This window comes from Indicator indicator, chromosome 31, assembly GCF_027791375.1.
Source record: "Indicator indicator isolate 239-I01 chromosome 31, UM_Iind_1.1, whole genome shotgun sequence".
NCBI classification, from domain to species: domain Eukaryota; kingdom Metazoa; phylum Chordata; class Aves; order Piciformes; family Indicatoridae; genus Indicator; species Indicator indicator.
Window position 1 is genome coordinate 11,481,167 of NC_072040.1, and position 141,241 is coordinate 11,622,407.

At 49.0% G+C, this 141,241-nt stretch overlaps 4 protein-coding genes across 4 annotated transcripts; 1 reads left to right on the forward strand and 3 right to left on the reverse strand.

The window, feature by feature from the left end:
• The first annotated feature begins 20,570 nt into the window (after positions 1-20,570).
• On the forward strand, positions 20,571-83,420 carry YES1 (YES proto-oncogene 1, Src family tyrosine kinase). The gene is made up of 12 exons (XM_054394703.1): positions 20,571-20,599; positions 52,969-53,241; positions 71,217-71,316; positions 72,511-72,609; positions 76,745-76,848; positions 77,049-77,198; positions 77,401-77,556; positions 78,394-78,573; positions 80,894-80,970; positions 81,315-81,468; positions 81,961-82,092; positions 83,210-83,420. Exons 2-12 carry the CDS (start codon positions 52,977-52,979, stop codon positions 83,416-83,418), a joined length of 1,626 nt encoding a protein of 541 aa, XP_054250678.1. The 5' UTR covers positions 20,571-20,599; positions 52,969-52,976; the 3' UTR covers positions 83,419-83,420.
• Positions 36,799-37,619, reverse strand: LOC128977186 (tubulin polyglutamylase complex subunit 2-like). The gene is given in 4 exon segments (XM_054394667.1): positions 36,799-36,856; positions 36,858-37,317; positions 37,411-37,517; positions 37,606-37,619. Coding segments are annotated over 4 exon segments (639 nt in total).
• Positions 83,421-92,808: 9,388 nt separating the features above from the next.
• TYMS (thymidylate synthetase) lies at positions 92,809-105,363 on the reverse strand. Its single transcript, XM_054394728.1, has 7 exons — positions 105,192-105,363; positions 104,451-104,524; positions 103,160-103,334; positions 97,493-97,594; positions 96,414-96,589; positions 95,133-95,204; positions 92,809-92,946 (listed from the first exon to the last, which is right to left on the reverse strand). Exons 1-7 carry the CDS (start codon positions 105,361-105,363, stop codon positions 92,809-92,811), a joined length of 909 nt encoding a protein of 302 aa, XP_054250703.1.
• Positions 105,364-109,665: 4,302 nt separating this feature from the next.
• On the reverse strand, positions 109,666-125,743 carry CLUL1 (clusterin like 1). Its single transcript, XM_054394756.1, has 7 exons — positions 125,641-125,743; positions 124,811-124,959; positions 121,832-121,999; positions 115,677-116,121; positions 113,841-113,978; positions 112,557-112,771; positions 109,666-109,833 (listed from the first exon to the last, which is right to left on the reverse strand). The coding sequence occupies exons 1-7, from the start codon at positions 125,741-125,743 to the stop codon at positions 109,666-109,668; spliced, it is 1,386 nt and encodes a 461-aa protein (XP_054250731.1).
• Between the last annotated feature and the right edge of the window lie 15,498 nt (positions 125,744-141,241).

Consider the following 141,241-nt stretch of genomic DNA (forward strand, 5'->3'; position numbering starts at 1 on the left):
CCCTAGCTGGAAGGGTGACAACGTCCCACACGCTGCCTCCATACCCTCAAAGCTCAGCCAGTCTGCCCTAGTTAACAAACCCCCTCAGACAGGTGGGGAGCTTCTACTGCCCTTATTCTTTGACAATGCAAACTGAACACCTGGGCAGCAGCAGAAGGCTGATTATTCTCCAGCTCAGTCTTCACAGGAGAACTGCCCTGCATGCTCTGATTCTGCTTCCTGACCACAAGATGTCTCCTATAAACCGTGGAAATAGCCAATGGCTGTGGGACAGCCTGGGGAGGTGGACACATGGACAACACACAGCCCTGGCACTTTGACTCTGTCTTGCACCTGCCTGGGATGAAAATTGACTCAGATTCATCCCTTTTCCATCAATTCCAGTAAGACAAAGTGTGGAGTGTGGAAATGATTTATTAATTTTAGAGTCATAGAATCATTAAAGTTGGAAAAGACCTTTAATGCCATGGAGTCCAACTGCCAATCTCACACCACCATGGCCACTAAACCATGTCCCAGAGCACCATGTCCGCAACATTTCTTGAACACCTCCAGGCATGGGGACTCCACCACCTCCCTGGGCAGCCTGTTCCAATCCCTGACCACTCTTGCAGCAGAGACATTTTTCCTCATCTCCTAAAACCCTCATGGTTTAGGAGGCCATTTCCTCTCATCCTATCAGTCATTACTTGGGAGAGCAGATGGAAACCCACTTTTCTCCAACCTCCCTTCAGAGAGCTGCAGAAAGCAATGAGGTTTCCCCTCAGCCCCCTCTTCCCCACACTAAAAACCCCCAGCTCCTCCCCAGCCCTGTTCTCCAGACCCTTCCCCAGCTTTGTTGCCCTTCTCTGGACCTGCTCCAGCCCTCAATGTCCTTCTTGGAGTGAGATGCCCAGAAGTGACCCCAGCACTCAAGGTGTGGTCTCACCAGTGCTGAATACAGGGCCATGATCTCTCCCCTGTTCCTGCTGTCCACACCATTGCTGATCCCAGGCCAAGATGCTGGTGGCCTTCTTGGCCACCTGTGTGGCAGTTGCAACCACACTCTACCACTACCCTACCCTAACCCCCCACCCCTACCCCTGCCCAGAAGGAAAGACCTCAAGGTGAGGCTTGTGAGGAGCTGATCTTTATCAGCTTGTTCTTTCTGGTGCCCCTCAGCTTAAGGTCCTTTTATTTGCTTGGAGAGCAACTAATTGAGCAACTGCCCACAGCCAAACCTAGAGGGGTATCAATGGAGCTCTGCTATGGAAAGGAGCTGTGGCTCTTGCTCCACAGAAGCAGCCTTTGCATCTTGGAAATTCTCCCCTTTAGAAGGCAACCTAAGGAACCTCCTACCACCTCCCCCACCTTGGTGAGTACATCCACCTATCCTGGGTATCCCTGGGAGATTCCTTTTCTGAGTGAGTTGTGTGCACGGTTTGCCTCATCTCTCCAAACAGTTCCACGAGTTTAATTAGTTGGGCAGCAGCATTTTCTCATCCTGCAGCTGGCGTTTCCTTGTGTTGGAAGGCAGAGCAGCTTTCACTGTAAAAAAGCACTGGCTGGCAGCCCCCCTGCTTTGTCTCTTTCCTTCACGACAGCCTGGGCACACACTGCCTCATCTTCAGCTGCTGTCAACAAACACAGATTCACAGATGGGACCCTCGAAGGGCATCTTGTCCAATTCTCCTCCAGTCAGCATGGACACCTCCAACTAGAACAGGCTGCCCAGGGACACATCAAGTCTGATCTGGATTGTGTCCAGGAACAGAGGCTTCACCACATCTCTGGGCATCCTGCTCCAGTGTCTCACCACCCTCATTGTGCAGAAATTCCTCCTGATGTCCAACCTAAATCTGCCCTGCTCCAGTTCCAAATCATTGCCTCTGGTCCTGTCCCTGCAGGCCCTTCTGAACAGTCCCTCCCCTGCCTTCCTGTAGGTGCCCTTCAGATATTGAAATGCAGCTCTAAGGTCTCCCTGGAGCCTTTTCCAGGCTGAACAGCCCCAACTCTCTCAGCTTGTTCTTGTAAGAGAGGTTCTCCAGTCCTCTGATCATCTTTGAGTACTCCTCTGAACCCTCTCCAGCAGGTCCATGTCCTTCTTGTGCTGAGGGTCTCATAGCTGGACACAGGTTTGCAGGTGAGGTCTCACCAGAGCAGAGTGACAGAATCATCTCTCTCTTTTTCATGCTTCTTTGGATGTAGCCCAGGCTGCCATTGGACTTCTGGTCTGGAAGTGCCCATTGCTGGCTCCTGTCTAGCTTCTCACCCACCAGGAGCCCCAAGTCCTTCTCTGCAGGGTTGCTCTCAATCTCATCACCCCCAGCCTCCATTGATATCAAGGGTTGCCCTGACCTAGGTGTAGGACCTGGCACTTGGCCTTATTGAACTTCATGGGATTCTCCACAAACCTCTCCAGTTTGTCCAGGTCCCTCTGGATGGCATCCTATCCTTCAGTCTTATCAACTCAGCTTGCAAATGATATCTAACCCAATTTTCCTTGACCAAGTGAAAGTGAGAGTTTTCCTTTTCTCCAGACCTTTCCTCCTTATCTTCAAGGCATGAGATTCCCAAGGGACAGCCTTTACCAGTAAAGACTGAAAGTAAGGTGGCATTCAGTAACTCCTTCTCTGTATGCTCTGTCACCAGGGCACCCACCTCATTTAGCAGTGGTCCCACACTTTCCCTGCTCTTCCTTTTCCTACTGATGTATTTGAAGAAGCCCTTCTTGTTGTATCTGACATCCCTTGACAGATTTAATTCCAAATTGGTCTTAGCCCTCCTCATCGCCTTCTAGCATACTCTGACAGTGTTGCTATATTCCTCCCAAGTGGCCAGTCCCTCTTTCCACAAGTTGTGAACTTTCTTCTTCCATTTCAGTTTTTTTCCAGCAGCTCCTTGCTCATCCATGCAGGTCTCCTGCCTCCTTTGCTTGCTTTCTTACTTGTAGGGATGCACTGATTTTCAATTTGGAGGAGGTGGTGCTTGAATATGAACCAGTTCTCTTGTGTCCCTGTACCCTCTAGAGCCCAAACCCACAGGATTCCCCCAGGCAGGTCTTTGAAGAGGCCAAAGGTAGCTCTCCTGCAGTCCAGAGTTGTAATCCTGCTTATTTGCCCTGCTTTTTCCACACAGGATCCTGAACTCATGGACACTGCTGCCAAGGCTGCCCCAACCTTCACAACCCTGATCAGGTAGTCTTTGTTTGTTAGTACAAAGTCTAGCAGCAGTCCTCTCCTCACTGGCTCCTCCATCACCTCTGTCAAACAATTATCATCAGTGCTCTGTAGAGGCTGTGTGTACCTAGCTGCATAGCTTCTCCAGCAAATATCAGGGTGGTTGAAGAGGACCCTGAGAACCAGGGTCTATAATTCCAAAACTATTTCAGTTGTCTCTAGAAGGCCTCGTTGACTTCCCCTTTCTGCCCAGGTGGCCTCTAGTAAACACCCACAACAGTACCACCCATATTAGCCTGCCTCTTACCTTTAACCCATAAGCTCTTGGCTTGTGCTTCATTCATCCTAGGCAGAGCCGAACACACCCCAGCTGCTCTGCTCCTTCTCACCAAGATTAACTCCACCTCCTCCTTTCTGGAGTATCTTTCCTAAAAAGTGCATGGTGATCCACCACAGCTTTTCAGTCAGAAGAGCTCTCTCATGGCTCTGTACAATGAAATCATGGCCCTGGGCCTTTCTGATACCCCATGGTGCAGGTGGTGGTGTACAGGCATTTCAGAGGTGTAATCAAGCATGCACCACATATGGGTGCAGGAGGATCCACCATAGCCATGCACGCCCTTGAGGTGGTTGGTCTTCTGGTTTTCATCTTGGAGGGCAGCCAGGGATCATTTTTTGCCATTCTGATTGGTCTGGCTTCTTACTTAGTTGGAGCGGTTGGCATGACCCATTTACAGTGCTGCCCCCCAAGCCCTTCAGTTTAGTACAAGGTTGAGTCTCTGTCCTGGTTCGAGCTACAGCAGAAGGAATTCTGTTCAGTGCTTTGGCTCTTCAGCTCAGTCTCTCCTCAGTAGCTGCACGCTCTGAGGATGGCAGCATGTTTTTGCACAGTGGCTGCTTCTAGGAGTGATAACAATGGTCAGAGTTAGCACCAAGGGGTGCAGACTGAGGGCACTGCTACATCCTCTGTGCTGCCTCGGGAGGTGCAGAAAGGCCACACCTGCAAGGAGGAGTGGACAGGACAGGTGACCCTAAACTGACCCACAAGGGATTCCATCCCATGGACATTCAGTAGATGACTAGGGTCAAGCCTCTTCTTCAATGACCAGCATCTGAGAAGGCTTTTCTTGTAGCAGAGTTATTGTTAAGCTTATGCATTACTGGCATAAGCTTCACAGTGGAGCTGTTTGCATGCAAAACTGCAGCGTGAGGTCAGAGCTGAAGCACTGAGGGTGACAGAATCAGCTGGAGAGAGAGATGTAGCTGCACCAACTTCACACCCATCCTTGCTTTAGAGAAGGAGCAGGCTCTGGCAAGTGAAGTGTGGCAAGAAGAGCCCCTTTGAGCCTGGTGGCTGCAGCCCTGTATGCTGAGGCCTGGGCAGCAGCTTTCCTGCCCATAAGGCTGCTTGGAACTCTTTTTGTCTGTCCATCCCAGTGGATGTCTTTGCACGCCCGGTGCAAAGACATAGCAAAACTATGATGTCCACAGTCATGAGAGTACCTGACCTGTTTCCTCTCTCTTTGAGACAGCCAAGGGAGCCCATAGCACCTGAGCTGTGTGAGCTGCACCCATCCCAAACCTGCAGCCATTGCTGCTCCTCCTGGGCAGTGCCAGTCCTTCCTGCTGCTCTGCCAGAAGGACACAGAGTGCAGTGTGCAGGGTGAGAGCAAACGACCAACAGAGAGATTGAAATGAGGCTCCTGTTCTTATCTGGGGTAGTATCACATTGCTGATTGCAGAGACAGCTGCCATTTGGGCTCCCCAGTTCAAGAAGGACAGGGATAGACTAGAGAGTGTCCAAAGGAGGCTACAAGGATGCTGAAGGGACTGGAACATCTCTCTGGTGAGGAAAGGCTGACAGCCCTGGGGCTGTTCAGCCTGATCAATGTTTATAAATATCTAAGGGGTGAGCGTCAAGAAGGGATCAGGCTCTGTTCAGTGGTGTCCTGTGATAGGACAAGGGGCAATGGATATACACTGGAACCCAGGAAGTTCCACTTCAACATCAGGAAAATCTTTGGTGTGAGGGTGCTGGAGCCCTGGAGCAGGCTGCCCAGGAGGTTGTGGAGTCTGTTCTCTGGAGACTTTCCAAACCCACCAGGATGTGTTCCTGTGTGACCTGCTCTGGGTGACCCTGGCAGGGGGATTGGACTTGGACGGTCTCCAGAAGTCACTTCCAACCCTACCATTCTGTGACTCTGTGATTCTATTATCTGAGAATGGCCTTTAAAATACAGAGAGCAGCACGTCAGAGAAGCAAGCAGAAATACAGCTTGTGAATGCTGTGCTGATTGCTGTGGAGTTTCAGAAGGTGCAGAAGCCCTGTCACAGGGAAGGCAGCAGCAGTACTGACTGGGACTCCTTGACCAGGACTTTCAGAGCAGCATGGTGGATTCTGGGTTCCTCTGAGGTTCAGTGAGACAATGCTGGCACTGCCAGAATGTGGTCAGACAGAAACATGCCAGTTGACTCACCTCGTTAAATGCTACACAGGGAACCAAGTGCTGCCTGGCTCTTGCGTCTTGGATTATTTTGTTGTTGTGGTTTGGTTTGGGCTTTTGGTTGCTTTTTTTGTTGTTTGTTTTTAATTAACCATTTGCAGAGAGCAACAGGAATTATTTAAGCTTTCTAGCTGACCATAGAGCAAGCTCTGATTTAATTCTCTGCTTTGAGAAAGAGTCACAGTGCTGTAGCACATAAAATCCAGCTGCAGCTTACATGGGAGTTTAATGCTTTTGAATACTTCATAAATTAAAACCATATCAATTTTTTCAGTATCACTTCTTTTAAATTTATTCCTAGAAAGTGATATTTTCACAGCTCTCTTATAACATTTGGGGTATTTCTACCCTTTTGTCAGTGAGTGTCTCTGCTTATAGAGGACATGATGAATTAGTGATTTTTTTTTTTTACTCAGTATTTCGTTCATTTTCCCTTAGTCAGAAAGTCCTTTGGTTTGCCCTAATACTGAAGGGGGAAAAAAGTGTTGAGGCTTTTTTTCAGGAAACTTAATTTTGTGAACTTCCCTTTCACTTCATTTCATGTAATTTCATGGCTCAGAGAACTGGGGGTGGTTAGCCTGGAGAGGAGGAGGCTGAGAGGAGAACTTAGCAACACGTACAAATATCTAAGTGGTGGGTGTCAGGAGGATGAGGCCAGACTCTTCTCAGTGGTCCTCAGGAATGGGGCAAGAGGTAATGAGCATAAACTTGACCACAGGAACTTCCATCTAAACATGAGGATTAACTTCTTTACTGTGAGGGTGCAGAGCCCTGGAGCAGGCTGACAGAGAGGTAGTTAGAGTCTCCTTCTCTGGAGATGGATCCACCTGGATGTGTTCCTGTGTGACCTGCCCTAGGTGACCCAGCTCTGGCAGGGACTCCATCCATGATCTCTGGAGGTTCCTTCCAACCCCTGTCTGTGATTCTGTAAACAACTGGCATTTGCCAATGTACTTACTTCTCTAGCTGAAGCTCTTGCTTCCCCTGCCACCGCTCGTGGGAGCCAGAGGTATAAATGTGCTCATGAATTTAAATTCACTTATTCTAAACAAAGTGTCTATGTGAGTCACAGGAAAAGCCTGACAAGGCAAAATGTCCAAGAGTTCAAAGCTTACCCTTTCATCTGCAGTCTCCTCTGCTCCCTTCAAAAGAGGATTTGCCTTCCAGAGCAGGCAGCATTTCCCTTCATGAATGTAGGAAGACCAACACCTGTGCTGATGGGTTTGCACATACAGAACATCACAGGAACGGGTTTTTGGGTTCATGCTGGATGCTGAGAGGGAATTCTTTCCCCTAGACCATTTCTCCACATGTGGCCATAGCAGCTCTGCTTCTTCTGAATAACAGATTACCACTGGAATCCTCACAAGAGCCAAAGACAGGAAGGTCTCCCAGGGTGCCTTTGAAAGTCTTTCTTCAAAGGCTGTCCAGCTCCAGTCATTCTGAAGCTGCAGTTTATTTTTGTTAAGTTTTCCAAGAAGCCTTGCAGCTGCATGGCCTTGGGACACTTCTGCTGATTGTTTGTATTTGACCTGGGTAGTGCCAAGGAACCGGAAGCTGCTTCCTGGCTTCCATGAGAGGGTGCAGGTGAATTTTGTTAATTTGGAGCCAACAGCAACCAAGAGGCTGACTGGAAGAAGCTGCCCAGATGCCAACAGCAATTACTAACAAAATAATTACAGGAGAAAAAAAAAAATCTGAGGGAGTGGTGAAATACAAGAAAAATGACATTGAAATACATGTTAGGAAACAGCACTGCTTGTCTAGTGACATGGGCTGAAAAACCCAGTCCATTTAAAATACCTCTCAGACCCCAGGGGCATCCCTTTGTAACCTGTTGTCTTTGAGCTGGTGAGCAGCCACAGGCACTCGAAGGGAAACCCTCGGCTCTGAAATCCACTTTTCCCTTTTGATCTGGGTTCCCAGTCTCAGAGACGTCACACAGCAAGCAGAGCATTTTCTAGTTTCACTGCACTGGACACTTCAACAGCTCCCTCTGCATTCCCTGGGCTGTAATGGGGCCTAGAGTTTTGTTGGCCACTTCACACATGGGACTAGCAAGAGTTGTTTCAGTTACTGTAGATTAGATTAGGAAATCATCTAACAGACTGCCTGTGGACTCTCACTGTGGGAACTGTGCACACAAACCACAAAAACACATGCACATGCTTGCAAGGAGCAGGTGAAAGATCACAGCACTTAGCTGACCAAACAACCCCTGTGCCAAAAGGCAGGATGGATGCCAGCAGTCATCTTCAAATAGCCAGCAAGCTCCTAGACTGAGTTTCTGCACTGGTCTTCTGGCTCGCTGATCCCTTCAGCACATGCCATCCAAAGCTGTGCATTCCACAGCCTTCTGATCAGTAGCAGGCACTGGGGTCTAGCACAAGTGAGTATGCTCAAGTGTGGGTGCAACCTGACAGGCAGTGCCAGACCCCAGAGTGCCAGACACTGGCTGATCTGCTGCTCCCTTCTGCTCCTAAACAGTGAGCGAGCCCCTTATAACACTCAGGAAAGCAGGTGATTAACTTGGGCAATGGGAAATGACAGGGTCTGTCTTCAACCTGGGACTGTCAGGATGAAGCTTGCCCTGATACAGAAGAAGCTGGGACAGGGTTTGTCACATTTAAAGCAGAAGTGGCCCTGAAAAACAGGCATTGAGAGACCCTGCAGGCTCAGGAACGTCACTGACTCATGGACACTTTGCAAATGCCAAGGACAAACAAGACTCATACCCCAGACATAGGAACAGTCCTACCCCCATTATCTTTCTCCAAAATATTTCGCTGATGTTGTTAAGAAGAGGGTTATGGCCCTTTGGAGAAGGGTTAATCCAGCGTGTTCTCAACTGTCCAAGTGTATCTAAATGTTTTGTTTCAGGATGGCTTGTCTGCTTCCATCTGCTAGAGGGTAGGGAAGGGAGGGATCTGGGTAAGTGAGATCCATGGGCCAAGGCTCATTGGATGAAATGCAGCAATAGCAAGGGCCAGGTCCTGTACCTGGATCACAACAACCCCATGGGGAGCTACAAACTTGGGGATTTGTGGTTGGAAAGCTGCACTGGGAGAGGGACCTGGAGGTGTTGGTTGGCAGTCACTGACCATGAGCCAGCAGTGCCCAGGTGGCCAAGAAAGCCAAAGGCATCCTGGCTTGGGTCAGAAGCAGGGTGGGCAGCAGGGACAGGAGGTGACCATCCCCCTGTGCTCAGCACTGGGGAGGCCACACCTCGAGTGCTGTTCAGCTCTGGGCCCCTCACTGCAGGAAGGACATTGAGGGGCTGGAGCCTGTCCAGAGAAGGGCAATGAGGCTGGAGAAGGGCCTGGAGCCCCTGGGCTAGAGGAGGGGCTGAAGGAGCTGGGGGTGTTCAGGCTGGAGAAGAGGAGGCTGAGGGAGACCTCAGTGCTCTCTACAGCTCCCTGAAGGGAGGTTGGAGTGAGGAGGGGGCAGCATCTGCTCCTTGGTGGCAAGGGACAGGAGCAGAAGAAGTGGTTCCAAGCTGCACCATGGGAGGTTCAGGCTGGGTGCTAGGAAATATTGGAAGGGTTCTCAAACCTTGGAATGGTCTGCCCAGGGCCGTGCTGGAGTCACCATCCCTGAGAGTGTTCCAGCAGCTGTGGCCCTGGTGCTTAGGGACATGGTTTGGTGTTGACCCTGCAGTGCTGGGTCTTGGGTTGGACTGGATGAGCTTGGAGGTCTCTCCCAACTGGATGTATTCTGTGATTCTGTCATTACACATCATGAGTTTGTCATGGTTTAGGTCCCTCATTTCCCCTATCCTCTGGGATTTCTAACTGAATTCCATTTTCCATCAGGAACATTAAAGTCCCTTCTCACTGTGTTATGATGCATCAGAGATGACCCAAGCTCACATTTTAAACCCAAAATATTTTGGAACTTCCCATGTTTTATTTCTCTTACCAAATATAGAACAAAAGCAGTAATATAGGACAATGTAGCACACAGACTGATTTTCAACAGGGTTTACATTGAGGGAATAAGGAGTAGGGCAAGAAAAATCTAGTGCACTGGCACATCCCACTTTAATAGAAGTGAAAGGAACAGGGAGCAGAGTAGGCAGCACCTGAGCACACCTCAACGCCATGCATTTCTCTGCACATTAACTAGCATTAGGAAGAAAAAAAAAAAAGGAAAAAAAAGCAATACTTCCCTTTCTTAGAATGACTCCCAAACTGCAGCAATGTATGTTGACAAAAACTCTCCTTTCTAAAAAGAAAGAACGAAATTTTCTTTTTTATAGCTTCCACTTCCAGATTCATAGCAGGTACTGAGGTCTCCTAAGCCTTTTCTTCCCTTCAGAAGAATACAAGCATGAAGCAGCTGTGAGATGGCCTCACTGGCTTCAGCACTCTGCAGGGGGAGTGCCAGTTGGGTTCTGCTCTGCTCCTGTCCCCTCCAAGAGCCAGAGGCTCAGGAAGCAGGATGACAAACAGCAGGACAATTCAGGAGCAGCTCAGCAGCACTCTTCCTTATCTATTCTTTCCTGTATGCTTTTTCTTCCCAAGCAAGATGTGGAGAAGGAAAGAGCCACTGCCATTTTCCCACAAGAGCTGTTGCACTATGGGAGGTCCATCCCAGCTCTGCCTTCCTACCTGACTGCAAAGAAGTGATGGCTTGACTTTTGGAGCCGTGGGAATGGAGCAACAGAGGGTATGCAGATAGAGGTTTTGGAGCACGTTCCTTAGCTCTGCTGAGCTCCTATGAGTGCAGCGAGACCGTGCAAAAGTTTACTGCCAGAGCACTGTGGGTGCATTGCTAAGACATCCTGGCATTTCCCTGACATCTGCATGGGAGGCTTCCTACATTTCAAACCACTGTATCCAGTTTGGAAGTAGAGGTGTTTGTGTGTAACTCAGCTGGCAAAGCTGCTTCCTTCTGACAAGAGCAAGCAGCAGACTTCCACCTTGCAAGTGTCAGAGCAATGAGGCAGTCATCAAGAGCAATCTTAGCCTAAGAAGTTGAGTGGTTATAGGCAGCTGAAAACCCTTACCAAGAGTACCGCTGGTCCTTCACTTCATCTCTTCATCTGGTTTTCAGATTCTAAAAATCAGCTTTTCCACAAGAGCCTCTTCTTCAGCAGTTGTTACCCTGGCTGCCTCCTTCGTGACTCTCGTTCACTCTGACACAGATTCTCAAGGAATAATGGAAGAACTGAGGCCACTTCAAGGGATAAGAAAATCAAATCTGAAGCGGGAACTGATGAAGATTCAGTTAAACATCAGGAAAACAGCCACCTACCTCTTCCTATTCCTTGTCACCACTGCTCTTTCCTCACCTGTCAATGCAACCACAGTGGGCTTTCTCAAATTCTGACATTCCAGAAGATTCAGACTGTTCTGGCTGCAGCAGAGGTGGGATAAGAAGCTGCCCCTCCTTGTGTTGTTAACCCTTTCCTCATGCTGAATGCCTTCTTTGCCTCAGTCTTCACTCCTAACACCAGCCCTCAGGAACCTCAGTCTCTAGAAGCAAGGGAGCAGACCTGGAGAGATGTGGAATTCTGCTGGTCAGCCAGGACAGGGTTAGAGATCTCTTACACCATCTCAAGACACACAAATCCATGGGCCCTGATGGGATGCATCCACAAGCACCGAGAGAGCTGCTGATACTGTTGCTGAACCTCTCACCATCATCTGTGAAAGGTCCTGGAGAACAGGAGAGGTGCCTGACAACTGGAAGAAAGCCAATGGCACTCCAGTCTTCAAAAAAGGCAAGAAGGAAGACCCAGGCAATGACAGACCAATCAGCCTCACCTCCATCCCTGGAAAGATGATGGAGTAGCTCATCCTGGAGGTCATCTCTAACCACATGGAAGACAAGAAGGTTATCAGGAATAGCCAACATGGATTTACCAAGGGGAGATCCTGTCTAACTAATCTGATAGCCTTCTATGAAGTTATGACCAAGTGAGTAGATGAGGGAAGAGCAGGGAATGTCATCTGCCTTGACCTCTGTAAGGTTTTTGACACTGTCTCCATAACATCCTCATAGAACAGCTCAGGAAACGTGGCACAGACTATTGGTCTGTGAGGTGGATTGCAAACTGGCTCCACAACAGAGTTCAGAGGGTTGTGACCAGTGGCACAGAGTCAACTTGGAGGCCTGTGGGCAGTGGTGTCCCCCAGGGATCGGTATTGGGTCCACTTCTGATCAACATCTTTATGAGCAGCCTGGCTGAGGGCATTGAGTGCACCCTCAGCAAGTTCCTGATGATACAAAACTGGGGGGGTGGCTGACCCCCCTCAGGCTGGGCTGCCATCCAACGTGACCTGGACAGGCTGAGAGCTGCCTGCAGGCAAACCTCATGCAGTTTAATAAGGACAAGGTCAGGGTCCTGCATCTGGGGAGGAATAACAACAGGCACCAGGACAGGTTAGAGACTGCCCTGCTGGAGAGCAGCTCCACAGAGAAAGACCTTGGAGTGCTGGTGGGCAGCAAGTTCTGCATGGAACAACAATGTGCCCTTGTGGGCAAGAGAGCCAATGGGATCCTGGGATGGATCAAGAAAGGTGTCCAGCAGGGCTACAGAAGTTCTTCTACCTCTCTACTCTGCCCTGCTGAGACCACACCTGGAGTACTGTGTCCAGTTTTGGGCTCCCCAGTTCAAGAGAGACAGAGACCTGCTGGAGAGAATCCAAGGGAGAGCCAGAAGGATGATTAGGGGACTTGAGCATCTCCCCTGTGGAGAGAGACTGAGAGCCCTGGGGCTGTTTAGTCTGGAGAAGCGAAGACTGAGAGGGATCTGATCAATGTCTATCAGTATCTGAGGGATGAGTGTCAGCAGGAGGGGGCCAGGCTCTTTTTGGTGGTACACAGTGATAGGACAAGGAACAATGGGTTCAAACTAGAACATAGAAGATTTCACCTCAACATGAGGAGAAACTTCTCTGTGAGGGTGATAGAGCACTGGAACAGGCTGCCCAGCGGGGTTGTGGAGTCTCCTTCTCTGGAGACTTTCCAAACCCACCTGGATGCATTCCTGTGCAGACTGCCCTGGGTGATGCTGCTCTGGCAGGGGGGTTCGACCTGATGATCTCTTGAGGTCCCTTCCAACCTCTGATATATTGTGAGACTGTGAAGTCAGAGAGCACAAGTGCATGTAACTCACTCCCCAGCAAAGCTGTATGAACATAATCTTATTTATAAAGCTATCAAGAAATTTAAACTGACCAAGATGATGCTGACAGAGCTGCAGAACCATCAGATAAAGCCTGCAACTGCAGTGATGCCAGCAGGCCTGAGGGCCTGTGATCTCAGGTTGAAGGAATGGTGATTAGAAAATGGAAAATGGGAGAGAAACAACAGAGATACAGGGCATGCTGAGAGAAAAACTCAACAGGTAGCTGATGGGCATCCAGTCTTCTGAGGTCTCTAAGGGGTTCACAGCAGTTGTGTCCATCTGTAGTGGTGCCCATCCCGACACTGAACAGCCCATCCCAGTCGAAGCTCCACTTTAAGAGTTTATCTGGCATCCCAGACTGAGGTGAGAATTTTGTTCCTGCAACTATTCCCAAAGCAATAAACTTCTCTAAATGAACAAGGAAGGAAGGCTTTCTGGTGCCCAGGGTTGTGACAGACAATTATCCTCAAAACTTCAGGGCAAGAATAACAACCTGGCACAGGAAACTGGGGAGCTCTGCTAAGCATGAATGCATAGCAAAGGGCACTGAGACAGGCTTGAAGAATGTGACCATCCTCAGAGTGGAAGCTCAGAGGAAAGGACCCTACCAAGTCTCAAGCAAGGCTGAGCACAAGAAGTACCTACCAGTGATAAGGAGGAGAATCAGAGGGAGGAATATGGCAGGCACAAGTATGATGGTATGGATGCAGAGAGGCTGAGGAGGAAAGGCTCATCCCACAGAGCCACATGAAGCTCTCTGTGGAGCCACTTGGCTCCATCTAAGTCATGTACAAAAGCACAGGAAAAGAGGAGATTTTGGTGCAGACTCCCTAGCAGCACTCTTTAAATACTGTATTAATTTGGCTTTTGCAGTCAATAACATTATTAAATGTTTCTTCCACAGTAGTATCTTGTGCAGTCAACCAAAGAATAACAAAATAAGGACAATCAACATCCCCAAAACTGCTGAATTTGCTTCTTTATTCTGGCTACCCCATGAAGCCAGAAATCTCTTGAACACTCCAGCAGTCATGTCAAAATCCAAGGCAGTTCAGATCAGCTCTGACCTCTTTTTCTCCTGCTGTTTGTCCCTTTTCTTTCCATAGTCTGTACACGACCTGCTTTGTGAGGAGGAGAGCATATGGTCCAAATGCCTCAGGAGAGCAAAGTGCCCAGGTAAATGCAGGACATTTTTCTGGACATGGATGCTTTCACAGGCTTCAGGTCTTTCAAATATGGAATTTAAATGAAAGTTAAACAAATAAATGCAACTTTGCAGTTTCCAAATTAAATTCTGCAAGACTGAAGGGTGCAGGATGTGTAGCAAAGCAGGGCTGAGCATTGTGTTCATCACACACAACACTGTCCTTGGAACAGAAGCATTGGTTATTGTAAGTAACCATAAGCAACACTGATGTGCAGCTCAAAGGAGATCACATAGGAAGAGATAAGGATTAGAGCTTGCATTACACAATGCAACAGCCTGTCTGAGCTAACTGGCTGCGACACGTGTCAGTAGCAGCAGGTCTGGAAGTCAAGGCAGGTTCCAGGATAAAGTCTGGCATACTTTCAAAAAAACTTGCAGTAATTTCAAAGTCAATGGAATCAATTGATTTCCCAAAGAGCCCTCTACACTCTCTCAAAATACAATAAGCAGAAACAGTGACATGACACAAGAACAAACAGAAAGGTCATTTGAGAAAGAAAAGAACATCTACTCTTGCAGAGAGATGTGCACACCAAACCCAAGATCCCTGTCACTTGGAGATGCAGAAGCATTTTAAGGCAAACCAGGATATGTGATCCAGACATATTAAACACAAAGCTTGAAGAGAAGACTTGCTTCAGAACAGGGAGCAATGACAGGGCCAGCACATGGTGCTTTAGCTCTGCATTGCCTTAACCAACTGCTATATCCACCCTGCCACGCTTTGAGCTGGATCAGAACCAATTCTGCTCACTTTCCAGTACTTTCTGAAGGTGCCAGCAGGTACCTGTAGGCAATACCACATTGCATCTTTGCAGATACATCTTCTGCAATAGCAGAATGCTCAGTGTCGATAGTTACTACCAAAGATCAGGATGCAGAGGCTCTTGCTTGCACCTGCTCCTGCAGAAAGGTCACTGCTAAATCCTGTGTGCCACACTGGGATGCAAATGGGTCACACCTGTGAGGGGGAACAGGCAGGACAGTGGTTCCAAACTGGTGCAAAGGGCAGGGCTGGTGCCACAGGCTGCCCAGCAGAAGCATTTCATACCACAAACCACACTGTGAACTGCAGAGCTCTGCTCCCAGACCTGCTCCATCTGCTGTAACCACCGAGCTTTTGCTGGTGCCATGGTGATCACAGTGCTGACATTTAGCATCCACTGTTGGGAGCGTGCGGCTCCTGACCTCTGCATGGGCTGAGGACAACTTTGTGTGCTCCACATTACTAGGAGTAGGAAGTTAGTATCATTGCTTTATTAAAACTGGTCCCATTTCGACATCTTCCTTCCTTTTCCTGATTTCCCTCCTTGGAGAGGGGGCAGTGGTCATTGTGTGATTAAACAACTGACCAAATGGGGACAAAGCCTGATGCTTATTCCCATCTACAGGAAAATATCCCAGCAAGTGTTTTCTAGAAGGCCTCACCATCCATGTCTGATGGACTGATCTTCAGTGAGCACTGCTAAAGCTCTTCAGAAAACCAACATGCCCACATCCTTCCAAATCTCAGGAGAGCAGCCCTGCATTCCCCAAATACAAACCTCTGAACCCAATCCATGCCTGAAATATCTCAGCCTGCCTTCCTCCATCTCTGTTACTGTTTGTCCTTCTTTCTTTCTGCTCTTACACTTGTGGGATGAATACCACGACTGGAGTGTGTCTGTCAATGGCTACAGGCTGGTCAGAAGGGACAGCAAAGGAGGGGAGGAGGTGTTGCCCTCTGTTAAGAAATGGATAGAGTATGAAGAGATGTCCCTAAAGAATAGCCATGAGGAACTTGAAAGCTTATGGGTAGGAATTAGAGATCAAGGCAATAAGGGGAACCTTGTGGTTGATGTCTACTAGAGGCCACCTGATCAAGGGAGCCTACTGATAAAGCCTTCTTACTCCAGCTCAAGGAGGTATCATGCTTGCAGGCTCTCATCCTGCTGGAGGATTTCAACCACCCCATCATCTGCTGGAAAAGCACCATGGCAAGCTGTAGACCATCCAGGAGACTCCTGCAGTGCCTCTATAACTTCTTACAACAGAAAACAGACAGCCCTGCCCAAAGGGATGTGAGACTGGACCTGATGGTCACCAATGCAGGAGAGATCATCAGGGATGTCAAGACTGAAGGCAGCCTGGGCTGCAGTGATCACACTCTGGTGGAGTTTGCAGTCCTAAGGGATATGAGTCAGACAAGGAGCAGAGTCAGGGCCCTGAATTTTAGGAAAGCAAGCTTCCAGCTCTTCAAGGAATTAGTCAGTAGGACCCCTGGGAAATGGTCAGAGCTGGTGGATCTTTAAGGATAGACTGCAAGAGTTCTTGATGCCCAGGTATAAAAAAACATAATCAGGAAAGGAAGGGAAGAGACCAGCATGGCTGAGTAGAGAACTCCTGGTGAAACTGAAGGTCAAAAAGGAACTGCACTGGCAGTGGAAACAGGGGCAGGGATCTTAGGAAGAGCATAGGGATACTGCCCAGTTGTGTTCTTTACTGTGAGCGTGGTGGAACACTGCAACAGGTTACCCAGGTGGAGGTCCCATCCCTGAAGACAATCAAGGTCAGGATGGGGCTCTGAGCAGCCTGATCTGGTTGGGAGATGTCCCTGCTCACTGCAGGGGGGTTGGACTGGATGACCTCTAGAGGTCCCCTCCAACCCAGAGCATTCTAGGATTCTATTTCCCTTTATAACCCCGGAAATACTTCATCTGGTATCACCTGTGCTTGATCCTATGCCATCACTGGGTAATCTAGAAAACCAAGCCCCAAGACATTCAGGACTGTGAAAGGAGAAATGATGCTCTAATTTAGAATGAATTCAAGGGCATTCTGCAGGTATTACTTGGACAAATGTTTTAGATTTGCAGCTGAAGTCCAGCTGAGGAGTTGCTGGGCTCCCAAGCCGGGCTGCAGGGCTGTTAGAAAAGCTGCCAGTGAACAGCAGCAGCAAGCCCTCACCACGGGAGCCTCTCACAGCATGTGCCAGCTGTGCCAAAGCAGGGCAGCTTCTCCCTCCCCAGACAAAGTAAAAAATATCAATTTAAACCAAATGAAAAGGTGTGGGAAATTCATCAAAGCAGGCTCTAGCCACGGCTGACTCACAGCTGGGACTGGTTCCAGTGTCAGCAGATGCCTCCTGAGCACATACCAAGAGGTGCCAGTCCCCCTGCCTGGCTCACAACACTGCACAGTCCCACTCCATCACACACAGCAGCAGCAGAGGGCAGCTGTGCCCAGGTAAGATGTGGTGACAGCTTGCAGCCTTCCTCACAGACAGAAGGTGGCAATGATGCCCCCAGTCCTCTCCAGTGCAGGATCAAACAGACTGAACAGCCAACAGTTTGGTGAAGTCACCTCCTGCTGTCTCCTCACAAACAGGGACACCGTCACCAGCAAGTGCAAACCAGCGTCCACATCAGCTGGCTTTTCACTGCAATGCAAGTACGCCTGGCCTCCAAGACTCCCAGACTCAAACCCTCATCTACTCTTCCATGCTCAAGTGGTGTGGCTCTGAGCTTGTTGTCAGTCATGGTCACCCTGCCTTCCCCCCAGATGCTCTATTTTAATCACACTGTGATTGAAATTGTGAGGTTCAACAAGACCAAGTGCAAGGTTCTGCAGGGGAGTAGGTACAACCCACAGCATCAATACAGGCTGGAGAATGAAAGGATTGACAGTAGCCCTGCAGAGAAGGTCTTGGGAGTACTGATAGATGAATAATTGGACATGAGCCAGCCATGACTTCTTACAGCCCTGAAAGCCAACCATATCAAGGGCTAGATTCTGCCCAATACTCTGCTCTGGTAAGACCTCACCTGGAGAACTGTGCCCAGACAGGAAAGACACACACCTGTTGGAACAGGTTGAGAGAGGGCCACAAAAATGATCTCCTATGAAGAAAAGCTGAAAGAGTTGGAACTATTCAGCCTGGAGAAGAGAAGGCTCTGGGGAGACCTTAGAGCAGCTTAAAGGAGGCTTATAAGAAAGATGTTTAGCAGGGCATGTTGTGAAAGGACGAGGGGTGATGGTTTTAAATTGAAGGTAGATTCAGCCTAGATACAAGAAGTCATTTTTTACAGTGCGAGTGGTGAAACATTGGCCAGGGTTGACCAGAGAGGTAGGCAGGTGCCTCATCCCTGGAAACACGCCAGGTGAGGTTGGATGGGGCTTTGAGCAACCTGATTTAGTTAAAGATGTTCCTCCTTCATTGCAGAGGAATTGGATTAGATGACCTTTAAGGGTCCCTTACAACCCAAAAAATTTTGTGATTCTCTGACACTCAACCACAGTCCCAGTACTGCCCTAGCAGCCAGGAGCACACATACGCATAAGACAGCAAGGGGAGGCCACAGCTCACAGATTAGTCTTTCAGAAAGCCAACAAAGAATTACTCTAAGGAGAGAAAGCAATGGGAGAGGTAGGATGCTACTGAGAAGCCAAACGAACCTTTTGGTGTCACATGGGCAGAGCCAAGTGCTGGGAGGGAGTACAGCTTTGTTATTCCATACATTGACCCTAAGAACTAGCAGTCAGGTTCCAGTAAGAGCTGGACAAGCCAATGTGCCTCTAACTAGAAAACCTTAGCCCAACGCTGAAGAACTTGGTAAGAAAAATCAGTATCTTTGACACATAGAGAAAATGATCACATACCTGGGACTCAGTCTGGTTTTCAGACATGCAGGTTTTAACACTGTGCTGTAAAATTAACCACACAGCAATGCTTGCCTGTGTATGAAAAATTAAATAAATCACAGCTGACACTGAAGGCCAGACCGCTGCAAACCCAGCTGGTGCAATAAAGCTGTGGCAGACCCAGAGCTCTGACCAGCCTGCAAGCAGCCCTCCTCAGCTCAGTCATTTGCCCAGGCCCAGATAAAATCCCCTGTTGGTTTCAGTTCTATATGATGTGATTTAGCTAGATGATAAACTCTATAACTCCTAGCTGCATTATAAGTACAGTTTTCCAAACCTAAAATAGTTTTGCTTTTTTGTGTGTGTTTTGTCAGCTGCTTAGTGTACAGAATCATAGAATGGGTTGGGTTGGAAGGGACCCTGAAGATCATCCAGTTCCAACTCCCTGTCAGGGGCAGGGACACCTCCCACCAGCCCAGCTTGCTCAAGGCCTCATCCAGCCTGGCCTTGAACACCTCCGGGGAGGAGACATCCACAACCTCCCTGGGCAACCTGTGCCAGTGTCTCACCACCATCACTGGAAAGAATTTCTTCCTCATCTCCAGTCTTAATCTGCTCTCTCCCACTTTAAATATGTCCAAGCAAATTCATCTATTTGTTTACATTGCATTGAAAAACACAAATGGCTTTACTACACAGCATTGCCTGGAAGATAAATTGGACATCCTGCTTCAACTGCTTTTTAAAGATTAAAATTACATTATATTGTCATTAGTGATCAATGTAGTTAATGTTTTATATTCAGCCTTTGAACCAAATAAGAGACACACTACATAAACTCTATTCACATGCCAAATATGCCTATTAGAAAGCTGAATAAAAGTCAATGCTGACTGAGGACTGCAAATTTGTCCATGAAAATTTCAATAACTTTGTCTTTTTAAGGCATTTTTTTGTTTGTTTTGCTTCTTTCTGCAGTCTGCAGTTCTGAAGGCTAGATGCACTTGACTGACCTTTATCGGTCAAGGCCACCTTCACACCAATCCAACTTTTATTTCTGAAAATGCGGAGTCCTGAGCGAGAAACTCGTAACACAAAGCAGCAGGCTCTCCCGCTCAGTGCGGAGGGGACAGGTTTGCTCTGCGGGGCAACCTCGCGCTTCTGCGAGCCGCAGAGGCGACTCAGCGCGAGCTGCAGCCCCAAGTCCCCGCAGCGCCCGCAAGTCACAAGCTTTACGTCTGAGCCAAAGAAACCAAATTTACCGAGACCAAGCTGTGGCCCACCTGGAGGTGCCTGGTTAGTTATTTTTGTTCGCCTTTCCTGCACCGCGCCGAAAGGCTCTGCTGCCGAAATCCTTCAGGTTCAGCTTTTCTGCCAAGAGACACTTGCCGAGGCTACTCGGCCGGCACCGCTGGGAAGCGGCTCGGCCCTCCCTCGTATTTATCCCGACACGGATGCCCAAGACCAAACCCAAGTCCAGCCCAGACAGACAAAGATAGGGACAGGCCGCTGCCCGCGGCCCCCGCCTCGCCTCCGAAAGCCGCGGAGCAGCACAGGGTAAGGCCTCGCTCTTCCACCATGTTGGCTCCGCGCGCAGCGTTGCGGACTCTGCCGCCGCTAGCTAGACTACAGCCTTCGCCTCGGCTGCGGGACACCGGCCACAGACACTGCCAGCCGCTCCCAAGGCCCTTGGGGCGGCCGCTGGGGCGGGCACAAACGCGGAGGAGGAGGGGCCGCGGTGCCCGCCAGGGCCCGGCCGGAGGGGCGGAGACGCTCCGCCTGGTCGCGCAGCACGGCTCCGACTTCCCGCACGCACCGGAGCGCCCAGTTCCCTCCTCCCGCTCCTCGTCCCTCCTCCCTTCCCCTCCTCCCCCCCTTCCCTCCCCGGGTCGCCGCGGCTCCGGGAGGAGCGGGGGGGGTCCTGCTTCTATCCTTGCCCCCACCGTCTCCCACCCGCCGCGCCGAGGAGAGGCAGGTGAGGACTCGGCCGCGGCCCGGCTCTCTGCCTCGCGGGAGAGGCGGCCGCGATGGCGGCGGCGCCCGCCGAAGCGCTAGGCCCCAACCACCCGCCCCCGGCCTGTCCCCGCCGAGCAGTCCCTCCGCCGCGCCCCGGGCATGGGGAGCCACAGCCTTCATCCCCGGCCCCTTACGCTGCAGAAAGTTTCTCGGCAACTTTCTTCCTGGCCCGCGCCTGCGGGGCCGAGGGAGCGGGCGGGCGGGAGCCGCGGCATTCCGCGCCGCCCGGGGCTGGGCTGGGCTAGGCTACGCTGGGCTGGGCTGGGCTGGCTGCGAGGGGTGGGCAGGGGAGAAGTTTGTGAGAGGGAGATGTGTGCCCGCACCCCGCCGCCGGGCTCCCTCTGCGGCCCCTTACCGGCTGGCTGCCGCCATCGCGGGGCTCCGAGGGCGGCTGCTGCTTCCTCGCCCGGGTCGGTACTCGGCGTGAGCTGTGCCCGGTTCAGTTCCCGGGGGCAGACGGTGGGGTGCCGGTACCGCTCGGTAGACGGAAGTAAAAGACTGAAGTTCAGGGAATTGCTTTCCGAGTCGCCTCTGCCTTGGCCTGTGTGGAGTTGATTGTTGTAATGTTTTTTTTTTTCGCCGTATGTTCTGGTTTGTATCCCTGCTTCGAGCAGGAGGAGCACGATTGCTTTAAATTTCTGAGTCATTAGTGTTCAGTCACCATACTTCAACAACCCTCTTCATCTTTCTTATGGTTAGGGAAAAATAAAATGTTGGACACCCACAGGCCCCTGTTCGTGAAGAGGCTGCGGGTAGCTTGCAGTGTTGTGTGGGGCTGCGGGTTTGCTGTGCCCAAAGTTGTGCACACACCCCCGGGCCCAGGCTGCCTGGCTTCTCCTGGACGCAATATTGCAAAGAAACGTTCAGTTCAGAACGGGCCGGTCCAGGTCTAGTGTGCGTGTGGGTACAGGCCCCTGGGAATGACAAAACTGGGTTATCAATAGTTCTGAACCTCATGACTGCTAAGAAAGTGTATTTAGGCATACCTGCTGCATTTAACCCTAAGCAGAAATGACGAAATAGATGTTTGGATTTACTTAAATGGTTAGGATAGTCCAAAATTGGTTTAAAACTTGTAGCATGTTGCCAGGGAACGTTGCCTCTCACTTAATAATCCACAGGCAGGAAAATGAAATCACAGGCAAATTTTGCAAGCAAGATCTGAAAGTTTACTTTGGAGGCTTTTGTTTGTTTTTTTCTGGAAAGTAAGCCCTGGAAGAGGGATTTCTAATAAAGTTGCCCTGTCATGTACACTGTCAGTGGGTTATAGATTTATCATAACTCTCTGCTTCTGCAGTCTTCATAGATGTAAGAATTCTTCCTATCCACACAACAAAACGTTGCACTTCCACTCCTGTCTGTAAGTTTAGCCATAGGAGGTTGCTGCTGAACGTGGGCATAGGGTGGAGGTTCTAGGTGTGTTTTGCATAGCCAGGATGTCCAAGGTTGGGACTGGAGAGTATCTGTGACAGGAACAGAAAGAAAGCAGCCTGAGCAATGAGCTGAATGTCAGAGTAAAAAGCTCCAGTGCTCCCAGGTGTGGGAAAGGGTGAGAACAGTTTGTAGCAGTGGCTGTTATTAATGATTCCACGGGTTTCCTTAGCTCTGTTTCCTCAGGAAGCGTGTCTCAAATGCAGCTGCAGTGCCTGTGCTGTCAGTCTCTCTAAGAACTATTCTGGCTGTTAGTTGATTTCTAACCAGTTTGGTAGCAGAGATCTCTCAGGTGAGAAATGCCTACAAAATTTGTGAAAGTGAGCAAGCAAGGTAGAAGAGAGCTTATGGTGCACCCACTGGAGAGTTCACATCAACGCTTACCTCAAGGCAGAAAGTGATGCAGGGAATGGGGCCTTCCTGTTCTGGTGCTGACAGAGCTCCTGGGCCAGTTTTCAGTAATTTTTTTGGTATCTGAAGCCCACTGCCACTCTTGGAAATCTGAAGAGCTGCCTGTGGAATGAGAGCAGTGAGCCCAAGGTAGCTTAATCTGTATTTCATGCTATAAAGAGAGATTTTTCAGAGGGATATTTATTGTCTCACAACAGTTCTTTGGCTATGAGATAATGAACAAAGCTGAACGTATATTTAAAGTGATGCATTTTTTTGAAAGGGCTAGAAAAATAATAAATCTTTGTTCTGCTGTGTACTGTGTGACACAGTTCTTGAGGAGCTGCAGTTAACAGTCTGGGATCCTTGTCAGTATTCATGGAGCAGAGAATTCTGCTTCCCCAGTAGAGAAGCAGTCTTTATTCGGGGTTTCACAGGCTTGCTGGGGTTCCTGAAGAGTGGAATGGGTGCTGTGCACTCCAGGAACTGGTGTCTGTCATGCGACAGTACTGTGGAACATGGCAGGCCATGGGAGCAAAGTTTAGTTCATGAATAAAGTAGCTTCGTGGGTTTCCTGTTCTCTGTGGACTGTCTGTGGACAAAAGCTGTCTATTTATAGATGTACAGGAGGGCTGGGAGTGACAGGACAAGGGGCAAGGGCTTAGAGCTGGAGGAGGGGCGATTTATACTGGAGATTAGGAAGAAATTCTTTAGAGACACTGGAACAGGTTGCCCAGGGAGGCTGTGGATGTCCCCTCCCTGGAGGTGTTCAAGGCCAGGCTGGATGAGGCCTTGAGCAACCTGGGCTGGTGGGAGGTATCTCTTCCCATGGCAGGGGATTGGAACTGGATGAGCTTTAAGGTCCCTTCCAACCCAACCCGTTCCATGATGCTGTTGTCCATGGATGATTCCCTGTGTTCAGACTGTTAGTTAGAACTCCATGCTTTGGTCTGTGTTCCCTCCTTGGCCCCAGCTGTTTTGCCTCATACTTTGATCACAGTTTGACTAAGCTCCCTTGATGATAATTTAAAAATCGGTGGCAGCATTACCACAAAAGCTTTCTGAGCACAGCCTTATTCTGCTGCATCACGTCAGGCAGCCTCTTTCAGATAGGACACCTGTGTGTGCATACAGTCTGTGTATACTCTGAAGCTCTCATGAAAGCTTTGGGGCTTCTAGTACTGGAAGTCTGGCAGCTGATGGCTCAGATGGGTTAGTGAGCAAGAAGTGGAGGTTTTCAGACTACTGTAACTGAATGGTTTAATTTTTGTCTTGAAGGAACCACCTCCAAATACAAGTAGATAGCTCTTTCTTGGTGTTCATTTCTTTGTTCTCCTTGAGAATGGCAGTGAGATGCTGTTTTATAGTTGGGGTTTGTGATGTTATAGCCACTTTTTAAAAATTTTAATTTTTTTTTTAATAAAATCTGCTTTATGGTTGCCATATAGTAACTTCCTTCAATCGCTGCAGTTTCCAGCTGCATTCAAGCCAATACTATCGAGCTGTAGGGTTCCAGACTGTGTTGTCAAGTGCCAGGTTTTGAAGGCAAACCTGGATAAATTCTCCAGTGTGCTAGGTTTAGTAGGAAAAAAGTCCCTATTAAAGGGTGCTGTAAACTAATTGTAGGAGAAGTTTAGTTTTTAAGAGGTCATTCTTGCTGCCAGTGGAAAGGGTTTGTCCTTGATGATGCCAGTGTTTCAGAGCAGAACCTGACACCAGAGGAAGTTACTGAAATGGGGGGCACTGCACCTGTAGGTGAAGTGAAGATGCATGGCTGCTTGCAGGCTCAGAGGTGAAGATGATGGTGACCTTAATGCTAGAGATTAAGTAGCTACAAGGAATTACTTGTGCCTTTGTTCCATTTTGATTTAAACACACAAAAAAATAGAGGATAACTGTAAGTGGGGTGGGAAATCCTCTTTCCTTCATCACTTTGGGTAGGTACTTGGGTTTCAAAATTGCTCTCAGCTGAAATGAGGCCTGCTTATGGGAGCAGATTAAGGAGTAGTTATAAGGTCCTAGAAAGCCCTTGTGTATCAGTTGTGTAGCACAACTGTTTTGGTAGTCAGTCAGGAAAAGAAGACTTAAACCAAATGAATAGTGAACAATCATGGTTTAGTAAGCTATTTTAAGTGTGGTTAGATAACAGAATTCTTACGTATACTTAAGATGTGACAAAGGAAAGCCAGATCTACCTTGGTGTGTGATCTTGCTGCTTTTCAAGAACATCGTATTGGAATCTGAAAGCCTGACTGACACTTGTGATCACAGAAGAAAAAACCCTCTTGAAATTCATTCTGTATGCCTTGCTCTTCCTTCCCACACTTTTCCTGTTTCTGGCTGTTTTTTACCAGCTGAGCTTGCCCAAAGTGAATCCTCTGTTTTGGCAGCAAAAATGCCCTGAAGGTCAGAATCCAGCAGGCTGATTGAAGAATAACATGGCCATGGCTTACCTGGTTCTTAGGCTCCCTTATAGAGCGTCCAACATTGCCATCAGCTCAGACAGTGGGAACCAGTGGTGAACCTCAGCTCTGACTCAGGAGTATTTTGGCTACATGGACTTCTGGTGTGATTGGTAACAACTGACCTTTCAAGGCTTAACTTGGTGAACCTCCATCTGAGGCTCTGGTCAAAGCATGCTCCTGTGAAAAGCTGATCAGTGTCTGGAAAATATTCTCATTTTCAACCTATCTGAAGATTAGGATTCACTTGCAAAACTGGGAAAGAAAAATTGAACAAAGCTGTGGTTGAGGAAGGAAATTTGAATGTAAATACCAAAGTTCTGGGTTTCATTGTAAAGTGTTTAGAACAAATCCCCAAGTTTGGTTTTACATCTTCCAGCTTAGTGTTTGGTTTTGTTTTGGTTTGTTTGTTTTTTTTTTTTGCTCTCTTGTATCTCCTTTCTGTGCCTTGGTTCTGATGCTGGTTTTCCAAATGTCTGCAGTTTGAGATGAAAACTTTACCTTCCTGCTTCCCAAACCAAACTTGGACAATGTTCTTGTTAAAAGTTTAACAAGGTTGGTCTGTGAGGAGCAGAGAATTAAGTGTGCCACATAGGTCTGAAATTTGTGCAAAACAGTGATCTCTGGACACAGTGACATTTGAACATCTGCATGAAACCTAACAGTAGATTTCACATTGGAAAAACTTGTTAGCAGTGGCATTGTCATTCAGAGGAGGGCGAGGCAAGGATGTCACAGCACAGAGCCACAAAGCTGCTGCAGGCAGTGGAACATCTCCCTTTGAGGACAAGCGGAGGGAGCTGGGGCTTGGAGCTTGGAGCAGAGGAGCCTGAAGGCTGCCCTCATTGCTGGGGATAAAGATGTGCAGGGCTGGAGCCAGGCTCTGCTCAGGGATGGCCAAGGACAGACCAAGGGGCACTGGGGGCAAGCTGGAGCAGAGGAGGTACTGTGGGAACAGAAAAGAAAACTGTCACTGTGAGGGTGCTGGAGCCCTGGAGCAGGCTGCCCAGAGAGGTTGTGGAGTCTCCTTCTCTGGAGACATTCAAAGCCTACCTGGATGTGTTCCTGGATGTGTTCCTGTGTGACCTGCCCTGGGTGATACTGCTCTGGCAGGGGGCTTGGACTGGATGATCTCTGCAGGTACCTTTTAAGCCCTAACACTCTGTGATTCCATGATGACAAGAGAGGAGAGCTTATGGTGGTAAAAGCAAGTTTGTTCTGTCCCCTTTCCCATAACTTCTTGAGCTGCAAACAGTGTGTCAGCAGAACCTTTCACTGCTTCTGGGGCTGTTGACTCAGTGTGCATGGTCTGTGACTGTCTCTAGTGCCCAGAGGTTAGCTGAAGTACTCCACATTTTCTTAGAGGTGTAACCCTCCATTGGTGTGAGAACGAAGCTGCAAACGAGTGATAGTGCCTCTTACTCACTTGTGGGGAGTTTCTCTTGATAGAAAATCTTTCAATACTTCAAGCGATTTATTTTCTTTTTCCTAATGCAAATTTCTCCAAGGCTTAGGTAAGATCCATGGGGCAAAGCTCATTCTTTGCTTTGCATGCTGACTAGCTCAGGTGAGTAGTGTACAGAAGACTGTCCAGGACTGCATGAGATTGAGAACTTCTGCTTTTTCTTGTTTGGCTTTTATCCTAAATCTTAACAATGCTTCTCCTCTTTGTGCTTGCACCTGTTTGTTGAGTGGAAGTCCAGCTAGGTAAATAATTTTTTTTTAATTATGTCTTAAGCAAAAGTTTTTGGAAGTTTAGTTAAAGGAGAAATTTCAGAATGGGGTCTTTCAGCAGCAGCAGTTCTGATTCTGCCCGTTTTAAAGAAAAATATTCAGGTTTTCTTCCAGCAGCAGTGTCTTAAAATCTCAGGGTGCTTTCTGGTTTCTAAGGCATGTGATATTTGAGAGTTTTGCCAGAGTATGTTCTTCGGGGTTGTTTGGTTGTCCGTCCTTTCCCCGCTCCCCCTCCGCCCAGTTGCTGGCAGAAGAAGCATCAATAGGCTGACAACGTCCTAGAAGCATGGATAAGGAATGGTTTGTTTAACTGGCAGTGATGCTAAATATTTGTTTAAAGGGTTATTAACGGTGTTGGCTGCATCAGCTCGTTTACATCTAGCTAAAAACAAGGCACTGGAGACAGGAAGAACGAAGGGGTCTCACTGCAGAGAGCCAGGACTAATTCACTTATCTCAGTGAAGGTGAACAACAGCAGCAGCACAGAGCAGGGCACTGCTCCTTTGGAAATCCACCACCCAGGAAGAGAACACTGGGATAATTCCTGAGCTGTTACTACAAATCAGTTGAGGAAGTTTTCAGAGTCAAATTCCTTTTCCCAGCAGCCACGCTTTTCAGGCATGATGAGAAAGCATTGTACTGATATTCTCTAGGGGGGGAAGTGTTCTAATTTGGGTGGGGCTGGTCTAAGTTCTGTGGTCTTCAAATGAATAAGCAAAATGCAAGTAGGAAATTCTCAGCTTCAGAAGACACAAGAATGAAATGCTGACTTGTGGGTGTTATACACTTAAAACACAATTCACAAATCATAGTGGTTATCTAAAATGATAAACTTGAACATATTTTACATACTTTCGTAATATTTGGAGATACATTTGTGATACATACTCCTTAAATATGTATCTATAGATAGATAGATACTCACTGAAAAGGAAATACTTCATAGTGTCCTGGTTTTGACCCTCAAGCTGCCCAGGGCAAAAGGTCAGGAAAGATCTTTTACCCCTTCCCTAGGAGTAAAATAAAAATGTTCCACACTGGATTGGAAGTTGAAATGGAAATTCTACATATACAAAAGGCACTCAGGTGACAGGAAGACATTCACAGATTGGGCTCAGTTCTTCACCTGGGCCTAGAATCCAGCAGCAGCAACCAGAACAGGAAGCCTCTCATGCTGCAATCTGAACTTCAAGCCCCATCATGGTTTTACCAAGGGGAAGTCATATCTGACCAACCTGATAGCCTTTGATGTGGATATCACCAGGTGAAGGGATGATGGTAGAGCAGTGGATGTGGTTTATCTTGATTTCAGTAAAGCATTTGACACTGTCTGCCATAGCATCCTTGCAGCTAAGCTGAGGCAGTGTGGTCTGGATGATCAGGGAGTGATGGGGACTGGTTGAAGGAAAGAAGTCAGAGAGTTGTGGTCAATGGGACAGGATCCAGTTGGAGGCCTGTGTGTAGTGGAGTCCCTCAGGGGTCAGTACTGGACCAGTTGTATTCAATGTATTCATCAACAACCTGGATGAGGGCACAGAGCACACTGCCAGCAAGTTTGCTGATGGCACCAAACTGTGTGCAGTGGCTGACACAGGAGGGCTGTGCTGCCATTCAGCCACACCTGGACAGGCTGAGAGGTGGGCAGGGAGACATGGTATGAAATTCAGCAAGGGCAAGGGGAGAGTCTAGCACCTGGGAAAGAACAACCCCATGGAGCAGGATAGGTTGGGGCTACCTGCTGGAGTGTAGTGAAGGGGAAAAGGCCCTGGGGGTCCTGGTGGGTGGGAGGTTGACCATGAGCCAGCAATGAGCTCTGGTGGCCAAGAAGGCCAAGGGACTCCTGGGGTGGGTTAGAAGGGCTGTGGTTAGTAGGTTAGAGAGGTTCTCCTGCCCTTCTACTCTGCCCTGCTGAGGCCACATCTGGAATCTTGTGTCCAGCTCTGGGTCCCTCAGTTCAAGAAGGACCTCAGGGAACTGCTTGAGAGAGTTCAGCACAGAGACACAGAAATGATGAAGGCAGTGGAACATCTTCCTCATGAGGAGAGCCTGAGGGAGCTGAGGGCTCTGTAGCCTGGAGAGGAGGAGCCTGAGAGGTGACCTCATTGCTGTTGATAAAGATGTGCAGGAGGAGTGCCCAGAGGCTGGAGCCAGGCTCTGCTGGGTGATGCCCAATGCCAGCACAAGGGGCAGTGGTGGAAGCTGAGCCATAGGAAGTTCCATGGAAACAGGAGGAAGAATTTTTCCCTGTGAGGGTGACAGAACACTGGAACAGGCTGCCCAGGGGGTTGTGGAGTCTCTCTGGAGATATTCAAGACCCACCTGGAGGAGTTCCTGTGTGATCTGGTATAGGTGATCCTGCTCTGGTGGGGGGGGTGTGGAGGGGGGGGTGTGATCTTTTGAAGACCCTTTGAGCCCCTAACATTCTGTGCTTCTGTCATCATACTCTGCTCCAGCCAGCACTTTCATATGTGAAGCTGGCATGACTGCAGCATGGTCTGGTAAGAGCAGCAGGTGCAACTCAACCCCTGACACTGGTTGGCTCTCAGTGGTCAGTAAATACATCAACTCCAAACAGTTGGTAGATTTACACTGATTTTGTTAGCTTTCTGCCAGGGGCATGGATTTCCTGCATGTATGTTTAATGCAATAATAATGTGTCTCAGTTCTTGTGAGCTATGGAATTATTTAAGCAGTGAAAGCCCAATTTATGTGCAAGACCTTTTTATTATGTTCTGTGGCATGTGAGTGGATATCCTGATTGAATTTGATATGAATAACCCATGTTACATTTTAAGGTGAAAGTTAATAATCTGTTGCCTTTTTTAGATAAGGATGCAGAAGGCAGTAACTCTAAAATCAAACCACATTTTGTTTTAAATCTGATGGATTTATTTACCAAAAAAAAAAAAAACTAGCTTGAATTAGTTAATTGATTTTGGTCCCCCAAACCTCTAAGGTGTTAGAATTGATAGATTTCATACCTGCAGGGGTTTGTTTTCTTTGAAGATACAAAAATCTCTCCTCTGTCTTTCAACATCATCTTCACTGAAGTGTGGCCAGCAGGCCAAGAGGGGTGACTGCTGCTCTGCTCTGGTGAGACCTAACCTGCAGTGCTCTGTCCAGCTCTGGTGCCCTCAACAAAAGAGTGATGGAGTGGATCGAGAGGCCACAAATACGATCAGAGGGCTGGAGAACCTCTGCTGTGGGGACGAGCTGAAAGCATTTGAGCTGTTCAGCCCAGAGAAGAGAAGGCTGCAAGGAGCCCTCAGCTGCATTCCATTATCTGAAGGGGACCTGCAGGAAGGCTGGGCAGGGACTGTTCAGAAGGGCCTGTGGGGTTAGGATGAGGAGCAGTGGTTTGAAACTGGATTTAGATTGGACATCAGGAGGAAGCTCTGTACAATGAGAGTGGTGAAGTACTGGAACAGGCTGCCCAGGGATGTGGTTGAAGCCCTGTCCCTGGAGACATTTCAAGATCAGACTCAATGGGGTTATGAGCAGCCTGCTCTAGTTGGAGGTGTCCCTGCTGCCTGCAGGGGGGTTGGACAAGGTAACCCTTGACTGTCCTTTCCAACCTGGTGCAATCTGTGGCTCTGTGAGTTCGAGTGAACTGCTGTAGAAACAATATTAGTTGATGGCAGGAAGGAGAGATCCTTGACACTTGTAACATCTGCTGTCCCTGCAGGTATTATCTGAGCTTTTAAAATCAGTGCCATGTAAAATAACTTTTCACAGGCTTGGAACTGGAGTGGAAATCAGATTTGTTTTCCTTGCTCCTTTCATCAAATCAACTATATGCATTTTTTTTCTTTTTAACCTTTAGGAAGCAGAAAATCCAGACCTATTTTAATTCACAAATATTCTAACAGTGTTGTTCTAAGACCTGATGAGCCTTTCTCACACTGAAGTGCAGAATTCCTCTTTACTTCAGGGAGAGCTGCATTAGCTTTGCACAAAAGGATCAAATTGTCCTCTGGGATAAGTGGAGACAACTCTACTGAATTAGACTTCATTAAAGTGAAGAGGAAGAAGTGTTGCCTTTGTTTACAGGCAGGGAAAGTGAATCTCTTAGCTTAAACAAGTAGGTTAATTTAGCAGCTGAATCAGCCTTTTTCCCATTAGCAGCAGAGCTGCAGCAGCTCAGCTCAGTGATCAGTGAAGAGGTCACTCAGTGTTCAATACAGATATTTACAGGAGGAGAATCTCTTTTGTGTGTGGGGGCTAAGAATTGTCATGAGAAATCTCAAACACTTTGTGAACAGTTTATAAACCCTTTATAAGCAATGTCTGTTGCAGTGGCTGAAAGGGATCCACCTGCTTACCTTTAACAGGCTTTTGTGACAAGTGGTGTGGAATTTGAGGTGGTTTCATACCTTCAGCATCAGTGTCCTGAGTGGCTGCCTGGCAGAGGTGGGACAAGAGTAATTCATTTACACTAGAGGTTGTACTGGAGGTTCTCCTGTGTCTTTGCTGGAGCCATCTCTGGTGTCCAGAGTAATCCCCCTGGCTGCCACAGCAGACAGTGTTGCATTTGGCATCCTTTTTATGCTTTCTATAGCTGTATCTGTGTTGTGTGCACAAACAGTGAATAGTATTTGAGAAGTGAGAGTGAGAACTCAGCTGCAGGGATTGCTTCTGTGTCACTCTGCTCTGCTTCTGGTGAAGTGAAGCCACCTGCCACTCACATCAAACCTTTCTTCCAGTGTTTCTGGTACCTGTTGGTATTATGGATTAACCAAATAGGGTGCCTGATTATTTTCACCTAAGCACCCTTTAGCTTTCTTGTACTTTAGTTTTGAAGTTTAACAAGGGGCAGAGGGGCTGGAACATTGTCATCTCCTTAGAATAATTTGAGAACAAGCCCTTAAATGCTGCTCCACCATTTGTTTGTTAACATTTTGCTTGGGAAATAAAAGTTCTTCCCTGGGAGGAATGCAGATCTACAAAGCTCTGAGATGTTTAGCATCCATAGCTCTGAAAATCAAATCCGTTCACAAATAACTGCTGGTGCTAAGGGGTTAAGCCATGCACTGAAATTGCATGTGTGCTGCGTTTGCAGGACATGACACAAGAACTGTTTTAAGATCAGTCATAGTTAGGAAGCTTACTGAACTACCAGTGTCTTCCCAGGAGCATCCTATGCTTTTCTTGTCTTCAGCTAGCTTCATCTGTTCATGGTCTTGACTGCCTCTTGGTTTTTAGACCCTCTTGCTGCAGCTTCTTTGTGAGTAAGGCACATTGTCAGTCAGTCCTGTTCTCCCGTGCCAGCCAACTGTCCCCTTAATGCAGTGATTCACTTGAGTGAATAGTGCTCATGCTTTGAGGGACAGTTCCCTGCCAGAGAGAGTGCCAAGCTGCACTTTGCACAAGTGTGAAGAGTTTGTAAAAGGCTGCTGTCAGCTAACATTGGCCTAGGGCTTCAGCTGCCTGTACATGGTTGTAATCTAGTTGGGAGTATGTCCAGATTTGTTTAAAAGTTAGTCAGCTGCTTGGCTGCAGACAGCATCAGCACCCCAGAAACTCTTAAAGGCTGGTCCTTGGTCTGTTGAAACTACAGCAGACTGGTTCTGGCCAAATGTACAACACAGCCTTTAAGGTGGGCTCTTTCTTGGCAGCACATCACTAAACCGATGGAAGGATGCAGGACTGCTGTTGTAATCTGCCCTTCCAGCTCAGCTGAATGCCACATCCTGTGCCTGGAACACTTGGTCAGCTGCAGAACCCACTGTCAGACCAGTGCTGCAGGGCCTGCAGAGCTGAGCTGCCACTCAGCCACATCAGCCTGGAGGTTATTTGGACAGAGCTGAGGAAAGCTGCATCGCTGTGCTGCTGGCCAGAGGGGGCTGATGCAGTTTTAGTGGAGATTGGAAGGATGCTTAGCATCCAGGTACATCATCACTTGGGTGCAGAGGATTTGGTGCTATGTATTCTTCCCCTCTCAGTGTAAGCAGGGGCCTGGGCCTTTTCTTAGCACAGTTTGGGCTCTGATGTGTCTTCACTGCACTTCTGAAGGGAAAAGAGAAGGTGAAAAATGGTGAGGAAAACGTGTGGAGAAGATACTCCCTGGAATTCTGATGCCTCACTTTCAGGGAGGCCATTAACTCTGGGTTGAGGAGCTGCTTGTCCAGAGCCTGGGCCACCTGATCTAGTTGGGGATGTCCCTGCTCACTGCAGGGGGTTGGGTTAGATGACCAACCCAGGTGATTCTGTGATTCTATGAAAACAAGGGAATTGCAGGAGATGTGGAGAAAGGCTGTCAGCAATAAAGTGCACTAGGAGGGAGAGAAATTCTTGCAGATTTGAGAGTTGGATGGTGTGCCTGGGAAAGTTGTGTTTTCTCAATAGTAAGTAGTGTGAGTAGATCTGGGTGTGGGTAGGAGGCTGTTGGCCTGCTTCTCTGAGAAGATGAGGCCATTCCAGCTGCAGTTTCAATCCGTGGTGGGGAAAAGAGAAGCATTGTTCCTGCAGTGAGGGGTTGGCTAAGCAGTGCTGGGAGATTGGCTGTTTTGAGGCCATCCCAATTAGCATGTGTGCAGCTGCTAATGAGGGAGTACATTGTGTAGAGCAGAAGTGAAAGGCTTAGACTGGGAAAGATTAAGAACAGGAGCTAAAATAACTTAAATCTGAAAGACTTTAAATTAGTTGGGAGCTGTCAGCATAGTGTGGATTTATGAAGGGGAAATCATGCTGAGGCACCTTCAGTGCTGAGAGGACTGCCTGGGTGAGAGCAGAGCAGTGGGTTTTGGGGTATTCATTGGAGTATTGGTTGACCATGAGCCAGCAGTGCCCAGGTGGCCAAGAAAGCCAAAGGCATCCTGGCTTGGGTCAGAAGCAGGGTGGGCAGCAGGGACAGGAGGTGACCATCCCCCTGAGGTCAGCACTGGGGGGCCACACCTCGAGTGCTGTGTTCAGCTCTGGGCCCCTCACTGCAGGAAGGACACTGAGGGGCTGGAACCTGTCCAGAGAAGGGCAATGAGGCTGGAGAAGGGCCTGGAGCCCCTGGGCTAGAGGAGGGGCTGAGGGAGCTGGGGGTGTTCAGGCTGGAGAAGAGGAGGCTGAGGGAGACCTCAGTGCTCTCTACAGCTCCCTGAAGGGAGGTTGGAGTGAGGAGGGGGCAGCCTCTGCTCCTTGGTGGCAAGGGACAGGAGCAGAGCAAGTGGTTCCAAGCTGCACCAGAGGAGGTTCAGGCTGGGTGCTAGGAAATATTTCTGCACTGGAAGGGGTCTCAAACTTTGGAATGGTCTGCCCAGGGCAGTGCTGGAGTCACCATCCCTTGGGGTGTTCCAGCAGCTGTGGACCTGGTGCTTAGGGACATGGTTTGGTGTTGACCCTGCAGTGCTGGGTCTTGGGTTGGACTGGATGAGCTTGGAGGTCTCTTCCAACCAGATGTGTTCTGTGATTCTGTGACTTCAGTGAGCCTTTCATCACAGGTTCCACTAGAATCCTCCTGCACAGGCTGATGAAGTGCAGCCATGGGAGTGAATAATAAGAGCAGGAAACTGGCTGAGCTGCTGGCCTTGAATGGTTGTCATCAGTGGCACTAAAGGCCAGTTGGAGGCTAGTCACTAGTGACATACCCCAGGGCTAAAATTAAGAAGCAGAGAGTATTTTGGATTGGAAGTGACTCCTACAGGTCATCCAGTCCAATCCCAGTGCAATGAGCAAGGGCATCTTCAGCTGTCAAGTTGCTCAGAGCCCCTCTCCAACCTGACTATGGATGCTTCCAGGGATGGGCCCAGTCCCGTTTAACACTTTGTAACTGGTTTGGGTGGTCACACCAAGATGTACTCTGAGCAAGTTTGCAGAGCATGCAGAACTAGAACCGAGGGATGGACTGGAGGTTGGTGTTGCCATTGAGAGGGACCTTAACAGACAGAAAAACTGGCAGTAAGAAGAGGTGCCAAGTGTGCCCCTGGGGAGAAGCAGCATCAGCCACCAGTGTGTACTGGGGACTGCCTGGCTGGAAAGCATCTTGGTAGAAAGTGCTGAAAGGATGGGAAAGACATGCAGGAGCAGGGCAGGTTTTCCTCCCTCTCTGCTCTAGTGAGGTCACATCTGGAGCACTGTATCTGGTTCTGGGCTCCCCAGTACAGCCAAGACACGGACACAGTGGTTTCAGGGATGATGAGAGGACAGGCTGAGAGACCTGGGGCTCTTTAGCCTGTGAGAAGAGAAAACTGGGAGGAGCTTTTATCAGTATTTATTGATATTTAAAGGATGAGGGTCAGGAGGGTGGGGCCAGACTCTTTTCAGTGGTGCCCAGAAACAGGACAAGGGTCAATGGGCACAAACTGGAACCCAGGAAGTTCCGAATATAAAGAAGATTTCTTTGCTGTGAGGGTGCTGCAGCCGTGGGCTGCCCTGAGCCATTGTGAGTTCTGTTTCTCTGGAGGGATTCCAAACCAGCCTCAGCAACTTAGTGTTGTTGGCACAGCTTTGAGCAGGAGGGTTGGAGTAGATGACCTCCAGAAGTTCCTTCTGACTTTACCTGGTATGTGGTTTTCATTGAAGGCTTGAAGAGGGTCCCAACAGGCTGTGGTGGTTGAAATGAAACATAAGAGTTCAGAGGCAGAGGATTTATGTTTGTTCTGGCAGACACTTTCTGCTGGTGCTTCCACAAGCTTGCTTGGGACATCCTGGAGGATAGGAGATGACTGCAGCTGCATTGTTCTCTTGGGTTTCTTTCCTTTGCTGCTAGCAACACCAAAAGTCTGTTCATGGCTGTGTTGTCCATTGTGTCCTCTCCACACCCTATGGCAGCAGTGGTGAGACATTGGGTGCTATTAACTTCTCTGCTGCCTGCAAGACAGAGCAGCACCAGAGGCTTTTAAAGTCAGTGAGGTGTTTTCATCTCAGATTTGGAGAGGTAGCTTTTCAGCAGCTGTAGGAATGTCCTCTTGTTCTTCTTGATGCTGTCAAAACTTAGAATGTGGATGCTGCCCTTGCTACAATGGGCTCTTCCCAATAAGATGTTGTTGGTTTATTCCCTCTGTTGGATTAAATGTTGTGAATTTGTGATCCCATGCTGCTGCTCTGTTGGTGTTAGAACTGCAGATTTCAGTTAGACTGATAGCAACCAGAGGTGACAAAGGAACTGCAACAGTAGCACAGGAATTCAGACACTGTGCCCACAGCATCCTCCTGGAGAAACTGTCTGCTTATGGTTCGGACACGCAGATGCTGGATGACCAGGCCCAAAGAGTGTTGGGAAACGGAGTTAACCCCAGCTGGTGGTCAGTCAGTCACCAGTGGTGTTCCCCAGGGCTCAGCACTAGGGCCAGTTCTCTTTCATGTCTTTATCAATGATCTGGGTGAAGGGATCGAGGCATCCTCAGTAAGTTTGCAGATGGCGCTAAGTCCAGTGGCAGTGTTGATCTGGTGGAGGGTAGGAGGGCTCTGCAGAGGGAGCTGGGCAGACTGGATCCATGGGCTGAGGTCAGTGGGGTGAACTTTAACAAAGCCAAGGGCTGGGTCCTGCACTTGGGTCACAACAGCCCCATGAACAACACTTGGGTCACAACAAGCCCCCATGCTTGGGGCAGAGTGGCTGGAAACCACCCAGCAGAAAAGCACCTGGGGGTGGTTGTTGACAGCAGCTGAAGATGAGCCAGCAGTGTGCCCAGGTGGCCAAGAAGGCCAACAGCATCACACAGAATCATGGAATGTTAGGGGTTGGAAGGGACCTTGAAAGATCATGTAGTCCAACCCCCTTGCCAGAGAGGATCACCTATACCAGGTCATGCAGGAATGCATCCAGGTGGGTTTTGAATATCTCCAGAGAGGGACATATCTTCATACGTCATACTTCAACATGGGTCTGTTAAATCGACTTACATTTACTTTCTTACTGATAGGAACAAAAGCTTCCCTATAGAGCTCCTTCATGTCCCATGGAAAGTACACCTGCAAGTAGCAGAAGGGACTTTAAAATCAATGCCTCAGGTTTTTTTTCTCAGTCTCCAGTCTCTACATTGCTCCTGTGTTGAAGCAGATTGAGGCTGTATTTCATGCAAATGCTTCAGTGTGTTTTCCATGGGCACATCTATTCATGCTCAAGGAACCTGCTCTGAACCACTGGGACTCTGCATCAGAGAACATAAAAGCTTATTGCAAATGCTCTCCAGAGTCAGTTCTGGGGGTCTCACTTCCTTGAAGAATTCCCAGCTAGTGAGGATGTCTTGGAGGAGGTCGTGCTTGTGTGTCTGGAAGCCTGCCAGCTGGGAGGGTGATTTCTTTTTGATCACTGGAGTTTTGTATTTGCTTTTGAATACCTTATTGGGGTCGGGTTTGTTCACAAAGCAATCAGCGTCTTCAGAGAGGAGAGCTGTGTTGATGGCTGTGAGTTTATCCATGTTAAACCATTGCTTGGCCTGTGGGCTGACCCCATAGCTGGTGAAGGCATACTGCCACTGTGGGAGACCCAGGTGTGGAATGAGCAAGCAGTAGTAGGCTATGAAGGTTTTGGTGAGGAAATGCCAATACAGAGCTCTGTCCAGGAGCCAGATCTCTGTGTCTGGGGAGACAACTGGTTTAGTGTGCTTATAAACAAGACAGATTTTTGCATTCCCATTGCATGAGTCTAATTCAAAGGTAAGACTACGAGAATCAAAGTGTGGCTTCTCTGGTTTGTCTTCCTTGCCTTCCTCGTCTGTGTCATCTTCTGGGTCAGTGAGAGTTGGTGCATTAGGCAGAGTGTACATAGAGGAACCCCCAGGCTGACACAGCTTTGCAATGCTATGAATCACCATGGAGCCCAGGGGCACGGGGGTATCATCAGTCTTCACACTCCAGCTCCTCTGGAAGCCATCAATCATTAGATAGAAATTCTTTAAATCCCAGCCTGGATCAGCAGTGGTGTGGCTGCCAGGACTAGGGAAGTGATCAACCCCTGTACTGGGCACTTGGGAAGCCACAGCTTGAGTCCTGGGTTCCTTCTGGAGCCTCTCACTCCAAGAAGGACATTGAGGGGCTGGAGCAGGTCCAGAGAAGGGCAGCAAAGCTGAGGAAGGGTCTGGAGAACAGGACTGTGGAGGAGCAGCTGAGGGAGCTGGGGGTGTTTAGTGTGGAGAAGAGGCTGAGGGGAGACCTCATTGCTCTCTACAGCTCCCTGAGAGGAGGATGCAGTGAGAAGGGGGTTGGTCTTGTCTCCCTGGTCTCAGGTGATGGAAGGAGAGGAAATGGCCTGAAATTGTGCCAGGGGAGAGTTAGGTTGGAGATGGAGAGGAAAAATGTCTTTGCTGCAGGAGTGGTCAGGGATTGGAAGAGGTGAAGTCCCCATGCCTGGAGGTGTTCAAGAGCTGTGTGGCCATGGCACTTGGGGACAGGATTTGATTGCCATGGTGGTGTTGAGTTGCTGGTTGGACTGGATGATCTTGGAGGTCTCTTCCAACAGAAATAGTTCTACGATTCTGCTTAAACAGGTTGCCAATAGAAACATGATCACAGTGAAATGTAGCATTTGAGTGTGCATCACAGAAAGGCTGTTGGTCAGTTTAGGAGGATGGGGCTTGTTCCTTTTCAACTGGTTTTGGGCTTAGGAACAGAAAGTAACATGAAAGTCAATGCAATGCTGAAGAAAAGCAGGAAGAACTTGGCCCTGACGTTGAGGGCACTTGGAAATCTGAAGCAATATAGCAATTTCATACAAATGGTGAGGATAGAATCCTTTGGGTGTGTTGAAAATTGGCTTGGGTTAGTCTTTGTCTTAAGTTGCCCAGCTGTTGGTTGTCTGTTCTGCAGCAGTTTTCAATCCCAGGTTTCTAACAAGACATGAGAAATTCCCCTTCCCTTTGAGCCATTCCTCCTTTGTAAATGAATGGCTCTGCTTTCACCAGCTCCTTGGGATTCGCTGTTCCTTAGGACAACTGCTAAATGGCTGAGTAGCTGCTGCCACACAGGAGCACAGTGATGGACCTGTCATTTACAGACTGGAAAGGCAAGGGAGGTCTGACACAGAACCACAGAACACATCCACCTGGAAGAGACCTCCAAGCTCATCCAGTCCAACCCAAGACCCAGCACTGCAGGGTCAACACCAAACCATGTCCCTAAGCACCAGGTCCACAGCTGCTGGCACACCCCCAGGGGCACACCCCCAGGGATGGTGACTCCAGCACTGCCCTGGGCAGACCATTCCAAAGTTTGAGACCCCTTCCAGTGCAGAAATATTTCCTAGCATCCAGCCTGAGCCTCCCCTGGGGCAGCTTGGAACCACTTCTTCTGCTCCTGTCCCTTTCCACCAAGGAGCAGAGGCTGCCCCCTCCTCACTCCAACCTCCCTTCAGGGAGCTGTAGAGAGCACTGAGGTCTCCCTCAGCCTCCTCTCCTCCAGCCTGAACACCCCCAGCTCCCTCAGCCCCTCCTCTAGCCCAGGGGCTCCAGGCCCTTCTCCAGCCTCATTGCCCTTCTCTGGACAGGTTCCAGCCCCTCAGTGTCCTTCCTGCAGTGAGGGGCCCAGAGCTGAACACAGCACTCCAGGTGTGGCCTCCCCAGTGCTGACCTCAGGGGGATGGTCACCTCCTGTCCCTGCTGCCCACCCTGCTTCTGACCCAAGCCAGGATGCCTTTGGCTTTCTTGGCCACCTGGGCACTGCTGGCTCACGGTCAGTGACTGCCAACCAGCACCCCCAGGTCCCTCTCCCAGTGCAGCTTTTCAATACGACTAAATGTCTGTGGTCTTAGTTACAGTCAGTCTTCACCGTGCAGGGATCTTCCAAAAGCTGGTGCCTGAAACTTTTAAGGAAGGAAGCAAAGCAAAGCACACAACTTCTGGAGAGGTTTGCCTGGCATCTGGAAGTGCAGCTTTCCAGACAGCCAGCAAGGATCCTGCTGTAAAGCAAGAGAGACAACCTTGAGTTCAAGACAAAGTTGTGTCTGGTCGCTCATAAATGTCTGATTGTGACACTGATGTGTCTGATGTGACACTGATTTTATGTTGGAGTGGTTTTTGTTTTTATCAAAGGCTTCAGGAGATATGTAGGAAGCCACAGGTCAGTGAGGTTGACAGATGTGCTGACTACAGCAGCCCAGGAGATGCTGGAGACAGTTTGGATGAACACAGTATGGTGAGGGGGAGCTGAGTGCTTGCTCACAGCTTGCTGCCAGGCTTTACAAACTCACTGGGATTGTGTTGAAATTTACTTGTTACTTACTCTTACATGGATAAGAGAGACCTGACAGAGACAGATCACAGAATGCATTGGGGTGGAAGGAACCCTCAAAGGTCACCTTGTCCAACCCCACTGCAGGCAGCAGGGACACCTCCAACTAGATCAGGCTACCCCAGACCACAGCAAGTCTTATCTTGAATGTCTCTGAGGGGGGCCTCAACCACATCCTTGCGCAACCTGTTCCAGTATTTCACCACTCTCATTGTGCAGAACTTCTTTCTGATGTCCAACCTAAATCACCCCTGCTCCAGTTTTAAACCATTGCTCCTTGTCCTATCACCAGAGGCCTTTCTGAACAGTCCTTCCCTAGCCTCCCTGTAGATATTGAAATGCTGCTCTGACGTCTCCCTGGAGCTTTCTCTTCTCCAGGCTGAGCAGCCCCAACTCCCTCAGCCTGTACCCACAGCAGAGGTTCTCCAGCCCTGTGGTTATCTTTGTGGCCTCTTCTGGACCCTCTCCATCAGGTCCATGTCTCTCTTGTGTTGGTGGTGCCATAGCTGGACACAGTACTCCAGGTTAGGTCTCACCTTGGATACTTGTCCAGTTTTGGGCTCCCCAGTTCAAGAGAGACAGAGACCTGCTGGAGAGAATCCAACAGAGAGCCATGAGGATGCTTAGGGGACTTGAGCATCTCCCCTGGGAAGAGAGACTGAGAGCCCTGGGGGTGTTTAGTCTGGAGAAGAGAAGACTGAGAGGAATCTGATCAATGTCTATCAATATGTGTAGGGTAGGTGTCAGGAGGAGGGGGCCAGGCTCTTTTGGGTGGTACACAGTGATAGGACAAGGAACAATGGGTTCAAAATAGAACATAGAAGATTTCACCTCAACATGAGGAGAAACTTCTCTACAGTGAGGGTGACAGAGCCCTGGAGCAGGCTGCCCAGGAGGGTTGTGGAGTCTCCCTCTCTAGAGACTTTCAAACCCTGCCTGGATGCATTCCTGTGCAGACTATCCTAGGTGATCCTGCTTTGGCAGGAGGGTTGGACCTGATCTCTTGAAGTCCCTTCCAAGCTCTGATAAACTGTGAGACTGTGAATTCCCATGGGTGTTTGACACAGGCTTCCACCAACCAATTTTGAAGAAACTAAGCAGCTGTAGGATAAGGGAAAATACTTTCTGTGGTATTAAATGAGTGACTGAAATACAAGAATGGAGAACTGGAATAAGTAGTGTAGAGAGAGGGGTTCCACAGGTGTGCAGGTTCATGCAGTTGTGGAGTTTTGATTTTAATTGATGTGTGGAGGACAGTGGCTGCTGCTGCTCACACACCACTGAAGCTAATTTTAGTGCCAGTTTAGGACAGTGCTGCTTCTTGCCTTGTTCAGAGAGCTTTCCTAGCCTAGTTTTGTGATTCAGTGGTAGAAGACAAGCACTGGGCAGGCTGTGCAGGGTGAGCTGGAGCATTACACAAGCCCTGGTCCTCATGGGTGATTTCAACCACCCGGACATCTGCTGGAGGGACAACACAGCAAGGCACCAAGGATGTTCCTGGATTGCATAGATGACAACTTCCTCCTCCAAATGGTAGAGGAACCAACAAGAAAAGTGCTGTGCTGGACCTTGTTCTCACCAACAGGGAAGGGCTGGTGACCAATGTGAGGCTCAGAGACAGCCTTGGCTGCAGTGACCATGATGCAATAGAATTTAAGACCCTCAGGGTAACTAGGAGGGCACATCTCACAACCCTGGACTTCAGGCGTGCAGACTTTGATCCCTTCAGGGGTCTGCTGGCCAGAGTACCATGGGACAGAGCCCTAGAGGGAAGAGGGGCCCAGGACAGCTGGTCAGTATTCAAGGACCACCTCCTCTGTGTCCAGGAGCAATGTATACCAACAAAGAGAAAAGCAGGGAAGAATGCTAGGAGGCCTGCCTGGATGAGCAAGGAGCTGCTGGACACACTGTCACTTAAAAGGAAGCTCTACAAGGAGTGGAGGAAAGGACAGCTGGAATGGGAGGTATATAAGGAAGCTGCCCGAGCAGCAAGAGACCTGGTTAGGAAAGCCAAAGCACAGCTTGAATTGAATCTAGCCAGGGAGGGCAAAGGGAACACCAAGAATATCTACAGGTATATGAATGGTAAATAGAAGCCTAGGGAAGGTGTGGGCCCCCTCAGAAAGGAAACAGTGAAATGGTCACAAGTGACCTGGATAAGGCTGAGGTTCTCAAGGACTTCTTTACCTCAGTCTTCACTGCAAGGGCCTCCAGCCACACTCCTGGAATAGTCATGGAAGATAATGACAGGGACTGGAAGGAAGAACTGCCCATGGAGAGTGAAGATCAGGTTGGTGATCACCTGAACTACCTGAAAGTGTTCCAGTCCATGCTGAGATATACCCACAGGTGCTGTGGGAACTGGGGATGAGGTTGCTAAACCCCTCTCTATTATATTCCAAAAGTCCTGGCAGCCTGGGGAAGTCCCCACTGACTGGAAAAGGGGAAACATAACTCCTATTTTCAAAAAGGGTAAGAAGGAAGAACCAGGGAACTCCAGGCCAGGCAGTCTCACCTCTGTGCCTGGTAAGATCATGGAGCAGATCCTCCTGGAGGCACTGCTGAGACAGAAGAATAATGAAGAGGTGATTGGGTACAGTCAGCATGGCTTCACCAAGGGCAGATCCTGCCTGACAAGCCTGGTGGCCTTCTGTGACGAGGTCACAACATTAATAGATGAGGGGAGAGCAACTGATGTCATTGACCTGGAGCTGAGCAAAGCCTTCAACACTGTCCCACACCACATCCTGGTCTCCAAGCTGCTGCAGTCTGGGTTTGTTGCATGGACCATTCAGTGGATAAAGAACTGGCTGGATGGCTGCACCCAAAGAGTGGCTGTCAATGGCTCCATGTCCCAGTGGAGGCCAGGGACAAGTGGAGTCCCTCAGGGATCAGCCCTGGGACCAGGCTTGTTCTACATCTTTGTTGGTGCCATGGACAGTGGCATTGAGGCACCCTCAGCAAGTTTGCTGATGACACCAAGCTGTGTGGTGTTGCTGACAGCTGGAGGGAAGGGATCCATCCAGAGGGACCTGGACAGGCTGCAGAGCTGGGCACAAGCCAAACTCATGAGGTTCAACAAGACCAAGGGCAAGGTCCTGCAGCTGGGTCGAGGCAATCCCAAGCACAAATACAGGCTGGGCAGGGACTGACTGGAGAGCAGCCCTGAGGAGAGGGACTTGAGGGTGCTGGTGGAGGAGAAGCTCAGCAGGAGCTGTCAGTGTGCACTTGCAGCCCAGAAAGCCAACCAGATCCTGGGCTGCATCAGGAGAAGTGTGGCCAGCAGGTCAAGGGAGGTGATTCTCCTCCTCTGCTCTGCTCTGGTGAGACCCCACCTGGAGTACTGTGTCCAGTTCTGCAGCCCCTATTACAAGAGGGATATGGACATGCTGGAAGGTGTCCAGAGAAGGACCATGAGGATGATCACCGGGCTGGAGCACCTCTCCTATGAGGACAGACAGAGAGTTGGGGCTGTTCAGTCTGGAGAAGAGAAGGCTCCAAGGTGACCTTCTTGTGGCCTTCCAGGATCTGAAGTGGGCTACAGGAAAACTGGGGAAGATACCAGGTAGTGACAGGGGGAATGGAACAAAGCTGGAATTTTGGGGATTCAGACTGGATGTGAGGAAGAAGTTCTTCACCATGAGAGTGGTGAGACCCTGGATGGGTTGTCCAGGGAGATGGAGGTGTTTAAGGCCAGGCTGGATGTGGCTGTGAGCAACCTGCTGTAGTGTGAGGTGTCCCTGCTCATGGCAGGGGGGTTGGAACTGGATGAGCCTTGTGGTCCCTTCCAACCCTGACTGATTCTATGATTAGCTGTCAGGAGACAGCTTGGTGAATGCATTGTGGCTTCCTGTGGGTCAGCTGGCTCTGCAGGCTCCCTTTATAGGCCATGGAGAAAAAGAAGCACCTCTCACTGCATGGTTCCCTCACACACAGGTGGCTGTCCCAGCTGGAAGATGAATCCCACCTGAAGTCCGTTACTGCATAGAAATGTAGTTTAAAGTAGGGAACTTTTTTAAGGACATTCTTGACTGGCACAGCATTGAATGAAAGTCTTTTGGTTTCTTCCATGAAATAGAATTCAGAGATTTAAAAGCAGCACTCTGTAGCCTGGTTTGTATTCTGAAGGTGCTTTGCTTTTATGGCAGATTGGAAGCTTACCAAGCAGGACAGATTCCCACTGCCTCCTTCCTGAGCATCCAGCTCTGCAGGGCTGTCTCAGAAGTCTTATTGCCAACGGGTTTGATTTTTGAGGTGGGGGGATGAAGGCAGGGACTAGCAGTGCATATAACACAATGTTCCTTCTGCTCTAAAATGCTGTTAAATGTTAGGGATGGGGAAAAAATTAAATGTCTTTAAAATCATTTCTTCTCTAGAGGAGCCTGTGTCTCCCCGCTGGGCATACAGGCAGCCTGTGTAAAATGGTCCAGCCTGGACAATTTTCAGGACCAAAAGGTAGGCAGCACAGATCCCTCCTTTAATGATTGTGTTGGTCTGGAGGAGGCCCCTGGAAGAGCTGGTGGCCTTTTGAGGTACTTGCTGTACTTGCTCACTGCTGTGCTTGCAGGATCTTTATTTCCTTCTTCGTTTTGATCCCTGTCAGTGTCTCCCTTGCTCTTTTCTCTTTCCTTTTGGGAACTCTGCTTTTAATGTCATAATTTGTGGTGACTTTATGCTCTTGATCACACTGACCACATTCTGTCAGCAGCCTCTGTATTTATACCTGAATCAAAAAGCAGTTACTGCAATCTCATTGCTACTGCACTGCTTCTGGGTTTCTATGCTCTTACACTAAGGTTTGGTACAGCAAAGGCTGATGGAGCTCTGTCAGGGTTGTTGGTTTGGGGGAAGGGTTTACATTGAAATGAGGGGTTTTTTTTAATTATTTCTCACATCAGCCTGGTTAGAAAATAACTGAAAACATTTCAGGTTACATAGACCACAGCATCACAGAATTGTTTCTGTTGGAAAGGACCTCTCAGATCTTTGAGTCCAACCATCAGCCCAACCCCACTGTCACAGAAACCTCTGTGCTCCAGCACAGGGGAGAGGAGTTTGTCACACAGAGCTTAGAGGAACTGCTGCTTGGAAACCTGGAACAACCTGGAAGGGTTGTTGGGCCTCCTAAGAGAGAGCTGGGTGCTGTACAGACATTGTGTGGACTCCTTACTTGTACTGACCAGTGTGTAAACCAGTTCTCAGCTCGAACAAAAAGCAGAAGTCACATCTCTGGCATGCTGCAGGAGAGTTCAGCTGGAGCACATCACCAGCCCTGGCATCAGCAGAGCATTTGTCAACTAGAAATTGCCAGGCAAAGACCTGCCTTCCATGCAAGAGGAGACAGAGCACTCTAACAACTGGGGGTGTCTGGATAATTCTCCCCATTTCTAGCCTCCAGTTCATTACTAGATGTCGTGTGAGCAAAAGATGTCAGTCTCCCAATTTGTGTGCTAATTGTGTGCAATTGCTGAGCTCTGCACTGAAGGCTGAGCAGGACTTTGCTGGGGGCCAGTGTCCCTGCCCCCCACAGCCAGTGTGTGGCAGAGTCTGAAGTACTATGGACAGCAACCCTGCAGGCTGCTCCAGGGCACTTACTGCCTTCTGGTTTTTCCTTTCTTCTCACTGTGTGCATGGGGGTTAGTGCTGCATTGTGCAGATCCTGCCTGTCTTTAGATCAGTCACCAGTGAATTGTGCCTCTCTGGTGGCCCAAGATACAGATCCTCCTGTCCTGCTGGGGCTCAGGGTCCTCTGCTGTGAAGAGCTGAGCTGGAATTGTTCAGCATGGGAAAGAAAAGGCTCCAGGGCTTGCAGCTTTTCAGTACCACAGCAGCCTATTGTGGCAGGACAAGGGGTGATGTTTGGAAACTGAAAGAGGAAGGTTTGCATTAGGAGAATAATTCTTTGTGTTTTTTGATGAGCGTGGTGAGACCCTGGAACAGGTTTTCTGGTGAAGTTGTGGATGCCACACAACTGGAAGTGTTAAAGGTCAAGTGGAATGGGGCTTTGAGAAAAGTGATCAGTGAAAGGTGTCCCTGCCCATAGCCATGGAGGCTGGAACTAGATGACCTTTGAAGGTATCATCCCATCTAAACTATTTTGTGAGCCTGTGAAAGGAGGAGTCAAAAAGGTCCCTTCCCTTTGCTGATCTCTGGAATGTCCCAGTCATTTATTACAGGAGCTTTTTCTGTTTCGTCTTTGAAGTTCCTGTGACTCTTCCTTTCCTTTATGAGTTAAGCAAAGGTGCAACTGGATTCATGCTGACAGAGGAATTTGTTGTCTTGATGCAATTGTCACTTCAGCTGCATGCCCAGCTGGGAAAATGACAAACAATATTATAGATTGATAAGGATTTCTGGAAGCTTGCAGCCCATTTTGCCCAGACTTCTTGAATGTGTCAGACTTTTAGTTTTTAAGGTGATTTTAATTATTTATAGATTAATAATAATAGCTATTACACTGAAAAAAAAAAACAAACCAACCCAAATTGTCCTTTTCTGCTTGCTGTGTACTGCAGCATTGCCATCAGGGAGCAGCATCAGTGCTGTCTAGATGGTAGCTGAGTTGTGTTGTCTGTGGCACCATCTTAGCAGAGAAAATGGCTTTTTGTGGCAAAGGTTTGAAATTGGGTAGAAATTGTGACTACATTTTAATTGTGGGCTCTTGTGTATGGATTCTGTATTTCAGCACTGAAAAGTGATTCTGCAGTTCTGATTATTTGAATCTCTCCCTGATGTTCTTGGCTGCTGGAATAAAGGATGTGTGCATTTTGCATTGCCTGCCTTAGGTGTTGGCTGGGTGTACAGAAGCACAAGTTCTCTTCCACTCTTTCTGGATGTGAGCAGTATGCTGACCTTACCCCAAATTCAGAGTAAAGCCTGAAAACAAACTTCCTTAAACCAGAATTTCTGTTTAGCAGTGGGGAGGCTTTTCAAAATGCAGTTAAAACGTTTAAACCTGACACCTTCACCTGCTTCAGATGCTAGAAGCAGCTCTCCCAAGCTGTCAATCCATTACCCACAGCTGGGGTCTCTGCCTGCTGCACCTGGGCTTGGGCTGTTGAGTTTGGGTTTGGGTTTTGTTTTGTTTTGCCCACTCAGTGCCTTTTTGTGCTTTCTCTTGCCCACAGGGTGGGCAGCTCCCAGCTGAAGTGGAGCACGTCTGGAAGACAAGGAGGCGGTTGACAACAATGTGCTTTTTCAGATGCTTGAACAGCTTTGATGAGAAATCACAGAATGGTCTGGGTTGGAAGGGGCCTCCAAAGGTCATCCAGTCCAACCCTCTGCAGTCAGCAAGGACATCCTCCACTAGATCAGGTTGCCCAGAGCAAGGAAGCCTTGCTCAGGTGTATCACACTAAAAGTCAGGCCACTACAGTCATGCTTGGAACAGCTTCTTCAGCTCTTGTCTGTAACTCTGTAACACTCACTTCCTGGGGGCTTTCAGAAACCTTGGCTAGAACAGAGAGTTCAGATCCTAGGTTGTTGTGATATTCTGGTAATAATTATTTTTATTTTCATGGATGTGATTAATCCAACTTGCACCAGGCAGCATGAAAGAGTTCAATACTTACACTAGGATGCAAATCCTGTGAGATGTTGCATCAACAGAATTACATCAGTGGCGGTTCACAAACGTCCTGCAGGACTTCTCTTTTGTGGCTAAGTCTTCATCTGACTGTAGACTTTGAGCTGCAGGTTGGTGGGGCACAGCTGCAGTGCTCTTGTCAGCCAGGTAACCAGGCCTGCCAGTGGGAGGCTTAGTCTTGGGTGTTAATGCAAATCTTAAATTGTGGTTCCTGCAGAAAAGCCATGAACTGGAACAGAGATATGTAACATCTCCAACAGCTTTTAGCTCAGGAATACAAAACGTCCAACTAGAAAAGACATTTTTATACTGCTTGGTTTTTCTTTCTTTGTGTGGAGTCCTCTGCTGTGCCAAGTTTGCTGAGCTGTAGCATTGTTAGCAAACCATCTGGGGTTTCTTTTGCTTCTGCCAAAATCAAAAGCATCAGAGCAGTAACCCCAGAAAGTTTCCTTTATCCCCAGAACGTTTCAGTCATGGTAGAAGCAGGGTTTGGTCTCTAGGATCAAAAATTTCAGATTGGATTGGGCAGTGATAAAGAGAATATTTCATTTCCTTTCCATGTCTTTTTAGTGCATGGGCACCCTACGGACTGCCAGTGCTGATTTGCAGCTACTTCTCTGCGTAGAGCTGCACAGAGCTGTGTGGTAAACACTCCAGTTCGACTGATTTACATCCTTGCTTCCATGGTTTGGGGTTTTTTATGCTTCTTGCATTATCTTCTCCTTTTGCTTCTCGTGAGATCGTTAATTCCAAGGTTGTGTCAGTTGCACTTTAAATGCATAATGACACAGACCCTGGCAGGGCTCCTTATATTCATGGTATTTAAACTGAATCCAGGAGAACTCATTCTTCAAAAAGCCCTTGGTTGGTCCTGGTGAAATGAGCAAACTTTGCAATTTATGACAGCTTGTAAAATAAAAACTACAGCACGTGAGAACAACTACAGAAAGCAATGGCATAGACTTTGCAAAGAACACAGGGCAAACTGAGATTCCTTTAGGTAAAAAAAAAAAAAAGAAAAGAGAATAGAATAGCAGAAGACATCTGCAGGAAGACTTCCAAGCTCCTGTTCTCCAACCCTCGACCCAGCACTGCAGGGTCAACACCAAACCATGTCCCTAAGCACCAGGTCTACAGCTGCTGGAACACCCCCAGAGATGGTGACTCCAGCACTGCCCTGGGCAGACCATTCCAAGGTTTGAGAACCCTTCCAGTATTTCCTATCACCCAGCCTGAGCCTCCCCTGGTGCAGCTTGGAACCATTTCCTCTGCTTCTGTCACTTGCCACCAAGGAGCAGAGGCTGTCCCCTCCTCACTCCAACCTCCCTGCAGAATCACAGAATTAACCACGTTGGAAGAGACCTCCAAGATCATCCAGTCCAACCTATCACCCAACCCTATCTAATCAACTAGACCATGGCACGAAGTGCCTCATTCAGTCTTTTCTTAAACACCTCCATGGATGTTGACCCCAACACCTCCCTGGGCAGCCCATTCCAATCTCTCTTTCTGGGAAGAACTTCTAAAATCAAGCCTAAACTTCCCCTGCACAGCTTGAGACTGTGTCCTCTTGTTCTGGTGCTGGTTGCCTGGGAGAAGAGCCCAACCCCCTCCTGGCTACAACCTCCCTTCAGGTAGTTGTAGACAGCAATGAGGTCACCCCTGAGCCTCCTCTTCTCCAGGCTAAACACCCCCAGCTCCCTCAGCCTCTCCTCACAGGGCTGTGCTCCAGACCCCTCCCCAGCTTTGTTACCCTTCTCTGGACACCTTCCAGCATCTCACCATCTCTCTTGAACTGAGGGGCCCAGAACTGGACACAGCACTCAAGGTGTAGCTTAACCAGTGCTGAGCACAGGGCAGGATGCCTTCCCTGCTCCTGCTGGCCACACTGTTCCTGATGCAGGCCAGGATGCCATTGGCTCTCTTGGCCACCTGGGCACACTGCTGGCTCATGTTCAGCTGCTGTTACCCAGCACCCCCAGGTCCCTCTCTGCCTGGCTGCTCTCCAGCCACTGTGTCCCCAGCCTGTAGCTCTGCCTGGGGTTGTTGTGGCTGAAGTGTAGAACCTGGAACTTGGCCTTGTTCAATCTCATCCTGTTAGACTCTGCCCATCTGTCCAGCCTGTCAAGGTCCCTCTGCAGAGCCCTTCTACCCTCCAACAGATCAACACCTGCTTCTAACTTGGTGTCATCTGCAAACTGACTGATGATGGACTCAATCCCCTCATCCAGATCATCAATAAAGTTATTGAACAGGATGGGGCCCAGCACTGATCCCTGGGGGACACCACTAGTGACAGGCTGCCAGCTGGATGTGGCACCATTCACCACCACTCTCTGGGCTCGGCCCTCCAGCCAGTTCCTAACCCAGCACAGAGTGCTGCTGTCCAGGGAGTGCACCTGTCTCAAGGAGCTGTGGAGAGCAATGAGATCTCCCTCAGCCTCCTCTTTTCCAGCCTGAACACCCCCAGCTCCCTCAGCCCTTCCTCATAGCCCAGGTGCTCCAAGCCCTTCTCCAGCCTCACTACCCTTCTCTGGAACATCTCCCTATGAGGCCAGGCTGAGGGAGCTGGGGCTCTGTAGCTTGGGGCAGAGGAGCCTGAGGGCTGCCCTCATTGCTGAGGATAAAGATGTGCAGGGCTGGAGCCAGGCTCTGCTCAGGGATGTCCAAGGACAGCACAAGAGACACTGGGGGCAAGCTGGAGCAGAGGAGGTGCCGTGGGAACAGAAGGGAAAACTGTCACTGTGAGGGTGCTGGAGCCCTGGAGTAGACTGCTCAGAGAAGTTGTGGAGCCTCTTTTTCTGGAGACATTCAAAGCCCACCTGGATGTGTTCCTGTGTGACCTGCCCTGGGTGACCTTGCTGTGGCAGGGGGCTTGGATTGGATGATCTCTGGAGGTCCCTTCCAACCCCTCATGTTCTGTGATTTTAACACAGAATGATTTCATCTAGAAAGCAGAACAAGACGTCTGTGCTTTCAGTCCCTGCCTTTCAGAACATGGTTTCTTGATAGACCTCCAAGTAAGGTGACTTGTAACCCCACACCAAATGTGGGTGTAGTTATCAGAGCCAACAAGAGAGTCTTGGTGTCAAAGAACAAGCTGCTGCAATGCCTGGAGTGGTTTGCTTCAGACAGCAGTCAGTAGCTTATGACTCACATACTCTGCACTTCTGCAGAGCACCCAGGAACCTCTCTGTATCTGCTTCTATAGAGGGTTCAGTCCTCCATGAGCTCTGCATTTCATGTCAGAAATGTCTTCCTTCATATGTTGTTGCTGGTCAGGCAAGGGCTGGTCAGAGCAGCTGCACATCTGTCAGTCACAATTTTGGTAACAAATGCAGCTCCAGAATGCTTATATCCATCTTTGCACACCAGCTGCTCACAGCCTTGGGTTCTCTTTGGTTGGTTGTTTTATTTCACCCAGTCATTTACTGCAAGGCTCAGTGCTAAGGCACCGAGTGTCCCCTCACTCACTCCTCTCCCTCCCCTCATGCATCCAGTCCCTCCCAGCAGTGCACCCACAGTATTTTAGTCATTTTAACTTGTCAAGTTTGAGGGATTTGCTTCCTTGCTCTTGTTTTGTGGCTGTGCAGTTATCAAAGAACTCTGAAACAGCCTGCTTCTTCCTGCCTTTCTCTTGGAGTGCTGATTGAATCTCTCTTAATCTCTTTAACCCCTGAAAGAAGATTACAGCAGCAGTGAGGTGGCTGGGGAGGGCAGAAGCTAAGGAGAGGTTGGATGCTGTTTCTGCAGAAGGAATTCAGGCCCTTCTCTGCCCATCCCCCCTGCTTCTCTGCCCGTCCCCCCTGCTTCTCTGCCCATTCCCCCCTGCTTCTCTGCCCGTCCCTCTTGCTTCTCTGCCTGTCCCCCCTGCTTCTCTGCCCCTCCCCCCCGCTTCTCTGCCCCTCCCCCCCGCTGCTCTGCCCCTCCCCCCCGCTGCTCTGCCCCTCCCCCCCGCTGCTCTGCCCCTCCCCCCCGCTGCTCTGCCCCTCCCCCCCGCTGCTCTGCCCCTCCCTCCTGCTTCTCTGCCCCTCCCCCTGCTTCTCTGCCCCTCCCCCTGCTTCTCTGCCCTTCCCCCCTGCTTCTCTGCCCTTCCCCCCTGCTTCTCTGCCCCTCCCCTTCTCTGCCCCTCCCCCTTCTCTGCCCCTCCCCCTTCTCTGCCCCTCCCTCTTCTCTGCCCCTCCCCCTTGCTTCTCTGCCCTTCCCCCTGTATTGACTCCTCCTGAAGTCTTCCCAGCCTTTTCCCAGTTGACCCAAAGCCAGCAGTAAGGGAGCAGTGTTGCTGCTGAGCCTCAAGTGCCAGCCCACTGCTCTTTCTCTGCTCCATGCACACTCAGAGCCTGGTGGTACTTCACTAGCAGCCAAAGGCAGGAATCCATGGGCTGAGGTCAGCTGTATGAGCTTCAACAAGGCCAAGGGCCAAGTGCAGGCACTTAGGTCACAACAGCCCCATGAACACTCCAGGCTTGGGGCAGAGTGTCTGGAAAGTGCCTAGCAGAGAAAGCCTTGGGGGTGTTGGGTGACAGCAGCTGAACATGAGCTAGGGTGTGCCCAGGTGGCCAAGAAGTTGTCTTACTACAAGAAGGACATTGAGGTGCTGAAGAGCATCCAGAGAAGGGTAGCGAAGCTGGGGAAAGGTCTGGAGAACAGGACTGTGGACGAGCAGCTGAGGGAGCTGGGGGTGTTTGGTGTGGAGAAGAGGAGGCTGAGGGAGACCTCATTGCTCTCTACAGCTCCTGAGAGGAGGCTGCAGTCAGGTGGGGGTTGGGCTCTGCTCCCTAGTCTCAGGTGATAGAAGGAGAGGAAATGGCCTGGAGGGTGCCAGGGGAGGGTTAGGTTGGAGATGAGGGAAAAATGTCTTTGCTGCAGGAGTGGTCAGGGATTGGAAGAAGCTGCCCAGGGAGGTGGTGGAGTCTCTGTCTCTGAAGGTGTTCCAGAAACCTGTGGCCATGGCACTTGGGGACAGGGTTTAGTGGCCCTGGTGGTGTTGGGTTGAAGGTTACTCAGTCTTAAAGGTCTTTTCCAAGCAAAACAATTCTGTGGTTCAAAATCTTTAATGAAACTCTTAAATCCTAACCCTGCCCTGTGGCTGTCCCAGGCTTTGTGAATTTTGTTTGAGGGACTGGAAGTGGGTAGAAACTTCATCTTTAAAGGTCCCAGCTGTAACAGCAGCAGCATGGCACAGCCCTACTGCACAGGTGTGAAGGGAAGCAAGAGTGCCTCACTCATTTTCATGGTGGCACTGGCTCTGGATTTGTCTGTTTGTTCTTCTCCTTCTGTTGTTTGCTTCTTTTCTCTTTTTCACCATTTACAGTCCAGCAGGGAGCTGGGATGAACAACAACCCACATGTGCTGTTGGGGTGTGATGTTGTAAAGGGACATACATATTTAGGTCATCTCTGCTCTGTGAGTGACTTGGGTTTTGCTCTGGAACCCTTCTGCTTGCAAGGAGGCAGCAGTGGCGGGGGGCTGGTTGGGGGTGCAAAACCAATCTTATCTGGGGAGTCTTGTGTGTTAGCAAAACTCACAAGGTGGAGGTGAACTCATTTTTTTTCTTTCATTCTCACAGAAGCAGCCATGGGGTGCATTAAAAGCAAAGAAGATAAAGGTCCAGGCATGAAGTACAGAAGTGACAATGCTCCAGAGCCTGTCATTGCCCACGTGAGCCACTTTGGGTCAGACTCCAGCCAGGCATCACAGTCACCATCAGTAAAGGGATCAGCAGTGAACTTTAACAGTCATTCCATGACTCCTTTTGGAGGACCCTCAGGAATGACACCCTTTGGAGGAGCATCCTCTTCATTTTCAGCTGTGCCAAGTCCATATCCTAGTACTTTAACAGGTAAGTGTTACATGAAATGATGCTGTTACTGTCATTCATAGAGTCACAGCATGGCTCAGGCTGGAAGAGACCTCAGAGGTCATCTCCTCCAACACCTCTGCCATGGGCAGGGATACCTCTCAACTGGAACTTGGTTGCCCAAGGCCTCATCCAAACTGGCCTTGAACACCCCCAGGGAGAAGGCAGCCACAGCCTCCCTGGGCAGCCTGTGCCAGAGTCTCACAGTCATCATACTGAAGAACCTCTTTCTCAGCTCCAGTCTAACCCTGCTCTGCCTCAGCTCCAAACTATTCCCTCTTGTCCTGTCTGTGGACACCTTCATGAAAAGTCCCTCTGCAGCCTTCCTGTAGGATTCCTTCAGGTACTGGCAGGCAGCTCTAAGGTCCCCCTGGAGTCTTCTCTTCTCCAGGCTGAACACCCCCAGCTCCCTCAGCCTGGCCTCATGGCAGAGGTGGTCCAGCCCTTGGATCCTCTGGACTCGCTCTGGCAGTTCTGTGTCCTTCTATTAATGTTGTTGCTGTTAGGAAAGCTTAAAAGTCTTATTCAGCTGCCTTTTAGGGATTTCTGATGTTCAGTATCTCTGCTGCTCAGATAGTTCATCCAATGTTCACTAGTACCTGGGTCTTGGGGGGGGGGGGGTTAGATGTCTTGGCATTTGTGTTTTGAAAGTGATTTTAGGATCCCAGAGAAATTGAAGGCTTCCTAAAGGCAGTAAGGGAAATGGTTGCTAGTATCGTGTTAGGAAATGTAAGCTGCTGAATGGATGCATGTGGGATAAGAGCTTTAAAATGTGGAGAGAGATGCAAAATGAAAACCACTTCAGGAAATGGACTTTGGAAACTGATCTTCAGACGTCTTAGCTGTAAGTTAATTTGTAACACTGAATCTCTTAGTCTCTAAAGCTGACCAGGTTCTGCACTGTGTTCTGTCTGCTGTGGGAAACAAAGGAGCAGGGCTCTCAGGGGTGGTGGTCAGTTTAACACCCAAGCAGAAAATGCCCAAATAGAATTGAGCTCTTAGCTGAGAGAGAGTCTCTGAAGATGCAGCATTTTAAACTCATCTGCACACTGGATGTTGTAAACTTACCTCTAGTGCAGAGTCTTAAAACATCCTTAGAAAAGCATTGACCCCGTGCACATGGCTCATTGCAGGGTGTGCAGGAAGCTGTGATTTGTTCTTTCTTTGAGAGAAGCAGAGGAGAGAGTAGTTGTGGAGGCTTTGCACAGACATTTCCCTACACATGCTCGATGATTCCCTATTACTCTAACTCTGGGGTCTCCACAAGCCTCTAACGTTAGCACAGTTGCAGTCCTTACCTGTTTGCTTTGTTTTGGTGGTGCTCAAAATCTTTTAAAAGCCAGAAATTTGGGATCACTGATAAGCCTGTGTGGCTTTGCCATCAGGCAATTCCAGAGGCCAAAGAGGAATTGTTAGGTGGTGTGGCTCTATGCCCAACCAGGCCCCACACAGCCATGCACACAGCTACCCCTCACAGGATCACAGAGAACATCTGGCTGGAAGAGACCTCCAAACTCATGCAACCCAGCCCTTGACCCAGCACTGAAGGGTCAACACTAAACTATGTCCCTCCACCCCAGCAGGATGGGAAGGAGAATTCGTGAGCAAAATGCAACCCCCCTTATGTTGAGAAAAGGAGAATTTAACAGAGCAATACAAAGAGCAAGGGAAGGAATTGAAAGGTGCCCGCAGTCTGGTGAAGTCCCTGCTGACTGGAAAGGGGGAGGCATCAGCCCCATCTCCAACAAGGGAAAGAAGGAAGAGCCCAGCGACTCCAGGCCAGCCAGTCTGGCCTCTGTGCCTGGCAAGGTCGTGGAGCAGATCCCCCTAAGGGCCTTGCTAAGGCCTATGGGAAATGAAGCAGAGGTGACTGGTGGTAACCAGCAGGGCTTCAGCAAGGGCAAACCCTGCCTGGTGAGCTTGGTGGCCTGTGATGGAGTCACAGCATCAGTGGACAAGGGAACAGCAACTGATGGCATCTCCCTGGGCTTGTACAAAAACATTGACCCTGTCCCACAGACATCCTGGTCACCAAACTGGAACAGCATGGACTGGAGGGGTGGCCACTGGCTGGATCAGGAATTGGCTGGATGGCTGCACTCAGAGAGTTGTGGTCCATGGCTCAAATGGAGACCAGTGGCAAGTGGTGTCCCTCAGGGCTCATAGTGGGACCAGTGCTGGCTAACACCTTTGTCAGTGAGAAGGGCAGTGGCATTGAGGCTCCCTCAGCAAGTCTGAGATGACACCAAGCTGGGTGGTGACACTCTGGAGAGAAGGATCCATCCAGAGGGCCCTGGGCAGGCTGCAGAGCTGGGCCCAAGGCAGCCTCATGAAGTTCAACAAGGCCAAGGGCAAGGTCCTGCAGCTGAGTCAGAGCAATCCCAAGCACAAATCCAGGCTGGGTGAGGAGTGGCTGAGAGCAGCCTGGAGGAGAAGGCCTTGGGGGTGTCAGTTGGTGACAAAGTCCCCAGGAGCCAGCAATGGTCCCTGGCAGCCCAGAGCCAGCTGTGTGCTGAGCTGCATCCAGAGCAGGGAGAGCAGCAGCACAGGGAGGGGATTCTGCCCCTCTGCTCTGCTCTGCTCAGACCCCACCTGCAGCACTGCCTCCAGTTCTGGGGCCCCCAGCACAAGAAGGACCTGGAGCTGCTGGAGAGGGTCCAGAGGAAGCCACCAAGATGATGAGAGGGCTGGAGAAGCTCCCCTGTGGGGACAGAGTGGGAGAATTGGGGCTGTTCAGGCTGGAGAAGAGAAGGCTCCAGGGAGACCTCAGAGCAGCCTTGCAGTACCTGAAGGGGCTCCAGGAGAGCTGGGGAGGGACTTTTGACAAGGGCTGGGAGTGTCAGGATGAGGGACAATGGCTTTGAGCTGGGAGAGGAGAGATTGAGACTGGAGATGAGGAAGAAATTCTTTGCAGTGAGAGTGGTGAGACACTGGCACAGGTTGCCCAGGGAGGCTGTGGCTGCCCCCTCCCTGGAGGTGTTCCAGGCCAGGCTGGACGAGGCCTTGAGCAAGCTGGGCTGGTGGGAGGTGTCCCTGCCCATGGCAGGGGCCTGGAACTGGATGAGCCTTAAGATCCCTTCCAACCCAAACCATTCTATGAATCTACAAAACAGGAATGACTGGAGTAGTAAAGAAAATGACAGATAAACCTGAGTGACATAGAACAGGACCCCCTTAACCACCCACACAGCTGTCATGCCCACCCTCACCAGCCCCCACCTCCCCCCAGTACAGCAGCCATCATGTTCATGGGATCAAGCATGCCATTGGCTGGCTCAGCTGCTTGTCCTGGGCTGTCCTGGGTTGTCCTGGGTTGTTTTGCCTGTCCAGGCTTTCCTCTTTGTACTGGGCTGTCCACGCTATCCTGGCTGTGTTCCCCCCACCCTCCTTCCTGAACAAAGGCCTCTTATCCTAGCCAAACCTAGGCTATCATCCACTCCTTGTCCTGTACCATCTCTGGCATGCCCAGAAGGTAGCTAACAGTCAGCAGCATGCAGGTTAAGGCATTACCTGTGCTCACCCAAATGAAATCCCTTGCAGTACAGATTGGATCTCTCCATCCTCATGCAGCACCCAGCAGGTGCTCCTAGGTACCCATGGATGGCTTTGCCTTCGCCTGAAGCAGGACTGGCCCTGCCCATCCTGAGCTGTTCTCCACGGGCACCAGAGGGATTCTGTCCCTTCTGCAGCAGCTGCAGTTTGGGCTGGGCAGGCCAGCTCCACTGGCAGGTCGCTGGGGTGAGCTCAGCAGATGACTTGTGCTGGATATGTCCTGCCTCCTGTTGCTCTCTGTGCAGTTGGTTAGCAGCCTGCTGTGTCCTTTGGTTTTCCAAGGGCTGGTGCAGGATGGGAGCTGTGAATCCCCCTGCCCCCAAGGCCATCTCTGTGGGCCAGGTGTCTGTGAAGCTGTGCCAGTGTCTGAGGCAGGTCTCAGGGGTGCCATGTCACCATGAGCCCTGTGTCCCGGGGCCCAGGGAAGTGTTCCAGGCTGTGTCATGGGGCACAGGGCAGCTTTCCCACCATGCAGTGGTTGCTCCCAGTACTGTGAGCGCAGGGCACTGCCTGGGTGACTGTTGGCAGTGATGGAGTCATCTGCCAGGCCTCTCCACATCTCTATGGCAACCAGTGCCCTTTGGAGGTGTTCCAGAAACCTGTGGCCCTGGCGCCTGGGGACACTGTTTAATGGCCATGGTGGTGCCAGGTTGAAGGTTGGACTTAATGTTCTTGAAGGTCTCTTCCAAACAAAACAATTCTATGATTTTAAGCCCATCCAGAGACACACAACTGTCCTCCCACCCTTCCACCCAGTGTGATGGGAAGGAGAAATTGGGACCAATTTGCAAAAGCTCTCAAGCTGACATCAGGAGTTTACCAGAACGGTGCAAAGAAAGGACAAACATCAGCAGTAAGGACAGTAGCACAGAAAGTGCCACAGAGAACCAAGTGACAGCGACCACCAGCACTCACCTCACCCACATGGCACTCAGAGCTTGAGCCCTGCTGTGCTCAGCTGTGCCCAGCTGTGCCAGCCTCCTCCTATAGCAGGCAGGTGACATGACTGGATGGTAGGGAGCACCCCTTGGGCTGACTCAGCTGTCCTGGCTGTGGGCCCTCCAGCCTCTTGTGAAGAAAATGAACCCTACCCCAGCTGAGTACAGGCCTTCAGGCAGTGATCACCTGCCCTGCTTTTGGAGGAAGCTATGAAGAAATAATTCCAGTGAGCATTTGTCCTTCCTCAGAACCCTATGCCAGCTCTGGATCTCTGCGTTGGGTGAACATATTCAGAGATGAACTAGCAGCAGAATTTATTCTTATTGTTTCATGCCTGAAATCTGCATCTCCTTCACCAGTCTCAGTGTTTTTCTGTGTTGGGTTGGTGCCTGGGTTTTGGTAGCAGGGGAGGGGGCTACTGGCATGTCTCCTCTAAGGAGAAGCTCCCCCACCTGCAGGCTGGACCCACCAAGGCCAGGCCAATCAGCACCTCTGATACCGTTGAAGAGCAGAAAGCTACTTGTTTGGGGAGCTCTTTAGTTCTGGAGAGGAATGGATCCTGCTGGAGCCATGTGGATGCCCAGGGCAGTGAGGAAGGAGCAGGGAGGCATTGCTGGAGCAGCTGTTGCCCTGTGGCCCTTGGGGAGATGGCAGCTGAGCCCTTGCAACCCCTAGAGATCAGTGGTGGAGAAGAATCCTGCCTGCAGCCTGTGGAGGAGCCCACACTGGAGCAGGGCACTGGTCCTGAAGAAGTCCACAGCTCTGAGGGAAGCCCCAGCTGGAGCAGTCTGTTGTTGCAAGGATCACAGAATCACAGAACACATCCAGTTGGAAGAGACCTCCAAGCTCATCCAGTCCAACCCAAGACCCAGCACTGCAGGGTCAACACCAAACCATGTCCCTGAGCACCAGGTCCACAGCTGCTGGAACACCCTCAGCATGGTGACTCCAGCACTGCCCTGGGCAGACCACTCCAATGTTTGAGATCCCTTCCAGTGCAGAAATATTTCCTAGCACCCAGCCTGAACCTCCCCTGGTGCAGCTTGGAACCATTTCCTCTGCTCCTGTCCCTTGCCACCAAGGAGCAGAGGCTGCTCCCTCCTCACTCCAACCTCCCTTCAGGAAGCTGTAGAGAGCACTGAGGTCTCCCTCAGCCTCCTCTTCTCCAGCGTGAACACCCCCAGTTCCCTCAGCCCCTCCTCTAGCCCAGGGGCTCCAGGCCCTTCTCCAGCCTCATTGCCCTTCTCTGGACAGGTTCCAGACCCTCAGTGTCCTTCCTGCAGTGAAGGGTCCAGAGCTGAACACAGCACTCGAGGTGTGGCCTCCCCAGTGCTGAGCACAGGGGGATGGTCACCTCCTGTCCCTGCTGCCCACCCTGCTTCTGACCCAAGCCAGGATGCCTTTGGCTTTCTTGGCCACCTGGGCACTGCTGGCTCATGGTCAGTGACTGCCAACCAACACCCCCAGGTCCTTCTCTTGAGTGGCAACTTCCTACCCCCACATCCCCAGTTCTGTAGCTCACCATGAGGTTGTTGTGACCCAGGTGCAGGACCTGGCTCTTAACCTTGTTGAACTTCATCCAGTGAGCCTTGGCCCATGGATCTCACCTGTCCAGATCCCACTGCAAAGCTTCCCTACCCTCTATCACCCAGCTTGGTACCATCTACAAACTATTGATGCTGCCTCAATGCCCTCACCCAGATCATTGATGCAGACATGAAAGAGGACAGGCCCCAGTAGTGAGGCCTGGGGGAACACCGTTGGTGTCTGGGACCCAGGCAGGTTCAGCTCCATTCCCACCACTCTCTGGGCCTGGCCATCAGCCAGGTTTTGACACAGGGCAGAGGGCACTTACCCAAGTCTTGTGCCAGGAGTTTTGGTAGGAGAATGCTGGGGCAGTGTCCAAGGCTTTGCTGAAGTCCAGGCAGACAATGTCCAGGCCCTTCCCTCATCCCCTAGCCAGGTCATCTCACTGTAGGAGATCAGGTCAGGCAGGCAGGAGCTGCCTTTCATAACCCCCTGCTGCCTGGCCCTGATCCCCTAGGTGTCTTGTGTGTGCCCTGTGATGGCACTCAGTGTGCCCTGCCCCATGACCTTCCCTGGTACCCAGCTCAGACTGCCAGGCCTGTAGTTCCCTGGATTATCTTTCCATCTCTTGCAGATGGTATCACATTTACTGGCCTCCCATCAGCTGGGACCTCCCCTGTGTGCCAGGATTGGTGACATAATGGTGAGCAGCTTGGTGAGCACAGCTGCCAGCTCCTGAAGTACCCCTGGCTGGATCCCATCCTGACCCACAGACTTGTGCACATCTAAGTGGCACAACAAGTCACTGATCATTTCCTCCTGGATTGCGGGGGCTGCTTCCTGCTCCCCGTCCCTGACTTCCTCTTGTGAGGGCAGCTGCTGGACATGTGCAGAGTGCAAGATTCCTTAGCTGACCAATTCCTCAGCTGCATAGAGCAAAACAATCACATTCCATGTGTGCCAAGAACAACATCCTCACATTGGCACCCTTTGATTGGAACATGCTGCAGAAGCCACCTCCTGGACATGCTGGCACCTCTCATTGGGAAAAGATTGTAGCTTATAGATGTGTTTGGGTTTTACTGGTTGAAGAGATTGATAACAAAGAGAATTTAAACTGCCACTCTGAGCAGTAGTTACTGGGGTCAGGGATCTTGGTTAGGGCTTTGGCGTAGGGATGCTGCTAGGGATATGCTCAGGACTCTGCTGTTAGCTGCTTTGTCTGTTAAGGGCTTCCAGGACTTCTGCTGTTAAAGACCCTCTGAGACTCTGTAATACTGGGGATTCTGCATCACAGCATCAAAGGACTTCTGGGAGGACTTCTGAGACTCTCTGTTCTCAGCATTTCTGGAATTTCGTTGCTACACAGCAGCAGGGTTCCTGCCTTCATTTGTCACCCAGTGGCCCTGAATCAGGGGAAGAACAACATCTTCCAGTTCCAGGGGCTGACTCCTACTGCAGCAGTTGGGGATCATTGGCAAACACTGAAGCAAAGCAGCGGTTCAGCAGCTGAGCCTGCTCCTTGTCCTTGGTCACCAGATTTCCTCCTGTACCCAGGTGGAGGTTCTGCCCAGCTCTTCTTTTCCTGTTAACATCCTTATAAAAGCTCTTTTTATTCCCTGTAATGATGCTGGCCAGATTGAGTTTGTGTTGAACTTTGGCCTTTCTAATTTTCTCCCTACAGATCCTTGCAAGAGTCTCGTACTCTTCCTGAGCTGCCTGCCCCAAAGCCTCTCCTTTGCTTCCTGAGCTCTACCCAAAGCTCTCTGCTTAGCCAAGCCACTCTCTGCCCTGCTGACTCATCTGTCAATGCACAGGGACAGCCTGTTCCTGTGCCTTGAGGATTTTCCTCTTGAGGAATGTCCAGCCTGCCTGGATTGCCTTGTCCTTCAGGACTGCCTCCCAAGGGTTGCCATCAACCAATCTCCTAAACAAGGCAAAGCCTACCCTCCAGAAGTCCAAGGCTGTTGTTTTATTTACTCCCCTTCTATCTTCACTAAAAAGTGAAAGCTCCACCATCTCATGTCACTTTGTCCCAGACAGCCACCAGCCTATACATCTCCTACCAGTCCTTCTCAGTTTACAAGCAGCAGGTGTAGTAGAGAGCCTTCCCGCCCTCCCTCATTGGCTCATTCACCAGCTGTGTTAGGAAGTTCTCTTCCATGCACTCCAAGAACCCCTGGGATGCTTCCTGCCTACTGTGTTGTATTTCCAGGAGGTATCTGGTATATTGAAAACCATCACAAAGACAAGGGCTGGTGATTCTGAGAGCTTCCCCAGGCACCTATAAAACACTTCATCAACCTCCTTGTCCTGGTTGGGTGGTCTAGCAGAGCCCCATCGTGACATCTGCCCCATTGGCCTTTCCCCTGGCTCTTACCCACAATCATCCAACCCTATCATCACCTTCATCATCATGCTTCTGACAGCCCAGGCCCTCCCTGGCACACAGGGCTTCTCACTGCCTCTCCTTCTGGGCCTGTCCCTTTTGGAGAGCCTATAGTTGTCTACCACAGCACTCCAGCTATGGGATTCATCCCACCATGTTCCATCAGGGCAATGATACCATAGTTTCCCTGCTGGACTAGAGCTTCCAGCACTTCTTGCCTGTTTCCAATGCTCCATGCACTGACAGACACCCTTCACCTGGGGACCTTTGTGTGGGGTCTGCTCCCTGCTTGATCCCTCCCAGGCACTGCTGTGAGTCCTGGCTCATCAACAGCCCTTGCATCCTCCTCATCACATGGCCCACTGTCCTCTACCTCCCCTGGGATAGCAGTGGAGCCATCACAGCATCCCACAGGTGTTCCAGGCTTGTCTCCAGCAAGCCTGGTTCTTTCCCCTTCCAATCTAAAGATCACCACCTGCAGAGGGAATCCCTGCTGGTAGGAGAGGTTCTGGGAGGACTGTCTTTCATGGGAGGGCTGCCACATGGCAGCAGAGGAGGACTGTAAGGAGCTTTGCCCCTCAGGAGGAAGGAGCAGTAGAAACAAGAGCAAAAGGTCATCACAACCCCCATTCTCTGTGTCACTGTGAAAGAGGAGGTAGCAGAGCTGGGCCTGAGAAGATGGGTGGGGTGGAAGGTACATTTCAGATCTGTGTATCAGTGTGAGAGCTGAAATCCCCCCCACTGACAGTAACCAGGCTAGCTCAGTCTGGAAGCAAATGCAGGCTGTATTTACAAGCAGATCTACAATCTATGATGAAATGCAATGGATATGTACAAATAGACAAAAATTCACAACACTTACAAATATATACAATCAACAGAAAAGCACAACCTTTGCTTCCCCTGAGGGGACCTCCCAAGGGGCCTCCCCCCTAGACCCCCCTGGTAGAAGGCAGAGAAGTTAAGAAGCAGAGAGGCTGTTAACTCAGCTCACCCAGGTCAGTGTGTTACCTCCAGCCAGAAGAGCCCAGCAAGGAAGCCGAGAACTCCGACTGGCCCAGCTTTGTTTTGAGTAGTGGTTCTTAGACATTTCTGTCTCTCCAATGGAAGTGTTTAGAACAATCATTATTTTGCTTTCTTACACCCAATAGTGACTTATTTACATTATTTAGCTTTCTCTGCTTGAACTTTGAGAAAAAAAAATTTAAAAGTTTTAAACCATCACATCTAGTGGCATTTGTCACTGTCCCATTGATTCAGCTGGTGACTTGCTGGTGGGTTTGTTTAAACTGCTTTTGTTTCCCCAAGTCACAAGTCTGTCTTTTACCTGTGACCAGAGCTGGCAAGTGAGGTCTCCTTGTCCTTTTTCTTGACCCTGGAGCCTTTTGTTGTGTTTTCTCCTCCCCACCCTACTGGAGGGGTAGAAGCAAACAAGCAGCTGCAGGGTTGCCAGCTGGATGGGCTTAAAGCACAACAATTTATTCTCACTAAGTCTTGTTGTTTGTTCATTTGAGAATCCCAGCAGTGTGTGCAGGCACCCCTGGACAGCATCAGCCATCAGAGATGAGGCTCTACCCTAGGTACCACAGGTCCTTTGCTGCAGAGACCAGATGGCATATTCTCTTGCCTGTCCCTGTTCCTGCTGGTGGTGAGGCACTTATGACCTGGGCCAAAGTAAACAGGAGGGATTTCTTGAGTCTCATCAGCGTGGATCTGTGTGTCTGTGGGCAGGCTGATGGGGCTGAACACTCCCATCAGTGTACAGTCAGGTAAAGTGATGATGCACAGGGAATTATTGCTTCTGGGTTTGTCAAACCACAGCAGCACATCCAGGAACACACTTCCATAGAATGCAGAAGTTGCCCCAGGATTGGTTAGTACATCCAGTACCAATTTTTTGATAAATCAAAATTGCTTTTATGAATTAAGGTGATGAACTTCCTCTGGGAGTAAGCTTTCTGTGTGACAGTAAACCACTGGATCCTGTCCTGTGGCCCTTTGTTTCACAGGAGAGGACAGACAGCCTTGTCCAACACTGCTGAGTGCCAGGAGTGCTTGGCTCATCCATTAGTGCTGCTGCCTTCTCAGCTTGTGTCAGAGTTCTTGGATTCTCCCAGTTTCTCTGGTCCTACTTCAACGTTAGAGTGTTGATTTTTCTTCACTTTCAGAAGAGCTCTCTAGGGATGGTTTCTTTCCCCAACATTTGGTTTCTGTCTGTATGGATGCAGAGGGCTAGTCTGTGCCAGCAGAGCAATGCAGTGCCATAGTGAGGCAGGCAGGGACTGGTACAGCTGTGCTGGTTTTAACTGGGACTCAGAACCCTTCACATCGAGGATTCCCTGGATGCTCATTCTTCCTCATTTTCAGTTCATAACTCACAGCTCACCTCAATTGCTCTCACCTTCTGTGGGGACACTTTTTTCTACTTTTCCTAGAGGAACTGTGAATTCATGTGCAGCTGAGGCCTGCTGAGATCCTGTAATCACAGAGTGACTGCAGCAGATGACAAGGTTCAGGTGGGTAGGAGCTCCTGCAGCAGTGTGCACTTCACAGAGTGTCAGCTGTAGGTCATGCTCATTGCATTCCCCAGCTTCACTGTCGCAAGTGTGAGCTCTGCAATTGGAATCATAGAATGACAGAATGGTTTGCATTGGGAAGGACATCCTAAGGGTGTCCAGTCCAATCCCTCTGCAGTGAGCAGGGATATCAGGTTGCCCAGAGCCCTGTCCAGCCTCACCTTGAATATCTCCAGGGATGGGGCCTTAACCACCTCCCTGAGCAACCTGTTCCAGTGTTCCACCACCCTCGTGGTGCAGAACTTGTTCCTCACATCCAATCTAAATCTGCTCTGCTCTAGTTTGCAGCCATTGCCCCTGGTCCTGTACCTGCAGGTTTTTGTCCCTCTCCATCCTTCAGGTACTGGCAGGCTGCTCTAAGGTCTCCCTAGAGCCTTCTCTTCTCCGGACTGAACACCCCCAGGTCCCTCAGCATGTCCACATAGCAGAGGTGTACCAACCACCTGATCATTTTTGTGGCCTCCTCTGGACCCTCTCCATCAAGTCCATGCCATTCCTGTGTTGAGGGCTCCAGAGCTGGACACAGCACTGCAGGTGAGGTCTCACCAGAGCAAAGTGGCAGAATCCCCTGCTGGCCCTGCATCATGTTTCTGTTGGTGGTGTTCCATGTCTCTCTTGGTCCATATGTATGAATGTTAGAGGTGGAATATACTTTTAAAAATAAGTTACTGCTTGGACTGTCATTAGGACCCCTAAATGTCCATTAGACTGGGAAATAGCAAATCTAGAGCTTGTAAATTGTTTCTGAACTGATGGTTTGAGGACCTGTCCAACCCACCTAAACATACAGAAAAACTTCTTCACTGTGAGGGTGCTGGAGCCCTGCAGCAGGCTGCCCAGAGAGGCTGTGGAGTCTCCTCTGGAGACGTTCAAAGCCCACCTGGATGGATTCCTGTGTGACCTGCCCAAGGTGACCCTCCTCTGGCAGGGGGCTGGACTGGATGGTCTCTGAAGGTCCCTTCCAGCCCCTAATGTTCTGTGATTTTGTGATCTGCAATTTTCTATTTTCAGTTTCTTCTAGTTGTGGTCTACAGTTCTGGATTTTCACTGGTAGTTTGCACATGGCATACAGCCTGTTCTCCTCCCCCTCTTTCTCTCCCAGCTCAGTGCAGAAGAGGCTTTCCCACTGTAAGTATAGCAGGCCCCCTGCACCCATCTCAGATACGTTCAACATCTCATGGCATGGACTCATAGAATGGTTTAGCTTGGAAGGGACCTTGCAGCCTCACAATCACAAGCCCTGGTTGCCATGGGGGATTTTAACTACTCATATATTTGCTGGAAAGCCTACACAGCCAGCCAGCCACAGTCCAGGAGGTTCCTCCAGTGCATTGATGACAATTTCTTAATGCAAATGGTGGAGGAACCAACTAGGAGAGGAGTGTTACTGGACCTGATGCTCAACAGCAAGGAGGGACTGGTTGAAGCGTGAAGGTTGAGGGCAGCCTTGGCTGCAATGACCACAAGATGGTGGAGTTTAGGATCTTGTGTGGTAAGAAGAAAGTATCAAGCAGGATTACAACATTGCATTTCAGCAGGGCCAACTTTGGCCTGTTCAGTAAATTGCTAAGGGAAATCTCATGGGACAGGGTACTGGAAGGCAAAGGGGCCCAAGGCAGTTGGCTAACATTCAAGGACCTCTTCATCCAGGCTCAAGATCAGAGCATCCCAAAGGGTAGGAAATCAAGAAAGGGAGCCAGGAGACCTGCATGGTTAAGTAGGGAGCTGCTGAGCAAACTCAGGTGGAACAAGAGAGTCCACAGATCATTGAAGGAGGGGCTGGCCACTTGGGAGGAGTATAAGACAGTTGTCAGAGGATGTAGGGAGGCTACTAGGAAGGCTAAGGCCTCCTTGGAATTCAGCCTTGCAAGGGAGGTCAAGGACAACAGAAAAGGCTTCCTCAAATCCCTTTCAAGAAAAGCTAAGACCAGAGGCAAGGTAGCCCAGTGCTGAGTGAGGTGGTGCCTTGGTGACAGAGGACACAGAGGAGGCAGAGTTGCTAACTGCCTTCTTTGTCACGATCGATGCTAGAGGCTCTCCTTAGGAGCCTGAGGCCCCAGAGAAGGGCAGGACAAAGGAAAGATTTTCCTTGGTTAATGAGAACTGGGTTAGAGAACAGTTAAGTCATCTGGACATCCATAAGTCTGTGGGTCATGATGGGAAGCATCCAAGGGTGCTGAGGGAGCCAGCAGAGGTCATTGCCAGACCACTCTCCATCATTTTTGGTAAGTCGTGGTAGGCAGGAGAGGTGCCTGGGGACTGGAGGAGGGCAAATACCATTCCAGGTATCCAGCCTCACCTCCACCCCTGAAAAGATAATGGAGCAACTTATCCTCAGGACTGCCCTTAGGCATATCAAGGACAAGAGGGTCATTACGAGCAGACAGCATGATTTTACCCAGGGGAAGTCATGTCTGACCCACCTGATAGCCTTTTATGAGGACATAACCAGGTGGATAGAGGATGGTTTATCTTGATTTCAGGAAAGCACTTGACACTGTCTGCCACAGCATCCTTGCAGCTAAGCTGAGGCAGTGTGGTCTGGATGATCAGGAAGTGAGGTGAATTGAGAACTGGTTGAAGGAAAGAAGTCAGAGAGTTGTGGTCAATGGGACAGGATCCAGCTGGAGGCCTGTGTGTAGTGGAGTCCCTCAGGGGTCAGTACTGGACCAGTTGTATTCAATCTATTCATCAACAACCTGGATGAGGGCACAGAGCACACTGCCAGCAAGTTTGCTGATGGCACCAAACTGTGTGCAGTGGCTGACACAGGAGGGCTGTGCTGCCATTCAGCCACACCTGGACAGGCTGAGAGGTGGGCAGGGAGACATGGTATGAAATTCAGCAAGGGCAAGGGGAGAGTCTTGCACCTGGGAAAGAACAACCCCATGGAGCAGGATAGGTTGGGGCTACCTGCTGGAGTGTAGTGAAGGGGAAAAGGCCCTGGGGGTCCTGGTGGGTGGGAGGTTGACCATGAGCCAGCAATGTGCTCTGGTGGCCAAGAAGGCCAAGGGACTCCTGGGGTGGATTAGAAGGGCTGTGGTCAGTAGGTCAGAGAGGTTCTCCTGCCCTTCTACTCTGCCCTGCTGAGGCCACATCTGGAATCTTGTGTCCAGCTCTGGGTCCCTCAGTTCAAGAAGGAAGGACCTCAGGGAACTGCTTGAGAGAGTTCAGCACAGAGACATAGAAATGATGAAGGCAGTGGAACATCTTCCTCATGAGGAGAGCCTGAGGGAGCTGAGGGCTCTGTAGCTTGGAGAGGAGGAGCCTGAGAGGTGACCTCATTGCTGTTGGTCAAGATGTGCAGGGGGAGTGCCCAGAGGCTGGAGCCAGGCTCTGCTGGGTGATGCCCAATGCCAGCACAAGGGGCAGTGGTGGAAGCTGAGCCATAGGAAGTTCCATGGAAACAGGAGGAAGAATTTTTCCCTGTGAGGTGACAGTGCCCTGGAACAGGCTGCCCAGGGGGTTGTGGAGTCTCCCTCTCTTCAGATATTCAAGACCCAACCTGGAGGAGTTCCTGTGTGATCTGGTATAGGTGATCCTGCTCTGGTGGGGGTTGGACTGGATGATCTCTGGAGGTCCCTTCCAGCCCCTCACATTCTGTGATTGTGTGACCTTAAAGATCATCTAATTCGGTGGACACTGAGAGACACCTCCCACCAGCCCAGATTGCTCAAGGCCTCGTCCAGCCTGGCCTGGAACACCTCCAGGGAGGGGACATCCACAGCCTTCCTGGGCAACCTGTGCCAGTGTCTCACCACCCTCACTGCAAAGAATTTCTTCCTCATCTCCAGACTCAATCTCTCCTCTCCCAGCTCAAAGCCATTGTCCCTCACCCTGACACTCCCAGCCCTTGTCAAAAGTCCTTCCCCAGCTCTCCTGGAGCCCTTCAGGTACTGCAAGGCTGCTCTGAGGTCTCCCTGGAGCCTTCTCTTCTCCAGCCTGAACAGCCCCAACTCTCTCAGCCTGTCCCCACAGGGGAGCTTCTCCAGCCCTCTCATCATCTTGGTGGCTTCCTCTGGACCCTCTCCAGCAGCTCCAGGTCCTTCTTGTTCTGGGGCCCCCAGAACTGGAGGCAGTGCTGCAGGTGGGGTCTGAGCAGAGCAGAGCAGAGGGGCAGAATCCCCTCCCTGTGCTGCTGCTCTCCCTGCTCTGGATGCAGCGCAGCACACAGCTGGCTCTGGGCTGCCAGGGACCATTGCTGGCTCCTGGGGAGTTTGTCACCAGCTGACACCCCCAAGGCCTTCTCCTCCAAGCTGCTCTCAGCCACTCCTCACCCAGCCTGGATTTGTGCTTGGGATTGCTCTGACTCAGCTGCAGGACCTTGCCCTTGGCCTTGTTGAACTTCATGAGGTTGTCTTGGTCTCCCCTCTGCAGCCTGTCCAGGTCCCTCTGGATGGATCCTTCCCTCCAGTGTGCAGCCAGACCACACAGCTTGGTGTCATCTCAGACTTGCTGAGGGAGCCTCAGTGCCACTGCCCATGGCACTGACAAAGATGTTACACAGCACTGGTCCCACTATGAGCCCTGAGGGACACCACTTGCCACTGGTCTCCATTTGAGCCATGGACCACAACTCTCTGAGTGCAGCCATCCAGCCAATTCCTGATCCAGCCAGTGGCCACCCCTCCAGTCCATGCTGTTCCAGTTTGGTGACCAGGATGTCTGTGGGACAGGGTCAATGTTTTTGTACAAGCCCAGGGAGATGCCATCAGTTGCTGTTCCCTTGTCCACTGATGCTGTGACTCCATCACAGGCCACCAAGCTCACCAGGCAGGGTTTGCCCTTGCTGAAGCCCTGCTGGTTACCACCAGTCACCTCTGCTTCATTTCCCATAGGCCTTAGCAAGGCCCTTAGGGGGATCTGCTCCACGACCTTGCCAGGCACAGAGGCCAGACTGGCTGGCCTGGAGTCGCTGGGATCTTCCTTTGTCCTGCAGGAGCAATGGGATGGAGCAGCACATTCATTTGGTTGGTGCTGTGCAGCTGCTCCTCCTGAGATAGATCTTAGTGCTTGTCACCTGGAGTAATGCACTGATGACCATCCTCAGCAAGGGGCTCCTGAGGGGGGGTGGATGGAATTAAAAACCTCTAGTTCTAAACCACAAAAGTGTCTTCATCTCCAGTAGAATGCATTTATTTCTGGGTTAGTTTCTTGATCAGATCTCGATATGGAACCTTAGAAAGTTGGGGACTCGTCAGCCCAGTTCAATAGGAAACTGCTGCACAAACTGGTGGCTGGTGGCTCACCAGTGTGGTAGTGCAGGACCTTCAGACCTTCTGGATTTGCATTTCTTCACAGGAAACCTGCTTCCCTGACTGCTGCTGGGTCTTGTCACTATGTGAGAGCTCTTAATTCTTCACCTAATTCCAGTGGCATCCCTGGCTGTGTTCTGTGCTGTGCAAGGCTGGCTTCAGGCTTTCTTCTAAGGAATGTGATGGTCACAGTATCACTGTCTCACAGTGTATCAGATGTTGGAATGGACCTCAAGAGATCATCAGGTCCAACCCCCCTGCCAGAGCAGCATCACTCAGGGTAGTCCATACAGGAATGCATCCATGCAGGTTTTGAACGTCTCCAGAGAAGGAGACTCCACAACCCCCCTGGGCAGCCTGCTCCAGGGCTCTGTCACCCTCACTGTAAAGAAGTTTCTCCTCATGTTAACGTGAAACTTTCTATGTTCAAGTTTGAACCCTGTTGTTCTTTGTCTTATTCCCGTGCACCACCCAGCAGAGCCTGGCCCCCTCCACTTGACACTCACCCCTCAGATGTTGATAGACATTGATCAGATCCCCTCTCAGCCTTCTCTTCTGCAGACTAAACAGCCCCAGGGCTCTCAGCCTCTCTTCACAGGGGAGATGCTCAAGTCCCCTAAGCATCCTCCTGCCTCTCCCTTGGACTCTCTCCAGCAGGTCTCTGTCTCTCTTGAACTGGGGAGTCCAGAACTGGACACAGTACTCCACGTGTGGTCTCAGCAGGGCAGAGCAGAGGGGGAGCAGAACCTCCCTAGCCCTGCTGGTCACATTTTTCCTGCTGCACCCCAGGATCCCATTGGCTCTCTTGCCCACAAGGGCACATTGTTGTTCCATGCAGAACTTGCTGTCCACCAGCACTCCAAGGTCTTTCTCCATGGAGCTGCTCTCCAGCAGGGCAGTCTCTAACCTGTCCTGGTGCCTGCTGTTATTCCTCCCCAGGTACAGGACCCTGCACTTGTCCTTATTGACCTCCATGAGGTTTGCCTGCAGGCAGCTCTCAGCCTGTCCAGGTCACATTGGATGGCAGCCCAGCCTGAGGGGGGTCAGCCACCCCCCAGTTTTGTATCATCAGGAACTTGCTGAGGGTGCACTCAATGCCCTCAGCCAGGCTGCTCATAAAGATGTTGATCAGAAGTGGACCCAATACCGATCCCTGGGGGACACCACTGCCCACAGGCCTCCAAGTTGACTCTGTGCCACTGGTCACAACCCTCTGAACTCTGTTGTGGAGCCAGTTTGCAATCCACCTCACAGACCAATAGTCTGTGCCACGTTTCCTGAGCTGTTCTATGAGGATGTTATGGAGACAGTGTCAAAAACCTTACAGAGGTCAAGGCAGATGACATTCCCTGCTCTTCCCTCATCTACTCACTTGGTCATAACTTCATAGAAGGCTATCAGATTAGTTAGACAGGATCTCCCCTTGGTAAATCCATGTTGGCTATTCCTGATAACCTTCTTGTTTTCCATGTGGTTAGAGATGACCTCCAGGATGAGCTGCTCCATCATCTTTCCAGGGATGGAGGTGAGGCTGATGGGTCTGTCATTGCCTGGGTCTTCCTTCTTGCCTTCGTTTTGCTGATCGTTAACCCAAAATGGATCCAGAGTGTTTAGCTGCTTCCACATCAAAACTGATGAGTTGTTTTATGGTCAAGTCCTTAAATCAAGTGTTACAACATTGCAGCTGTGTCACGTGTTGCTGTTTTTCTCCTGCCCCAGGTGGTGTTACTGTTTTTGTGGCCTTATATGACTATGAAGCTAGAACTACAGATGACCTGTCCTTCAAGAAGGGGGAGCGGTTCCAGATCATCAATAACACGTAAGTGATGGCATGTACAGGCTTCACCTGCTGAGGGCAGAGAGGTCCTCAGCTCTTCTGGAAATCTGTGTGTCCTGCTGCAGAGAAGAGCAGATTGATTCATTTATCCATTTTCTTGACTAAAGTGATGTTCAAGAGCATAGGGTCAAAATATTGCTGCTGGTAAGACAGCAACCTGCAGCTTTGGGTTCTAAGTGCAGGCCTGCAGTGACTGGGGCACTCCCAAGCCTCTCCAGCTGGTTGTGTGCCATCCTTCCACTCCTTGCTCCAGCAAGGCACAGCTACCATCTTTAGCACAGTGGGGGTGCAGACACACAGTGTCCAACCGAAGGCTCTGTGGCTTGCAGGGTCTCTGGTGGGTTCCCTACCACATCTCACAGGGAGGTGGGCACAGCTGGCTGCACTGAACTGGAAATGCCAGAGCAGAGAGCAGTGCCTGCAGACAGGGACAGCCTGCCCTGGAAGTGCATCTGCCTGCCTGCACAGACCAGCCATGCCCAGAGAGTTGTGAGCAGCTGGATGTTAGATCAGCTGCAGGAGCCTTACAGTACCTCAGCCTCTTTTCTACTAGTCTGTTGAAAATGAAATAATTTGTTCATCTTGAAATCTCTTTACAGGCAGCTTGTGGCTGCAGTGATGTTCTGTTCCAATTAACAACTAGAGCAATTTTCATTTGTCCAGTTCTCTGACTTTATTGGCTGGCTTCCTACTTCCTTCATGTGTCAGCATACAGGCAGAATGATCTGGGAGAGACAGATGAAGAGCAGAGAACTGGGAATTCATTTACACATCTCTGCCATAAAACCTTCCTGCTGTAGGTCTGCATTTTGCATAATTGATAAATTCCTTTTGCATTTAAAATAACAAGCCCTAAATCTTTAAACTGCAAAATTCACAGAATCATAGAGAGCTCTAGATTGGAAGGGACCTTTAAAGGTCATCTAGTGCAGCACCTCCACACCCTTCTGTGAGCAAGGACATCTTTAACTAGATCAGGTTCCTCAGAGCCCCATCCATCCTGACCTTCAAAGAGGTACTGGTGCTGCTTACAGGGAAACAAAAATACATTTAGGTGCAGCACAAACTATGAGCTCATCACCTACAGTTACCTGGCCCTTCAGACGAGGATGTTACAGGTGCTAGGGAATGCTGTGGTGCTTGTATGTGGAAGAGATAACTGACGTTTCATTGCAGGGAAGGAGACTGGTGGGAAGCAAGATCCATTGCTACAGGAAAAACTGGCTACATCCCAAGCAATTACGTAGCTCCTGCAGACTCCATTCAAGCAGAAGAGTAAGACTGTCTGTCTGTTCTCCTCACCCACCCTACACTTCATGCCCTGTGGTGGCACTGTTCCTTTGATTCAATCTGTGTAGCACTGAAGCGTACTGAGTAAAGGTAGCAATGCAGCTTGGATAGTCTCAAAGGCAGAGTTAAGTATGAGGTGGACATGTGCAAATGTTTTCATAGAATCAAAGAATGGTCTGGGTTGGAAGGGACCTCCAAAGGTCATCCAGTGCAACGTCCTGCAGTCAGCAGGGACATCCTCCACTGGATCATGTTGCCCAGAGCCCTGTCCAGCCTCACCTTGAATATCTCCAGGGATGGAGCCTCAACCACCTCCCTGGGCAACCTGTTGCAGTGTTCCACCACCCTCATGGTGCAAAACTTGTTCCTCACATCCAATCTACATCTGCTCTGCTCTAGTTTGAAGCCATTGTCCCTGGTCCTGTCCCTTGCAGGCCTTTGCAAACAGTCCCTCTGCAACCCCATTCAGGTACTGGCAGGCTGCTCTAAGGTCTCCCTGAAGCCTTCTCCTCTCTAGGCTGAACACCCCCAGCTCCCTCAGCTGTCCTCATAGCAGAGATGTTCCAACCCCCTGATCATTTTCGTGGCCCTTCTGCGGGCCTGCTCCATCAGATCCATGTCCTTCCTGTGTCCTTCCTCCAGAGCTCTCTGCTTGCTATATGTAGAGATAGAGGAAAGAGGATGGGAGAACACAGTAATGAGGGTAAGAGCTGGGGGATATGCAGTGTGTTTTGTAGAAGGCAAACATGGGTTAAAGAGTTCACATACCATCAGCTCTAGGGTTTTATCCTAACCCTAACTGAAGACCAGCTACAGCCTTGGTAGCCCCTAATCTTACACTCTAAAGAAAGCCTTTGTCTGGACAGTTCCTGCTCGTCACAGAATCATAGCATGGTAGGGGTTGGAAGGGAACTCTGAAGATCTTCTATTCCAACCCCATTGTTAGGGGAGATCACCTACAGTAAATCACCCAGGAACACATCCAGGCAGGTTTTGATTGCCTCCAGGGACAGAGACTCCACTACCTCTCTGGGCAACTTGTTCAGTGCTCTGCCACCCTCAAAGAATTTCACCCCAGGCACCCCCTGCTTGCCTCAGTCTCGCACTAAGCAGCAGCAGTAGCTGATGTCTCTGCTGCATCCCATGCTGGAAGTCCCTTGCAGCTCCTGGCTGACAGCATTGTGAGGCATGCTAAGGACTGCCATGACTTGTTTAATGATCTTGCTTTGGACACCTTTCTCCTTTGTAGAGATCCCAGAGCACCCCACAGAATCACAGCAGGTTGCTGTGAGAGCTGTGAGTGGAGGTGCAATTTGAAGTTAGACTTGTTCCAAGGGATTCATTGCATTTATTGTACCTGCAACACAGACCTCCACAGCTCTTGCTTCAGAACCCAGGCATGGCACTGCCAGCAGGCAGTTCCTTGCCCCTTGGTCTGTGTGCTCTGTCTTGTTTGCTGCCACACTTCTGGGATAAGTGCCCAGGGTGTTTCCTGAATCTCAAGCTGAGACTTTTGCGTGTTACTGCTGCTCTCAGATGGCTCTGCTAATGAAAAGTGCCTGCATCCACCACCCACTGGCACTCTGTGGTGTTCCTCCCCAGGTGCAGGACTCTACAGTTACCCTTGTTGAAGCTCATTAGGTTCCCCTTCACTCAGCTCTCCTGCTGAATGGTCACACAGCCCAATGGCCTATTGGCCACTCCTCCCAGCTCGGTATCACAGCAAGCTGGCTGGGAGGACACTCCATCCCTTCAGCCAGTTGGTGAGGATGTTGAATAAGACTGGACCCAGCACTGACCCCTGGGGAACACCACTGGCCATAGGTTTCCAACTGGACTCACAGCCCTCTGTGCTCTGTCCTTCAACCAGCTCTCAACCTGCCTCGCTGCCCACTCCTCTGACCCACACTTCCTGAGCTTGCCTACGAGGATGTTGTGGGAAACAGTATCCAAAGCTCTGCTGAAGTCCAGGCAGGCAGCTTCCACTGCTCTCCTTGCATCTCCTATTCAGTCACCCTATCGTGGAAGGCTTTCAAGCTTGGTCAGTCCCTGCTGACTAGATAACCTTTTCTGCCATGTGCTTAGAGATGACCTCCAGAATGAGCTGCTCCACCACCATTCCAGGGATGGAGCTGAGGCTGACTGCTCTGCAGTTTCCTGAATCTTCTTGCCCTTTTTGAAGACTGGGAGTGTCATTGGCTTTCCTCCAGCCCTCAGGCACCCCTCCCACGCTCCATGATCTTTCAAGAATGATGGAGTGTGGTAGAGCAGCTCAGCAGTGGGATCAGCAGCTCCCTCAGCACTCGTGGGTGCATGGATCTGTGCACGTTCAGTTTACCCAAATGATCTCTAACTTCACTGATCTCTGGAGACTCTTCCTTCCACCAGGCTTTCTCTCTTACCTCCAGGGTCTGGGATTCCTGAGGGCTGGTCCTAGCAGCAAAGACTGAAGCAAAGGTGGCATCCTGCAGCCTCTGTCACCAGGGCTCCACCTCATTCAGCAGTGGGCCCGCATTTTCCCTGCTCGTCCTTTCACCACTGATGGATTTGCAGCAGCCCTTCTTGTTCTCTTTTACTTTGTTTGCCAGATATAATTCCAGGAGAGCTTTGCCCTTCCTTGTTGCATCCCTACACACCCTGCCAAGGTTCCCATCATTCTCCCAAGTGACCTGTTCTTTTTTCCACATCCTATGAACTTCTTTCTTTCGTATGACATTTTCCAGCTCATCCATACAGGTCTCCTTCCTCCTTTACTGCGTTTTTAGCTCAAAGGAATGCACCTATCTTGAGCTTGGAGGAAGGGATCTTTGAACATTAACCAACTCTCTTGGGCCCCCATACCTTCTAGAGTCTTGGCCCACAGGATTCCTTGTTCTTTGAGAGGGTCAAAGTGAGTGACTCAAGGTGTCGAATTGCAAATGCAATCAGGAGTGACAATAAGTTTCAAAAGTTTCAAATTCCCAAGTGATTGCAGAGATCAACACAAGGATCCCTCCTTACCTGTATTTTACACCTGCAAAACCTTTTTCTCTTGCAAGAGTTTCCAGTACTGGTTTTCCCAACATTTATGGAGCCAGGTTTGCTTGATGATATGATGGTGCCAGACAAAAATGTTTGAATTTTACACTCTGCATCACTTCTGAGGCGCACAGCCAAAGGAAAATGTAGTTAGAAATAGTTACTGCAAAGTCTAGGGGTGCTCTGAGAGATGGACCTTAAAATTATGCCTGGCTCAGAGCTGTGTGCAGGCTGTTCCTCAGCATGAGCACACTGTGAGAACGTAAAAGAAGAAGTTCCTTTTGTGAGAGGACTGCAGGCAGTTAAACCACAGGTGTCACAGTGATGTGACTGAGATGGAGTGGTGCTGCTGGAGGAGGCAGTGGTACCTACCACAGGAAGGCTTCTGCGTGCTCACTAGCTCTTCCACTGACGTAGAGAAGAGTGAGAGGCAGTGGAAGGTGAAGCAGTAGATTCTCTGTCCAGCTGCTGCTGCATATAAGAAGAAACCTTTTCAACCCTTTTCAGCCAGGCAGGCACCCAGGTTGCCCAGGTTCACTGTACAGGGTCCATCCTTCAGATTTTTCAAGCCTGGAATGGACAATGCCCTGAGCAAGCAGGTCTGTGCTCACAGCTGACCCTGCCTGCAGCAGGGAGCTGGACCTGGCACCTCCTGAGGATGCCTTCCAGTCTGAGCGCCCCTGGGATCCTGTGATGGATGTGCACAGCCCCAGGCGTTCAGTGCTGCTGTGACGTAGAGCAGAGCAGAGGTTGTTTCGACTGCCGCAGCGGGGCGGGAGTGCTGCAAGGTGTCATCTGATTCAGCTTGGCCTGTGACCTCCTTAACCAGGAGCAGGATGTTACTGCTAGGTGCTCAGTGTGCACTGTTACACACATGGTGTTTGCAGGCAGGGCCTCTGCAGGTGTGCTTCAAGTGCAGTCACAATGAGGGTGATGGAGAAAGAGGTCTCCTTGAGCTTCTGATTGTGTGGATGCAGCTACCTCTGCTGAGCTGCCACTGCCTGGGCTTTTGGCAGTGCTTGAGATTGCTAAACCTTGATTTTCTATTCTTGCCAAAGCACAGGAAGCTTTTCCTTACACACACTACCTTTAACCTTTTTAGGTGGTATTTTGGTAAGATGGGCAGGAAGGATGCAGAAAGGCTACTTCTGAATCCTGGGAACCAACGTGGGATTTTCTTAGTACGAGAGAGTGAAACCACTAAAGGTATCTGTGTTGATCTGTATCTCTTCTCTCTGCCATTCCTCACTCCCTCATCCCCTCACCCAGGTGGACAGATTGAGCATTTTTCTGTCTGTCCCACTGTGTCTTCATGTGCACACCTGTCTGTGTGTGGTGCCAGGGGGGGATATGTTAGGTCTGGGGTTTAATTTCTGGTGAAGAGCCGAGGATGATTTGTTTCCTAGGTGCTTATTCCCTTTCCATACGTGACTGGGATGAAGTCAGAGGTGACAATGTGAAACACTACAAAATCAGAAAACTTGACAATGGTGGATACTACATCACAACCAGAGCACAGTTTGAATCTCTCCAGAAGCTGGTGAAACACTACAGAGGTAAGCCCAAGTTCTGGTGTCCCAATGCCACCTTGTGCCTACCACGAAGAAAAAACTGCATGTGCAGCTTATTCTTAAAATTCACCATTTTAACATTTCTTTTATCTCAGCAAAGAATAAGGGACTGGTTCCTTTTATCAACATGAGAATGTTATTTTGTTACAGTCTCAGCAACAAAGCTTTTTTTTTCCCCATCTTCTAGAGCATGCTGATGGGCTGTGTCACAAGCTGACAACTGTGTGTCCCACTGTGAAACCACAGACACAGGGACTAGCAAAAGATGCCTGGGAAATCCCTAGAGAATCTTTGAGGCTGGAAGTAAAGTTGGGCCAAGGGTGCTTTGGTGAAGTATGGATGGGTAAGAGCTTGGTGTGACTGCTTTCAAGTTGTTCTTGTGAATGTTTTGGTAATGTTGTGAGTAAATGAGTGTTGGGATCTGAAAAGAGAACCTGATCATAGAGTCACAGAATGGTAGGGGTTGAAAGGGACCTCTGGAAATCACCCAGTCCAACCTCCCGGCCAGAGCAGAGTCACCTAGGGCAGGTCACACAGGAACACATCCAGGGGGTCTTGGAAGTCTCCAGAGAAAGAGACTCCACAACCTCTCTGGGCAGCCTGCTCCAGGGCTCCAGCACCCTCACAGTAAAAAGTTTCTCCTCATGTTGAGGCGGAACTTCCTGGGTTCCAGTTTGTGTCCATTGCCCCTTGTCCTTTTACAGGACACTACTGAAAAGAGCCTGGCCCCTTCTTCTTGACACTCACCCCTCAGATATTGATAGACATTGATCAGATCCCCTCTCAGCTTTCTCTTCTCCAGGCTAAACAGCCCCAGGGCTCTCAGTCTTTCCTCATCACACAGATACTCCAGTCCCTTCATTGTCCATTGGACACTCTCTAGTCTATCCCTGTCCTTCTTGAACTGGGGAGCCCAGAACTGAACACAATACACCAGATGTGGTCTCACCAGGGCAGAGTAGAGAGGCAGGAGAAGCTCCCATGACAAATAAACAATTGAAGAGAACCAAGTGAAGAGAGAAGGTGCTGGTTCCAATGGGTCACATAAGGCAGAGGTAATTGCACCATAATTCCAGTTTATGCTGTTAGCTAACTAAAGAGAAACAAGCAGCAAACCATTTCAGCAGGAAATCTCTCTGATTTGTTGTAGGGGAGAATAAAATCTGATTTGATTTTCTAGGGACATGGAACGGAACCACAAAAGTAGCAATCAAGACCCTCAAACCTGGTACGATGATGCCAGAGGCTTTCCTGCAGGAGGCTCAGATCATGAAGAAGCTACGGCACGACAAACTGGTCCCACTCTATGCTGTGGTCTCTGAGGAGCCCATCTACATTGTCACTGAGTTCATGACAAAAGGTGTGTGGCAGGACACTCCTGAGATACCACATTGGAAAGAGAGTTTAGGATCCCAGCAGTAAATTCCAAGTGAAGCTGATGTGTGGGTCAGGCACGAACACCGTTGCTGCATAGCAATGAGGTTCCAGAAATGCAGAGGGCAGAGAATATCAGAAGTTGTACAATCCCCAGCATTACAGAGTCTTAGAGTCCCACTTACAGCAGAAGTCCCAGAAGCCCTTAACAGATGAAGATCGCTAACTGAAGAAGAAGAGAGAAGAGTAACTATTGCTCAGAGTGGCTGGTTTTATGCTCTTTGTCATAACTCCCTTGACCAGTAAAACCCAACCACATATATAAGCTAAAATCCTTTCCCAGTGAGAGGTGCCAGCATGTCCAGGAGGTGGCTTCTGCAGCATGTTCCAATCAAAGGGTGCCAATGTGAGGATATTGTTCTTGGCACACATGGAATGTGATTGTTTTGCTCTATGCAGCTGAGGAATTGGTCAGCTAAGGAATCTTGCACTCTGCACATGTCCAACAGCTGCCCTCACAACAGTGGCTGCAACAGAGGCACATCTCTGTCACTGGCTACTCTTCCACCTACATGATTGGAGCTTTCTCCTCATTTTTTAGCATGTCTTGCCTGTGTCGGGGTTTTTTTCCTAGGCTTTCTCCTTTGTCTCCTTGTTTTCAGTCTTTCATCCTTCTTCCCTAGCTCTATATCACTTCTCCCTGCTGCTGAAACAGAGACTTAGAGATTTAGGCTGGATTCAGAGGTAAACATCCTAAGCATGGTAGTGGTAAGAGCAGCAGATTTGAAAATCACTTATTATAGTTTTTTGATATGCAGCCTTCAGTTCATCTCAGAGAAATTTTGTTCTCCTGGTAAGAAACAGAAATGATGTTACAGTCCAAGAGAGTGGCTGCCTGTGTTTTTTCCGTATTAGGTTGGGAGTTTGAAGTGGTGTAGAAGTTTGAAGAGGTAAAAAGGAATGGAAAATATAAAAAGTTAGTTCAATGTCATTACTGCTGCTAAGTAACACTGGACACTCTTTTTGTCAGAGCTTAAGGCTTCCATGCCAAACCTCTTTCCATGGCTCATCCAGCTGATTTGGCACAGCAATCAGGAATAAAAGATATGCTTTATAGGACCTAAGAAAAAGTAAAGGTTAAACCTGGGACTGGGACGTTACCTTGCAAGAGAGTTGGAAAAGTTGTGGCATGATTCTCAGCCATGGATTCAAAATGCCACTGGGAGCCTCTGAGTGCATTTGGAAACTTCTCACATGTAACCCAAATGAAGCAAACCTCATTGTCATGCGTGGAAGTTAGTAGAACAAATATTTATTTCTTTCCCTTTTCTTTTTCTGTTCGTAAGGAATAGAGGTAAGAGCAGCACAGTGCCCAAAACATTTGTCAGTATGAACAGATTGCTAGAGGTCAGTGTAAAATCTTTGCTCTTCTTCAGCTCAGGAACCAAACCAGGAAAGGTCTATGCAGACATAGGCAGCAAAGTGCAGCAGCAGTGTGAGTCTGGTCTGCCACAGTGACTCAGCCCATGTCAGTGTCTCATTCACAGCTGCAGCCATCGGCACTTTCCCCACCATCACCACATTTGTAATTCTGTCTCTGTAATTTTACCTGTGATGAGGCTGATTAGTTTTCAGTTGTCTTCTGCAGAAGGAGGTGATGTCCCTATAGCCTTATGGCACCTGTAGGGAAGGCTCCTGTCAGAGAGCAAATGGGGACATGCATGTCACGGAGCCCCATTTGAAAGGAGACCAGGGCCTTGGAACTGATTTCAGACACTGCTCCTGTTGGAACGTGCTGGACACAAGTGTGGGAGAAGATAACATAAAGACTGAAAGAGACTTTTACTTTCCCTTGTAAGGAAGTAAAAAACAACAAAACAAAAGGAGCAATTTCATGGTCATTTCTCTAATATAGAATTGGAGCTGGCATTAAAAATGAAGTAAACAGGAGGAGGATTTTTGTTCTTCATTTATAAATTTCCTGACTAGGAAGGGTTTTGACATGAGGAATTTTGGGGAAAATCCTTCTATATTGCCATCCAGCTGAGGTCTGTTCTGTCAGTGCTCAGTTCCCTGAATCACTCAAATGGATTCCACAACACTTGGATAAGGGTCTCACTGTCACCAGGGCAGAGGCAAGTGCAGGCATGGCCATTATGTGTTCTGTTCAGTGGCAGGTTTGGGGAGAAGAGTGTAAATCTTCATGTTTAAGGAAAAAATAATCTTACTCATATTTTCAGGTCAATTTTAATGCTTTGGGTTTTTTCCATTAATCTATTTTTCCCCGAATGTGTTGTCTTTTACAGGCAGCTTGCTAGACTTCCTTAAAGAAGGAGAAGGGAAATACTTAAAACTGCCCCAGCTGGTTGACATGGCTGCTCAGGTACAGTGTGTGAGCTAAGAGAACTGTTTTGTGCTTAGAGAAGAGATCTAAAGCTACCTGAGATACAGCTAAACATAAATGCTGAAGACCCTGGCTGCTGTGTACTGCTCTGTCTTAGACCTCTTGTAGGTTTGGAATTTGACAAGAGGAGAGAGTCTAGTTCCCAGTTAGCAGCTCCTCTATAGCCAGAGGCTCTAATCAGTGCTGTCCCAGGCTCTTGCTCTTCTATACTCCCTAGACTGTTCCCATTAGAATGGAGCTAAGGTGAAGAGGTACAGCTTGATGTTTGGAAGACATGGATAGAGGCATGGAAAATAATCTTTAATAAAAACTTTATTTTTAAGATTGCTGATGGCATGGCTTACATTGAAAGAATGAACTACATCCACAGGGACCTGCGGGCAGCCAACATCCTTGTAGGAGACAATCTGGTGTGTAAGATAGCAGACTTTGGGCTGGCAAGGTTAATAGAGGACAATGAGTACACTGCAAGGCAAGGTAAGGCTGATTTATTTACTGCATAAGTAAGACCAGTTGCTGTCAAATTGCTTAGAGCTGTCCCACTGAGCAGAATCCATCTGTGGCTGCATGAGCAGAGTGCATGTGTGTGGCTTGCAGCTGTGGTCAGCTGTCCCACTCACAACAGTGCCATTTCAGTCAACTTTTTAACCTTCAGAAGTATCTGGCACTTTGGTTATGTTTCAACAAAACCATGATTAGATATTTTGGAGGGAACAAACTTGCTGCAGTTTGAAGAGAGCTGAAATTCCAGGGAAGTTGCTCATCAGATCCTGGAAATCCTCCCACTTCTTGAAACGTAATTAAGAACCCAGGGGGTCTTGGCTGCTTCCAAAAGCTGTAGCCAGTAATTGCTGCCCTAGTTTAAAACTGGTTTCCAGTCTGAGATACTGAAAGAGAAGAGCAGCTCGAGTTCTGTCAGTGAAGCAGGCTGTGAATTGTTTGAGTGCAGCACTCTCTTCCTGTCTGCAGGAGCCAAGTTTCCCATCAAGTGGACTGCTCCAGAGGCAGCCCTCTACGGGCGCTTTACAATCAAGTCGGATGTGTGGTCCTTTGGAATTCTGCTGACAGAGCTGGTAACAAAGGGCAGAGTGCCATACCCAGGTGAGGGAAGAACTCCACACCTTTCTCTTTCCTTTCTTTTATTCTGTGCTTCTGAAATTACCTTTTGTAATTTTTGCCATTATTCAGAGCCCACAGCAGAGACACAAATTTGGTCACATGGCACTGGTGCCTTGTTCAAAGATGCTTTGTTTTATTTATAAAGTAGAATCACAGCATGGTTTGGGTTGGAGGGGTCCTCCAAAGGTCATCCAGTCCAGCCCCCCTTCCAGTCAGCAGGGCCATCCTCCACTAGATCAGGTTGCCCAGGGCCGTGTCCAGCCTCTCCAGGGATGGAGCCTCAACCACCTCCCTGGGCAACCTGTTCCAGTGTTCCACCACCCTCATGGTGCAGAACTTGTTCTTCACATCCAATCTCAGTCTGCTCTGCTCTAGTTTGAAGCCATTGCCTCTGGTCCTGTCCCTGCAGGCCTTTGCGAACAGTCCCTCTGCAGGCTCATTGTAGTCCCCCTCAGGTACTGGAAGGTTGCTCTAAGGTCTCCCCAGAACCTCCTCTTCTCCAGGCTGTTTTAAGATAGCAGCATTTGTAAATGTGCCTGATCATTAATGTCACATTAGTGTGGGTATCCTTGTGTTTTTCTGTGTCTGTTCCTGAAATTCTTACTTTGGACACATTGCCAAGCTACAGTGAGCATCAGTGGAGTGAAGCTTCTAGAGCAGTTCTGGAACCTAAACGTGTCACACATGTACCAGGTGTGCTGCTGTGGATGGAGTGTCTAAGGCACTTCTGTTAGCTATAAAATGCCTTTTTCTTGGCCTGATTTCAAATTAAGTGGCTCTTGAGTGGAACCTAAGGCAGGGAGAAGGCAGTACTTGAGTCTCCTTGTCCTAAGGACAAGCCCAAGGCAGTGGGGAAGCACGCAAATGAGAAAGCAGGCAAATGGAAGAAGAACCAAGTATGAGGGAAGCCCTTTCATTGCACCAAGAGTAATGAAATAAGCTTCAGAAAGTGTGTTTAATGCAGAATATGGAAACATCCCTCATTAAAGATTTTCTCATGGTAGATTCATGTGCATGGTGGCTGGAGAGATACCTGAAAGCCTTTGTGAAACTCTTCTTTGCTCGCTGTCACTCGGAGCTAAAAGACTTTTCCTTTCAGGGATGGTGAACCGGGAAGTTCTGGAACAAGTGGAACGTGGCTACAGGATGCCTTGCCCACAAGGCTGCCCAGAGTCCCTGCATGAGCTAATGAAACTGTGTTGGAAGAAGGACCCTGATGAGAGACCAACATTTGAGTACATACAGTCTTTCCTGGAGGACTACTTTACTGCTACAGAACCACAGTACCAGCCTGGAGACAATTTGTAAGACAGCAGTGCTCACTACATGCACAAATCTGCCAAATGTCAGAGACTGCAAAGAATTCCTGACCTCTGTAAGGAATCCAAGGAGAGAAAATCTTTGCTACTTTGCATGCTTTTAATGGCAAACTGGAATTTCATCATGCAGTTGCACAAAACCACTTTTAAAGTGTTAGGATCTACTTTACCAATGACATGGGTTTATTTTGTTTTCTCTCCCCCAACTTATTTTCAGGGTCCAAAGGAAGCCTACTGAAAATACAGGGTAGAAAATGGGTGTTGATGTGAATAGCAGCAGAAAAATCAATGTTTCAAATCCTGGGGTTTTCCTCAACACTTGGGAATTGTCTGGAATTAGTGATCTTGGGGTAAGATGTTTTTAAAGCAGAACTTTGTGGGACCAAGCAATTCTATTCCAGTTCTCTAAAATTCCCTGTGTTCAGAATTAGATCTGTGTGCCTCCCAGCCCCTCCCAACAATCAGGTGGTACAGAGCTGTGTCTGAGCTAAGCTGTGTCTTTCAGCTTCCTCTTGCATGAACCTAATTAGGGCAGGCAGATTAAAAGAGACATTGGAGCAGTGAACGACAGCCCTGGTCTGAAGGGTAGAGCTCAGCAGTGACATCAGAGCAGGGTGCTCAGGTCCATGCTTGTGTTCACAGAACTGAAAAGGGGCAGGAGAGAGTCTCCTGAGTTCTTTCTGTGTAACTAATTCAGAACAATGAAGGTAACTAGAAAGTGAGACAACATTTTACAGATTGGTGTTGCTGAAGTGTGAGATATTGGAGCTTGAAGCCGTGGAATACAATCAGAGGGGAAAGCCTTTAATTTTTTAAGCCCCAACCCAAGGCTGAGCTTTTGTATGGGAAGAGTCCCTGTGCAAAGCTCACCAGGAAAGCAAGACTGGAGCTGGTAAATGGCCACCTTGTAGCCCTCTGTCAGCCAAGTGTGGTGCTGTGTGTGGCTCACAGGAGTCAGCAAGGGTGGGGGCCACACGTGCTGGCTGTCACTGGTTCAGGGATTTGATTGCACTTTTGCTTTTCTTGACTGTTCAGACACATTTACACATAGTTGCTCTTCCCACTTCTGCCCTCCCTACAGAATTATTTATCTGAAAATAAAGAGAAGAAAATGAGAAAGTTGAAAAATTAGAGGGATAAAAGATATTTAATGTTGTCCACCTGGCATGAGGTGGGCAGCAGCTGGCACTGCATCCAGACTGAGTTTCTCTGGCTACGGATATATCAAGCAATAACATCACGTCTTTGACTCAGCGGTTTGCATGAGGCTCTAGACTTTTTGATCAAGCTTCTGTATCTTTAATTTTGAAACACTAAACTCTTACTTAGCTATCAGGTTGGGATTCAGATTATCAGTGTAAACCTGGCCAGCAAATGAATCTCCCAGAAGCTGCTGATACAGTCTGGGTACTGAACATGTTTAGACTACACTGAGTCCAGCTACCACACAGATCTTTGTCAGAACAGTGCCACTGGTTTTTTTCCCCTCCTCATCACTCATCCCCCAGAGGTCTGTGCTTATCAAATTGTAAAAGGGCTTTATGTAAGAAAAACAAAAACAACCAAAAAAAAAAAGATTCCAACTCAAATCTACAACAGAACTTTCCTTTTTCTAAGTATTTTAAAAGAAATAACACAATCATATGAATTTAGCTATTAATAGTTAGAACAAAACAAATGCCCCAGATGCCACTGGCATGGTTTGGGTTTTGCATTGCTGGCTGTGGCAGTTCCTTGTACAGAGAGAATAAAACACTAACTGGGTGCCTGGCCATGGTGGGGACACTGAGGGGTTGGAAGACTTCTCCAGGAAAGTTTCTATGTTGATGAAAACTTGTTTCACTCAAAGACCTTGATGTGGTTCTTACTCTAACAGAGTTTAAATTCACATTCACACTTTTTATATGAATAGGAATAAGTTTAATGATGTAACTGAGTATTTTTATAAAGTCTGGCATTGTCAAACTGTTTTGCAGAATTGGTTCAAAATAAATTTCTCCTTGATTGCATCTTGCTTCTTTCAGCAGGGGGCAGGGGGGGAGGGAGCAAAGCACCGCAGCCTTTGTGCTGAGGGCAATAAAGCTCTCCTGAGTTTTGAGTCTGTTTTTACCCTCTGTGAATGCTTTTCCTGTACTTCAAGCTGCTGAGTCCATGGTGCATTATTGCTTTGAAAAGGACACAATAACAGAATGGTCTGGGTTGGAAGGGACTTCCAAAGCTCATCCAGTCCAGCCCCTCTGCAGTCAGCAGGGACATCCTCAACTAGATCAGGCTGCCCAGAGCTCTGTTGAGCTCTTCTAGAGTGCTTCAGAAGTCGTTGGTGGGAATGGCCTAGAACAATCCTCTGGAGTTAAAGCTGACCCCCAGAGGGGACAGACTTAGGAAGCTTAGCAGATCAAGTCCAGTGGGACAGGAGGGTTTGCCTCTGGAGCTCCACCTGAGCAATGGCATCCCAGCTGCTGGCAGCTGGCTGAGCAGCTCTGTGTGGATGCAGCTGATGAAGGAGGCTGTGTTAGGTTGCCCTACTCTAATGTAGACACAATGTGCCTAGGACTTGGCAGAGTGCAGGCATCACCATGTGTGGTGAGGGCACCATATGTCCAGAATTATACCCCCAAATACCAGCAAACTTGTCCCAATATGCTTTGGTAAGTCCCCCTTCCCACCCTCCTTTCTGGAGTGGGGAAAAAGGCCCAGGCGCCAACCTGTCTCCTAAGGGGTAAACAACTCCATGCACCCATCGCATGGCATGCTCATACTCTTTCTGTCTAAGGGCATAATTCTAGCTTCATCCTTTCCATAGGCTAAAGCAGGTTGTTGACAAGTGTGTCCATTGGCCAGATCCAGCCTTGAGAAATCTGTAAGTACTGCTTCACTTATTTACCAATTTGCTCTCTCCTTTTGCTTTCTCTTGCTTTGCTTGAGCTACGTAAGCTCACCCTAAGTCTTCTCACTCCCACATGCAAGCATACTAGAGGCCTCTGCAACACGGAAAGAAGCCAGCTCCCCAAGCTGCTCGAGTGACCAGCAAAGGAGATCCCTTCGTTGAAGCTATGAAAGCCAGCGTTGTAAGCCCAGTCCCATCTTCGAGAGGACTGGAACCCCGAGGGTAAGCTTTAGCCCAGAAGGGGAGGGACTAGCCCAAGCCATGCAGCCATAAACAGCTGACCAGCAGCCACACGCCTTGTGCGACCCCCACTGTTTGCGAGAGATAAGTGGAGCCACCGTCGCCGCTCCACTGCCCTGTGCTACCAGGGTAAAGCAACCTGGGATTTCCTAAGAGAGATAGAGAGAGAGACGTCCTCTCCTTTGAGTCAAGCCAAGGACTGCATTGTCGCCTTAATAGGAAGCAATCGCCAAGGATTGACATAGTCAGCTCACTTCAAGCCAAGCAAAGGGAAGTGCCGCTTCATTGCACCCCTTCCCCGAAGCCCACCTCCAGGATTGGAGACAGCTGACCCCGCCTACTGGGAACCATCACCCCAACACCATGCAGGCTGATCCCAAAGGAACCGGCCTCCGCCACACAGGACCACTCCCCCGGGACCGGCCCTGCCACACTGATCCTGCCAGCCCCCCCCGGTCATTATAGTCACACTTGTGGGACCACCCTGCCAAGGGAAGCCGCTGATGGGCGGAAAGTTGCCCCTCCTGCAGCCACTTGAGGAGAAAGAAAACCTTGTCTCCACCACAAAGGCGTGAGGAGAAAGAAAGTCCCCTGCCCGGATAGACCAGCTCCAGGCCGACAGACAGTGAGCAGCCAGTGTAACCCAGCAACTTGCTTCGCTACAAACAGAGACACAGTGTATCTTTACACGTGGGCAACACTCAGTAACAGTCATTTCATTTCAAAGTGCCCGCGCCTAGCCGCGTAGTATTCCAGCTTGAATTGCCTCTTGATAGCATTGTAAATATCTTTGTATGGAGTTACAGCTGCCAAGCATCTTGTCAAGTCGCCATCTAGTGGACAAGCAGCAGAACTGCACCCTTCATTCCCTTAATTAGAAACGAATTCTGTAAATGTTCTAATTGGGTCAAATTGTATAGACTAAACCAGTTGTGGAATATATTTTCACAACTGTGCATTAGAGTCGATATATAAAAAGGTGATTAATCGGTTATTAATAATTTTAATAATAAACAACAATTTTCATAATTCATATTTCATAATTCATAAATTAATAACCACCTATCCTCCTATTCACCACACCATGGCACCTATGCTCTTCACTGGTCCTCTTGAGGCTGCTCTACCCTGGCAGTGCTGCAGGCAAGCACATGCAGAGCTTATTTCTTCTAATATTTTTTTAATTTAAAGGCATCTTCTGGGGCAAAAGGCAAAGCTGTTGCTGAAGGATCAAAGTATCCATATTGCAGAGCCCAGACCACACCAGGCAAGGACAGGGACAGGGAGAATGAAGATCTGCCCACCCTGAGAGAAGACCGGGTACAAGAACATCGAATTAATGTTGAGGTGCTCAGGTCCATGGGACCTGACAAGATCCCTCCATGGCAACTGGCAGATGAAGTTGCAAAGCCACTTTTCATCATATTTGAAGGATGCTGGCATTCTGGTGAAGTTCCCACTGATGGGAAAAGGGGAAATATTACCCTCATGTTGAACAAGGGAGAAAAGGGAGACCCAAGGAACTCCAGGCCAGTTAGTCTGACCTCTGTGCCTGGCAAAGTTATGGAGCAGAACCTCCTGGAGGCTCTGCTAGGACTCATGAACAACAAGGAGGTGACTGGTGGTAACCAGCAGGGCTTCAGCAAGGGCAAACCCAGCCTGATCAGCTTGGTGGCTTTTTATGATGGAGTCACAGCATCAATGGACAAGGGAACAGCAACTGATGGCATCTCCCTGAACACTGACACTGTCCCACAGACATCCTTGTCTTTGAACTGGAAGGCTGTGGGTTTGATGGATGGGTCCCTTGGTGGATAAGGAATTGGCTGGATGGCCACTCCCAAACAGTTGTGGTCAACAGCACAATGTCCAAATGGAGACCAGTGGCAAGTGGTATCCCTCAGGGCTCATACTGGGACCAGTGCTGTGTAACATCTTTGTCAGTGCCATGGGCAGTGGCACTGAGGCTCCCTCAGCAAGTCTGAGATGACACCAAGCTGTGTGGTCTGGCTGCACACTGGAGGGAAGGATCCATCCAGAGGGACCTGGACAGGCTGCAGAGGGGAGACCAAGACAACCTCATGAAGTTCAACGAGGCCAAGGGCAAGGTCCTGCAGCTGAGTCAGAGCAATCCCAAGCACAAATCCAGGCTGGGTGAGGAGTGGCTGAGAGCAGCCTGGAGGAGAAGGCCTTGGGGGTGTCAGCTGGTGACAAACTCCCCAGGAGCCAGCAATGGTCCCTGGCAGCCCAGAGCCAGCTGTGTGCTGAGCTGCATCCAGAGCAGGGAGAGCAGCAGCACAGGGAGGGGATTCTGCCCCTCTGCACTGCTCTGCTCTGCTCAGACCTCCAGTTCTGGGGCCCCCAGCACAAGAAGGACCTGGAGCTGCTGGAGAGGGTCCCCTGTGGGGACAGGCTGGGAGAGTTGGGGCTGTTCAGGCTGGAGAAGAGAAGGCTCCAGGGAGACCTTAGAGCAGCCTTCCAGTACCTGAAGGGCTCCAGGAGAGCTGGGGAGGGACTGTTTAGAAGAGGAGGCTGAGGGGAGACCTCCTGGCTCTCTCCAGCTCCCTGAAAGGAGGTTGTGCAGAGGTTGGTGCTGGTCTCTTCTCACAGGCAATTGGCCATAGAACAAGAGGGAATGGCCTCAAGCTGCAGCAGGGCACGTTTAGGCTGGACATTAGGAAACATCCTTCAGATGTATTTTGACTTACCCAGGATCAAGGTGAGGACTGTGACTGACCAGTGGCCACAACCTAGTGTTTCATCTGCTGGGCATTTCCTTTTGGATGGGCAACTTTTAGTATCACCTACCAACCTCACTTCCTGATCTTGAGCTTGGAGAGTTGATTTCCCAAGAAAATTCACATTGTGCCCCACAATGGACACCTGAGGTATTCCAGAAAACCAATGGAAAGAGCTTGATAAAGTCCGTGGGCCCCACACAGCAACCTGGCTGCCACAAGGCCAGCAACTGGTGTGGGACTTGGATTAGGAAACCCTGCCATGCCCAGCCTGTGGCTGCAGCAGGTGGCCCTGGGGTGCAGAGAGCCAGCAGGTAGAAGCCCATCTAAGGGTAAGCAGCCCCATTCCTGAAGCATCTAACAGGTTAAGGGCTCACAGCCATCCTGCTACAGGCAGTAAGTTCTGCTCTGCTTTGCAGTCCTTTGTGCTCTCAAGGCTTTCCTTATTCATGTGGTCAACAGAGACAGAGGAGAAATTGCCAACAATGTTGGAGGCTTCTCCAGGGAGCTGGCAGTAAGACTGCCTGCTGGGTGAGCCACACTGTGTTATGAAGAGGACAGGAGCAAACACCAGCTGTGCCTTTCCACCAAAGACTTCCATGCTTGGAAACTGGGAATGTAGCTGGTGCTAAGGCAGCCAGGGTGAAAGTGACCAGGCAGAGAGCTCCAGGTGGGTGCTTGATGCAAGTCATACATTTCACCACCTACTTGGGTTGTCATTACTAAATACAGATTCCTCCTTCTCTCCAGTGCCTTTCCCCTTCCCATGTTACCAACAGTGATGGCTTTTAATCTCTGGCAAGCAAAATATCCTGTGACAGAAGCTGAGACATGGGTGAGTGTCAAGAGCATTCTGAGTGATGCTGGTGGATGTTTGCTCAGAAGATTGCAGCAGAGAAGGCTGCTGTGCACCTGGCCAGAGCTGCTGTTCTGAATGCTCTGTGAGCCAAGTGAGAAGGAAAAGTAACACTCCTGGGATCTCAGGGTAAGAATCCTCATGGGTGCCCTCATTTCAACATCTGGTCTTACTTCTATAGTAATTTATACATATACTTAGCTTTAAAATAGCAACTAAACCACAGGCACCACCAAGTGCATGGAGAGTCTGCACAGGCTTCACTTTTGCAGGATGGAAAATTGTAGTGGTGGAATTGGGCAGAAAATTCCACTTGGCTGGCCTGGCAACCTTTCTGAGACACTTGGGATGGTGCTCCCTGTGATCTGCTCTTGATTTCATCTTTCTTATTGGAGATTTTCATCTGAGATTTTAACCTTTTAGCCACTTTCCTGCTGATATGCTCTGGGAGCCAAATCTTGTATCCTTAGCATGCTGTTGGGTGTTCACCACAACCTATTTATACAGTGATGTGAGCAGCCATAGAGGTGGCCTGGTGAGAAGGGGAAATTACTGAACAAAAGATACTGTCTGCTCAAAAACACTGACAGAGAACAGACTGCCAGCCTGGGGACCAGCCCTGGGAACCATCCAAAAATTCCTGGAGAAGTGCAGCTGGCCTCTTTGAAGTGCAGCCAAGGCACCTAGAAACCAGAATCAGCTGCAGATGCCACCAGTAAGTGCAAACCCCTGGACTGTAGCAGCAATTCACCATCTCAGAACAGTCTGAAACACTAAAATTGCTCAGAAGGAACAGCAACCAGCATCATCTATTGGCTGGGACAAGTACAAGGGTGGTGAGACTCTGGAACAGGCTGCCCAGAAAGGTCGTGGATGCCTCCTCCCTGGGGGTCTTCAAGGCCAGGATGGATGAGGTCTTGATCATCCAAGTCTAGTTGAGAGGTGTCCCTGCCCATGGCAGGGAGTTGGAGCACTCGATCCCTGAGGTGTCTCCCAACCTGAGCTATTCTAGGATTCTATGAAAAACAGGGATCAATAACATTTATTGGCTGCAGCTAGCAGTGCCTGGTGTTGCTGCTCTGCATCCTCATGTACCACGTGGCTTGTGACACACCAACACACTCTGACTGCAGAGCTCACAGGGCAGAGTGGGCTTGAGTCCCACTGGCTCAGGCCTGCCAGCACCCACTCTGTTCTTCACTTAAGCCTGCACATATCCTTGCTTGTAAAAGAAGTCAGCAGCCTTCAGCCTGACAAAGTCCAAGAGCACGTAGAGAATCAGAGAATCATTTGGGTTGGAAAAGCCCTTTCAGATCCTCCTGTCCAACCATTCTCTAACTCTCCCAAGGCTCGTGCTGAACCATGGCCCACAGCACCACATCTCTGCCTCTTTGAAACACCTTCAGGGATGGGGATTCAGCCACCTCCATGGGCAGCCTGTGCCAGGCTTTGACAACCCTTTCGGGGAAGAATTTTCTTCTAACATCCAACCTAAACCTCCCCTGGTGCAAACTGAGGCCAATTCCTCATCCTATTACTCACCATTAGGGAGAAGAGACTAACCTCCACCTCACCCCATCCACCTCCCAGGGAGCTGTAGAGAGCAAGAAGGTCTCTCCTCAGCCTCCTTCTCTCTCCAGTTCCCTCAGATGCTCTTCGTTCTCCAGACCCTTCACCAGCTTTGTTGCCCTTCTCTGGACCTGCTTCAGCATCTCAATGTCTTTCTTACAGTGAAGGCTCCAAGAAAGCAAAATAATGATTATTCTAAACACTTCCATTGGAGAGATAGAAATGTTTAAGAACTACTACTCAAAACAAGGTTGGGGAGTTTGGGCAGTCCGGGACTCAGCTTGCTCGCTCAGTTTTCTGGCTGGCTGGCTGCTGCTTCTTTTCTGGCTGAATATAACACACACACTGACCTTGACAAGCTAAGTCTAACAGCCTCTCTGCTTCTTGACTCTCTGCCTTCTGCCAGCAGGATCTGGGGGGAGTCCTTCTGGCTGGGAGGAGGCCCCTTGGGGAAGGCGCCTTAGGGGGAAGCCAGGGGGCTTGGTTGTGCTTTTCTGCTGATTGTACATATTTGTAAATGTTGTGAGTATTGTCTATTTGTACATATTCATTGCACTGCATCATAGATTGTAGTTTTGCCTGTAACTACAGCTTTCATTTGCTTCCAGACTGAGCTAGCCTGGTTATTGTCGGTGTGGGAGGGGGATTTCAGCTCTCACACTGTTACGCTTCCACAGATTTCTTTTCACAAGCTTTATTAAACAGATACTCTTTAGAAACATAAAAAGACTTCTTCAACCCTGGAAGTATCCTCTAGCACACACAGAAGTACTAAATAAGGCACCTAGACAAGAGCTACTCACACACAGTAACTGAACAGTAACAGAAGTGGCTGCTGGTAACTACGTGACACAACACATAGTAAACTGTCTCACTAACACCTTAAAACTGGGTTAGCCTCTACATAGTGCAGCAGCAATGAATAGTCATTGGTTCTGTACCAGAGGTTAGTGCTGAAGGCACTGCTGGTTTACTGGCACCTGGATTTTGTCAGTAATAATGTGTGGATCTACTACAGGCCCCCAGAGGTACAGAGAAGGCTAAGGAGCTTAGGCACACTTCCATATTAAGAGAAGATGGCTTATAGCATTAAACAGCCATCTCCATTTTAATAGGTGGATGAGGATTATAATCTTCAATCTGAAAGTCTTCTGACTTAAAGTCACTGATGTCTTCAACCTTTCGAAGAATTCTGAGTTTGGGGAAAGGTCTTGGCTCCCTCTGAAGCTGAAAGAAAAAGAAGGTTATTGAATAAACCCAATACCTGAAGGCAGAGATTCTGTTACATTAATCTCAGTTCACAGAATCACAGAATGTTAGGGGTTGGAAGGGACCTCTAAGAGATCACGGAGTCCAACCCCCTGCCACAGCAGGATCACCCAGGGCAGGTCACACAGGAACACATCCAGGTGGATTTTGAAAGTCTCCAAAGACGACTCCACAACCTCTGTGGACAGCCTGCTTTAGGGCTCACACCAAAGAAGTTTCTCCTCATGTTGAGGTAGAGCTTCCTATGTTTGTTTGTGTCTATTTCCACTTGTCCTATCACAGGGCACCACTGAACGAGCCTGGCCCCTTCTTCTTGACACCCACCCTTAAGGTATTTGTAACCACTGCTCAGAGCCCCTCTTAGGCTGCTCTTCTCTAGGCTGAACAGCCCCAGGGCTCTCAGCCTTCTTAATCAGACAGAGGTTCCAGTCCCTTCATCATCCTCACAGCCTCCACTGGACATCCTCCAGTATATCCTTGCCCTGCTGAACTGGGGAGCTCAGAACTCGACACAATCCTCCAGATGTGATCTTACCAGGGCAGAGTAGAGGGGCAGGAGAAGCTTCCTCAATTTGCTGGCCACACTCTTCTCTAATGCACCCCAGATTACAGTCAGATTACACTGTGTAGATTTCACCTTCTCCCCAGAAAGATTTATACCAAAAAACCTAATTACAACACAGTCTGATAGGGAGCAGTAGCATAATTATCAAGTGGATTCTCTGATTGTCCAAGTGCACTGCAACCATTTTCAGTTTGCAGAGCAGATCTGGTATTTACAAATTAGATTCATTTCAGAGAAAGTGAAACTGGGGACTGTGACCCAGATGTACATTAAATGTGCTGCAGTTTCTCACAGTAACATTCAGGTCCAAACCAGTGCTTGGTTCTGCATCTGGTCCTGCATCTGGGTCAGGGCAACCCCAAGCACTGATATAGGCTGGGAAGGAACTGGCTGGAGAGCAGCCCTGAAGAAAAAAAGGCCTTGGGGGTGCTGGTAGATGAGAAGCTCAACAGGAGCCACCAGTGAGCACTTGCAGCCTGGAAAGCTAACCAGATCCTGGGTTGCAGCAAGAGAAGTGTGGACAGTGGGGCCAGGGAGGGGATTCTCCCCCTCTGCTCACCTGGAGCACTGTGTCCAGTTCTGAAGTCTCTATTACAGGAAAGATCTGGAGGTGCTGGAAGGTGTCCAGAGAAGGGCCATGAGGATAAGCAGAGGGCTGGAGCTGTTCTGCTACAGAGATAGACTGAGAGAGTTGGGGTTGTGCAGTCTGGAGAGGAGAAGGCTCTGAGGAGACCTTCTTGTGGCCTTCCAGTATCTGAAGGGGGCTACAAGAAAGCTGGGGAGGGGCTTATTAGGGTATCAGGGAGTGACAGGAGTGGGGGGAATGGAACAAAAATAGAAATTAGTAGATTCAGATTGGATGTTAGGAAGAAGTTTTTACACCATGAGGGTGGTGACACACTGGAAGAGGTTGCCCAGGGAGGTGGTGGAAGCCTCATCCCTGGAGGTTTTTAAGGCCAGGCTGGATGTGGCTCTGAGCAAACTGATCCAGTGTGAGGTGTCCCTGCCCATGGCAGGGGGTTGGAACTAGATGATCCTTGAGGTCTCTTCCAACCCTAATAACTCTATGATTCTACCATTCTCTGGATGATTTTTGAACCATAGGGATAGTGAGGACACTCAGGAGTTCATTTTAAATAAGTAACATTCTGACAAACTACTAATTACTTCCTGAAGAAAACACAGCCTTGTTCAGCCAGACAGTCACACTGATGAACTCTGTGAATTGTTCAGTTACCCTTATCTGATGCACTACACAGACATTCTATTCTGTCTGTATCTGTATTAGGCAGAATGGCTTTCTAAGGCTTTGGAATGCTGAAGTCAGAAGTAGGGGTGCAGATTCTGGATTTCTGGCTTGATTCCAGAATAGTACAGGGATGTACATTTCAATCATCCTGGTATTGTGTTTTTGTTTGTGACCCAAGCTGAACAGAGGTTAAGGTACTGCAATTATTAAGGTAGAAATGAAAAGAAAACTAAATAATAAAATTGCAAAAGGATATTTATAATAGCAAGAAAAAATTATGGAAGGCATTGGGGAAGATAAAGGATACAAGAACAAAGAGTAGGTACTCACCTGAAGTTTGAGAGGTTCCACATGATTCAGATATATGTGAGCATCTCCTAAGGTGTGTATGAACTCCCCAGGCTGAGGACAACACAAGTGGTTTTCAGAATCAGGTTTCAAGAAAGCAAAACATTACAATGCTTACAGTATTGATTCTTAGCATCTTATATCTAGTGTGTAACTGCAGCTTCTGTGCTGAACTGGATATTGAGACATCCCTGCAAGACTTGAAGGACATTACCTTCCCAGACCAATGCACAATTAGTGAAAAATAGAATGAAATTTCAGTAGCTTACAAAAAAAATCTTTGACCTCCTGCTAGGGAAATACTTCAGGAGATGAACAGAGCACTGCACACCCGGACGTGCATGGGGCAGTGACATCCAACTCTTCCACTCCAATCCTGGCAAGTAGGACTTGCCAAAGCTGGTTTCAAACTGGTTGTCTTAGCCCCTACCAAAGAGTGCAGCTTGTGGCAGTGGAGGTGTCAGTCACAGGCTGAGCCTCAAAGCACTTCTCAAGTAGCCAGATGGGTTCTGCAAGCTTGGAAGTTCTGTGATTTGCAGCTCTGGAGTGATCTTATGTAACTCAGGTCAATTTTGTTGTTTTGTTGGCTGTTTTACTGGCCTCTGACCAGTGCAGATCAGCCCTTGGATAAAAGGTGCTAAAAACCACCCCAGCTGTGAGGAAGTGGCTGAAAGGCAACAGCTGCTTTACATACATGATGTTAAAATTCACCTGAATTTCTAGTACCTTGGCCTAATCTCTTAAGCATGTCTACAACTGCTGTCAAGTTGGATTCTTCCCTACTCCCCTATTGTAAATTCCCCTTCATGTTGCTAGTAGCAGCAGGATCAGGACCTAAGCCTTGCTAAGTGTAATTTTGTGTACATGCTCTAAAGCAAAGGGATGAGGTTTGCGTGCACTGAGCTGCTGTAGGCTTCCCATAAAAAGACACACTACCGAACTGAACCACTCTGATGCTATTAACCTGTAAGGACAAGTGCTCAGCACTTCTAAGCTCACTTCTTCTCAGCTCACTTCTAAGCAGCAGACTGGTACAGAAGCAGACAGGGCAGTTTTTGACCTGGTCAGCTGAAAACACCTGGAGAGTCTCCTATCTGTTGGGCCTGAATTGAAGAACTCTTACACCTACCCAGAGACAACTCACATTCCATTCACACAAGCATCAACAGTATGTTCATTCTGTTTCTTGTTGGACGTGACATGAATAGACTCTTATGCTTTAGTCCTTCACTTCTCAGACAAGATGAAGCTTGAAAAGCCTACCTTCAGCCCTGTGACATGGGCAATCATGTATGTGAGCAGTGAATAGCTGGCGATATTGAAAGGCACTCCCAGTCCCATATCTCCAGACCTCTGATAGAGCTGGCAAGATAATTCACCACTCTGAACATAGAACTGGCATAGGGCATGGCATGGAGGCAAAGCCATCAGAGAAATATCTAGAATTGCAGTACAGGAAAGAGGAGGGAGGGAACAATCATAACAACATTATTATATTACACATGTAGAAGATGCAAATCCTCAGCAAGCATTCAGTGAGGCACAGCAGTGAAAATCCAACTGCACTATCACTCTGTTGCTTTTGCTCTTGTGTAAGAGCAACTGCTGCCTAAACAATCACATCTGGGTTTTGACAAGCTGGGCTGTATAACCAGAAAAGTCAGTCAGGTATTCCACAGAACAGATCTATGCCATAATGCTGCCCAACTTACAATCTTATATATATATATAAATGCAGAAACATATTAAATAGAGAAAAATACACAACACAAACAGAAATGCAGTGTCAACAGAAATATCTACACGATGCTGCTGCACAGCAGCCAGGTTTTACTCAGCTCAGCAAGACAGTTGATTTTCTTAAGGAAACTAAAGGAAACTAAATTCCCCTAAGGTTCCCTGAGGAGCAAACTGAACCATGTCCCCAGGGGTGATCTTGCTCTCTTCCCATCGCAATGTGCCTCTACTGCTTGTTAAGATATGAAAGTAATGATCAATTAAAAAAAATCAGAAAGTAAAAGATCTTTTGATTGTTTACCTACACTGAAAAGTGCACACAGTGCAATTACAGCTTGGCAAGGAAAACAAGCCAGGTATCTCCTGATATGAGAGTGTTTAGCCTTACAAACAACAGCAGCAGCACATGGCACCCTGACAAAGGCTGGGTGATTCTCCTGGGCACAGACCTACAGCTGCTGAAGCTAAACACTTTTAGGGCACTCCTAGCAGTTTCATAAAGAATGAGCAAGGACTGCAAACAGAACTGACTGTTGGTAGAACTGAGTTTAGCATACAGTAAGTTAAAGTGCTTCTGAGTTCACTTCAAGTCTGCTGCTCAATACCTTTGGGATTCCAAGCACACATAATGATTCTTCTGTCATCTGGATTGGTTTTGATCGTTTCAATCACTTTTTGCAACTGATCAACTCCTTGGTTGGAATAATCTGAAAAAAAAGACAGCAGGTAAGATCCAAGCCAGATAGATCCAGGACACGGTATTTTTCTTAAAGCAGCAGCCCACATCCCACTCAAAAGAGACACTCTTCACAGAATGTTAGAGGTTGGGAAGGGACCTCCCAGAGCAGAATCACCTAGAGCAGATCACAGAGGAGCACATCCAGGCAGGTTTTGAGTATCTCCAGAGAGGCAGACTCCACAACCCCTCTAGGCAGCCTGTTCCAGTGTTCTGTCACCCTCACAGGGAAAAAATTCTTCCTCATGTTTCCATGGAATTTCCCATGCCTCAGCTTCCACCACTGCCCCTTGTGCTGGCATTGGGCATCACCCAGCAGAGCCTGGCTCCAGCCTCTGGGCATTCACCCTGCATATCTTTATCAACATGAATGAGGTCAATAAGCATTAATGACAACCTCTGAAATTTTTATTGTTTTTATTGTAACCTGGAAAGTGATTAAAGTTACCAGCTGGCACCTCCAAACACAGCCTGCTCTTGTCCTTCCTCAGTGTACTCCAGGGCTTGTGGAATTCTCACAATGGCATCTTCCTGTCCCTCCCCTTCACCTGTGTGCTTTGTGCATCTTTAGCACCCCCAAAGTAAGATCATTCCTATGTAGAACACTATTCCAAGACTCAACAACTAGACATTTTTTACGACCAAATAGAAGTCTGCATAAAAACACATCCCAGAAAGCCAGCTCGTCATTTTCCAAGTCCAGGCGACGAGAGGAGGCAGCGGGGACCAGCTCAGCTCTGGGTGCTTGTTTTGGCTTTTCTTTCCTGTCTTTTCAGGTGAAAAGGGGCTACCCGCTCGGGAGCTCCTGAAGAGGGGAGGAGGGGCAGCAGGCTGGGGTTGCCTATGTGCCTGAGCGCAGTTACTAGCAGGGGGAGGGGTGGGGCAGAACCGTGCGAGACCCAAACAGAATCCTGTGCGTGGCTGCCAGGAGAGGAGGCAGCAGCGACCAGCGCAGCGCAGCTCAGCTCAGCGCAGCTCAGCTCGGCTCAGCTCAGCTCAGAGCAGCTCAGCTCAGCGCAGCTCAGCTCGGCTCGGCTCAGCTCAGCGCAGCGCAGCTCAGCTCGGCTCAGCTCAGCTCAGAGCAGCTCAGCTCAGCGCAGCTCAGCTCGGCTCGGCTCAGCTCAGCTCAGTGCAGCTCAGCTCGGCTCAGCTCAGTGCAGCGCAGCACAGCCTTCTTGCTGACTGCAAGAGAAAAGCTGGGGTGGAGAGGGCAGTTACTGAAAGACATGATAACTACTACAGACAAAGGCTAGTAGAATAGTGAATTGGGTACAGTCAGCATGGGTTTACCAAGGGCAAATCCTGCCTGACAAACCTGGTGGCCTTCTATGACAAGGTCACAACATTAATAGATGAGGGGAGAGCAACTGATGTCATTGACCTGGAGCTGAGCAAAGCCTTCAACACTGTCCCACACCACATCCTGGTCTCCAAGCTGCTGCAGTCTGGGTTTGTTGGATGGACCATTCAGTGGATAAAGAACTGGCTGGATGGCTGCACCCAAAGAGTGGCTGTCAATGGCTCCATGTCCCAGTGGAGGCCAGGGACAAGTGGAGTCCCTCAGGGATCAGCCCTGGGACCAGTCTTGTTCTACATCTTTGTTGGTGCCATGGACAGAGGCATTGAGGCACCCTCAGCAAGTTTGCTGATGACACCAAGCTGTGTGGTGCAGCAGACAGCTGGAGGGAAGGGATCCATCCAGAGGGACCTGGACAGGCTGCAGAGCTGGGCTCATGACAGCCTCATGAGGTTCAACAAGACCAAGGGCAAGGTCCTGCAGCTGAGCAGAGGCAATCCCAAGCACAAATCCAGGCTGGGCAGGGACTGACTGGAGAGCAGCCCTGAGGAGAGGGACGTGGGGGTGCTGGGGGATGAGAAGCTCAACAGGAGCCGTCAATGTGCACTTGCAGCCTTCAAAAATGCAACCAGATCCTGGGCTGCATCTAGAGAAGTGTGGCCAGCAGGTCAAGGGAGGTGATTCTCTTCCTCTACTCTGCTCTGGTGAGACCCCACCTGGAGTACTGTGTCCAGTTCTGGAGCCCCTATTTCAAGAAGGATATGGACATGCTGGAAGGTGTCCAGAGAAGGGCCACCAGGATGAGCAGAGGGCTGGAGCACCTCTCCTATGAGGACAGTCTGGAGAAGGCTCCGAGGTGACCTTCTTGTGGCCTTCTGAAGTGGGCTACAAGAAAGCTGGGGAGGGACATTTTAGGATATCAGGTAGTGACAGGACTGGGGGGAATGGAATAAAGTTGGAAGTGGGGAGATTCAGGCTGGACGTAAGGCAGAAGTTCTTCACCATGAGAGTGGTGAGAGCCTGGAATGGGTTGCCCAGGGAGGTGGTTGGGGCCCCATCCCTGGAGGTGTTTAAGGCCAGGCTGGATGAAGCTCTGGCCAGCCTGATCCAGTGTGAGGTGTGCTTGCCCATGGCAGGGGGATTGGAACCGGATGATCCTTGTGGTCCCTTCCAACCCTGACTGATTCTATGATTCTGTTCTGTGATTCTAAGCTCATTGCATCTCTGGATCATTCTACAGTGTTCCTTCTTGGAAACAGAAAAAGAATGCTGCTGTTGAATCAGGTGGAGTGGCAGCATTCTCTGCATGCTCAAAGGGAGTTTCTGGCAGATGGGCAGAGGCATGCATCTAGCACTCACAAGGCCCTGCACAGAAACTACATTTTCATAGCATTCAGTGCCAGAAGGGAACTTTGGTCACTTATGGCATGGATAGTAAACTTCTCTCACTGATGCTGGCAGGGTGACTTCGGGCTCTACTCCAGTTAGGCAAGAAATTCACTCGAGTTAACGTTAGAATGGATTCCAGAATAAGAACCATTAGATGCTCCTCACCTCTATGGTGTATGCCTGTGAATCAGCATGGCTGCTTAGCTCATTTGTTGTAGTAACACCAAAGCAACAACAAATTGTGGTTACAGGGAGACCCAAGCTGGCAAACGGGGCAGTAATACAGAGGGCACAGTCTCAAGCTGTACCAGGAGAGGTTTGGGCTCGTGTTAGGAAGAAATTCTTCACAGAAAGAGAGATTGGCCATTGGGATGGGCTGCCTGGGGAGGTGGTGGAGTCACCATCCCTGGAGGTGTTTTAAGAACAGACTGGATGAGGCACTCAGTGCCATGGTTTAATTCATCAGATGCTGTTGGGTGACAGGCTGGAACTGGTAATCTCAAAGGGTTAATTCTGTGGTTCTGTGAATCAGCACCGCAGGGAATGCTTCTGCCAGCAATCTTGTCAAATGGTGGTTAGCTCCTGAACCTGATTGTCCTACCCATTAATGATGAACCTTCAGAAAACCTACTGGTAATAAAAGCTATGGGAATTGACCTTCTTGGGGTTTTTTCCACACTACCTTAGGCCTCAGACCTTCTAAGTTTAGGAATGCTAAAACATTTCAGCAAGTTTTGACATGTGCCAGTTCACAGTTGGCATCATCTGTCTCTGCCTTTTAGGCCAGCACTCAACATGCCAGTATTAATACATGGAACTTATGTGAGCTTCTGAGACTGTACTGACCAACAAGAGATAAAAATGTAACTAACCACGTTGTTCATGCCAGTTAAACAGCTCACCAACCAGAGACAGTCTTTTTTCTGACTCCTTTTTAATTGCAGTCCTCTGCTCTGTACATCCTTCCCTTCAATGACTTAGGAAAGAGCCATCCATAAAATCACAGAATGGTTTGGGTTGGAAGGGGAACTCCAAAGGTCATCCAGTCCAACCACCTCTAGTCAGCAGGGACATCCTCAACTAGATCAGGCTGCTCAGAGCCCTGTCCAGCCTCACCTTGAGTATCTCCAGGGATGGGGCCTCAATCATGCCTGGGTAACCTGTTCCAGTGCTCCACCACCCTCATGGTGCAGAACTTGCTCCTAACATTCAATCTCAATCTGCTCTGCTCTAGTTTGAAGCCATTGCTCCTGGTCCTGTCACTGCAGGCCTTTGCAAACAGTCCCTGTGCAGCCTTGTTGTAGGCCCCCCTCAGGTACTGGAAGGCTGCTCCCTGCACTGTAGTGCTCTCCAGACACTGCAGAGTGTATTTCATGAACCAGTTCCACTGGAAACAATACCAACAGCTACTGAACTGTAACTTGGTACAGTTGTTCTGTGCACAGCACCACCAGCTGTGGACACATCCTGCTTTGTTCCAGCTGCAGAATGGAAAAACCTTTCTCTTCCACAGTGTCCACTCAGTGTAGTGCACCAACAGCAGCTCTTGCTGACAGAGTTTTATCAGGGAAAGTGGGACTGTGCACTGGAGTTCAGAAATCACAGCCTGTGTCCTACTCTATCAATGGGAGCTAGTTCATGTCTCTGAACTGCAACACGTACATATTCTTCCATCAACTACTGACCATATCTGCTCCAGGTTAAAGTAAAACAGCAGCTCTGGGACACCCAACACAAGGAGGACACGGACCTGCTGAGAGGAAGCCACATGTAGGAAGATAGCAAACCTTTGAACAACTTTTGAGAAGGCTATGTTTTGTCTTTGAGTTGGAAAGAATGTAAAGACCTTGTAACTGAAGAGACAGACTAGGCAAAAGTTGATATGTTCAGAAGCTTGTTTGTCAGTATTAACGTACTGTATGCTTTGCTTGGACCCATGTCAGTTAAAGGGTCATCACAATTGGGATGTGACAGCTCTGCATTAAAGAAGTATGTAAGTTGACTATGTAACAGAATAGTGGGCTTACGCTTATGCTTCAGCTTTTGCTTTTGCTTAGTATTTTGCTTAGTTGCTTAGGCAATAAATGCTTCTTCCTTTCACAATAAAAGCCTTCTAGTCTTGTCTTCACATGGAAACACCATAACACGCAGCCTATGAGAAGAACATTACTGCTACACTTATAGCCACAACGATGATCAGAGGGATGGAGAACCTCCCCTTTGGGGACAGGCTGAGAGAATTGGGGTTGCTCAGCCTGGAGAAGGCTCCAGGGAGACCTCAGAGCTGCATTTCAGTATCTGCAGGGGACCCACAGGCAGGCTGGGAGGGACTGTTCAGAAGGGCCTGTGGGGATAGGATGAGGGGCAATGGTTTGAAACTGGAGCAGGGCAGATTTAGGTTGGACATTAGGAGGAAGTTCTGCACAATGAGCATGGTGAAATACTGGAACAGGTTGCCCAGGGATGTGGTTGAGGCCCTGTCCCTGGAGACATTCAAGATCAGACTTGATGAAGTCTTGGGCAACCTGGTCTAGTCAGAGATGTCCCTGCTGACTGCAGGGGGCTTGGACACGATGCCATTGAGGGTCCCTTCCAACCCAATGCAATCTGTGATATACTTCATGCCTTAGGATTAATTTGTTCTACAAACATCAAACTACAATCTACAGCTACATCTTTCAGAATAATTAGCCTGAATTAACAGAGAAGATGAGCTTAAGCCTCTCAAGCACCACTTACTGTAGCTGTCAGTTCACACTGTGAACAGTCCCATTCCACCCAGACTTCCACCTGGAAGTGAGGTGTCCAAGGTCTCACCAAGTAGTCAAGACTGCATTTGTATGTGATTACCTGTGTGCATATCTTTGTATTCTGCTCCAAAGTGCCTCCACTGGAAACCATAAACTGGTCCCAAATCCCCTTCCTCTCTGGTGCTGAAACCCTGCTTATCCAGGAACTCACGGGATCCATTAGCATCCCAAATCTTCACACCTTTGGCAGAGAGCTCTTTAGCATTTGTAGAACCCTACAACACACAGACAGTAACAAATCTACCTCCTCCTCCCAGCACCAAGGACATACTTTGAAACAGCAGTGTGAAGTTGTGCTAGCCTGCAGTACTCCTCTTCTTACAAAGGATGCACAGGCTGATTAATGCACTGGATGAAGGTCTTGCACATGGAGAGAATAAAACTTAGGAGCAACATCCTAGGATGAACTTTGAAGTGTCACACTATTAATTTAATTCAGTGTGGCAGTTTAGGCTGTTTAGACATTTAGGCAGTTTAGACATTCAGGACGCTTCCAACTTTGGGAATTCACAAACTACATCCTCAAGGCCATCTGTGGTGTATCATTTCATACACGTAACTTTACAGATGGATGAAAACAGACAAACAAAATATTTATGGCCTAGGCTTTATCTTTGTCAAGCTACCTATGCTTAAGGTGTTAAAAATCCTTTTTTAAAAATGATCAGAGGAATCTCACTGAGTTCTGCAAAGTGTCCAGAGCACTGCCCTCAAAAATCCAACACAGAGACTGTTCTGTTTTCAGGAGCATCTAATCTTTTATACTTGGAAAACAGTTACTTATAGGAATGAATGTGTTTCAGCCCTGCCATCTAGCAAAAGGTTAGGCAGACTTTCCATATCTGTACAAAGTTGCAGTTCATAAAGAAACATTTGCATCACTATCTACAGTTCAATTTTCATACTCTAACTACAGCTGTTAGCTCTATTAGCTCTCAGGGGTTTGCTACTCACCTCTGGTTCCATGCTGCTTTTTTCTGTTCAGAACAAGCTATATCAACATTAAAAAGCAGATCATTAAATTGCCTACAATCTACTTCATATCATTACTTCTTATCCAAACACTAATAAATGAGTGTACTAGGCTTTAGAACTGTGGAACAGAGTCAAACTGGCAAACACTCTCACTATTTCTTGCTCTGTCTCCACTAAAATGCAAAGAACATCTTGAAGATAATGGCCTTCCAACATCTGTAGCTAAAATATTATATGGTTGCACCTCTTCTGTTCTGCCAAACGGAATCACCTGCAGTCAGCACAAATACCTTGACCCACTCCACTCTGCTGATACTACTCTCAGGCAACTCCCCCGAGTCACCCAAATACTGAACCTTGATGAACCACAGCAGCTCCTCCAGCACTCCCTTCCAGAACACTCTCTTTGTCGTTAGCAGTGGAAACTGATCTGAAAGAGAGTTTCAGTGTCAGAGGTGACCAGCGGCTTGTTAGCATTTCACCACTCAGAGGGTTATGCAGTCCCTGGGCACTCACAGGGTGTGGGAAGGGCGTGCTAACTCACAGGGCGTGGGAAGGGTGTGTAACTCACATTCTGGACAAGGCAGACAAGAACACGACTTCTATTTTCTTGGACGGTGGGGGAAGATGAACTACCTGCGTGGACCTGGATGAAACTCCACCGTGAGGACACTGCAGTGCAGCACACAAATGTGTGTACAGGCACTCGCAACAGAAAGCAAGGGCTAGAGATAAAATTTTGGACAAACGTACTTCACAACCAGGCCCGGCACAGGCTATATTAAGATCTAATCCGTTTTTTTATGGGGTAACAGCCATGGGGCTGGGCCAGGCCTGGCCATTGGGCCGAGGGAGAGGAGGGGCCCGAGCTGCCGCAGGCTGGTGGTCAGGGAGAGAGCGAAGGGTTTTACGGGACGGCCCTACACGCCTCAGTAGTGGGTTCCGAGTCCCTGAGCGGAGCCAGGCCTCGATCTCAGCCGGTGCGAGTGAGACATCCCCGGGCAGAAGATGGCTTCCTACCCCCGCGGCGCAGGGACAGCTGGGGCCAAGGGGCTCATGGGCCTGGGGCAGGGGTCGCGGGTCGCAGTGGTGCCAACCTCTTAAGCTGTACCGCGCCTGCATGCCGAAGACGGAGATGGTGCCGGTGCCGGTGCGATCCTCCTTGCGGTGGCCGTGCTGCAGGATGTGCTGGACCTGCCGCAGGTACTGCAGCTCCCCGGGATCCATGCTGGCGCCCGCCGCGCTCGACAGCTCCCCGTCGGCAGGCATGTCGGGCGGAAGGCGGCCGGAGCGGCAAGCTGCGGGCCAGGCCGGACCCGACCGCCCGGGCGTTCCGCCGGCGGTGTCTCGTCCCAGCGCGGCCTTTCCCGCCAAGCACCGCCGAGGGCGGGCGAGCAGGGCGCCACCGCCTCCCGCCTCCCTCATTCGCTGCCATTCCCTCCCGCCCTGTGTGCCCACGGCCCCTCGGCGCTGTGCTTTATGGCTGCCAGCTACTCTCTCTCCGAAGCGGCCCCCGTAGCCCCACCGGGGCTGGCATCGGCTGATCCCGGCGCCGTAGAGGAAGCGTGCGGGGGCTCTAAATACGACAGCAAGACGGCAGCTATCGTGTGAATGTCGCGACGCGGAGGCGCAGGGCTGCTGAGGGGAGCGTTCGGCGGGACGTAGGAGAGGGGCAGGGCCGCGGTGGGGCGGGTGGCCTCTGCCTGCTCCTCTGCTGCCCTTGGCAGCTTCCCAGCTCACGTTGGAAACCCTCCAGTGCCGCCTGCTCTGGCCCCGTGCGGGGCTCGGCCCGAGGCCGAGCGCTCTGCCCAGCACCTAACCAAGGACTGTGCTCCAAACCACGGGGACTTGACCTGCTCCCAGCCTGATGCCCGCTGGACGTTTTCTAGGTGTGCTCTCATTGTTAAACAAAACACAGTCTTTGTGAGTAGAGCTCAGAAGTCAAGCACGTTGTAAGCCGCTGCCTCTCTGATGAAGTTCACATTTCTGGCAGCAGTTGTGGCTACAGGAGTTTAATTTGCTAACCCCTCACAATGAGGAGCCTGTAAAACAGGCATGTAATGGAAGTTTGGATGGAACAGGGGACAGTGGATTAGAAAATGTTAGCTTTCCTTAGAGCAGGCAGGAAAACATCTCCTTCCCAGCGATTAAAACAACGAAATACAAGTCCGAGTGCCAGGTGCTGCACTTTGGCTACAACAACCCCAGGCAGCGCTACCGGCTGGGACAGAGTGGCTGGAGAGCAGCCAGGCAGAAAGGGACCTGGGGGTGCTGGGTGACAGCAGCTGAACATGAGCCAGCAGTGTGCCCAGGTGGCCAAGAGAGCCAATGGCATCCTGGCCTGCATCAGGAACAGTGTGGTCAGCAGGAGCAGGGAAGTCATCCTGCCCTGTGCTCAGCTCTGGTCAGGCCACACCTTGAGTGCTGTGTCCAGTTCTGGGCCCCTCAATTCAAGAAAGATGTTGAGATGCTGGAGGGTGTCCAGAGAAGGGCAGCAAGGCTGGGGAGGGGTCTGGAGCACAGCCCTGTGAGGAGAGACTGAGGGAGCTGGGGGTGTTTAGCCTGGAGAAGAGGAGGCTCAGGGCAGACCTCATTGCTCTCTACAACTACCTGAAGGGAGGTTGTAGCCAGGTGGGGGTTGGTCTCTTTTCCCAGGCACCCAGCACCAGAACAAGAGGACACAGTCTCATGCTGTGCCAGGGGAAATTTAGGCTCGAGGTGAGGAGAAAGTTCTTCACAGAAAGAGTGATCTGCCATTGGAATGTGCTGCCCAGGGAGGTGGTGGAGTCACCATCCCTGGAGGTGTTCAAAAAAGGACTGGACATGGCACTTGAAGCCATGGTTTAGTTAGTCATGAGATGCTGGGTGATAGGTTGGACTTGATGATCTCTGAGGTCTTTTCCAACCTTGTTGATTCTATGATTCTATGAAATGGTCTTTCCTTTGTATGAAGCTATGTACTGACTTGCATGTGTAGAAGTAAAGGAAAAGGAATGGTGTATTGGGGTCCAGTTCTTTGTCTACAGGTTTGTGCACTTTGCAGTGAACACAGTGCATAGCAAAGGTCTCGTTGGAAATGGTAAATATAACCATGTCCAGAAATGCTTAGAAATGCCAGGCACAGCAAATGAAACCAGACCACCTGGAGCTCTGCTTCTGAGAGAGATAGCAGTTCTTAACCTTTACTGGAATTTGCAAATGCTGTTGGAAACTAATGTGTGTAACATAGCAAAAAACAAACATCTCTTCTGATTACAGGCTTCCTCCTTAATAAAAAAGAAATTCCAGAAGTGAACTATAAGAAATGCCAAAGGCAGAAGACTTATTACTGCATATTCAGAAAAGTAATTTAATGTACATGATAAACGTCAAAAGCAACTGGAAGAAGAAATGGAATCTTTAATTGGAAAATACTATACTAGACGTGTATGGAAAACTGGTTCACTAGGACTTAGCTGGTTCTGCAACATCTGTAGGGACAGGGCTTGGAAAGTTTAATACTGTCTCTGAATTTAAGTGTGCAAATAGGAATTGTTTCTACACTGATAGCTGATTATTTTCTTCAATTATTTCCTTCAATCTGTGAATAATCAGGGCTACAGCAGGTTACCAAAGATTACCTAATCCACACCATAAATAGCATTTAATATTAAAGGTGATTTAAACTTGGTTTGAGTTAGATTTCTACAGTCGTTGGTTTCTAGCTCGTATGTCACAGTATTGGCTAAACACATTTCATTTATATGCAACTGTTTTACCCATAGCCATTTGACAGGTAGTTGTGTGTTGAACTCAGGGTATTTCACCTAAGGACTACATACTGGGTTGCAGGAAGAAAGATTTAACAGATCTTCTTTCCTAGGAGAAAAAGAGTTATATTAGCAATTTGATTTGGGGCTGAGAAAAGGATGTTAGAAAAATGTGGAATGTATCAGAAACACACACAACAGAAAATCCAGACAGGAAGGGATGTTTTTTCCCCCTCTTATAGTTGTTTTCCTTTTCTTGTAGCGTTTTAGCTCTGCTTCTGTCACACTTTCAGGTGCCTCAGTCTCTTACGCAAAGTGAATATAGAATGTATTGTGATATGAAAATGGATGCCACTCACTTTGCTCAGCTGTGAAATGGCTACAGAAGATATAGAGAATCATGCTGAGATCCAGGCTAAAAATCATAATCAGCAAAGGAAATGAATCTTGTCGTTGCGAGGCCTTAAGGAATAGTCTTGCACGATCTGAAGGAGTCTGTCTCATCAATAACTGCATATCAGCTACAGGGCATTCTGAATGCAAAGCGCGGAGAAGCTGTGCTGAGCATGTTCTATGATATGTTTAAAATGCAAACATTTAAAAAGATGATTAAATACAATCCACACAGCATTTCACTGGGACTTGCTTGAGCAAAGCTCACACTGAGGTTTATTACCTTCTGTCTACATTCTGCAGCCCACCTCAGCCTCTCTGCTGAAAATGCTGAAGTGATTTCTTTCATCTGCTTAAAAATGGGGAGTCTAACCTCAGCAGAATACCCAGAGCCAGTGTTCAATGCTGCCATTGTCTGCATCTGTGTTGTTAATGTTGAATCCTTTTTATGTGCCTTCTGAGACTGTGTGTGTTCAGGTCATGCTTTACCTGCTGAGATGACCTAAAAAGGAGCAATATCCAAATCTAGTTCCTCCTCAGAAGACTAGGGGGACACTGCCATGGTTTGTCTGTAGATCTCACATGTATTGTTGCTCTGGCCACTGCAAGAGCCAGCTGTGGGAGTTGGGGGCCACCATAACTGTGCATCCCAGAGCCCCTTGGCTATCCCTTGATGGCTGTCTAGGCCCACAGGAGCGTGATGCCACCTGAAACCACCCTGTCTTTCCTGGACATTCCCCCTGACTGGTTCTTCCTTCCCCACCTGGAAATTTATTAGGCATGGAGAGAGGCCTCTCTGAGCCCTTTCTACAGAAATGGTGAAAGCCCTTGGGAAGGATCTTGCTGTACATGTTTCTACAAATGAGACTGCTGACTGTTAACACTCTTAACTGGAGCAGAATGCTGTTCATGGGACAGTGCTGTGGTAAGACAGCTTTCAAGTCCTGGTGCTGATCCTAACTTTGCACCCCTTTATCATCAAAAATAATATAGAGCATACTTGCAAACACCACTGGAAATAAAGCCTATGGTGAACAGTGGTGATTCCAGTTCCTTTGTTGGTTAACAAACACGGTGACGTGGACTCTGATGCCAAGGCTCTGGACTGTGGGTGTGAAGCAGTTCTCTTTTGAAGAAATATTTGTCCTCACATTCCTTCATGCTAAATGTTATTTCAAGATCAAGAGTTTAACAGTTAAATAATTCAAAGCTTTTAATATCATCATCATCATTATCATCACTGTGCCTTGCAGGCTGGAGCAGTGAGCATTTGCTTTCCTTTTCCATGATACTCATGTTGATCAGTGTGTCCTTTATGAGAAGACAGACTTGTGTACACCACCACAGAATCCTGTTCCAACTGCAGTTTATTGCAATGCAAACACCTCTTATGCTTTCTCTAGGAAAAGAGAAGGAATGAACTTACCACTTAAAAATTCTGCTTATATAGTTGTAGTGCTCTTCCAGCTATGTACTCAATGAATTCAGCACTCTTTGGGTCTAAGTTGGGAGGAACTTTAATGGTGAAAGTAGGTGAAGTCAGAACATTCACGTCTACCACAGTTTCATTTTTGCTGGAGGGATCCCCAGGTACCACCTAGAAGAGAACAAGTCAGTAGGCACTGCAAGCCACTGCATGCTTTCAGTTTGGTTTACACCTGCTTTGCCTTCTGTCCTTAATCATAGAACCATAGAATGGCTCAGGTTGGAAGGGACCTGTGACGGTTTGAAACTGTCTTTTTAATTTTTTCCTTGCAAAGTTCAAAACAGAAAAGTGAAAGATTGTAAATAAGTCACTATTGGGTGTAAGAAAGCAAAATACTGATTGTTCTAAACACTTCCATTGGATAGATAGAAATGTTTAAGAACTATTACCCAAAACAAAGTAGGCACTCTGCACATTCTGCGTTCTGCAGTGGGGGCAGTTGCTGGGCTGTCTGGCTGCTGTTTCTTCTTCTCTTCTGGCTGAAGATAACACGTACTGACCTTGGCAGCTAAGTTAACAACTTTCTGCTTAACTAACTCTGCTTCTCTGTCCAGGAGGGTCTGGGGGGAAGCTCCTGGGAGAGAGAGAGGCCCCTTTGGGAGGGTCCCCTTGGGGGGAAGCAAAGGGAGATCGGTTGTGCTTTTCTGTTGATATTTGTGAATGTTGTGAATTTTGTATATTTGTACATATTCATTGCATTTCATCGTAGATTTTAGACTCTGCTTGTACATACAGCCTTCATTTGCTTCCAGACTGGGCTAGCCTGGTTATTGTTGGTGGGGGGGGGAATTTCAGCTCACACCGACACAGGACCTCAGAGCTCATCTGCTCCAACCTCCCAGCCTTGGGCAGGAACACTTCTCAACTGGACTTCATTGCTTCATCCAACCTGGCCTTAAACACCTCCAGAGAGGAGGCATCCACAGCCTTCCTGGGCAGCCTATTCCAGAGTCTCACCAGCCTCCTACCCTCAGTTCCAGTCTAACCCTGCTCTGCCTCAGCTTCAAACCATTCCCCTTGTCCTGTCTCTAGACACCCTCATGGAAAGTCCCTCTGCAGCCTTCCTGTACGATCCCTTCAGGCACTGGAAGGAAGAGGAGAAAACATAGGGGGAAGTTAAATAGAGGGCTATTTTAGGTTTGTTCTCTAACTTTCTTCTGAAGAAACAGTGGGGGTCTGAACTTAGTGTAGGTATTGGGAAGAGCTGATATGGTTCTCAAAGACCGTACTAAAGAATTACATATCAATATTAATTCCATGAACTACATCTATAAATAATTTCTGCTCTCCTGATGAAAACTTGTGTGTGAGTCATCCACTAATTGAAGTTCAACAAGGCCAAGGGCCAGGTCCTGTACCTGGGTCACAACAACCCCATGGGGAGCTACAGACCTGGGGATATGGTTGGGAAGCTGCAACTGGGAGAGGGACCTGGGGGTGTTGGTTGGCAGTCACTGACCATGAGCCAGCAGTGCCCAGGTGGCCAAGAAAGCCAAAGGCATCCTGGCTTGGCTCAGAAGCAGGGTGGGCAGCAGGGACAGGAGGTGACCATCCCCCTGTGCTCAGCACTGGGGAGGCCACACCTGGAGTGCTGTGTTCAGCTCTGGGCCCTCACTGCAGGAAGGACATTGAGGGGCTGGAACCTGTCCAGAGAAGGGCAATGAGGCTGGAGAAGGGCCTGGAGCCCCTGGGCTAGAGGAGGGGCTGAGGGAGCTGGGGGTGTTCAGGCTGGAGAAGAGGAGGCTGAGGGAGACCTCAGTGCTCTCTACAGCTCCCTGAAGGGAGGTTGGAGTGAGGAGGGGGCAGCCTCTGCTCCTTGGTGGCAAGAGACAGGAGCAGAGGAAATGGTTCCAAGCTGCCCCAGAGGAGGTTCAGGCTGGGTGCTAGGAAATATTTCTGCACTGGAAGGGATCTCAGACATTGGAAGAAGCTGCCCAGGGCAGTGCTGGAGTCACCATCCCTGGGGGTGTTCAACTGGGTGTGGGACGATGGTTCTTATGGAATGGTTTGGTGTTGACCCTTCAGTGCTCAGTCGAGGGTTGGACTGGATGAGCTTGGAGGTCTCTTCCAACCAGATATATTCCTTGATTTCAAGGAAGAGTTATTGTGGCTGAATTTATTCATTGCTGTGTGTTTCTCTAACCCAGGCTGTGTTCCATAGTTGTGTTTTTCTAGAGCAGATAGCTTAGACTTGATTGAGAGTGTTGTTCTTAGGTATTGCCAGTCCCCTTCTTCCTGACATGGTGCTTTCATGGTGGGTTGCACAATGATTTCCTGTGAAGTTCCTGTAGTGTTGGTAGTGCAGTGGATTTCTTAGTAGGAATGAAGAATAGGATTTGTCCCTCACTCAGGATTTCCCCGTGATATGTTCTTGTGTCTGAGATAGAGTCAATCATCCTGTGTTTATGGGAACAGTGAGAGATGCATTAAAAGATATGGAGCTTCGACTGCACTGATCTGCATAACCTTTGCCTCCTTTGAGCTGTGGGCTGTAGAGATAGAGAGACATACAGCTCATGTTCAGTCACCTAGTGAGGGTGTGTCACTGAGTGGCGCAGTGAAGGTAGGCTGGGGCTGGTCAAAACTGGTAGTGTCAGTTTACTGCCACCTGCCAGGGATTCAGGTTAGCCTGTCAGCCATCCATCAGGCCAAAAGGATTTAAGAAAAAGGGTTGCTAATCCCTGAAGTTTCAGCTTATAGAGGGGTTGTCAAGCATGCATGAGTTCAGGATGAGTAGAAACTTGGTGTTGAAAACCCCAAACCCACAGTGCCCAAGGGGATGACTGCAAGCAAAGTACAGGTCAGAGAGAGCACTGTGTAATAGCAACTCTTACCTTAACTACATTGAAAATGTTTTCTGGTCCAATGGTCGTGTTGGATAACTCAGACACCCACCCAAACCTTTCCTTCATTTTGTTCAACAAGTAGGAAGTGTCTTCTGTGTGACGCTGAACCACCTGGAGGATCTGCTCATACTGCTCCCCCGAGACATTGACCAGCTTAAAGGCTTCATCAAACTTGATGTGCAGCTCAGGAACGTTTGGGCAGTCTGTCGGACAGGAGAGATAGCATCAAGCTTATAGGAAAGCAGGGGCTTGTACCTCAGCATTTTATTGAAGTCTAGAAATCTTTAACAAAGATTAGCAAGGGGCAGGGTTGGAATTTCTGCTTAAATAACACTTAATAATAATAATAATAATTATTATTATTATTCTTGCTGGCTTGTCTTGGTAGATTTAGTTTAGACTCCTAATGACAAAATGGCTCCATTATACCATTTGCTGTAGTCCAATGATTTTCCAAGTACTTTAAGGTTTGTATCATATTTCATGGCGATAGAGCTTCTGTTAAGTGGTAGTTTTTATCTACAGCAACTCCACAATCTCCTTAACCATTACCTTCTTTTATTTGCTCGGATTCCATTGTCAGGCCTTCCCAAGGCAAGGACTGGAGGAGCAAAGTCAGTCTAGGCTAGAGATGAGGAAAAAATGTCTTTGCTGCAAGAGTGGTCAGGGATTGAAACAGGCTGCCTGGGGAGGTAGTGGAGTCCCTGTCCCTTGAGGTGTGCAAGAAATGTGTGGCCATGGCACTTGGGGACAGGGTTTAGTGACCATGGAGGTGCTGGGTGGATGGTTGGACTGGATGATCTTGGAGGGCTTTCCCAACCCAAACAATTCTAGGATTCTCTGACTGTGAATTTTTTTGCATGTGCCCAGGAAGGCTGCATGCCAGAGCTTTGCCATCTGTTTACATACTGTCAAGCAGCCCCCTTTGGCCCAGGAGTCTGAGCTTCTCACTTTCTGCTCAGAACTCCTGCATCCAGGCAGGATCAGCTGCTGCCTGACTGTTGCTTCTCTGCAGGATGGCAGCTCTGACAGTGTGGGTGTGTTGTTAGGATGTGTGGAACTCCTCTTTGGACTTCCAGCAGTGTTAGCAGCTGGGTTACACTGACCCTCTGTGAAGGCAGTGAGGGAGGGCAATGCAAATTATCTGGAATAAAGAACAGCCTACAAGAAAGCTGGGGAGGGACTTTTTAGGATGTCAGCACTAGGCGGAATGGAGCAAAACTAGAAGTGGGGCGTCCAAGAAAAGCACTGAATCAGAACGCAGCGGTTTACCATGCAGAAGGTTGTCTTGGCATGTCTGACATCTCTCATGGAACTGTGGGCACCCAGGGGAGCTCTCCCGAAGCTCCCTGCACAGAGGTCTCTTGCGCCCTGATGTGAGTTTGGAGAACATGCCCCTCCTGTCAGCATCTGCAACGAAGCCACAGCATTTCAGACTGCATTGATCTTAAGGTCTTGGTAAATATTTTTTGTAACCTTCTCTGTCTGCTAGAATATAATTTCTTGCCCTTAATCTAAAATACCTGGCATAAAGCCACATCCTACTCCCTAAAAAAAAATTACACGTTTATATGTAATATATAAAAAATACAAACCAGCATCCTGGCCTGGATCAGCAATGGTGTGGCCAGCAGGAGTAGGGCAGGGATTGTGCCCCTGTACTGGGCACTGGTGAGGCCACATCTCAACCACTGGGTTCAGTTTTGGGCCCCTCATTACAAGGACATTGATGGGCTGGAGCAGGTCCAGAGAAGGGCAACAAAGCTGGGGAAGGGTCTGGGGAACAGGGCTGGGGAGGAGCACCTGAAGGAACTGGGGATGTTTAGCCTGGAGAAGAGGAGGCTGAGGGGAGACCTCATTGCTCTCTACAGCTCCCTGAAAGGAGGCTGCAGTGAGGGGGGGTTGGGCTCTGCTCCCTAGTCTCAGGTGATAGAAGGAGAGGCAATGGCCTGAAACTGCCAGGGGAAGATTAGGTTGGAGATGACAAAAAATTTCTTTGCTGCAGGAGTGGTCAGGGATTGAAACAGGCTGCCCAGGGAGGTGGTGGAGTCCCCATGCCTGGAGGTGTGGCCATGTGTGGCCATGGCACCTGGGGACAGGGTTTGGTGGCTATGGTGGGGTTGGGTTGATGGTTGGACTCAATGATCTTAGAGGCCTTTTCCAACTCAAGCAGTCCTATTCTTCTGTGATTAAAAATTAGAAGTCAGGAGGAGACACACATCATGGTTACTTTTAGAGAGTTCCTGCCACTGAATTATATTCTCTTATAAAGGCTCAGCAGCACATTCCCCACTGACAGCCAAACCATTACTGATACTATCACACATTCTGTCTACAACATGCCAGCTCTGGTAAGGGCCTTTGGACTCTTTGAACTCAAGATGTTTCATAATCATGGAGAGCTAGGGGAAAGAATTTATTTCTGAGGTAACAGATCATGATGCACTTACAGACCAGCACCTACTGGAATGCTTTTCTATTTGTTTCTATTGATTTTCTATTTGCACTAGTAAGACACCAAGGATAAGGCTAATTTATATTCTAAGAGTTGGGGGGTTCTTCCCCTGAGCGTTACCACCTGAAATCAGTGCTATGCCCAGAATCATTCTGGTCACTGGAAAACCCAGCTGCTGCTCTGTTTTTTATTGGCACAGTGCACAGCAGCTGCCTGATGCCATTTGGCAAGGGCAGGGATACCCCTTGCCATGCCACAGAGTGACCACAGTTTCCAAGCACGAGTGAGATGTCAACCTGATGTGACACAAACATGCCAACAAGCACTGAGGTCAGGCCTGCCAGCCAGCCTCATGAGCACCTGCAGCCTCCAGGAATTCAAACACTCCTAAGGAACTCCTGCAAATGCTTTGAGAATTGCATTGAAAATTAGGCTTAACACCCCTGCAACTTTTCTTTGGGGTTTCTGGATGATTTGCATCTTTTCCTTAAAACCAATGAATCTGCCTTTTACCCATGCCTAAAAAGCCTCCAGAGCTTCCTGCAGTGTCTCACACTAAGATAGTGCAAACAGAATCATTCACCATAGCTTGGCAGTCCCAAAGGGTTTGGTGCCATGAACAGTGAAGCTGATTTGAACTGTCTAACACTTGCCTTTGGCTTGTTCTGGCACATCTCTTACGTTCTCTCTGTACTCATCAAACACCTCGGTGATGGCCTCACTGACCCCTTCAAACACCATCTTACTGAAGTCAAAGACAGTCTGGAAGAAGCCAGGGATCCCCCAGCCTTTCTGTGCGCCTTCGTTTCTGCTGAGGTGCTCAGGTAAAGCTGGCATGCTGACAGACTCATTCAAGTCCAGGTCAGACATAAAATATGTCTGAAAAGATTGGTCAAATTCTTTTTGCATCTGCTTGAAGAAAATGAAACTTCTGTCAAATATTGAGCCCATGTCCAGTAACATTTGGCTAAATACACCTTCCATTTTCACTAGCTGGGTATCCTCTTTCTCAGGCTTTTCATGCAACTGGATGTCTTTTCCTTGATCCTCAGGAACAGTAAAGATGAGTGGAGGTATTTTCCTCAAAAAATCTTCAACCTGTGTGTGAGAAGGAGACAGATCAGCTGTTGTTCATCTCTCAGGGAAGTGGCTCTGGTTTTTCTATTTCAAACACCCATAGAAATAATGCACTCCTGACACCTGCAAGCACAGCACACCCTCCAAAGTAACTTAAGACACTGGACTTTAAGGAGTGAAAATACCTTCTCTTTAAACCATTAGTTCCAAACCAGATCTAGAGTAAAAGGGTTGCCAGTTGGCCTTTAATCTGTGGCATCTGGGTTTCTTTCACAAGCAGTTTGGACTTTATCTTGAAAACACTTCTCTGGTACCTCTGTGCAGCATAGGGAGCAGAAGGTGAATGTCCTTGCTATGAGCTGTAGACACCCTGCCCTCGCCAATGAACAAGTCCTCACATCCTTGTGCAAGCTGAAACATATCAAAAGCAATGAAACAGCAGCTTCAATCCCCTGGTTTGACTGAGAGGCTGAGAGTTGATTCTGCTTTACAGAGTTCCGGGTCCTGAGGTCTCTGTCACTGGTTCCATGCTCTGTGCTTTAATCCCTGCCTGCACCTGAACAGACACAGTGCTTGTTGGAGCCATGCTTCATGGCATCAGGAAACTGCTGGGGGTTAAGGAGCAGTCTGCCAAACACACACAGACACAGGTAGGCTGTTTCTTTTTCTTCTTTATAGCAGATCAGATGCTTAATCTGAGCAGCAGTGCAGCTCAGAGGGAAGGCACTGCAGGAGCAGCCTAAGCCAGCATTGCCCCTGCTGCCTGTGTGCCATCAGCCACAGCTATTGTCTGTGTCCTCTGTTTTTAAAACAGTTGAAGTCACAACACATTTCTGACTCTGAGTGCTTCAAAGGAACCTTACAGCTCACTGAGGAAGCTACCCAGATGCTCAGAGACAGTGCCCTTGCAGCACAGAACTTGTACTGCAGTGGCTTCAGCTTGATCACCACAGACTTTTGAAAATCCAAGAGATACATTTGAGGTATTGCAGTGGTTAAATCAGAACAGAAGGGGTCAAACCCAACCAGCAAGGTACCCTGGCTGTGTGCCCAGCACAGAAGTGAGGGTAAAGTAACACAAAAACTCGGGATTGAGACAAAAAAAGTGAGATAAGAGTAGAGTTTCCTGAGCAACTCAGCTAATTGTCATAAAGGCATCACATGCCCAGAATTATGCCCCCTGATACCAGCTAACTTGTCCCAACATGTTCTGGGAAGTCCCCCTTCCACCCTCCTTTCAGGAAGGGAAGACAAAAGGTTCAGGCGCCAGCCTGTCTCCTAAGGGGCAAACAACTGCGGGCACCCATCTCAATGGGATGCCTATGCTCTGTCCATCGAAGGGCATAATTCTAGCTTCACCTTTCTATAGGTGGAAGCAGGTTGTTGGCAAGCGTGCCCGTTGGCTAAGTCCAGCCTCGAGTGTCTATAAGTATTGCCCCATTTTGGTGCCACGTTGCTCTCTCCTTTGCTTTCACCCATCATGCAACTCACGATTGTGTAAGCTATAAGCCTCCCACGCAAGCGTACTGGGAAGCCTCTGCGAACATGGAAGCCAGCCCACGGAGTGTGCATCGAGGACCCGCAAAGGATGACCCCGTCGCCAGAAGCGACGTAGACCCAGTCGAAAAGGACTGAGGGAAGCCCCCAGAGAGGGTAAGCTGTAACCCAAAGGGGGAAGGACTAGCCCAAACCTGGCTGTCCAGAAACGCTGCAAGCTAATTAAGCAGCCAAATAAGCAGAAACGCATTTTGCGTGGCCTCCGCAGACCGCAGGAGTGAAAGGAGCCGCCCCCTGTAGCCGCTCCGCGGCCCGTATCAGGGCGAAACACCCGGGATTTTCCCCGAGGGAAAAGAGAGAGCAAAGATTAGCCTCTCCATTGAAGTCAAGGCAATGACTGTACCATTATAATTTAAATGGAAGCAGTCGCCTAGAGAAGCGGCAGTCAGCTCACCTCGAGCCGAGCCGAGGGGGGGAAGCATCGCGTCACCGCACCCCCCACCGGAGACCTGCCTACGGGAAAACCGTCCTCGATCGTAGGGCCGAGCACCGAAAAGACCTGGCCCTCCTGAGCCATCCTCCGGTCAGGGAGCCAGCCCCTCCCCGCAGACCGCGGGAGGACAAAGAAGCGAACTGCCCTTCCCGCAGACCGCGGGAAAGAGAAAGCCAACCTTGCCCCCGCCGCCCCGAGCCGGGAGGGAGAAAGAAAGCACCGCCCGAACGGGGCCAACCTCAGGCAGAAGCAGATACCCAGCGAGCCCGTGTGATCCGGCAATTTGTCTCGCTGCATGTATCTTTCATGTGTATAACATTTAGTAACGCTCTATTCAAAGCGCCCGCGCCCAGCCGCGTGGTATTTCCAGCTTAACCTGCCTCGTAATAACGTTATACATATCTCTTACATAGCTCGCAGCGGCAAGCGCTTTGTCGAGTCTCCATCTAGTGGACAAGCGGCGGAACTGCACCCTTTCGTTCCCTTAATTAGAAATTGACTGTAAATATTATAATTGGGTATAATTGTAAATACTAAATCAGTTATGGTCTATATTATTACAACCGTGCATCCGAATCAGTATATATAAAGTAATTAATCGAATATTAATAATAATAATACTTTCATAAATCATATTTTCATAATTCATAATTAATAATCACCATCCTCCATCCCTATTCCCCCTCTCCACGACACTAATCCCAGCACAGATGCACAATTCCCTGAGCCTGCTGCAGGAAAAGCATGGCACAAAGCAGCAGCAAGCAGCAGCAAGCCAGAAGCCCAAGCCAAGGAGCTACTCCCCCAGCCCTCCTTGCCAACACCCAAGAAGCCAGAACCCAGGAGCAGCAACCAGAACAGGAAGCCTCCCATGCTGCAATCTGAACTTCAATCCCCATCATACTCTGCTCCAGCCAGCACTCTCCTTTGTGAAGCTGGCATGACTGCAGCATGGCCTGTATAGAACAGCAGCAGGTTCAACTCACCCATGGGTCAGCAATGTGCCCTTGTGGCCATGAGGGCCAATGGGATCCTGGGGTGAATTCAGAGGAATGTGTCCAGCAGATTGAGGGAGGTTCTCCTCCCCCTCTACTCTGCCCTGCTGAGACCTCACCTGGAATATTGCATCTAGTTTTGGGCTTCCCAGTACAGGAGGGACAAGGATCTGCTGGAGAGAGTCCAAAAGAGAGCAACCAGGATGCTGAAGGGACTGGAGCACAGCCTGGTGAGGAGAGGCTGAGAGCCCTGGGGCTGTTTAGTCTGGAGAATAGAAGACTGAGAGGGGGTTCAATCAATGTTTACAAATATTTGAGGGCTGGGTGTCAAGAGGGAGGGGACAGGCTCTGCTCAGTTGCACCTTGTGATAGGACAAGGGGTAATGGATATAAACTACAGCACAGGAGGTTCTACCTACACATGAGGAGGAACTTCTTCACTGTGAGGGTCCCAGAACACTGGAACAGGCTGCCCAGAGAGGTTGTGGAGTCTCCTTCTCTGGAGACTTTCTAGCCCTACCTGGATGTGTTCCTGTGTGACCTGTGTTCCATTCTATGGTCCTGTGTGTTGGTAGGCCATGACACATGGCCCAGTACAGATCCAGACAGGCCTCAAGATGTCTAGACAGGTCCTTTCTCTCCCCTCCTTCCTGCCACAACAACAGGGCAAGGCGGGAAAAGGAACAAAGGGGACAGGCCCTTGGCTGTCTGGTAAACAAGATGCCAGCTGGGGTCAGAGCATGAAAGCTTCCCCAGGTCCTGGCCTCTGCCTTTGATGGTCATAGCCTGGCAGACGGCTTCCCATTGGGTGGCTGCATGTTAGCTTTAGTGCCCCATTGGACCAAGTGACCTCTGGCATGTTGTATATATTCAAGTGGCTGGGGAGCCTGGGGGCTCCTGCTCAAATCGACTCCTGCTCAGATCCTCTTGCTCAGATCCTCCTCGCTCAAATTTGCCTTGCTCAAGCCTTGCTCACATCTGCTGCAGCCCCTCCTCACTTCAAGCCTTGTCGTCTCCAGTGTCCTGCCTTGCTTCCAGTGCCTGGTCCAGGGCCCTGGGATAAAGCCTGAGCCTGGAACTGGATTACAAACTGACAGTTTCTGGAGCCTGTCAGCAGAGAGAGCGAGCCAGGGACCATCTCCAAATTCCCACTCTGATCCTCATGAGTAAACCCTGGCCTGCTCAGATCTTCCTAAGGGTTATTGGTTGGCCTTTGGTTTATAAGTGGGTGAAGCTATTTGTGTCATAGCTTTTCCAGTCTCTGAACTCTCTAAATTGTGTCAAAATTGCCATTAAGCATCCTGGAAGAATTCACGACCCAATAGAACCTGTAAATAATTCTATCAGTTTTGTACATAGTTTTGGGGTGGGGTTTTTGGGAAAATAAAAATAACTATATTTTATAATTCCCACCTCATCAATTTAACCCAAACTAATACATCCTGCTCTGCAGGGGGTTGGACTTATCTTTGGAGTCCCTTCCAACCCCTAACATCCTGTGAACCATGACAGGTGCCCATGAGATTGGGATGCCCAAAGAATGACCACCACTCTTACAGTTCCTCTCTTCCACATTTTCCCCTGAAACTCTTAAGAATATGCTGGGAAGTTCCTCATGTCTGCTCTGAAGCTGGGCACTACTGAGGCACAGCTTTCTGCCTTCTCAAGCTGTTGGCTGTTTCAGTGCTGGGGCTGTGGTAGCCAGGGAACGTGGCTGAAATTGCAGCAGCAGTCACAGCATTGCCCTCGTGAAGGAGCACTTCCAGCACCTCCACACAGCAAAACTGGGATTTCAATTGTCCTGAGCCTGGTAATAATGATGTGGCAGCCAGGAAAGCAGAACTGCTGTCTGCTAGAGTTAGGGTAATCTCCTCTGCTGACAGATTGCTCTCTTAAAAAACAAATGAGCATTTTAAAACCATTTTGATGCTTTGAGATATAGAATTCAAATAAAGTAATTTCAATAATAATCTAAATAATTAGTTTCATTAATTAATTAAAACAATTTAGCAAATACTTATAATTGATAGTTTCATTAATTAAGATAATTTAAATTATTATATAAAATAGCATTTTCATCAATGTAATTAATTAAAATAATTTAAATAATGTTATTTATTAATGTAATTGATGTAATTAAGGTAATATAATTTCAATTAACAATTTCATTAGTGTAATTAATTTAATTGAAATAATTTAACTAGTTAATATAAGCTATATAAATAATTTAGACACTATATGAATATGTAACTATACACATATAGCAGAAATATACACTTGATAAATGATATAAATAATTTAAATTAATTGAAATAGCTAAAAAAAACAAACTATAGGACAGAATGATGTTGTATAAATAGGTAAATTTTTTGCCATGTTAAAAATATGACACTTTTAGTTTTGCTGATTTTCAGGTAGACCATAAAGAGTCTGTGTGGAGGTAGTTGAGGCCCCATCCCTGGAGATATTCAAGGTGAGGCTTGACAGGGCTCTGGGCAACTTGATCTAGTGAAGGATGTCCCTGCTGCCTGCAGAGGGGTTGGATTGGATGCCTTTTGGAGGTCCCTTCCAGCCCAGACCATTCTGTGATCTCTGCCATAGAACATCTCATTTGTAGACCCTCCAAGCCAAGTGAATTTTGGTAAGCTGCTGCAACTGGCAGATCTGTTCAGCAACTGAGCTATGCTCTCTCTGCAGCTGCTGGGTGAAGCAAAGAGTATTTCCCAGGTACAAAACGTCTTCCTACCTTCCTTGTAAAGGATGACAGCCCATGTTTGCAGGTTGTGTAATATCTCATGCAGGTACTTTCTAAACAAGATTCGCATTCATCCCATAGATTTTTCAAGGATACTTGACATTGTCTTTCTTCTTCTTCCAGTCTTTCCTTTACTTCATCCATCAGTCGCAGGGCTTGCTAAGCAGGAAAAAAAAAATCAGGTGAGAGCAATTTTCACATTCATATTCTAAATACTCATCCCAGTGCTGATCATTCATTTGGGCTATTTATAGACTTTTTTTTTTTTACTAACCCCTAGCCATTAGGGTAAATTGTCTTCTCACCTGTGTTCACATATGAAGGGAGTTGAAAACCTTCTCCTATTAGGATTTTTCTGATGTGAGTCTCAGAGAGCAGCACTGACAACCACACAGACAGCTGCAGCCTGCCTGGGGCTGTGAGTTTATGAGAAAAGCAGGCATCATTCTGTGAAAGAAACATCCAACCTGTACATTCTTGTGCTCAGCTCCTATCTTTTCTTTCCATATTATATATGCAGTATTCAGCTGTTCCACAAACAGCCCTTTTTTGCTGCTTTGCTCTATTCTGTAAGGGACTGATGTTTCCTGAGACCAGAAATGCTTTCTCTAATGCAGAAGTGCAGCATTTGCTGTTTGGGGTGATGCTGATCAGAAGGCTGTGGTAAGGGGGATTCTGCCTGCTGCTGTGCAAGTGTGGATCACTCCTTTCATACATTTTACAGTGCTGCTTCTATCTACTCAGTCATTCTTCATGACAAAGCTGAGCAGACCAGAAGCAGCACTTCGGAACAGACTTGTCAATGGAAAGACAGAAGAGTTCTTCCTATGGATGTGGATTGCACATCAGTAATTTCTTTCTACAAGTGCAAGATATTTCGATAGCTTAGGCTTCCAGACAGTGTTCCAGATTGTTCCTAAGTATGACAGAACCCTTTGAAGTGGTCATTCTTTCTTCTTTCTGGCATCATTTCAACAGGGAAGAGTATACTGGTGTGTTCCTAAAGATGTTAGAAAGCTATCAGGTGTTGGGGGGGCTTGCTAATACTAATAATATAATAGTAGTTTAACTACCAGATGTTGGACCAAGAGGAAATTTTCCTTTAGCTTCATTGCAAACCATAGGATCACTGTATTTGTTTAGATGTATGGTAAGCTCTGTGTTTCAGGATGGTCTAAGCACATGGCTCTGAGTCTACACATTGGACTAGGTATCTCCTGATACCCTGTACTTGCCCTGCAGCACACTATGATTTGTGGCTTTGATACTGTTCTGAAGGCCTGAAATTTGCAAAGAGAGTTGGGAAACATTGTGTGTTCTGAGGTGCATAAAAGCCTGCAGAGCAGAGCTCTGTACCTGCCACACAGAAAACTTGTACTGAGTTGCTGGGAGGGGCCGTGGCGTGAATTCAGTGAAGCAAGAGTGTCTTGGGTTGAGTGGACTTTACCCCTCCCCAAAGGAGTGAAATAAAAACTCCACACAGAGAATTGGAAAGTTAAATGGAAATACTGTTCACAGCTATAACAACAGTACAAAATACACAAACTCATATTCAGCCTCGGCCTCATTCTCCATCCTAGGCTTGCCAAAACCTCACTAGGCCAGAACCTTCCAAAAACCTTCCCCCCAGCCACACCAAACACCAAACCTCAATGCCCACCCCCATCCCCTCTGCTTCCCCCCTGCCCCCAGCCCAGGCCCAAATGGCACAGCAAAAATGAGCCAGGGCCGCTCGAGGCCAAAAGCCTCCCCCGGAACACCGAGAGATAACAGCCCTGGGAGCAAGGAGAGGGAGAGAAAAGGCAGCACAGGGCAAAATGTCTGTTTATAAAGGGGGTGCAGGCTGATGGGAATGAAATAACATAGATTACACTTTCTGGTGTCCATTTCCTGGACTATCAGGTCCTTGGAAGACTTAAGAAACTCTGTGGGTCTTAAACCCATAACAGGAGGTTTCTAGAAGTAAGCAGTATGAGAAATTCTCTATTCAACACATTGCTATTGCAGCAGCTCTGGCTTCTGGATGTTCAAAAAATGAGATTCTTTCCATAGTAACATTTGAGTCCACATGTAGCATCTAATGTCCCCTTATACTATGCAAACTGTGGATCTCCATGTGGTGGTCGCTTGACTATGTCTGCGCTGCTGCTGCTTAGCTCCTAACAGCAGAAAATGAGAGAACTCACATCTCAAGGCAGCTTCTGTCAAGTAGCAGCTTTTACCTTGCAGCCAGGATGAGCTGAGGGAAGGTAACTTGCTAACTAGTGGTAACTCATCTGTATTTTATCTATTGCTCACCATCACAGTTTCATTCTAGGAATAGTTTAAATATTCAGCCAGGGGGAAGAATTATCAGTGTGCCACTCAGGTAGAAAGCTCTATTGCTGAGGAGAGACAGAAACTCTTCACCTCTAGCTTCCCAAAGAACCAGACAGTCCAGGAGAGGCAGGTGGTGCTCTAGTTCATGGCTTTATTCCAGCACATTCTGAAAGCTCCGCTCAGCTGAAGCCTCAGGCTGCCAGAGTTTTGCCAGCAGGCAAGCTCTTTCTTAAAAAATGGACAAATACTAACAGATGTTTCAACTTTTGAAATGTGAACATCCAGGTTCCTGAGGCAAAGGCTATCTGTTGGCCCAGTTCCTGCTACCAGGAGGCAGGCAGTGAAAACCTCAGTAGAGATGCCACGAGAGTTTTGTTCAGATAGCGAAGGGGGCAGCAGCAGATTTCCTGTCAGTCTTGTGAGCACATCCAGGGGTCTGTGCTGCTCAGTGAGTGCAGTCTTGTTTACATTCTTGCCAGAAAAGGGAAGACATCAACAGATCCCTTCAGGGTTGCTTATAGGGCTGCTTATTGGCCTAAGAGCAGTGGCAGGCCGCACTTTAGCCTGCTGCAGGAGGCAGGCTAAAACCACAGACAGCTTGCATTACAAACCACCATAGCTTAACAAACACCCCAGCTGCATGTCAGTTACCTGTTTTTCTTCACTGCTCTTCTTGAAGGTCTTCATCAGATCTACATGCTTATCTTCATTTTTTTCCATCATAATTTTCATCTGCTTGATACCAATCAAAGCTTTCTTTACCTCTTCATCTACATACTTCTCTCCAACTTCAGATAATACTGGAAAAAGCCAAATGACACAGGGACCTCATCAGATTTTAACAGTCACAAGTTGTCTCTGCATTGGTGATGTAGAATGAAACAACTCTTTGTTTCCCTACCATTGCAGTGGCAAATTCTGAGACAGTGAATGCTAACTAGAACAGAGTCCATACAATTTCCATCAGATAAGGATCTAACCCTGAGCCTTTGGCAGTGACCAGATGGGTGTGACTCAAGCTATATACTGTGAGGTCCTTCTGCTTGTCATTGAGTCCCAGAACAGTTGAGGCTAGAAGGCAGCTCTGGTGATCATTGAGTCCCAGTGCCCTGCTCAAAGCAGACTCAGCTAGAGCAGGTTGGTCAGGACCTCGTTCTGAGTTCAGGTCTTGGGAAGCACAGAGGAGCAGAGGCTGTAAGGAAGCACAAGGAGCAGAGGCTGTAGGAAGCACACAGCAGCAGAGGCTGCAGGAAGCAGAGGGAGAAGAGGCTGTAGGAAGCACAGGGAGCAGTGGCTGTAGGAAGCACAGGGAGCAGAGGCTGTAGGAAGCACAGGGAGCAGAGGCTGTAGGAAGCACACAGCAGCAGAGGCTGCAGGAAGCAGAGGGAGAAGAGGCTGCAGGAAGCACAGGGAGCAGAGGCTGTAGGAAGCACAGGGAGCAGAGGCTGTAGGAAGCACAGGCTGTAGGGAACCAAACATACGCTTGAGGTTCTCCTGCAGAGTTGCCTCCTCCTGCCTGGTGGGCGCACAGCGGTGCCCGCTCAGCCAGAGCACACACACTGCAAACATCCAAGAGCACTTCATCTTCTTGCTGTGAAAGAAGCAGGTTGATAGTTACATGTGAGCATCTGCACAGTGCCTTGGTGGGATGTTTACAAAGTGCTATACAATTTCCCATTCATTTGGGCTCTAGCTATGGCTTCGGAGTTCTAACCCATGCACCTAAATGCTGCTGCTAGTAGCAACACACGAGTAAGAGGCTTGCCTCATTATTTTTTCAGACTAGATGAACTGCACTGGGTTTGCACAGTGGTGTAACAGGATCAGACATACATAGATATGAAACCAAAACCTTATACAGTGCTGGCTGTCCCTTTCCTGCCTTGTGAAAGACACAAATTTCTGACCAGTCTGTTGCCAGCTCATGCCAGAAATGCATCAATGCTAAGAGTTATTGCCACATTGAAAAAGGACAGTTTCTAGAAGGTTGTTTCCTCCTTTGTCTCCAGTCCTACAATTCCTTTCACAGTCCCACAGAAAATCATATTATAGCAGATGCAATAATAGGAGTGCCAGGAAATTGGCAATTAGTCCACTTTTGTAAGCCAGCACACCAGCAATTGAAAGAAATGTCTACAAACTAAGGGAAAGAAGTGCCTCTGCTTTATTTTCCTCCCACGAGCAGTCAGAGAGGAAAGGTTTATTTTTCAGAACCCATGCAAGTACACTCTCTAGCTCTTATCTGACTAACTGAACACAGTGTTTAAGCACATTCTTGTTAGCCAGCTTAACCTCCTTGGAGATGCAGTTATCAGCTGCAAGTGCAAATGCAAATGGAGAGCCTGGTTTTCCTTACTTGCATGTTGTACCTTTGTACATTTCTAGCAAAAGACCAATTAGCTTTGCAAATAAATACAAACCCAGTAGCAAAGAAAGGTAAGAACCCCCAGCGTATTTACCATGAGTACTGAAACACCTCCTCTGCAGCGGGACAGGGCCGGGCTGTGTTCTGATCTGATTGCTGGGAGTGGCAGGGATTTGGATGTTATCTGATGAGAAGGTCCTTAATCCTATTACCAGGGGTTTTGTCATTGGGCTGAAGGGGTTTGCATGCCTGGACCTTGAGGCTCTTCTCCGTGGGCAAAGCCACTAGAGGGAGTGTGGGGCAGAGTTGCCCAATTTCATCTGATTTTGGCTCTGTTGGGTTGCTGCCCTTGGTCGCTTTTCATCTCACAAACTCCTTCATTGTCTTGCTTTTTACCTTAGGAGATATCTGCAGCTTATATGCTTAGTGAAATTGGCTAAAGTTAGCTCCCAGCATTTAATCTCTTCAGTGCAGTTTTAGTTTGCTATAAAAAACCCCGGATTGCATAACAGCCTCCTTTGGGTAGCTCCTGGAGACACAGCAGGAATTCAGGTGTAAGCTGGCATTGGAGTGGAGCCTGAAATGAAACAAGCAAAGCTTGGTGTTTTCCACATCATTGTACTTGCTGACGTTTGGGTGTGGGGGGTGCCCTCATAATGGTTTTCTTGCAGTTAATCCATGTGTCTGGGGTCTGACCTGCATGAAATGTGTGATCCTTTAAAATAAGATATTTGAATGCTAACAGATGCTTGGCAGAAAAGATGGACAAGTAGTGTTTAACAAAACATATGCCATCTTATAGTGCTCAGCAATGACAGCCAGAAAGGACACCAGGAGAGCAGGTACCTGTAGCTTATGGTCTGTGACAGCAGTTTTAAAACATCTATTCTCTTTTCTTTACCTCACAGACTGCATTGGGCTGGAAGGGACCCCCAAGGGTCCTACCCCTCTGCAGTCAGTGGGGATCCTTCCAGCTACAGCAGGCTGCCCATGGCGACACTGAGTCTGATCTTGAATGCCTCCAGAGACAGGGCCTCAACCTGGAATGTCCCTGGGCAACCTGTTCCAGTATTTCACCACCCTCATGGTGAAGAACTTCCTAGTTCCTAAAAGGCAGCTGGTGACTGATGGTTGAGATCTAGCATGACTAATGCTGCTTAGGCAAGAGATTTGTGGGGTTTATTTTTAAACACATTACAGTGGACAGTGGAGAACCTGTTTAGCTCTAATGAGAGCTGCAAGTCCTCAATTTGCATTAAAAGCTAAGATAGCTCCACTCGTGCTTTCTGAAAACTATGCCTGGGAGGAGAATGTCTTTTGTGTTAATGAAAATGAACTGTTGGCTCACTGGAATGCTGCTAACTGCTTGGCCAGGAGTATTTGTGGTAGGACCAAGCAGGCAGCTTTGCCTCACAGCCTGTCTGCAGAGCACTTCTGGGGCCGGGGCTGAACTCCATGTTTGGCTCAGGGTGAAGCCCAGAGGAGGACAGGCTTCTGCAGACACTTGTGAAGTGCTTCTCACTGGCCTACCTGTGTCCTAACAAAGGCTTCAGGCTTTCACTGCAAGGAGTTTCTCCCTCTTTTTTTGGAATTTCTCGTTGCTAGTGTTGCTCACTCAGCATAGAGGAAGCTTTACTCCTTCCAGGGCAAAAAGGGCACTTACAACAGAGCACCCCTAGCTCACCAGGATTTGCAAGGAAACAGGCAGCCCCAGCCCTGCAGGGACAGGGAGCAGGGAGGAGAACCTAGAGGCTGCTTCTGGCAAAGATTCCCCCCCCCCTTTTTTCCACAACTCATAGATTCATCGAATGATTTGGGTTGGAAGGGACTTGTTCAACCTGGGCATCCACAGCCTCCCTGGGCAACCTGTTCCAGTGTCTCACCACCCTCACTGCAAAGAATTTCTTCCTCATCTCCAGTCTCAATCTCCCCTCTCCCAGCTCAAAGCCATTGCCCCTCATCCTGGCACTCCCAGAACTGGAGGCAGTGCTGCAGGTGGGGTCTGAGCAGAGCAGAGCAGAGGGGCAGAATCCTCTCCCTGTGCTGCTGCTCTCCCTGCTCTGGATGCAGCTCAGCACACAGCTGGCTCTGGGCTGCCAGTGACAACTGCTGGCTCCTGGGGAGTTTGTCACCAACTGACACCCCCAAGGCCCTCTTCTCCAGGCTGCTCTCAGCCACTCCTCACCCAGCCTGGATTTGTGCTTGGGATTGCTCTGACCCAGCTGCCTGTCCAGGTCCCCCTGGTTGCCAACCTGTCCCTCTGGCACATCGACAGCACCACTCAGCTTGGTGCCAATGCACAGTGCTGGTGGTGCCTGGATCCCTCTGTCTATAGCAGTGATACAAGTACCGAGCAGTGCAGGTACTCTTCTAATATTGAATCATACTGGAGACTGTCTGAAGCAGCTCTTGTGAGCAAGATGTATTCCAACTGGTATTCCAGTATTGCTGTATTTTAATTTATAGTAATAGCTATATGATGTAAAAGAAAAAAAAAAAAAAAGGAAGTAGCTTGGAAGGGGATATCAGTAAAAATAGGCTTTTGCAAGATAGTGATAATTTGAAATGGAAATAATTGTACTGATACAGATAGTGAACTTGAACCCAGCTGAACCTGAGCAGTGAGAGGTGTAGCTACTTTCTGCAGTTTCCTTCTGTCCTCTTGGATGACCTCCGCAAATGTACATTTTTTTCACAGTGCACTTCTCCCTTTTTGTTGATCCATTCCACCTGGCAGGATTTAGCATCAAGAACTGTGTTGCAATGGAATTTCCTGTGCTATACATCAGCTGAAGGGTTTGCTGTTGGAAGGGTTGGTTCATGCTATGCATTTTCATGTTTCATTTAGAGCTGAGCCAGCCACGTAACGATCAGGCTGAAAATACCTGCAGGTATTTGTAGAAACTCTGAGTCATGCCAAGTGCTACACTGACCCTAAATCTTTTGATACTTTTGTGAAATAGTGCCCTGTTCTACGAGGTCTTAATTAGCTTTGTTTGTGAGCACCCCATTAGCTGCAGTGCTCTCAGCTGGGGTCACATCCTGCTGGGGGGCTGTGTGTAATTACATGGCTAAGCTCCAGCATGCCTGTTGGCTTTGCTAGCAGTTAGCAGGGGTTTAAGGCTATAGAATTGCACTTTGGTTCTGTGAAGGGTTTTGTCTTTTGTTTTTAATCCTTTCTAGTACTTCAAGAGCCCTGAGTGGTTTCTGCTTTCTCTTGTAGTTCAAAGGCTCTTGAACCCTCCTTCGATTTGTATTCTGTCTGTATCTGAGCTCTTCCTGAGCAGCCAAAGTTAAGGATCAAGGCTCTTCTTTAGCCTGCAGTGGGGCAGGATCGTCTGTGATGCTGGAAGGCCTCAGAATAAGAAGCTGAAGCTGCCCTAAGTCGGATAGCCAAAGTTAGTGGGAGCTGCACATCTTGCAGAAACACCAACTCAGAGCCCAGAAGCAGCACAGTGGTGTTACCATGCCAGGAGCCCGGCAGCCCAGGCCAGCCCAATCACCCTGTCTGGAGGAGGGTCAGGCAGTGCCAGGTCTCTGCACTGTGCACGGCAAAACATGAAACCAGCTGAAGACATCAAATCAGCCTTTGAGTATTACACTAAGATTTAATGTGGCTGTACTTAGAACTGTTAAGCTATAGCTTTTGAGGCCAGGAAGATCTGCATGAAGTTCAACGAGAGCAAGTTCAGGGTCCTGCACCTGGGCTGGAACAATCCTCACTATCAACATAGGCTAGGGGAGGAGGTGGTAGAAAGCAGCCCTGAGGAAAATGACTTGGGGGTGCTGGTGAAGGAGGAGCTGGGCATGAGCAGGCAGTGTGAGCTTGCAGCACAGAAGGCCAAGGGCAGCCTGGGCTGCATCCAAAGCAGTGTGGGCAGAGATGGAGAGAGGGGATCCTGCCCCTCTGCTCTGCTCTGGGGAGACCTCACCTACAGGGCTGTGTCCAGCTCTGGAGCCCTCAACACAGAAGGGACATGGACCTCATGGAGAGGGTCCAGAGGAGGGCCACAAAAGTGATCAGGGGGTTGGAGCAGCTCTGCTATGAGGGAGCTGGGGCTGTTCAGCCTGGAGAAAAGAAGGCTCCAGGCAGACCTAATAGCAACCTGCCAGTACCTGAAGGAGCTTCACAAAGGCTTCAGAGAGACTGTTTGCAAAGGCCTGCAGGGACAGGACCATGGGCAATGGTTTGAAATGAGAGCAGAGCAGATTTGGATTGGATGTTGGCAAAAAGTTCTGCACCAGGAGGCTGCTGGAACATTGCAACAGGTTGCCCAGGAAGGTGGTTGGGGCCTGGACAGGGCTCTGGGCAACCTGATCCTAGTGGAGGATATCCCTGCTGCCTGAAGAGGAGTTGGACTGGATGCCCTTTGGAGGTCCCTTCCAACCCAGATCTTCACTATGCCTAGCATGCTTTAGAATGTGTGAGCCTTTTCTGACTTTCTTATGCTTGCCTATCCAAGGATGTTCAGGTTGACTGTTACATGTGGAAAAAATGTTCCACTTCACTGCTGGATTTTTTTCAAGCCCTCCAAGGCTCTGACACAAAGTTCTCAATACCAATTTCATCACTTCCTGTTGCAAGCTTTCTTGTCACCTTGTTCAGAGCCATTTCAGAAGGGACCTATTTTTGTACTGAACAATTGGGAAGACAAATCTATAATGTAAAGGAATGTATGTAATGTTAAGGAACAGCTAATTAAAACCTCAGAGCTGAATGATAGACTTTATGAAGCTGAAGCCTAAAAATTCTGCAGTTGTGTTCAGAATTTGTACTTGGGCTATCAGTGACTGTTGTGTTTGGGCCAGTACTGACACTGGCACTGTGTTATCAGCAGGAAAGATCAAAGCCAGGGCAAGGATAATAAAATGAGTTAGAAACAATTTAGTATGAAGCATGAAGAAAACCTACACAGCACAGTTACACAAACAGACTGCAGGAAACATTTAATATTAAAATGATGAAGTTTTGTGCCAGATGTTTTGCAAGGATTTAGTTTCAAGTTTCCCTAAGAACTTTAAAACAAAGAAGTTTTACTGCATGTGGACAAGCAATGGATCAGCTTTCAGCCTGCAGCTGAAAGGAGCAGGGCTCCCTGTGTGCTTTCATCTGGTTTGATTAAGCATATCTTGGTCATTCAGCTCTGTACCAGCCAGTTGAAAGAGTGGCTGCTTGTTGGGAGCAGCTCTGGATTGCAGTGACATTAAGATGACTGATCTATCATTTTATGTTCGAAGATGCTTATAACTGCCCACATCTGCTGCTTTCTTGAAGAGTACTTGAAAGCATCCAGGGCTAGACCTTAACACTCAGTGAAGAAACTGGAGATTGCTTTGGTGAGCAGTAGTCCTCTGGCTGGTAATTTGGCCTCCTATTTCTGCTGCATTTCAAGTGGAACCTGCTCCAGTGCTTGTGGCACAGCAGCCCTCGGAGGGGCTGTCTGTAGACAAAGCTTTCTCAATGTAGCCAGTAATAGGGCACATGAAGTAGCATGGAAGCAGAGGAAGTGAAGGTGGAATGCTGCCTGATGCTGACTTTTTCTCTATTTCAAACATTAAGGATAATTTCTAAGGAAAGGCTTTCTGCAGTTAGAAGCAATGACTTCATGCTTCTAAGAGCTGTCACTTCACTGCTGTCACACGTTTTTACAGCTGTCCTCTCCCGTATCCAGCACACTGCCCCATGCAGGAATCAAAGCTCCTACATCTCTGTGAAAAACCAGAGACCTGGCAAAAGGGAGGAGATCAAAACCAAACCTGAACTCAAAGCAAAGGAGAATTAGAAATGGGACAAAAGAGACAGAAGGGGAGGTGAAGACCACAAGTACTAAAATGTCAGGGGAAGCAGTGATGAGAACAGTACCTCCAGCTGTATGTGTATGAAGTAAAACACACCTCATATCCTCTGCCAACAGAGAATTCGTTGCTGAAAACAATACTGCAGGAGGCCCATGAATGTTGTCCTGCTCTGAGAACAGAACCACTTCTGCTCTCTGCTGTCCCTTCCTGGCTCAGTCTCTGCTCAGGGCCAGCACTTCCTGCAGCTCAGGTCAGATTTGCACAGCCCAGGGCTGCTGCTAGCAGTGAGAGGGTGCTGGGAGAGTTAGCACCAAGGGTTGGGTTGCAGACCAAGGGCACTGCTGAATTTTGTGTGCCATGCTGAGGTGCAGAGTAAAAGTCTGCCCCTGCGGGGAGGAGCAGACAGAACAGGGGACCCTCAACTGACCCAGAAGGGATTGCATTCCACGGATGTCCTCTTCAAGATACAGCTGAGGAATCACCAGGGTCAAGCCTCTTCTTCATGATGGCTGGTGTCCGAGGAGGACTCTGTCTGTTCTGCCTTCAGTCCTGACCTGTGTTCCAGAATCCAGCTCCTGAATTTGGTCAGTTTGCAGAGGTGAGAGCCATCCAAAGGGGGATATTGCAGAGTGTTGGTCAGTGCTCTATCTCTAGAGCAGCTCATGGAGGGCAGTGTATGCCTTGTGGGGGTGCTTACAATACTGGAAGGGGAATCACTGGCAATGCTGGTAAAGCTGTTGGGGCTGCCTCATTTCATTTTGGCAAGATATTGCTGTCCAGGGGGAGAAGCTGGTTGTGAAAGTACATCAGGTACCAAAACGCTGGGCTGCTGAGGAGCATCAGAACAGCCAGCAAGCAGAGCAGGCTGCTGAAATGTCCCAAACAGGCTGAGACTGGGAACATAGAGGTGAACTATCTTTAGCTCAAGAGGCCCATGACACTTCAGGACATCAAGGAAGAAATGCACCACACACATGGGGTGTGCAGTTCAGTTGTGAACGTGCACCGTGATCAGGCAAGTGAAACCGCTAAAGCCTTCGTGGTGTGCAGGATGAGGGTCAAAAACAGATGTATGGGGGGGCCTGGCAGAGTCACCACAATCCCTCAAGCCCAGCAGGGTAAGCACTGTATGCTCACAATGGTGGAAGGAACCACCAGGCATCTGGAAACCTCTTCTGTACCACATGCCACTGCCCACAGCACTGTCCTGCTCTTTAAAAGCAGGTCTTGTGGTGACATGGAACTCCTCAGGGAACTGCACGGGGGGCTGGGACTGAGTAAAAAAACAGCCCTACGGAAGGCTGGGCCAAAGAACATGGCATTGAGTGGATATATCACAGCCCTTACCATGCTCCAGCCTCTGGAAAAACTGAATGATGAAATGGATTATTAAAACCTACATTGCAAGGTATGGAGGCCAGAACTTCTTCAATTGTGACAGGTCAGCACAAAGCACCTGGTTAGTTACACCAGGGAGCCATCCATCAAGCCAGGCCTGCTGAGACCTTTCACATGCAGCAGGTGATAAAGTCCCTGTGCTAGATGATAGAATCATAGAACTATAGAATGGGTTGGGTTGGAAGGGATCTCCAAAGCTCATCCAGTCCAACCACCTCCAGTCAGCAGGGACATCCTCCACTAGATCAGGTTGCTCAGTGCCCTCTCCAGCCTCACCTTGAATATCTCCAGGGATGGGGCCTCAACCACCTCCCTGAGCAACCTGTTCCAGTGCTCCACCACCCTCATGGTGCAGAACTTATTCCTAACATCCAATCTAAATCTGCTCTGCTCTAGTTTGAAGCCATTGCCCCGGTCCTGTCACTCCAGGCCTTTGTCTCTCTCCATCCTTCTTGTAATCCCCTTCAGGTACTGGCAGGCTGCTATTAGGTCTGCTCAGAGCCTTCTCTTCTGCAGGCTGCACAACCCTGTGGGACACAGGAATGGTCAGTGACCAGTACTGAAAATTCTGAAATAATGCAGATTCCTCTGACACACCTGAAGTGCCAGAAGGCTTTTGGAGGTCCACAGAACAGATATAATTATGTAGCAAACATTCTGCCAAAGCATTTTGCTGTTATTCCTGGGGGACAATGCAACATTAAGCATCTGAAGTGCTCTCCTGTCTGACCTTGGCAAGAAATATTGCTTTCATTTAAGTCCTTTGCCCCTGTGCCTCTAATATTCTGTCTCTTATTCCAAAAGCAGATTATTGAAGGCCTGTTCCTCTGCCCAGGTCTCTGCACACACAAACATTCATAGCTTAACACAGGAGACAGTAGACCCTTAGGTGATTTAAGTAAGCAGAGCTCCCTGATGTCTGCGGGCAGCTCTGATCCACACCAGCTGAGGACGAGCACGTGTCCTCTGGGTCTGGATTCAGTAAACCACACACACAGAGTGCAAAGGAGCTCATTGTTTGAAGGGAGCCCTTCTTGTTTGGGGAACTGCTGAACAAATAAACTGGGCAGCAGAGGGAATTAGCAAGAATGAAGAGCATTAGCTCCTCAGAGAAAACAACAACCAAAAAAACTCTTGGTATCCATCAGTCAGAATTCCTTCAGGACTGGACAAAAGCTGCAGAGGGAATGGTGATCCCATGCTGAACTATTTACTTGGAATTCTGTGCTTCCAATACATGACACAGATCAAGTGTCTGTAAGGATACTTGTAAGGAGCAAGGAATGGGAGCAAATGAAAATTAAAAAGAACTTAACTATTTATTCAGACAAAGCACTTCGCCATACATTCATCTCTTAGCCTGAGAGCTTGACCACTGAAGACTGTGGGATTCCTTAGGTGCTTACAGTAAATCATGAGATTAAATGCTCCCCTAGATCAGGATTTTAAAAAATCTATGTGACTTTAAAAATGGATACAGCACAACAGAGGAGGGGAAAGAGAAAAATCTGCTTTGCATCCTGTTTCAAGTGTACTGACAAAGATGGGATAAGGTCTAGCAACAGAAAGTCAGAGCTGCAGAAGTCAGAGTGTTTTCTCATAGGTGTGAGGACAATACTGAGGCAGCTTATGAGAAGGAAGTGAAGTTACCCTGCCAGAGAGTTCTTGCAGTGACATTTGATGCATTGCAAGCTAAAGGTATCCTTCCAGATTCTGTGATGAAAGTCAATGGCTTTAAATAAAATAATTTGGCAGTTCCTGGAGGAGAGACACCTCCAAAAGTTTATGCAGTATATGGTCCAGGTCCAAACTCCAGTTCAGGAAATTTCTAAGCCAGTGATTATGAGACAGAAGGATTTCTATCACCCTGCTTTTTGCATTTCCTGTCAGCATCTGCTGCTGTTGCTCCTGGTCTAGTCATGTTTTGCTTTAGCCTTGCACAGCCATTATTTCTTCTTGGTCTTGTACTGCATGTGCACAGACATGACTGACAGCTGACTGCAGGCTTTGCTGGCCCTACCACATGTTGGCCTGCTCTCTGCTTGCCACCATTGCTCATGAGTTTGGTGAGACATGCACTGATTAGGTTTGTTTCATCAGCCCTGCAATCCCCAGATTCCTGCAGGCAGTGGGGAGGCAGCAGGTGCTCTGCCGTGCAGTCAGCTGCCCCATGGTGGCCTGTCGTGAAGCTGGAGCCCTCGGGAACACCTTGCAGGGTCTCACACTGTGAGGAAGGGGCATCACTTCTCCTCCCCATGGCACATGCTTCCTGCTCTCCCAAGAGAAAAAATGCTGTCTGAGTCCTGCACATCCTGTGACAAACTGCAGATTGTACCAGGAGATCTCATGCAGCTTTTTCTGTCTCCAAACACTATGAACTCTCGTCCTGGGCTAGGGCCCATCAAAGCCCATCTGAGTCCCTGGAAGTGCTCCTGTTGACTTCAGTCTACATGAACAAGACTTCAACTTAATCTACAGCCTCTGCCTGAGTCAACAGGAGTCCAAAATGAATGCAGCTCAGCTTGAGGTGAATGCATCCACCTGAGATGACCACCAGCAGAGCTGTTCAGAAAGCACTCGAAGAGCATCTGCAAAGACACTGCCTGTGGGAATACTCAGTCAGCTTCAGGAGACACTTTTCTTTTCAGCTTTCTCTGTGAAAGGTCTGTTGAAGTTAAAAGCCTTTAGTGTTACTTACAGGAGTTTTTCACGGGCTCTAGGACTGTGCAAGATTCAGCCACTGGAGAATCATAGAATGGTTTGGGCTGGAAGGGACCTCCAAAGGTCATCCAGTCCAACCACTCTGCAGTGAGCAGGGACATCCTCCACTAGATCAGGTTGCCCAGAGCCCTGTCCAGCCTCACCTTGAATATCTCCAGGGATGAGGCCCCAACCACCTCCCTGGGCCACCACCCTCTCCCAGTGTTCCACTGCTCTCATGGTGCAGAACTTGTTCCTCACATCCAATCTCAATCTGCTCTGCTCTAGTTTGAAGCCATTGCCCCTGCTCCTGTCCCTGCAGCCCTTTGCAAACAGTACTTCTGCAGCCTTCTTGTAGCACCCTTTAGGTACTGGTAGGCTGCTGTTAGGTCTCCCTGGAGCCTTCTTTTCTCCAGGCTGAACATCCCAAACTCCCTCAGCCTGTCCTCACAGCAGAGCTGCTCCAGCCCACTGACCATTTTCATGGCCTCCTCTGGACCCACTCCATCGGGCTCCAGGGCTGAATGCCGCAATCCAGGTGAGAAAAGCTGTTTCCCAAGCCAAAACTGAAATCAGCCCATCGAATTTACAGCAGTGTTGGCTGGGTTTGAAATGAGAATGATGCTCTGGACTGGAAGCAGAGCATCCAGAGCATCCACTTCTGTGGCTGTAAGGATCTAGCTCACAGCAGTAATATTTTTCTGCAGTTTTAAGCCAGGGCTCCTGCAAGTTCCAGTCTGACAGCTCTTAGCTTTAGACCCACGACACAGCAGAGGGATGGGAGCGATTAGCTGTGGATTTCCCCCAAATATCACAAGTTAAGCTGCCTGTGTCTTTCACAGCAGAGATGATCCTTGGTTAAATTATGAGATTTTTCTGCTAAGCAGTAAGCTGTGACTTTTCTGCTCTTGGTTATGCACTAATACAGATTCAGTGAGAAACAGGTGCAGATCTGCATATAAAGCAAGTCACAGCTTCGATGTGCCTGCCATCTAAATGTTTCCATTCCAATAGTGTGTTTAGGGGTGGCAGCAAGCAATGAGGAGTATTCAGCTTTTATGCAAGTTGCAGTAACTCAGACATTTGGACAACCTCACAGCAACCTCACAGTAAGTCTGCAGGTGACACCCAGCTGGGTGGCTGTATCCATCTGCTAGAGGGCAGGGAAGCTTTGCAGTGGGATCTGGACAGGTGAGACCCATGGTGCAAGGCTCAATGGGTGAAGTTCAAACAAAGCCAAGGGCCAGGTCCTGCACCTGGGTCACGACAACCCCATGGGGAGCTACAGACCTGGGGATGTGGAGGTGGGAAGCTGCAACTGGGAGAGAGACCTGGGGGTGCTGGTTGGCAGTCACTGAGCATGAGCCAGCAGTGCCCAGGTGGCCAAGAAAGCCAAAGGCATCCTGGCTTGGGTCAGAAGCAGGGTGGGCAGCAGGGACAGGAGGTGACCATCCCCCTGTGCTCAGCACTGGGGAGGCCACACCTGGAGTGCTGTGTTCAACTCTGGGCCCCTCACTGCAGGAAGGACACTGAGGGGCTGGAGCCTGTCCAGAGAAGGGCAATGAGGCTGGAGAAGGGCCTGGAGCCCCTGGGCTAGAGGAGGGGCTGAAGGAGCTGGGGGTGTTCAGGCTGGAGAAGAGGAGGCTGAGGGAGACCTCAGTGCTCTCTACAGCTCCCTGAAGGGAGGTTGGAGTGAGGAGGGGGCAGCCTCTGCTCCTTGGTGGCAAGGGACAGGAGTAGAGAAAATGGTTCTGCCCCAGGGAGGTTCAGGCTGGGTGCTAGGAAATATTTCTGCACTGGAAGGGATCTCAGACATTGGAAGAGGCTGCCCCGGGCAGTGCTGGAGTCACCATCACTGGGGGCGTTCCAGCAGCTGTGGACCTGGTGCTTAGGGACATGGTTTGGTGTTGACCCTGCAGTACTGAGTCAAGGGTTGGACTGGATGAGCTTGGAGGTCTCTTGCAGCTGGATGTGTTCTGTGATTCTGTGGCTCTGTGATTATTGTCTTCATGCATAGTCACAGGAAAGGAGATTTGCATGGGATGGGTTTGTGTCTTTGTCATTGGATTTATCTTCTGCACTTCCCTTGGAAAAGAAAACCTTGATGAGGCAAAGGTAACTTGAGATTTAACTTTGCTTGACTTGGTAATTCAAAATTCCCCCACATTTTCTAGTGTCCTAGTACTAGGAGCAGTTTTCTCTATGTAGGTACATCATGTGAGGGAGGCAGCTGGAGCCCCAGGCATGGTAGCAAAGGCCCTGGTTTGCAGATGTGCTAACTACCCCAGATTTCTTTTACAGAGTCTAAGTCTCCTTGGCTACATCTATTCTATCACACCAACATTTCGACCTTAATTTGCCAAACAGTGCCTCCAAGCCTACTAGCTTTCCTGGGACGCCACCCAGAGCTTGAAGATTCCTGTAGGCAGCCTGGACAATCCAAGGTTTGGGTTCAAGCATAAGTCTGATCCCAGAGTTTAGCACTGCTGATGGACCCAGGATTGTCTCTGGAGCTGCCTGCCCTCCCACTGGCAGGAGCTGAAGGTGTGTCACTGAAAATCACTGCAAGGCTGTGGCCCCATGCAGGACACAAGCAAGAGCCCAGGGTCCGGCTGAGCCTCATGCAGTGCCCAGCAGAGGAGACCACATCCATGGCCCTCAGGTGGCACTGGGGCAGCAAGCAGCAGCAAAGGTGAAGCACTGAGTGTCCTGTGCACGTGTCTTGCCTTTCTCCTGACCCCTGTAATTAGTAAAATTAGTAAAAAATTAGGCTAAGTATATGAGGAAATACGTCAGCACTGTTAGACTGGAATAGAGTCAGAGGGGAAGTTTGGATGTCTGAAGGCAGAACCTGGACACAGGACTGGAATTGCTTCCTGGGCCAGAGCTCTGCGCTGGCAAGGAGACAGCAGCTCAGGCACCACAGACAGAGACAGGGTTAGCCAGGAGCTTCCCACGGCCTCAGGGCAACAGGAAGCAGCAGCACTGACACTGCCCACTGCCAGTCTGGTGTGAGGAAGCAGGGCAACCAAGCAGGACGTGTAGCATGCAGGCAAAAGAGATGGCAGAGGCAGCTTCCACAGTTCTCAACACGACAACCCTCCTGCTTGTCTTGTTTGCTCAGATGCTGCTGCCTTCCTCTGGAGACTTTATTCCAGGGAGGCATCTTAATTGTGCAGATTAGCAAATCACAGCTGTCTCTCAAAACAGCTGTGTCCTGGTTCAGAGCCAGACAGATCCTCCATTGCCCCAAGAGGGACAGAAGAATGACACTCACACAGATGGATTGGAGAGTGATAGAAAGGTTAAATGGAAAAGCAATTGGTGTTTTACAGAAACTACAAAGCATAGTGGCCAAGACATCCCAAAGCATACAGAGTCCCTTGCAGCACACCCAAAGGCCTCCCAACTCTTCCCTTCTCCCACCTGAGGGTATACCCAAAACCCTCAGGGCTCTTTCTTCCCCCTCCCCTCTGCTAGGCTAGGCTCAGGCTGGCCAGGTCTGAGACTGCCCCCTGCCCCCTTCTCCTGCTGGCATTAGGCCCAGACAGGCCTAAGAGGCCTTGAGATACTCCCCCACCATGATCCGAGAGGGAGCATCTCCCAAGGGAGCAGAGAGGGAAGAAAGAGAGAGAGAATGGCCTTGCAGGTGAGTTTGGAGGGTGCAGGATCTCTGGGTAGAGATAGGCTGCTTCCTGTGCCCAGCACTGGGCTGGGGACTCAGACACCAGAGGTGTAACTTAATGTGGCAGTAACAGGAGGCACCCAGCCTGAACTGCCACAAGCTGTTAGAAACTGCCTCCAGCAAGCTTCTCCAAGGAGCTGACTCACCTGTGGTCCTCTGTGCAGACAGCTCCTCCTCCCCATCCCACCAGCCCTTGGTGCCACCCCAGCAGGCTGGTCCTTATTACAAGTCAGGACAGACAAGCTCCAGACTGGCAGTTCAAAGCTTGTAGTTGAAAGAGACCTGGATGGTTATGGAGCTGTGGATCTTCAAATTGATTGACAGTGTTTGTGTTGCAGATGAGGGTGCTTGAGCAATGTGTGAGCCACCAGAGCTGTCTTACTTCCAGCTTCTGAGATCAGACTGTGCTCTGTTTCCAGGATGACTTTAGACACACCATGCCCCATGTCTGCCCAGCCCTGACATGCCTGGGCACAACCTCACAGCCAGGGACTGCACCTGGGATATGTGCAGAGGTGCAAGCTGAACACATCTGGGGAAGGACAAGGTGATGTACAACATCAAGATTCTCACCACAAACACACAAGCCCAAAGAAGATGAGGAGCAGCTGCAGAAGCAGCACAGGAATTTATCTGCAGTGTATGAGCCATAGCTCCAGGGGGAAGTGTCCTGCTGCTGGCCACTGTTCTGCATTACCAAAGAGAAGGGCTTCTGCCCTCTCCTGTCTCAGTGACTTTCTTCCCTTAAGGGCTTAATTGTCTCCTTAGCTCTCAGTCTGAGGAAGGAGGATGTAGCTAAGAAAAGGTCTTAGGAAGTCTGATGGCAAACAAAGTATCTGGCCAAGACATTTAATTCAGTAGAAAAGAGAATCTGCATTTGAAATGTTTTGTGTGCATTTGAGCTGGGCTAACATTTAGAGTTTATGTCTCTTCTCTTCTTTAATTAAGATTTACTAAACAGAGTTGCAACATGGTTTTGTGAGAGCAGTGCAGATCCTTCCATTAAATTAGAGTTCCAAGAGTGAATAATGCTCATAATGATATTTCTTGCTCACCCCCTGACAGGAATTGCCAGATTGCCTCCTGTTATCCCATGTGCTGGGTGTTTTCACTACATCTGAGGAAACAAACCAGA

What these genes read in the sequence shown, in the direction of transcription:
- CLUL1 (XM_054394756.1), bottom strand. Translation starts at nt 125,743, where the DNA reads ATGAAGTGCTCTTGGATGTTTGCAGTGTGTGTGCTCTGGCTGAGCGGG. An exon ending in AGAGCAGTGAAGAAAAACAG is followed by an intron (nt 122,000 to 124,810) that starts GTAACTGACATG and finishes TTTCCTGCTTAG; the next exon opens with CAAGCCCTGCGACTGATGGA. An exon ending in CCAAGACAACCTTCTGCATG is followed by an intron (nt 112,772 to 113,840) that starts GTAAACCGCTGC and finishes CCTGTCCGACAG; the next exon opens with ACTGCCCAAACGTTCCTGAG.
- YES1 (XM_054394703.1), top strand. Translation starts at nt 52,977, where the DNA reads ATGGGGTGCATTAAAAGCAAAGAAGATAAAGGTCCAGGCATGAAGTAC. An exon ending in GACTCCATTCAAGCAGAAGA is followed by an intron (nt 72,610 to 76,744) that starts GTAAGACTGTCT and finishes TAACCTTTTTAG; the next exon opens with GTGGTATTTTGGTAAGATGG. An exon ending in GCTGGTGAAACACTACAGAG is followed by an intron (nt 77,199 to 77,400) that starts GTAAGCCCAAGT and finishes CCCATCTTCTAG; the next exon opens with AGCATGCTGATGGGCTGTGT.
- TYMS (XM_054394728.1), bottom strand. Translation starts at nt 105,363, where the DNA reads ATGCCTGCCGACGGGGAGCTGTCGAGCGCGGCGGGCGCCAGCATGGAT. An exon ending in ATACAAAGATATGCACACAG is followed by an intron (nt 97,595 to 103,159) that starts GTAATCACATAC and finishes CTTTTTTTTCAG; the next exon opens with ATTATTCCAACCAAGGAGTT. An exon ending in TGGAACCTCTCAAACTTCAG is followed by an intron (nt 92,947 to 95,132) that starts GTGAGTACCTAC and finishes TTTTTCTTTCAG; the next exon opens with CTTCAGAGGGAGCCAAGACC.